This window comes from Pristiophorus japonicus, chromosome 16 (genome assembly GCF_044704955.1).
Source record: "Pristiophorus japonicus isolate sPriJap1 chromosome 16, sPriJap1.hap1, whole genome shotgun sequence".
Taxonomy (NCBI): Eukaryota; Metazoa; Chordata; class Chondrichthyes; family Pristiophoridae; genus Pristiophorus; species Pristiophorus japonicus.
In genome coordinates this window covers 113,479,201-113,620,902 of record NC_091992.1, presented here as the reverse complement: position 1 = coordinate 113,620,902, position 141,702 = coordinate 113,479,201, and the positions used below count along the sequence as shown (strand labels likewise).

Genomic DNA, 141,702 nt, shown 5'->3' with positions numbered 1-141,702 from the left:
AACCACCGATTTCCAACCCGAAAAGGACCCATTTATCCTGACTCTCTGCTTTCTGTTAGCTAGCCAATTCTCTATCCATGCTAATACATTTCCTCTGACTCTGCGTACCTTTATCTTCTGCAGTAACCTTTTGTGTGGCACTTTATCGAATGTCTTTTGAAAATCTAAATACACCACATCCATCGGTACACCTCTATCCACCATGCTCGTTATATCCTCAAAGAATTCCAGTAAGTTAGTTAAACATGATTTCCCCTTCATGAATCCATGTTGCGTCTGCTTGATTGCACTATTCCTATCTAGATGTCCCGCTATTTCTTCCTTAATGATAGCTTCAAGTATTTTCCCCACTACAGATGTTAAACTAACTGGCCTATAGTTACCTGTCTTTTGTCTGCCCCCTTTTTTAAACAGAGGCGTTACATTAGCTGCTTTCCAATCTGCTGGTACCTCCCCAGAGTCTAGAGAATTTTGGTAGATTATAACGAATGCATCTGCTATAACTTCCACCATCTCTTTTAATCCCTAGGATGCATTTCATCAGGACCAAGGGACTTGTCTACCTTGAGTCCCATTAGCCTGTCTAGCACCACTTCCCTTTTGGAAGTCCAAATACACCACGTCCACTGGTTCCCCTTTATCCACTTTGTTTGTTACATCCTCAAAGAATTCCAGCAAATTTGTCAAACATGACTTCCCCTTCATAAATCCATGCTGACAAAGTGCCTCTAAATTTGTTTTTTTTAACCCTTTTTTCCTGCTTGGTTCCTCTCTCCTTCAAACTCACTTTCTTTATTTTTGCTTTCTAATTCCAGCTTTACTCCCCTCCCTACTGAATCTATTTTCATGTTCCCATCCCCTGTCAAGCTTGTTTAAACCCTCCCCAACAGCACTAGCAAACCCCCCCTGCGAGGATATTGGTCCCAGCTCTGTTGAGGTGCAACCCATCCGGCTTGTACAGATCCCACCTTCCCCAGAAGCGGTCCCAATGCCTTAGGAAACAAAAGCCCTCCCGCCTGCACCATCTTTCCAGCCATGTATTCATCTGTTCCATCCTCCTATTTCTGTACTCACTAGCTCGTGACACTGGGAGCAATCCGGAGATTAGTACCTTAGAGGTCCTGCTTTTTAATCTCTCTCCTAGCTCCCTAAACTCTGCCTGCAGGACCTCATCCCTCTTCCTACCTATGTCATTGGTGTTATGTACGGAGAAAGAGTCAGACTGAACACTGTGAGCTCAAAGTAAATTGTGACCTTAGTCTTTTATTACAGGTCTTCAGAGTGCCTCTCCAACCTGAGAGGCCTCCTTAAATACCTGTGCTCTCAAGGGATTATGGGATCCCTTGGGACTTCAGGGGATGAGACCTCTGGTGGCTGTACAGAGTAAATAAAAGTTTACATATATAACACTTCCCCCACCCCCCAAAGTCAATAGTGTAACTATTTACAATGTGAGTTGATCTAGGGCCCTTCTTGCCCTGGTTGATAGTCTCGGTGTGAAAGCTGGTATTGTTGAATTATTTGTTGGGCCCTCGTTGGGCTGCTTTGCAGCTGGCCTTGCTGGGCTGCCTGCTGTGTTGGGCCCTGCTGGGCTGCTGTGGATGATGGGTTTTGCTTCGTGGTCAACCGTGGTGCCGGCTGCCACTGGTGTGTATGTTGGGGGATCAAAAAAGGTAGGGTCCAAGGTGGGTTGCTCAGGATAATCCGTGAATCTGAGTCCAAGTGTTTCTGGTGAATGAGTCCATTTGAAAGTTTGACCTGAAACACCCTGCTCCCCTCTTTGGCTACGACAGTGCCGGGAAGCCACTTGGGACCTTGTCAATAATTCAATACAAATACAGGATCATTGATTTCAATCTCGCATGACACATTTGCGCTATCATGGTATGCACTTTGTTGAAGCCGCCTGCTCTCTACCTGTTCATATCGATCAGGGTGAACTAACGAGAGCCTTGTCTTAAGTGCTCTTTTCATGAACAATTCAGCAGGTGGGATCCCAGTGAGCGAGTGGAATCTCGTGCGGTAGCTAAGCAGGACTCGGGATAGGCGAGTCTGCAGTGAGCCTTCAGTTACCCTTTTCAAGCCTTGCTTGATGGTTTGCACTGCTCTCTCTGCCTGACCATTGGACGTTGGTTTAAGCAGGGCAGATGTGACATGTTTTATCCCGTTATGGGTCATGAACTCTTTGAACTCAGCACTGGTAAAACATGGCCCGTTGTCACTCACCAGGACATCGGGTAAGCCGTGGCCCACAGGCTTTCACTGGTGGCAGCGGACATGCTAGCCGACATTATCTCACATGCAATCCACGGAATACGTGTCTACAATCACAAGGAACATTTTATCCAAGAACGGGCCTGCATAGTCGATGTGTACCCTAGACCACAGTTTGGAGGGCCAAGACCATAAACTTAGCGGCACCTCCCTGGGTACATTGCATAACTGCGAGCGTGTATTACATCAGTGAATGCAGGACTCTAAGTCCACATCGATACCGAGCCACCACACGTGGGATCTGGCTATCGCTTTCATCATTACGATGCCTGGGTGAATACTGTGGAGGTCACTGATGAAGGTGTTTCTGCCCTTCTTGGGGACCACTACTCGATTGCCCCACAGAAGGCAGTCTGCTTGTATAGACATTTCATCTTCGCGTCGCTGGAACGGCTTTATCTCTTCCTGAATTTCCAATGGGACACTGGACCAGCTCCCAAGAAGCACACAGCTTTTGACTAGAGATAATAAGGGATCCTGGCTTGTCCAGGTTTTGATCTGCCAGGCAATGATGGTTGATTGCTCACTCTCAAATGCTTCCATAACCATGGCTAGATCTGCGGGCTGCGCCATTTCCACCCCCCGTGGTGGGCAATGGCAGCCTACTGAGAGCATCGGTTCATGGCATAGTTGTATGTGGATGTGAGCGCCCATCTCTGGATGCGGGCCGATGTGTATCCCTTTACTCTTGGAAAACAGGGATATAAGTGACTTATGTTCAGTTTCCAATTCGAATTTTAGCCCAAACAGATATTGATGCATTTTCTTTACGCCATAGACACACGCTAATGCTTCTTTCTCAATCATGCTGTAGGCTCTCTCAGCCTTAGACAGACTCCTGGATGCATAAGCAACTGGTTGCAGTTTCCCAAAATCATTAGCTTGTTGCAATACACACCCGACGCCATATGACAATGCATCACCTGCTAGTACCAAACACTTACATGGATCATACAACACAAGCAATTTGTTTGAGCATAACAATTTTCTCGTTTTTACAAAGGCATTTTCTTGGCTTTTGCCCCAAACCCATCATCCCCTTTTCATAGTAAGACATGCAGTGGTTCTAACAGTGTGCTGAGACCCGGAAAGAAGTTATCAAAGTAGTTCAGGAGTCCCAGAAACGACTGTAGCTCCGTCACGTTCTGTGGTCTCGTTACATTCTCGATTGCCTCCGTCTTCGCGTTGGTGTGCCTGATGCCGTCCGCCGCAATCCTCCTTCCTAAGAACTCCACTTCAGGTGCCAGGAAAACGCACTTCGAGCGTTTTGACCTGAGCCCCATGCAGTTGAGCCGACTAAGAACCTCCTCCAGGTTCTGCAGATGCTCGACTATGTTCCGACCTGTGACCAAGATGTAGTCCTAGAAGACCACCGTGTGGAGGACCGACTTCAGTAAGCTTTCCATGTTTCCCTTGAATAACGCCACCGCTGATCGGATTCCAAACGGGCATCTGTTATAAACAAAAAGACCTTTGTGCGTGTTAATGCAGGTGAGGGCCTTCGATGATTCCTCCAGTTTCTGCGTCATGTAGGCTGAAGTCAGATCCAGCTTCGTGAACGTCTTTCCTCCCGCCAACGTTGCAAAGAGGTCGGTAGCCTTTGGTAGTGGGTATTGGTCCTGCAGGGAGAAATGATTGATAGTTACTTTGTAATCGCCACAGATTCTGATTGTGCCGTCTCTCTTGAGGACTGGAACGAAAGGACTGGCCCACTCGTTGAACTCGATCGGCGAAATGATGCCCTCTCTTTGCAGCCGGTCTAGCTCGATCTCTACCCTTTCTCTCATCTCGCCTTGTGATGGATGGGTTGCGCCCCCGGAATTAGGTGGATCTGCACTTTTGCTCCTGGAATTTCTCAATGCCTAGTTCGAACAGAGAAGGAAATTTGTTTAAGACCTGGGCACACGAAGTGTCGTCAGCGGGCGATAGCGCTCGGACATCGTCCCAGTTCCAGCGTATCTTTCCCAGCCAGCTCCTGCCGAGCAGCGTGGGACTGTTGCCCGGTACCACCCAGATTGGGAGCTTCTGCACCGCTCCATCATAGGAGACCTTTACAGTAGCACTGCCGATTACAGAAATTAGTTGTTTTGCGTAAGTTCTTAGTTTCGTCGAACTGGAGTTAAGACTGGCCTTGAGGCCTTGCTGTGCCACAATCTTTCGAAAGTCTTTTTGCCCATGATGGACTGGCTCATGCCTGTGTCCAGCTCCATTGACACTGAGAGTCCATTTAGTTCAATATTCAGCATTATCGGGAGACAATTCGTGGTGAATGTGTGCACCCCATGTACCTCTGCCTCCTCGGTCTGAGGCTCTGGTTCATCGTGATCCTCCGTGGATCTGTCCTCCTCTGCAACATGGTGGTTTGCAGGTTTACCAGGATCTGCAGCTTGCCTGCACACTCGTTGGAGGTGTCCCATTGTTCCACAGCCCTTGCAAACGTACCCTTTGAATCGGCATGAATGGAAGCGATGATCACCCCCGCAGCGCCAACAAGGTGTTAATGGCCTTGCATTCATCACCCTTGATGGTGGACTCTGAGACATCTGCGGACGTGTAGCTGCAGGTATGTGTGACCTGCCCTGTACATTACGATTCGAAAACAACATCACTTTGTTCACGGTACTTGTAGCAGCACTTGTGTGCTGAGAGATTTGGTTCGTATTGTCACTGGTGGCAATGAATGCCTGGGCTATTGCTATGGCCTTACTCAAGGTCTCTATAGTCAAAAGTTTGCGAAGTATGGTTTTGTGGCCAATGCCAAGTACGAAAGAGTCTTTGAGCATGTGCTCCAAATGTCCTTCAAATTCGCAATGTCCTGCAAGGCGTCTTAGCTCGGTGACGTAACTCGCCACTTCCTGGCCTTCAGACCTTTTGTAGGTGTAGAACCGGTACTTTGCCATCAGAACGCTTTCCTTCAGGTTCAAATGCTCTCAGACCAGTGTGCACAAATCGTCGTACGATTTCTCTGTGGGTTTCGTTGGAGTGAGCAGATTCTTCATGAGGCCATATATTGGTGCCCCACAGACGGTGAGGAGGATCGCCCTTCGTTTGGCAGCATTCTCTTCCCCATCTAGCTCGTTGGCCACGAAGTATTGGTCGAGTCGCTGCACAAAAGTTTCCCAATCATCTCCCTCCGAGAATTTCTCCAGGATGCCCACTGTTCTCTGCATCTTTGGGTTCGCTTTCTGTATCTCGTCTAGAGTTCTTATGTATGGAGAAAGAGTCAGACTGAACACTGTGAGCTCAAAGTAAAGTATGACCATAGTCTTTTATTGCAGGTCTCCAGAGTGCCTCTCCAACCTGTGAGGCTTCCTTAAATACCTGTGCTCCCAAGGGATTATGTGATCCCTTGAGTCTCCACGGGATGAGCCCTCTGGTGGCTCTACAGAGTAAATATAAGTTTACATATATAACAACTGGTACCGATGTGGACCATGACCTTTGGCTGTTCACCCTCTCCCCCCAGAATGCCCTGCAGCTGCTCAGTAACATCCTTGACCCTGGCACCAGGGAGGCAACATACCATCCTGGAATCATGTTTGTGTCCGCAGAAACACCTGTCTGCTCCCCTGATTATTGAATCCCCTACCACTATAGCTCTTCCGTTCTTCTTCCTTCCACCCTGTGCAGCTGAGCCACCCGTGGTGCCATGGACTTGGCTCTGGTTGCACTCCCTGGAGCCATGATCGCCCCCACTGGCACTCAGAACAGAGTACTGGTTGGAGAGCGAGATGGACTCAGAGGACTCGTGCACTACCTGCCTAGTCCTCCTCTTCTGTCTGGTGGTCACCCACTCCCTATCTGCCTGCACACTATTAAGCGGTGGGGTGACCACCTCTAGAAACGTGCTATCCACGGTGCTCTCAGTCTCGCGGATGCACCGCAGTGACCCCAGCTGCCGCTCAAGCTCCAAGACGCGGAGCTCGAGTTGGTGCAGCTGGAGACACCTCCTGCACACGTGGTCGTCCAGGCTGTGCAAAGCAGCCAGGATTTCCCGCATGCCACAGGATGTGCAATCCACGGGACTGAGCTGCACTGCCATCCCTCTAGTTACACTCGCAACTATCGAGTAGAACTAAACTCTAAACCTTAGCACAATACACCCAGCCGCTACTCAGCAAACAGCTGATTTAGTTAACTGGTTCTCCTTAGGTAATAAAGATCACATATATTTAATTGTAGTTCCTAACTTACAACAATGCCCAATGTTTCTTAAAGAAAAGAAAAAGACTCACCAATCCACCAGCTAATCACTTATCTGCTTGGCTGTGACGTCACACTTCAATTTTGATGTTTTTACTTTTTTATTACCCTGCTGCAGCTGGCTGCTTCCAATCTGCCGCCGCCCTTTGCACTCCTGCTCCTGCTCAGGTCTTGTGATGCTAGCCGCTGCTCCTGATCTGACAGGAATTCTTTTTGGTCTTCAATTTGGTGCAGTGGACTGGTACACTGCTTTTTGCATCCAGTGTCAATGTTGCACAGAAACATTCACTAAACTAAAAGGCTGAGTAGCATCCCACTAATTAACATTTTACCAGTAGCCAAGTTAACAACGTGACCATTTTCAACCATTCGGTTGTCCAATCAGCATAGGGAATCAGGGAATTAATATTAATTCCTTAATATGGAATTATGTTTGTTTAAAATGCTTTGTTAAATAAACAAAGATTTTTTTGACATGATTTTCGCATTGTTATTTGACTTTGATGTTGTTTAAACTACAGAAGTAATGTGGAGCATGCAACTGGTTGAAGAGAAAAGTGGCTCCAATCTATACTTAAAAAAAATTATTTCACGGGATGTGGGTGTCGCTGGCAAGAGAAGCATTTATTGCCCATCCCTAATTGCACTTGAGAAGGTGGTGGTGAGCCACCTTCCTGAACCGTCGCAGTCCGTGAGATGAAGGTACTCCCACAGTACAACTGAGTGGCTTGCTAGGCCATTTCAGAGGGCAGTTAAGAGTCAATCACATCGCTGTGGATCTGGAGTCACATATAGGCCAGACTGGGTTAATGATAAACCATGCAATCTTAAAAGGAGAAAGAAGGACACATTTATGTAACACTTTATTGTAAATCTCAGAAACATCCCAAAATGCGTCATACACAATTAATTACTTTGAAAGATAGTAACTGTTGTCAGGGAGACAAATATTGCATCTACTTGCCACAGCATCATCCGAGGTACAGCACCCCCAACACACCACTCCTTGAGAAGTGTACTGACTGACTGCCTGTGTTTAATTCCCTGAGTGGAGCTTGAACTCACCATCTCCTGACTCATTCTGATAAACAACAGGTGATATAAAGATTGATTAAGATTTTTTCCCCTTCATTGGAGTATACTTACTTGTCAAGATCTTCATTTCAGTAGGAATGACTGTATAGCTAATGCACCGACCTAGACCTTCCCCCATTCTTTGCAATGTTACAGTAAAAAACTTTTTTCCAGTTTTGGGGGCACTTCCTCACAGCGAGTCTTCAAATATATAGATTCCTACTGCATACTGAATTTCACATTTGTACCAGGCTATCGGTTAATATTGTGAGGCTTTGCTAGTGGTGGTAGACATAGCATTACTAATTGAATCCCAGCTATTTGGGTGAATGTCACCATACATTGCAATTGTCTAGTCAAAGATAGCCATGAATGGCCATAAAAGAGAAAAAAATGCACAGATTAAATCAAGGATACTGTACCTCTACCTCTGAAAGGTTTGTTGTAAATGTCTTTTAACCAGCTAGTTATTAGATGACATTTTTTTTATTAACTTTGTAGACAATGCAATTCCTTTCATTTCATAATTTTCTTTCAATGTCACTTGTTGAACGACCCAGAAAGCCTGTTGTAACTGCGTGGGAATTAAACTGCTTGCTTAAAAACGATACTCCGGATTCACATGTCATTATCAAAAAATTGCTTATTAAAGCTATGATTATGATATTTTCAAATGCTCATTATGACCCTTTACCTTGAATATCAAAGGACTGAGTTCACCCACTTCTCTCTTCTTGATGAAAGGGAAACATTGGGACATTTCCATCCTCTGCATCTCCACAGTTTAATTCAAGTTGTGGTCAATGTTAACGGGAAGTACTCACAGAGAGTCAATGCTGCCGCTTCCCCAGCAAACAAGCGCAAGAGAGAGAAAGTGTAAACCTCAGCCTTTGCACACGAGTTGCTAGATCATGTGAGAGTCACTGCTAAGGGATTAGCGAGGAAGATGAAAACCTCTTTTTCTCCCTGAAAGCCAGTCTCCTTTTTCGACAGCTCACATTGCCCTTACATACTGTACAGCTCAGCTGACTGGTGATTGGCCGGTGACTCACTGGCCTGATTGCACATGTGAGACTCTTTGCAAAACAAGCTATTTGATTCACAGAAGTATTTTGCGACTGTGATTCAAACATGTGAGAGTGTGGACAGGGGGAGGGCAGAGAAATTACACAGGCTGTTTCACGCTCGCATTGAGATGCAATTATAATAACCAAGAGTGTCCAAATACTTGTCTGGAGAATATGATCTATGACCATCATAGGCAGTCATCATAGGCAGTCCCTCGGAATCGAGGAAGACTTGCTTCCACTCTTAAAATGAGTCCTTAGGTAGCTGAGCAGTCCAATATGAGAAACACAGTCCCTGTCACAGGTGGGACAGATAGTTGTTGAGGGAAAGGGTGGGTGGGACGGTTTGCCGCACGCTCTTTTTGCTGCCTGTGCTTGGTTTCTGCATGCTCTCGGTGATGAAACTCGAGGTGCTCAGCGCCCTCCCAGATGCACTTCCTCCACTTAGGACGATCTTTGGCCAGGGACTCCCAGGTGTCAGTGGGGATGTTGCACTTTTTCAGGAAGGCTTTGAGGGTGTCCCTGTAACATTTCCTCTGTCTACCTTTGGCTCGTTTGCCATGAAGGAGTTCCGAGTAGAGCGCTTGCTTTGGGAGTCTTGTGTCTGGCATGCGAACAATGTGACCTGCCCAGCAGAGCTGATCAAGTGTGGTCAGTGCTTCGATGCTGAATGTTGGCCTGGTCGAGGATGCTAATGTTGGTGTGTCTGTCCTCCCAGGAGATTTGTAGGATCTTGCGGAGGCATCATTGGTGGTATTTCTCCAGCGACTTGAGGTGTCTACTGTACATGGTCCATGTCTCTGAGCTATACAGGAGGGCAGGTTACTACAGTCCTCGACGACGACTGGATCTATGACAATGAGCATGTGAATGACTGGAGGCATGGACGGTTCACAGAAACAAGAGTATCTGCTTGGCTGGAAGGAGGCATTGCTGGAAATCAGAAATCTCACTTGGGCTGGCCATCTGGCTGCTGGCGATTTGACTGTTGAGGAAACACTGCACTGAGAAAAATGAAGCTTAGGAAAAACTTTCGTTGACTGGAGCAGCAAGGGGGAGACTGCATCCAAGTGGTATATACAATATAATTACTGAGAGTTGATGCTGAAGGATGGGTCGTGGAATTAGCTCAGTTATACTGAATTTGGTGTACGTTAATTTAAATCAGAACAAGGTGAAACCATCCCCTGAGGTTAGATTATACCAGCACAAAAGTGGTCACCAATAATTTGAGGAAAGCACATCAGAGATCAGATTGTGGCTAGTTTCAGGGATGAGTGAAGTTTCTTAGCTGGGTCGAATTCAGAGCCCATACAATTCTGTAGCATGAGGCCAGTTTCTGAAGTTATCACAACCAAGTTCTGAAGCATGAGAATGTGGGTTCTGTGGAAGGTAGTCCAGGGCAAGGAAACACATTATTTTAATAAATATTATTTTAAGTATACTGTGAACAGTGTTAAACTTATGTTTAAAAAAAACAAATTGTCTCTGAATCTTCCATATACAGCTTAGTTGCTTAACTATCTGTCCCACCTGTGACAGGGACTGTGGTTCTCGTATTGGTCTGTTCAGCCACCTAAGGACTCAAGTCACTGGAGAAATACCACCAACGATGTCTCCGCAAGATCCTGCAAATCCCCTGGGAGGACAGACGCACCAACGTTAGCGTCCTCGACCAGGCCAACATCCCCAGCATTGAAGCACAGACCACACTTGATCAGCTCCGCTGGGCAGGCCACACTGTTCGCATGTCAGACACGAGACTCCCAAAGCAAGCGCTCCACGCGGAACTCCTTCACGGTAAATGAGCCACGGGTGGGCAGTGGAAACGTTACAAGGACACCCTCAAAGCCTCCCTGATAAAGTGCAACATCCCCACTGAGACCTGGGAGTCCCTGGCCAAAGACCGCCCAAAGTGGAGGAAGTGCATCCGGGAGGGCGCTGCGCACCTCGAGTCTCATCGCCGAGAGCATGCAGAAATCAAGCGCAGGCAGCGGAAAGAGGTGCGGCAAACCAGTCCCACCGTCCCCTTCCCTCAATGACTATCTGTCCCACCTGTGACAGGACTGTGGTTCTCGTATTGGGCTGTTCAGCCACCTAAGGACTCATTTTTAGAGTGGAAGCAAGTCTTCCTTGATTCCGAGGGACTGCCTATGATGATGGCAGCAATAGCTAAACTTAACACCAAGTTGTCTCACCTGACTTTTAAGTAGCAACTAGCTAAACTGATGGCTTTTTTAAAAGTATTTCTAACACTGTGACTTAGATTTTGCGTTTTGCAGTATTTTAACTGATAGAAATATTGGTGATAATCGATTTGAAGTAGATGGGTTAACCCCAGCATTACAATAATGCAAACTGGAAACTCCAGGGTTGTTTCTCCTAGTATAGTGTTCAGAGTCTATGTATTAAAAGTACAAGTCACCCCAAGTTCTTATTTTAACAGTACCTCTCCTGGTATGTTTAAAGTGCAATTAATTCAACACTTGTTGTCACAAAGATAAAATACTGCAGATGCTAGAAATCTGAAATAAAAGCAGAAAATGCTGGAAATACTCAGCAGGTCAGGCAGCATCTGGAGAGAGAGGAACAGTTAACATTTCAAGTCAATGGGCTCAATGTTATCTGTGCCGTTTTTTTGGCGTGCACCGTTTTCTTTGGCCTAAATTTAAATATTCAAGTTTCCCCAAAGATTGTGTGCCAGCGTAACTCAGTTAGTTACGATTTTTTAAGGTTTTTTTTTGCGTCATAGGGGGCGTAACCTGATGTCTGCACCAGTTTTTCACATTTATGCAAGTTTGACCAACTTATATTGTTCCGAGGACGGCGTATGTGACCACTCCCACAAAACCTTCTGGGCACTTAAGAAAAACCAGCACACATTAAAAAATCGGCGCAGAAAGACACCATTGTTTTCAGGCGAAGTTTTGGAGGGAGTCAAGAACACATTAAATGTGCATCATGAAGTTTAATTGTTTCAAACTTAAAATGCAGAAAATGGAAGTCTAATGAAATTCTTTAATTTTGGATTTTTTTCCCAAGTGCCACACCACCACCGAATGTCTCCAAACCGGGCTCGAGAGTTGGAGCGCGGCTGGCAGAGTCAGTCCCTCGCCCAGATACAGGGGCTCGGGGCGCAGCTTCAAAAGAAGCCCGGGGGGTGGTGGGGGGGGGGCGGGTGGGGGGGGAGGCGGGTGTGGAAGTCGAACTGAAGGGATGAGAACCCTTACACTATGTAGCAGCATCAAAAGAAGCCCGGGGGGGCGGTTTTTTGCCCAGCTCCTGTGTCCAGGCAAGGGAGCGATTCTGCCGGCCAACCCTCGGGCCCAGTAAGGTGATGTTTGGTCGGTGGTGGGCTGTTAGTTTGAAAAAAATCTAAAATTAAAGAATTGCATTAGACTTGGTTGCCCCAAATGTCATCATTTGAATGCCTAGCTTCCCGTTCTAAGCAAGCCTATTGCGCACGCGCAGACCTGGGTGTCGTCCATACTAGGGCGTCGATCTTGGGGAGAGAGAGAACAAAGAAGCTTGTCCTGTTATTTTGAGCTACTTACAAAGGTACAATTTAATCACGGGGGCACTACTGACTATGCTATACCTCGTGCTAGCCTTTTGCATGATGGTGCTGCGGAGGAGACGATTGATTCGACATCATCGCATGAGGAATCTCAGAGCACATAGGATTCTGGGCAGGAGGAATTACCCACATCGGGTATATCGAGACAGGCATTCATACCTGCACTTGAGTGCTGCAGACTGTGTGAGAAGGCTATGTTTCTGCAAAGAAGTTGTAACTGAGTTCAGTGAGTTAGTAAAAGCAGACCTGCAACCTAGAAGCATCAGAAGGACTGCTTTGTCAGTTGAAGTGAAGGTTACAGCTGCACTTTCATTCTGTGTATCTGGATCATTCCAGACCACAACTGGGGATGTGTGCGCCATTTCTCAACATGCAACACATATCTGCATTTGGCAGGTGACTGCTGCACTATATGCCCGGAGGAATGACTACATAAAGTTCCCCATGACTGCCCAGCCAATGCATGAAATGGCTGTGGGCTTCTTCAGGATTGCTGGCTTCCCAACGGTACAGAGCTACATTGATTGTACCCACATCGCCTTGCGAGCACCTTTGGAGGATTCCGAGATGTACTGGAACAGAAAAGGCTTCCACTCCATTAATGTGCAGCTTGTGTGTGACGACATGCATCAGATCAAGTCAATTGATGCAAGATACCATGGGAGCACCCATGATGCGTTCATCCTACGTGAGAGCGCTATATCTGCCATGTTTCAGCAGCAGCCAGAAGAGCAGAACTGGCTGCTGGGAGACAAAGGGTACGGCCTCAATATCTGATTCTTGTCGCCCCTACGCATAACCCACACAGAAGCTGACCGGGAATACAACATGTCGCACATTACGACACGCAGCATAATAGAGAGGACCGTTGGCATCTTGAAACAGCGTTTCCGATACCTGGACCATTCTGGAAGCTACTTGCAATACTCCCCTCAGATTGTCGGTCAGTTTACCGTTGTGTGCTGCATGCTGCATAACTTAGCCATCATGAGGCAGCAGCAGCTGTTATAGAACACCCACCTGAGGCTGATGATAATGATGATGAAGATGCAGATGACAAGGAGGAGGAAGAGGACGAGGAACCCATGCAACTACCTGAACCCGGAGCACGACGGCGGAGGAGGGCGGGCCGTCGTGCCCCTTTCACGATTGCTCGAGCCTTGCGCCAGCAGTTCATCCGTGAACGCTTTTCAGCCTGAAGGCTCAGCGGCAACTATTCCAAATGGACTATGTTTACTGATTGGACCTGTTCCATAATGTTGTGTTGTGTTAATGGAACAAATAATGGAAATGATTCTTCTTTACTTCAAAATGTTGTGTTAATAATGGAACAAATAATGGAAATGATTCAATTATAATTTAAAGTATATTTTATTCAAAAGTTTAACAAACACTTGTTTGTACTTAACTTAACTTAAAAAATATATTTTTGTATCAAACTACAAAATTTTCAGTTAAGATCACTTACAAACGTTTAAACTTGTAAATTTACCTAACTTTAATTTGAGAACACTTACAACAATAACAACAATAATAATAACAAGCAGAAGAACAACAATAGCAGCAAAGAAAGGCTGCACCCATCTCTCTTCCACCTTATTCTAAGACCGCCCGCTGCACTTGGTCTTGGTGACTCCACCCCTGCCCGCAGGCGGTGCCACAGGGTTTCTTGGGTTGGTACCAAGTTTATTCTTTCGAACATCTCGGGTAATGCGCACTTCTTGATGAGGGGGGGGGGGGCGGGGGGTTGATGTAGGGTGGGGGGGGGGGCGCAGGCAGCAATGTGGAGCACCCGACTTGGGCCTCTTCAGAGGCTGGTCTGGGGGATTGGAGTGGGAGTGGCAGTTGATTCTGTCAATGGGCGCGAGGTCTAGCCGTGTTCCCTTATTGCAGCAGCTAACTCCAACATTCCCTCCCTCATGTGCCCTGACAGTTTCTCAACTACCTGCGACATTCCCTCCCTCATGTGCCCTGACAGTTTCTCAACTACCTGCGACATTCCCTCCCTCATGTTCACTGATAGCACATCAGCTGCCTGCGACATTCCCTCCCTTATGTGCACTGACATTGTATCAGCTACCTGTGACATTCCCTCCCTCATGTGCTCAGACAGTGTTCCCATTTCTCATGAGAGTGTTGTTACTTCTCCCGACACCTCATCACCCACCCCACTGATGGTGTCCAGGAGTGATCGTGTAAGGTCAATGCTCTCCACACTCATTGCCATCATCTGAACCACATCTGTTAGATCCTGCACCTCAGGAGAGCGCTGTCGAGCTCTCCTCACCCTGGGTGTGGCTCGTTGCATCCCACTGGGTCCTGCAACCTCAGACAGTCAGACAGTGGGGCCCTGGATGTGCCTAGTTGTACCCCATTGGAATCCCCAGCCATGGAATGTCCTAACACTCGTACCACTCAGGGAAGGGCCTGGCACCTCAATGGGCGGCACCTGCACCTCCTCCAGAGTGAGTACAACAGTGTGGGCTTCATCCATCACCTCCCCCTCACCCCCATGCTCTTGGTCTGGAAGGTGGGATTGGAAGATGTTCTCCTCTTCAGCCTTGTCCGCGTCTGAATCTTCTTTAGCATCGGCTTTAGCCGCATCAGGGTTGGCCTCAAGTTCTGCAAAATATAACAGAACAGACAAATGGTTAGCAGCAGAGGAGGGGGCAGGGTGGGTGGCATGAGTAGGCTCACACAGCACAGGCAGCAGGCTCATTTGAAGGACCATGATGAATGATAGCACATTGTAGCAACCAAAGCGTAGCTGACGGAGACATCCCCATGTACCGAAGCATGGCTAGCTCGCGCAGTACTTAACATTTAGCAAAGCCACACTGTGGAAGTTGCAGGACTTACCTGCTCCCTCGAGAGTGGGCCCAGCTTGTGCAGTGATGGTTGCTTTTCTCCAGGCAGGACCCATCAAAGCAGCGACCCTCTCTTCCAAGGGTGTCAGTGGGTGCAGATTGGCCAGGCCTCCTCCTGTTCGAGTTCTTTCCCTTTTGTTGTGTGCCACCTTCCTCTGCAAAGATGAGAATATAACTTTTTAGAGAGGGTGTCTTTCTGCTGGGTGGGACATATACAGATGGTCACATTTACAATTGCAATTCCAGTGAATAAATGAAAATATTACTTACACTAACGACTTGACCAAGGTCCAGCCACTTCTTTTTACACTGGCCTCCAGACCTCGGTGTGGTCACCATTGCACAGTAATCTTCTTCAAGTTGGTTCCAGTGTTTCTTCATTTCTTTTAGTGAAACTGCTATGTGACCTCTGCTGGTGTCCAGCTTGTGCCATCGGCCCTCAATCACAGTAACCAGTGCCTCCATTTCATCTTGTAAGAAATTCTTGGTCCTTGAGCCGTGTTGCATATTGTATTGCAGCTCTGATTTTTCCAATGCGAATTAAAGTTCTCACACACAACTGGCTCTTTAAAAATGGCCGAATGCAGATTGGGAGCTGTACTGGGCATGCGCGCTCATAGCAGTCACGTCAAAAACATCCTTTTTTTTCGCGCATGTGCAGAACGGGAGGACATCGTTTTTCAGCACAGACATTAGGCTCCACCCCACCGAAGCTAAAGGATGGGCTACGCAGCGCCAATTTCAAAAAATAGAACGGGGAAACTTGGTACTTATTTTTTTGGAGTAGTCGGAGCCAAGAAAAATGGGCGTAATTTTTGCAATACACTAAAAAGCGGCATTGGGGAAAATTTTGCCCAATGATCTTTCATGAACCTGAATCATTGACCTGGAACATTAACACTGTTTCTTTCTCCACTGATACTGCCTGATCTGCTGAGTGTTCCCAGCATTTTCTGGTGTTATTACTTGTTGTCAGTTGCAATGACCAGCTGGGGTTAACAACCTATGCTCAATCCATTGGCGCAGCAAACAAACAAATAGGCGCATTGTTGCAATTTAAATCAGAAAAACTTCACACTGAGACCGTGTTCACCATTTTCAGAAATGGTCCCAAATTTCCGCTCTGAAACTGGAACACCGATATCCGGGCAGGTAGCGGTGGAATCTGCGGCCAGTTGGGTTACATCCCTGCCCCTTTCTCCACCATCAACATTTCCACCAGAAATGGGGGTGGTCACATAATCACATCCAGCTCCATATGTCACATGCCGTATTTCCCATCATTTATGTGTCAGCTACAATGTAGCATCCAATGTTGCTAAGGATCTTGAGAGGCATTTAAAATTTTAAAAGGCCAGTTTGGCAATGCAATAATAGAATACTGCCAATAATTTTTGTTGTTTTAAATGATCTCCAGGATCATTAGGATACAGTTATGCTGTAGCCAGGTGCACTGAGATGCACTGTGCTGTCAGAGGATGGGAGCACCTGATTCTTCTGCCCCAGGCTATTTGTATGTCTCCAGTGCACCGACACAAGCCTTGCACCTGAAATTCGGGAAGGAAACATGCTCAGACTCATTGACATACCATGACATCCCAGTAGGATGCAAAGAGAGTGGAGGTCTGATTTAACAGGTTTTCACCCCTTCACCTGCTTCACTCTGTCTGGATAATGCCAATTCCCCAGCAAACAGGAAAATCCAGCCTGTGATGTGAACACCACGTACAGGGCTCATGTTTGCTCAGTGTCTGCATCATACTGTTTATCTTCACCCTCCCTCTGAATGAAATTTTAATCTAAACAGAGGCAATAGAACTCCTCAAGCATCTTCTGTAGATTGCTGACTGATTGCTAATCTCTCTGGATTTAACATAAGACATCATAGTTCAGGTTCAGCAAAGTCTGCAGACACAGTTCATGGGATAACATGAATGGCCTGCTCCAAAAATAGCTAAACATATCGCACCTATAATATTAGCTACTTGGGAAAGATTACGAGGTAGTAGATGTTGTATTTGCTCTCGCATTAAATATTGGCCCTGAAATCCCAGTTTCTTCTTCCCACAGGCATTCGACTAAAAATAGGAGAAAAGATGCGCGCTTACCTTTTGGTCAAACGCTCGCCAGAGATCCCGGACTCAAGGCCTCCTCTTCTTTCGCAAGGACGTCCGTAGAAGTCATGTGGGCCTGGACACACAATCACGGTAAAGCATTTTCTTATTTATAGTAATAGGAGTTTCTTAAGTCCGAAACTCCTATTACTATGAATGAGAAACACCCCAAACACCCAAACACTACAGAAATTAAAGAAATTAAAGTTGATAGAAATTTTTTTGAAAGAAAAGTATTTGCCGATTTTTTAAAAAAGTTTAAATAATCTGGAGTGGGCAGGATTTTTAGCATAAAGTAGGCTATGCGCCTGCTTTTACCAGGCGCAAGAGTTTTAAGGACATTCGCAGGGCAAGAGATGAGTAAATAGCCCAGTCTCTGCCATGGGTATGTCTTCGTTCCCAAGATGCGGCCATCTGTAAAGCCAGAAACTTGACAGATCGGAAAAGCCAGTTTTCAGCAAATGCGCATTGCGCGCCGAAAACCGGCTTTTCCGATGCCTTCCCGGGTCTGTATGCACTCCATACTGACTCGGGGAGACCGGAATTTCAGGGCCAATGTATGTCATTTTCACATGGACCTCCAGTCATTTTGTTCTAGCCATGGTTGGCGCTCGTACTATGTTCTTTTGTTTAATAAAACCCTTATATCTCAGGGCTAAAACAAACTCTGTATGGTGAATTTTCCTTTCCAACTAATAGAATTAATCCATACACTTACCTCTTCACGTTTACAGTTAGGTATCAGCAGATGTTCCAGGGACCTGTTTCCTGTGTCAGCCAATGGCTCAGTGGGTAGCACTCTCACCTGGCTGACACTCCCGGTGCTGAGGGAGTGCAGCACTGTCGGAGGTGTTGTCTTTCAGATGAGACGTAATTGCTCTCTCAAGTGGATGTAAAGGACCCCATGGCACTATTTCGAAGAAGAGCAGGAGAGTTATCCTCGTTGTCCTGACCAATATTTTTTTCAATCAACATAACAAAAACAGATTGTCTGGTCATTCGCACATTGCTGTGTGTGGGAGCTTGCTCTGTATGAATTGGCAGCCGTGTTTCCCACATCACAACAGTGACTACACTCCAAAAGTACTTCATTGGCTGTAAAGCGCTTTGAGACATCCTGTGGTCGTGAAAGGTGTTATATAAATGCAAGTCATTCTTTCCTTCCATGTATAGCACAGTAGGCTAGAAATTCCCTGTCTGGCCTCCTGTATGAGAGGAATCTGGGCCAAGGCAGATTTTCTTCCTGTCTCGTGGACGTACACTATCCCAAAAACCGGGGTTGAGATCATTTGCATATTGTAGGTAGCCATATTTGGGTCTCAGTAGGGACAGGAGTGTTTTCACTGCCACACTTTGTCACAACATACAAATGTTGACTGCACCAGCTGAAGATCTTAAAAAAAATAATTGCAAGGCAGCATTTCAAATGTTCTACTTTTACATGCCAATTGATCACTCTGCAGTGAAATGCTGTAGGAAAAGCACCCTTTTAACTAATGCTGGGCCCCACTCCCACCCGAATCCACTCCTGGCAGAATTTTAAAACAGTGAAAGAAAAAGTTCGGCTTAACTAGGTTTTGCTTTCTACTCACCCAGATAGCATTGACGATAATGATCAGGTTTGACACTTTTTAAAAATTCAGTCACGGGATGTGGACATTGCTGGCAAGGCCAGCATTTGTTGCCCATCCCTAATTGTCCTTGAGAAGGTATTGATGAGCTGCCTTCTTGAACCGCTGCAGTCCGTGTGGTGAAGGTACGCCCACAGTGCTGTTAGGGAGGGAGCTCCAGGATTTTGGCCCAGCGACGATGAAGGAACGGCGCTATATCTCCAAGTCAGGCTGGTGTGTGACTCGGAGGGGAACTTGCAGGAGTTGACGTTCCCATGCGCCTGCTGCCCTTATCCTTCTAGGTGATGGAGTTTACAGATGTGGGAAGTGCTGCCGAAGAAGCTGTGGCGAGCTGTTATTGTGCATCTGCACTGCATGGAGCGTAGGTCTAATAAGGTCAAGAACGATTTTAAAAGTGCACAGAAGATCTCTTGGACTTCCTGGACACTATTGAAACTCAGCTGTGTTATGGTTCAGAATAAATCCACAGGACTATATCGCAAGCTCAATGTGACCTTGGTCTCTTTATTTCAGACTCTAGAGTGAGGGAGCAGCATGGTGAGTTAGCTTTTATACCTGCTTGCCCCAGGGTGCACAGGAGACCCTTAGGTCTCCCACAGGTGTGCCCCCTGGTGGCAAAGCTTATTGGGTAAGGTCAACATACATACATAACAAACTGGACTTAACTTTTGTGTTCAGATAGTGCAGACCCTATGACCCGCACTCACTAAGCATTTCAATTTCAACTTCTGGGCGATCTTAGCGTATACATATAATCATTCAAGTAGAGAGCTCTGTCTTGGCACAAGAATCAGAAATCCAACCAGGGAATGTGAATGATGATGCCTGTCTGGAGACAACTGCTGTGTTGAGACTGGAAACTGCATTTTAAACGCAGTAAACGGTTTTCAAACCACATAGAAAATCTACATCAGTAGTTTCTGTTCGGCTATAATCTAATATAGAAATAAAAAATCTATTCAGTTTAAAATACTGGTGCTTGCCCTGTTACTAGAAAAGAAAATTGAATCCCTAATCTATCCCTTCCCTTTCTAGCCATTGAGCCATTGCGCGATCAGTCCTGAACAAATAGGATTAGCCCCATCATCTACATCCATTTTTAGCCAAGTTAGTCAATCGTTAACTTGCTTTCAGTAGAGCCGATTAAGAAATTTAATTTTGTCATGTTAGCTTATTGTCTTCAACTGACTACTTCAAAATGAGACCTGTTCAAATGAATATAATAATCATGCTATTCACACAAGGACTATGGAGATGAACTTATAGAGGCACGTGAGATAGTTAACAGTATGTAACAGGTAGATCACGAAAATTACTTCAAACTAAACTGTGGGAATAGGCCAAGAGGACATAGAAATGATTCCAGGATATTCTCCTTTACACAAAGGTTGATCACCACATGAAGATGACTACCAGATATAATATTTAAGCCAAAAATCCTGGAATATTTAAAAATAAACAATTGAATGCCATGATAGGGGAAGTGTAGAGCGTATCTGGAAGGATGGATGGATGGGCTAAGATGGGCCAAATGACCTTCTGTATCCATATTTGTCTTGTGATCCTGAAAGCTTCAAACTTCTCATAAGCAAGAACTAACCTCTAATTAATCTCAGGATTTACAGCAATGTACAGCAATGGGGCTTTGTGACCTTAAAGAATGGGTCATTATAAACACAGCTCCATGTTAGCAGCAGATTAATATATTGTGCATTACATGGTATAATGCTCATCTCTTTGTAAAACATTGGGCCCAAAAGTATCTATTCGTGCCTGTGGATTTGAGGTGCATTGAGGACCTTTGGTGACAGAAATTGGAGTGGGACCTAGTAATGCTGGGTCTCCAAACCACACAATGCTGGGTCCCCGCCCTGTTGAAATTCAGACTGGGTTTTCCTGTGGTGTGGGGATGGGTTGTTGTTGTACCTGCCTCCTTGCAGCCTCAAGTAATGTGGAAGCGGGATAGGCAAGATGATGTTACCTGCCGGAATTTCCACCTAATAATATCCTGCATGCCTGCAACAGGTAAACATACAGTACGTTCTTCTGTGGAATGGGCGACAGCTTCTGGCAGGTTTCATGCCCTGTAACACTGAAGAAAAAACAGATGCTGCCATTGGGAATTTGGCCTTCCTGGAAACAGGCTGATTTCCAGCTTTTGTTACCATCTTCAGCTGGACGGGCCAGCTCTGCCCAACACTGCCACCCCCCCCCCCCCCCACCACCCATGCCTGCTCTTCCCCCTCCCCCAACATCACCACACCATGCACCTTCTACTGAAGCATTTCCCAGACCCTCCCCAGCCCAATCTATTGGCACCCCCGCTGTGCTGATACAGGAGCGGGGGTCTACCAAAAATCTGCAAATGGCCTGGCTCCGGGATATCCGTCAGGGTCAGGCACTTCTTTCTCCTGCAGGTTGGAGATTCCTTCTCCCATAGTTATGGGGACGGAGCAGGCTTATGTTCTTGGTTGGGGGGGGGGCTCAATATAATCCATCTCACTGTGAGCACTGCCATGGGAGATTCGCTAGTTAACTATGAAAGCATTGAGTGTGTCACACTTCAGACATCACACCTGAGATGTTACACACTTCAAATTGTCGAAAACATATAAAAGAGAGAAACAAAGGCAGTCATTTCAAGCAGGAGCTGGGACCTTACAAACGGAGGCTAATCTGCAAACTGCTCTCCAATAGCAATAACCCTCACATGTGTGCCTTGCAGCTATTAACATTTGTGACTTTAAAGGGAAAGGTTATGTTAAATGCAGCTCTGCCTTACCAGCAGAATAATACACGGTGGATTACATGGCATAAACCTACAGCATATCTTCTGACATATCATGAGCAATGCCATGAGAGATCTGCCAGTGTATACTATTCAGACTAAATGGGTGGTAGCATTTATTACATTCGCAGTCAAGAGACCATTTTCCATTATACAACATGGACAAGCAGGAAAATACTATTATAATACATACACAATAGTGAATGCATATACCCTTACAGTACATAACATGGAGAGTATATAAACTTGTATCCATGCTGTACAGAAACACCAAAAGGCATCATAAATTTGACCTGGAGCAACCATTATAGCTCATTGGGCTCAATTTTCCCCAAAGACGTTTTTTAGTGTCTCGCCAGAGTTGCGCCCATTTATCTAGGACACAACTGCTCCAAAAATAAATGTGCCAAGTTTCCCCATTCTATATTTTGAAATTGGCACCATGCAGCCTGTCCTGTAGCCTCGAGGGGTGGTGCCTAATGTCTGTGCTGAAAAAATGATGTAGCCCCTTCTGCGCATGCGCAGGAAAAAAAAGACGTTTTTGACGTGATTCCTATGGGCGCGCATGCGCAGTACAGGTCCCAGTCTGCAAGCGGCCATTTTTAAAGAGTCAGTTGTGTGTATGAGAATGTTGAGTGCTGTGTGAGAACTTTAGCTATCATTGGAAAAATTGGAGCTGCAATACAAGATGCAACACGACGCAAGGACCAAGAATTTCTTACAGGATGAAGTGGAGACACTAGTTACTGTGATTGAGGGTGGATGGCAGGAGCTGGACACCAGCAGAGGTCACATAAGTTTCACCCACTGACACCCAGCTCTGTCCTTCTGGCTGCTGCTGAAACATGGCAGATATAACGCTCTCACGTAGGGTGAACGCATCATGGGTGCTCCCAGGGTATCTTGCATCAACTGACATGATGCGATGCATGTCGTCATACACGAGTTGTACATTAATGGAGTGGAAGCCTTTTCTGTTCCTGTACATCTCAGAATCATCCAAAGGTTGATGTGGGTACAATCAATGCAGCCCTGTACCTTTGGGAAGCCAGCAATCCTGGAGAAGCCCACAGCCCTGTCATGCATTGCCTGGGCAGTCATGAGGAACTTTATGTAGTCATTCCTCCGGGCATATACTGCAGCAGTCACCTGCCGAATGCAGACAAATGTTGCATGTTGAAAAATGGCGCACACATCCCCAGTTGTAGCTTGGAACGATCCAGATGCATAGAATGAAAGTGCAGCTGTAACCTTCACTTCAACTGACCAAGCAGTCCTCCTGATGCTTCTAGGTTGCAGGTCTGCTCTTACTAACTCACAGATCTCAGTTACAACTTCTTTGCAGAAACACAGCCTTCTGACACAGTCTGCATCACTCAGCTGCAGGTACGAATGCTTGTCTCGATATACCCGACGTGGGTAAGGCCTCCTGCCCATCACCCTATGGGCTCTGAGGTTCCTCATGCAATGACGTTGAATCAATTGTCTCCTCCACAGCACCATCATGCAGAAGGCTTGCACAAGGTATGGCATTGGTATTGCCCTCATGATTAAATTTTACCTTTGCAAGAAGCTCAAAACAGCAGGCAGCAGGACAAGTTATTTGTTCTCTCTTCCCACAAGCTCTGTATGGATCACACCCAGGTCTGAGGAGGCGCAGTGAACTGGCATCCTCCCCCCTCCCCCGGGCTTAATTTGATGGGTAGTGCATGCTTTTGATGTCTTCCATATGCCTTCCACAGCCCCCACCCTCCCTCGGGCTTCTTTTGAAGCCGAGCCCCTGTGTCCGGGCGAGCATCAGATTCTGCCGTCCGACGCTACGACCCTCGAGCCCTGCTTGCAGACGTTCATTGGTGGCGTGTCAGTTTAAAAAAAATGAAAACCTACAGAATTCCATCAAACTTCCATTTACTGCAGTTTAAGGTAAAAAAAAAATCTATATTATGCATGTTTAAGTGTTCTTCGCTCCCTTTAAAAACTTGCTGAAAAACAATGGCGTCTTTCTGCGCCGATTTTTCAATGCACATTGGTTTTTCTTAACCCACCAGAAGGTTTTTCAGGAGTGGTCACATACACCGACCAAGGAGAATTTTTTGGGGGGCAAACTTACATAATTCAGAAAAACTGGCACAAACATCGGGTTATGACGCAAAAAAAAACTAACCGAAAAAAAATCGTAATTAATTGAGTAACACTGGTGCACATTCCTCGGGGAAACTTAAATTTTTTAACTTACACCAAAAAAAGCATTGCATGCCCCAAAAAAAAGCGCAAATCACTGGGGAAAATTGAGCCCGATGAGTTAGAAACTTATTCACGTCCACGAAATTTATAAAGCACTGTACTGACACTGAGTGGTAATAAAAGGGAACTGCATGTATTTTTTTTTGCAGTATCATCATCATAGGCATCGAGGAATCGAGGAAGACTTGCTTCCATTCTAAAAGTGAGTTCTCAGGTGACTGTACAGTCCAATACGGGAATTACAGTCTCTGTCGCAGGTGGGACAAGCAGTCGTTGAGGGAAAGGGTGGGTGGGGAGTCTGGTTTGCCGCACGCTTCTTCCGCTGCCTGCACTTGTTTTCTGCATGCTCTCGGCAATGAGACTCGAGGTGCTCAGCGCCCTCCCGAATGCTCTTCCTCTACTTAGGGTAGTCTTTAGCCAGAGATTCCCAGGTGTTGGTGGGGATGTTGCACTTTATCAAGGAGGCTTTGAGGGTGTTCTTGAAACATTTCCTCTGCCCACCTGGGGCTCGCTTGCCGTGTAGGAGTTCCGAGTAGAGCGCTTGCTTTGAGAGTCTTGTGTCGGGCATGCGGACATTGTAGCCCGCCCAATGGAGCTGGTCAAGTGTGGTCAGTGCTTCGATGCTAGGGATGTTGGCCTGATCGAGAACGCTGATGTTAGTGCGTCTATTGTTCCAGGAAATTGATGTTTGAATGGCAAATATTAAGCCCACCATTTTCTCATTCCATGCACAAAGACAGATCAGTTCGGAAAGTCATTTGCTTTTTCTCTCGTTTCAGAAATGCAGGAAAAGTTACTATTTCTCCATGTGTGCATGTGAAAAGTGAATACTTACAATAAAGATCGAGATGCTAATATTATAATAAATTAATGACGCAAATTAAAAGGAACGTGCGGTATAATGGACATTGCTGTATATACACATGGACAAAGGAGCGAAGTAGTGAGCATAGATCAAAATAACATTTACGTGCTCAGAAAACAGTGACAAGGGGGGTAATTTTCACTTTCACGGATTTAGCAGTTAATCAGCAGAGCCTGCTCCATATGGAACCTACCCAATTTTCAACTCCACTGACATCAGTGGAAATAAAAAGCAGTCCAGTTCTCGATCCAATGGGTGATCGGTTCCACTGGTTTACTGCTCAAACCGTGAAAGTGAAAATTACCCTCGAGGTTTATTCTGGGATTTAGGAATCCAAATATACTCAGAGATGAATTAAATAGAGAGTAATGTACATCTTGGACCACTTAGAGGGTAGTCATCTAATTGAAGGATTCAGGGAACATCATAAACTTGAAATTTGAGCAGTTTAAAATGGTCATCTAAACCCTGAGGTAAATTCACACCCTTGAGCTTTCTACTACACATTTGTAAAATCATTTGTTTTGTTAATGATGGGTGTCATGGCAGACATCAACAAGCCGTATGTTTGTCATTCATTCATTTCATAGGCAGTCCCTCGAATCGAGGATGATTTGCTTCCACATCAAAAAGTTCACAGGTGTTTCAATGATGGACCTAAATTCCAGATCCGAACTAAATCTTGAAGGGTGGAAGATGCCTGTGCTTGTATTTTTTTAACGTGTGGTGACCGTTGCACACCAGCCACCACACGGGCTTGACAGAGCTAGGTCTTGGTCCAGTGGCAAGGATTATCCAAGACAACTGGAGACCTGCTCTGCTGCACGGACCTAGTGGGCTCACATATCGCGGTGTGGGCTGGCCCGTGCTGCCCCTGGGCCCTCGCCTCTTCTGGTCCCCGAACTCGCGCCTCTCCTGGGCCCCGATCACGTCCCTCTACAGTCTCTCGACGCTCCTTCGCCCCGATCTCGTCGCTCCTTCGCCCCGATCTCGCCGCTCCTGTTGTGCCTGCCCACGCTCCAATCACTGACCTGGACCTTGGTGATGTCCCTTTTCACTGCCGTTGCTCTCCTGTTCCAGCACCTGCTGCTTCATGGACTGGTATACTGCCACGCTGCTCTTCCGCTCCCCGGCCTGCTCCAATGGTGCTCGCAGGCCGGGGGCCGCACAGACTGCTGGGCTAGGTTTGTATGTTTCCTGTAGTTAACATGTATGATAACATTCATATTGAAGGGTTAATGATGGTAACATAATCACTGCAAGTTTATAGCAAGAATCCAATTTATTACCATGAAATAACATTGTTGGTATTTTGATATATTAAATAATTCACTTTATAAATTTAATAATTTTCTAGTTATCTTCTGCTATCGTATCACTCCTACTACTAAATATTGACAACACATTTTTAAACAAGAGAATGAAAAAGAAAAATCTATCTGATTTTCATTTGTTTTCCATCACAGATCCCTTTTATTTAAGAGAAATGTCCTGACCAGTCTTCATATATGATAAATATTTCCACAATTGAGGCTGACTAGGTAACAGTAGTGAGTTACTGTTATCAAATAGATGTAAATATTTCTAACACCATGGCCAATGCATTTAATAACACTTGCAGGTTTGCTACTGTAAAAAAGTGATTTTAAATGAATATTTTTGTTGTGTGTAGCTCGAGATCAATTGAAGCCACTTTGCTTTGACATTGTGATGGAATAAGTCTACATTGCCATTTCCCCAGACAATCAGTTTCTGAGAATACCGTTTGAGAACCAATTGGCTATGATACTTATCCAACTAATGGATCCTGTTTTCTGTTTATACCATACGTAAAAACAGAATGATATATATAATATGGCATATCTTACAATGGACGAGTAAGTAGTAATACAAGAGTGTGTTTACCAGTCTGAGACTGGCACATGCAGCCAGGTGGAACCATGTTTACATTGCTTGGCTCCTGCCTGGCTGGAAATCTAACTATCTTGCCCAGGAGTAAACGGTGAGGAAAGAATGCCCACTCGCTAAACATTTAAATTGTGATAAGGTAGATTTAAAATGTACCTGAGCACTTTCTAAACCAGGTTTGACTGGATTTACATTTTGTGCGGTGTCAGACTTAGACTGCTAAGGCAGTCTCACTCTATTTCAATCCAGAGCTAGATCAGACCTGACTCTGGAAACTTGCAGTGTAAGTGCATCTTTCAGTTTGTTGCAATAGACTTACCCCAAGTTACAGTGATGCAACACATAGTGACATCATGAAGACTTTTCAAAGCAGCAAATAAAATCATTGGACCTGCCATTATCCTAAATGTGAATGAAGAAACTGTGGTCATTTCTTCATTGGCAGCAGTGTGATTATCAGATCTCAATTTTAGTGCTCAATTTTCTGAAGCATAGATGACAGGGTATCAGTTGTTGGAGTTTACATATTCAGCACATTCTGCTATACTCCTAAAAGAAAAAATATCTAATTGCAATAAAAATAAGATCTCTTTGGTGTCATCAGATGGACAATATATGAAACTGCATATGTTGTTGTCAACCATAACAGGAATTCGGCAGGTTTGCGCCCGTTTTACTGCCATGGCGGAGCGAAAAAAGAATTTTTTTTTTGGGGGTGCGCTAAAAGAATTGAGCGCCATTTCGTAAAATTCAGCAGCAGTTTTGCGCCGGCGAAAATAATTATCGCCTGCCTGTTTTTTTTTGTCGTGCAACGCTCTGCTATCGCCAGCGGTGGAAATTTCGCCGATATTGCTATTTTTATCGCCCGCCCAAAATAATAAAGTCTTACCAGGTCGGACGCACGTCGCACCCGGCACTAACGGCGCCATCTTGAAAAATGGAGAAAGAGTTCAGTGCATAAAAGGATTTGGAGGGAAGGCTGCGTTTTACACATTGAGCTTTTTGTGAGTTTATACTTCATTTTTAAGGATATTTAAGGACATTTAGGGACATTTACAAGAATTGGGGTTATATTGGCCCCAAGTTTTGTCCCGTGGCGAAAATGGCGCACCTCCAAGCTGGGCGCCTGTTTTTCGCTCCGAAAACTGCGCTTAAAAAAAAGTCCGATATTCGAGCTCGATGCTTGGCGCGGCGCGCTCTTCATAGCAGGGGGCGGAGCCTAACACTCGCGCCGATTTTCTAAGTAGCAGGGGGCGGGTACAATTTAAATTAGCCTTTGTGGTGCTGGCAACCCTGCGCGTGCGTGTTGGAGCGTGCGCGCATGCGCAGTCTCAAACAAACATTGGCACTCGGCCATTTTTAAAAGGACTGCAGAAAATGTGAAGATTTGTTTCTTGGACCCACTGACTCCGCCCCATAAGCGTGGCCGAACGGCCTAAAGAATCTTAATCAGCTGCATGTGTCCTATGTTCTTTCTTCGGCTCCCGGCCAGCCACTGACACCGCTGCTATCTCATGGCCGAATGGCCTTACGTCCGTCCTTCCGCTCCTGATTTTTCAGCTGCCTTCGACCCACTGACGCCGCCCCATAAGCGTGGCCGAACGGCCTAAAGAATCTTAAATCAGCTGCGTGTGTCCTGTGTTCATTCTTCGGCTCCCGGCCAGCCACTGACGCCGCTGCAATCCCATGGCCGAATGGCCTCAAGTCCGTCCGGGTGCTGCATCTTCGCGGGGAATGAAGGCCTGCCTCAAGCACCGCAGCTCAGCTCGAAGGCTGCTTCCCGCCTACCGCTGCCGTCGAGACACTGACGCCACACCCCTGCCTGTCTCCAACATGAAAGGCCTGCCTGACGCACAGCAGCTCAAACGCTGCTGCTGTTTCACACAGGTAGGAAGATGGTTTATTTAATATTTTCTTTGCTTATACATTTTTATTCAGGTTTGATTTATTTGTATAATATTTGTATAAGTATAACTAAGGATTGATTGTAGAATTTATGACTTCCCTTGCCCCCCTCCCCCCCCCCCCCACCTCGTTCCCTACGCCTAATTTGTAACCTTCGCCTGATTTTCTAAAGTATAGACAAGGTTTATTCGAGCGTACAAAAATCTTCACTTACTCCATTCTAAGTTAGTTTGGAGTAAGTTTTCACTGATGAAACTTTGAAAACAGGCGTAAGTGATCGGACACGACCCCTTTTGAAAAAAAAATTCTGTTCCAAAGTGAAACTGTTCTAACTGACTTGAACTGGAGCAAACTAAATGGCGAGAATTCCGATTTCTAAGATACTCCGTTCTGTACCAGTTGCTCCTAAAAATCAGGAGCAAATCATGGCGAAACTTGGGGCCATTATCTATGCCATTATTGTTGGTTGCATTCTCTATGCAGCATAGAGCTGGAAGAAAGCTTATTCAAGAGCATTTTGAATGTAACCAAAGAGCTCACAGACATATGGGGAGGAGGCCTTATCCCCACGAGTTTACAGGGATCAGTGCTCATACCTGCAGCTGTCTGAGGCACAGTGCGTTCGAAGGCTACGCTTCCGAAAAGAGGTGGTCACAGAGCTATGCCAGCTCATAAAGACTGACCCACAGTCTGCCACGGGAACAGGACTGCACTTGCCCGTCGAAGTGAATGTGACTGCGGCACTTGCCTTCTATGCCTCTGGCTCCTTTCAGGCATCAACGGGGGACGTATGCTCCGTCTCGCAGCACGCTACACATAGCTGCATTCGCCAGGTGATTATGGCACTGTACGCACGCAGGATGGACTTCATAAAGTCCCCAATGACCAAGGAGGCACAGAATGAGAGGGCTATATGTTTTGCATGAATTGCTGGCTTCCCCAAGGTACAGGCTGCCATTGTCTTTATGCTCATCGCCCTGCGAGCATCTTTAGAGGATCCCAAGGTTTACTGAAACCAAAAGGGATTCCACTCCCTGAACGTACAGATCATCTGCGACCATACTCAGCGCATCATCTATATTACAATCTATATTAACCACTTGGAAGAAGGGACTGAGTGTAACATAGCCAAGTTTGCTGATGATACAAAGATGGGAGGAAAAGCAATGTGTGAGGAGGACACAAAAAATCTGCAAAAGGACATAAACAGGCTAAGTGAGTGGGCAAAAATTTGGCAGATGGAGTATAATGTTGGAAAGTGTGAGGTCATGTACTTTGGCAGAAAAATCAAAGAGCAAGTTATTATTTAAATGGAGAAAGATTGCAAAGTGCCGCAGTACAATGGGACCTGGGGGTACTTGTGCATGAAACACAAAAGGATAGTATGCAGGTGCAGCAAGTGATCAGGAAAACCAATGGAATCTTGGCCTTTATTGCAAAGGGGATGGAGTATAAAAGCACGGAAGTCTTGCTACAGCTATACAAGATATTGGTGAGGCCACACCTGGAATACTGCGTGTAGTTTTGGTTTCCATATTTACGAAAGGATATACTTGCTTTGGAAGCAGTTCAGAGAAGGTTCACTAGGTTGATTCCGGGGATGAGGAGGTTGACTTATGAGGAAAGATTGAGTAGGTTGGGCCTCTACTCATTGGAATTCAGAAGAATGAGAGGTGATCTTATCGAAATGTATAAGATTATGTGGGGGCTTGACAAGGTGGATGCAGAGAGGATGTTTCCACTGATGGGGGAGACTAGAACTAGAGGGCATGATCTTAGAATAAGGGGCCGCCCATTTAAAACTGAGATGAGGAGAAATTTCTTCTCTCAGAGGGTTGTAAATCTGTGGAATTCGCTGTCTCAGAGAGCTATGGAAGCTGGGACATTGAATAAATTTAAGAGAAATAGACAGTTTCTTAAACGATAAGGGGATAAGGGGTTAAGGGGAGCGGGCGGGGAAGTGGAACTGAGTCCATGATCAGATCAGCCATGATCTTATTGAATGACGGAGCAGGCTTGAGGGGCCGTATGGCCTATTCCTGTTCCTATTTCTTATGTTCTTATGTTCTTATGTTCTTATGATCATGGCAGTAAATGCCCAATTTCCAGGGGGCATTCATGATGCTTTCATCTTGCGTGAGAGCAGTGTCTCATACCTGTTTGAGTGTCAGCCGCAAGGCCAGAGCTGGAAGCTCGGGAACAAAGGTTACGGCCTTTCCACTTGGCTCATGACCCCCCTCCGGAACCCTCAGACAGAAGTCGAGCAGCGCTACAATGACAGCCATATAGCCACATGGAACATCGTCGAACAGACAATTGGCGTGCTCAAGTAGCGCTTCAGATGCCTGGACCACTCTGGAGGCTGCCTGCATTACTCCCCAAAGCAGGTCTCTGAATTCATTGTGGTGTGCTGCATGCTACACAACTTAGCCATCATGAGGGGACAGGAATTGTCACTGGGGAGTGCAGGACCATCACAGGAGAGAGGGAAGGAGGAGGAGGCAGAGGACGACGACAAGGAGGATGACGAGGAGGAGGAAGAGGAGCCTGGCGATCAACCCACGTCACCACCCCCACCACCACAGCAGAGGTCTCGTGGAGCTTTCGCCACTGCAAAAGCCTTACGTCAGCAGTTCATACTTCAATGCTTTGCTTGAAGGCTGAACGGCACGTTTTACCATTGACTGCCCACTCTATCCCACCATGTTGACTATTTCCCCCTGTTATTCTACAAATGAGACACTGCACAAGAATGGTTAAGGTGAAAAAAACAATTTCTAAAACATTAAAGTTATGAAACAGTTTACATTTATGAAACTTTGGAAAACTATAATTTGGGAACTTCAATAAAATTTTAACTTAAACAACAATGATAAAACTTTTAAAACCTTTATAAAATAACAAGAGCAAAACAACAACAAAAGAACAACCTTTGCTCCAAACATCTTTTAACTGCGGCCACCTTTCCCCCTTACCCCTCATTTTAACCCCCCTTCAATTGTTGTCCTTGCCCCTACCCAAGTTGGGCCCAACGCGTGTTGCAGCAATGCGCGCAGGTTGCCGCTGTTGTTGGGGGAGAGACGTAAGGGACGCCATCGGACCCCCTGGAGAAGCTCAGGCTTCTGAGTGAAGAGCCTGTTGCTCAGCCCCACCACTCACTGGTGCTGTCGGCCTAGGTGGCATGACACCTGGGGATTCGAGTGCCAAAAGTCGAGACCATCAATTGCCACTGGGCATTGACAGCCTCGGTGTTCTCCCTTGTTGCAGCTACAATCTGCGATATGACCTCCTTCATGTCCGCAGATAGCGCAGCAATGTTGCCGGAGATCCCACCCAAGACGTCGAGGAGCTGTCGGCTGATCTGGATGCTCTCCCGTGACAGTCCCACCAAATCCAGGTGTATGTCTGCCTGTCTTTCAGCAGACCGGCTTTGCTGACTCAGCCTCTGCAGAGATTCAACCCTGGCTGTGCATTGCTGCACGCCACTTAGACCCGGGGCCTCGGATGGGGAAAGCCCGAGAATGCTCTGTCTTCCTCAGAAGAACTAGTGGCCGCAGCTAAACTTTTATAAAATAACAGCAAAACAACAACAAAACAACAACAAAACAACAACAGAACAAAGCCTGCGAGGACCACACCACACCCACCCCCAATCTCCCCCCACAATTGGTTGTTCCTCTTCGTCCTCCTACTCCTCCCTTGGAGGTTCCTCGACATGGCTGACATCTCTCTCGTCCACCCCCGCAGGATCAGCCGAGGTGGGGGCTTCGACTGCAGGATGTGATGCCTCAGAATGCTCACCTGCAAAATAGAAACCAACAGATGACTGGTTAACAGCAGGGGAGGGGGCAGGGTGACATGAGTAAGATCACATAGTGCAGGCTCATTTGAAGGACCACCACTATTGCATTATATTTCATCGTAAGACACTACATCACATTGCCTGAACCCTAGCCCACAGACACGACATCACATTGCCCCAACCCAGCCGATAGATTTTGCAGGACTTACCCTCACTCAAAAATGTGGGCTCAGCACCCCTACGGGTAGTTGACCTTCCTGAGGTATCAAGGAGATCTGCCACCCACTCCTCGAGGTCCGTGAGTGGGATTGTTCGGGGCGGACCGCTGCCTGTTCGGCGCTTCTCCCGGCGGTTCTCTGACAATTTTCCCTGCAAAGCTGACAATGCAACTGGTTACCAGAGGGCCCTTCTGCACTTGTGGCACACACAGATAGTCATCAAAGTACTTATACCATACAGTGTGCATTTAATACAGTCCCCTGTTTAACGGTCCTGGTAGTTGCTCGTGGTTCACGAGGAAGACACCAAAGTGCAGAAACATCTTTTAAGATGTCAGAAAGCAGTCTTAACAATGTGTGACGATCATTCTTGGCAAATAAGGTGCAACACTAAGCCTACCAATACCAACATGTGTCACATTTGCAATTTAAGTAATGGGAGCGCATCAATAAAAATATTACTTTTTACTTACTCTGACAACCCTGAAGTGGTCATTCCACCTTTTTCTACATTGCTTGTGGTCCCTCCTTTTCGGAGCTACAGAGGAAACCTCCTCTTCCAGAGTTTTCGTCCAGTGGCTGGGAGAGTTTGGATAGACCCTTCTTATTGAACTCCCCCCACCTGCTTTCTATTGCAGTGATTAGGGGCTCACTGGCATCTGCAGTAAACTGTCTGACCCACTTGCTGCTGAATTCGCCTTGCATCTTCGATTCTCTTCGATCTTGTTTATAAAATGATCTTTGAAAAATGATTGAAACTGCACATACGCGGGTTGCACCCTTACAGCTGACCAGGATCGCGGGAAAGAAAGCGGAAGAAAAAAATCGGGGCGAAAAAAAATTGCTCTTGCGCAGAAGGTCGATTTCTCTTTAAAATCGGTAGATTCAGCTCCGGCACACAAATTCAGTTGTGCAACGCCAGACTTTACCACTATCGCCTTTCACTGTTTGCCGAATTTTGTGACTTATAGCAATAGTAGTATTTCGGCGCTAAAAAAAAATGCAACCACGATTAGCGCCAAAACAAAATGTCATAGTGTTAATTGCCGAATTTCTAGCCCATTTAGATGAGTTATGGGTTATTCCATCATGTTCACTTCTAAGATCTATATCATATGTTATGGCTAGATAAGATATATCCTTTATATTTTAACATTTAACTAAACCTTATTACCCCCCCCCCCCCCCAAACCTCATTCCACCCTCCTCAAAGTAGAGGAGAAGCATCTGGGGAGGCACCGAACACCTCGAATCTCTTCTCCGGGAGCACGCGGAAGCCAAGTGCAAACAACGGAAGGAGCGCACGACAACCCAAGCAACCCACCCACCCGTCCCTCCAACCACCGTCTGCCCCACCTGTGACAGAGACTGTAGGTCCCACATTGGATTGATCAGTCACCCGAGAACTCATATTAGTGTGGAAGCAAGTCATTCTCGATTCCGAGGGACCGCCAAACAGAAACCTCTTTCATCTTTGTGGTACATGTGCTTCTTTCCTCTAATTTTCTTGAGTTTTTTTAAGTGCTTATTTCAAGCTTATGTACTGTATTCAAGCTCTCGTGCTAACATATTGCCTGATTTCTTTCAGTATTTTCCATCTTTTTAATTTCACTGCAACAAGGTAAATAGTCCGGATGCATAAAGTTAATGGTGCATTTTTGAAAGTCTGTGGTGAAAACTGAAAGTGTGTTATTGAACAAAGGTTCACAAACAAATATCCAACCTGCAGGATAAACTTCATGGTGCCAATGACTTATGAGGTCAGGTGCTATGGAGTGAACAATATCGTAATTGCTTAGTGGAACAATGAAAATAGAATGAAAAATCTAAATCATGATAGACTCATGAATAACTGTTAGCAACTATGTGCCATGCTGTAGAATTAATTAAAGTGCTATGCTAAGACTTGAGAGATTGTATATTCCATTGTATAAACAGAATATCTTATTTGTAACGTGTTGTGTATGCAATAACTGTTAGACTGAGTACTGTTTAACTCCAAGAGGTATGACCTTGGCTCTGCTTTATTAAGGCCCAAAGTGACCAATATACAAAATGGCTGGCCTTTTATATTGGGCTGCACACACGTGCATGCAGCCTAATGGCCTCCAACAGTGATGCCATCTCGTGGCTAGTGATCCCAAAAGTACATACATGACAATAACCCCCTCTGAGATATTAACACAGTCTTTTACAAATTGAGACAGTCCGGTGTTTTACGCTCCCGGGTTGACCATCTCAGTTCAACTCCAGCCTTGGGTGAGTGTTCACAGTCTGTTGTGACTGGTGGCTGGGTGGCTGACCTGGTGGGAGTGGCAATGGCCATGTCAGGGATTGAAAGTCCATTTTCATTGAACATGTCAGTGATTGAAAGTCCCGATTCACTGATGACCACTGAGTCCTCTGATGACTGGGGGTAGGTTGGTTGGTCATCGATTGTCTCTTCCTCCAACTGTTCCGGTTCGTCTGTGTGCCACAGCTTTGTCTGATCCATATGTTTCCTGCATGTTTGCCCATTTTTGAGCTTGACAATAAATACTCTGTTGCCCTCCTTGGCCATGACAGTACCAGCGATCCACTTGGGACCCTGACCATAATTCAGAACATATACAGGATCATTTACAGAAATATCGCATGTCACAGCTGTGCGATCGTGATACCCTTGCTGACTTTGTCTTTTATATTCAACATGATTATTCAAGTCAAGGTGTACAAGAGATAGCTTGGTCTTAAGACCTCTCTTCATGATTAGTTCAGCAGGCGAGACCCTGATAAGCGTGTGTGGTCTTGTCCTGTAACTAAGCAGTATGCATGACAGGCAGGTCTACAGTGACCCTTGGGTTACTCGCTTCATACTCTGCTTTATGATTTGGACAGCACGTTCTGCTTGCCCATTGGATGCAGGTTTGAATGGGGCTGACCCCTTACATGTTTGATACCATTAAGTTTCATGAACTCTTCAAACTCCTGACTGGTGAAGCACGATCCGTTGTCACTAACAACGATGTCAGGCAGACCATGTGTCACGAACATGACACTGAGATTCTCAATGGTAGCTGTGGATGTGCTGGATGGCATGATTATACACTCTATCCACTTCGAATATGCATCCACCACAACTAAAAACATCTTCCCCAGGAAGGGACCTGCAAAGTCTATGTGGACCCTGGACCATGGTTTGGACGGCTACGACTACAGACTCAGCGACGATTCCGCTGGTGCTTTGCTGAGCTGCATGCAAGTGTTGCACTGATGCACACATGATTCCAGCTCAGAGTCAATTCCTGGCCACCACACATGAGACCTGGCGATGGCTTTCATCATTACAATGCCGGGATGTGTGCTATGTAGCTCACGTACAAATTTCTCTCTCCCTTTCTTGGGCATAATAACACAATTGCCCCACAGTATACAATCCGACTGAATAGACAGTTCGTCTTTGCGACGAATATAAGGTTTGGTCTCCTCGCACATTTGCTTGGGTATGGCAGACCAATCACCTTTGAGGATGCAACTTTTCACTACCGATAAAATCGGGTCCTAGCTGGTCCAGGTTTTAACTTGGTGAGCCGTGACAGGGGTTCCTTCACTCTCAAAAGCATCCATAACTAACAATTGGTCCGCTGGTTGTGGCATTTCCACCTCAGGTGTGGGCAACGGCAGATGGCTCAAAGCATCGGCACAATTCTCGGTGCCAGATCTGTGGCGAATGACATAATCGTAAGCGGATAACGTCAGCGCCCACCTCTGGATGCGGGATGAAGCATTGGTATTGAAACCTTTGTTGAGAACAGTGAAATGAGCGGCTTGTGATCCGTCTTCAGTTCAAACCGAAGACCAAACAGGTACTGATGCATCTTTTTAACCCCACAGAATAGTGCTTCTTTCTCTACCATGCTGTAGGCTCTTTCCGCTTTAAACAAACTTTTTGAAGCATACGTTGAAGTTTACCCAAGTCATTAGCTTGTTGGCGTACGCAACCAATTCCATATGACGAAGCATCACAGGCCAATACTAAACGTTTACATGGGTCATAATGTACCAGCAGCTTGTTAGAGCAAAACAGATTAGTGGCTTTCTCAAAAGCTCTGTCTTGAGATGTACCCCACACCCAGTTGTCGCCTTTTCTTAGCAGCATGTGCAGTGGTTCTAATAAGGTACTCAATTTAAGTAGTTGAGTAGACCCAGGAATGAACGCAGCTCCATCACATTCTGCGGCTTGGGTGCATTCTTGATGGCCTTTGTTTTCGCGTCCATGGGCCTGATGCCGTCAGCAGCAATTTTCCTCCCCAGGAATTCAACCTCTGGTGCCATGAAGATGCACTTTAAGCGTTTTAGTCTGAATTCCACTCTGTCCAGAAGATGTAGAACCTCTTCCAGGTTGTTCAGATGTTCCTCGGAAGTCACTACCTGTGATCAGGATGTCATCTTGGAACATGATGGTTCTGGGAACGGACTTCAGTAGACTCTCCGTGTTCCTCTGAAATATTGCTGCAGCCAAGCCAATTCCAAAAGGGCACCTCTGATAAATAAACAGTGCTTTATGCGTGTTAATGCACGTAAGTCTCTTCGACGTCGCGACCAGCTTCTGTGTCATGTAGGCCGACATCAAGTCCAGTTTGATGAACAACTTCCCCCTGGCTAGCGTTGCAAACAAGTCATCAGCCTTCGGTAACGGGTACTGATCCTGTTTCGAAATCCTGTTGATCGTAGCCTTATAGTCTCCACAGATTCTGACTGTGCCATCACTTTTCAGCACAGGAACAATGGGGTTGGCCAATTCATTAAATTCAACCAGTGATATGATCGCTTCACGCTGGAATCTGTCCAGTTCGATTTCAACCTTCTCCCTCGTCATATACGGCACTGCCCGAGCTTTATGATGGATGGATCTTGCATCTGAGTCCACGTGGATCTGCATCTTGGCTCCCATGAAGTTGCCGATGCCTGGTTCGAACTGCGTGGGGAACTTGTTCAGCACTTGGGCACATGTATCTTTCTCCGACGACAAAGCCTTGATGTCGTTCCAATCACATCTGATTTTTTCAAGCCAGTTCCTGCCGAACAGCGTTGGGCCATTGCCTGGGACAATCCAGAGTGGTAACTCGTGAACCGCACCGTCATACGACACTTTAATTGTGGCACTGCCAATCACCGTTATGAATTCTTTGGTGTACGTGCGCAACTTGGCATTGACTGGACTCAGCCTGGGGCTCACAGCCTTAGTATCCCATGACTTGTTGAATGCCCTCTGGCTCATTATCGATTGACTCGCCCATGTGTCCAGTTCCATCGATACCGGCACCCCATTAAATTTCACGTTGATCATTATCGGTTTGCTCTTAGTTAGGAACGAGTACAGTCCATACACTTCCTCGTCTGGTATCTCGGATTGTGTATCCGGATCCGCGCTAGTCTAACCATCATCCTCCACGTGGTGTGTCGCAGCACGCTTGCTCATCTGTGGACACTTGCGCTGGAGATGCCCCAATCTCAGACAGCCTTTGCAACTATATTGCTTAAATCAGCACTGTTGGTGCTGGTGATTTCCCCCACCACGCCAACACGGAGAAATCGGATGCATTCCCGCTGGCAGACTTTGGGCAGCCACAGGTTTCGCGTACGCAGTCAGGTAGGCCCTGCCATGTGCCGCTCTGCCGAACGCCGAATCAATCATATTTACAGTACTTGCCGAATTTCGATTTTTCACTGATATCTGCTTTAAACTTCTATCCATCATCATGCATGACTGAGTGATTGTGATGGCCCTGTTCAAGTCCAATGTCACCACCGCCAGTAGGTTACACAGGATCACCTCGTGGTTGATGCCGATTACAACACAGCCCCAAACTTACACGGTCCCGCTAGATGTCTCAGATTGGCAATGAATTCCGATGCATTCTGGCCCTCTGAGCGAATGTGCGTGTAAAATCTGTATCTCGAGATGATGATGCCTTCGTCTGGCTTAAGGTGGTCCTGTACCAGTGTACACAATTCTTCATACGTCTTCTCTGTTGGACTCACAGGCAGGAGTAGATTCTTTATCAAACCATAAATTTTTGGACCGCAAACCGCGAGGAACACCGCCCGGCGCCGATCTGCGTCGCCGACCTCCTCCATTTTGTTGGCCACGAAGAACTGGCTCAAACGGCTCACAAAGTCTGCCCAATCTTCTCCTTCCACGAATCGCTCCAACAATCCAATTGTGCTCATTTTTGCATGCAAAGGTTGTTGTTGCCTCGTCGCCAAATGTTGTGTATGCAATAACTGTTAGACTGAGTACTGTCTAACTCCAAGAGGTATGACCTTGGCTCTGCTTTATTAAGCCCCAAAGTGACTAATATATAAAATGGCTGGCCTTTTATACTTAGGCTACACACACATGCGTGCAGCCCAATGGCCTCCAAATGTGACGCCATCTAGTGGCTAGTGATCCCAAAAGTAGATACATGACATAACAGCAATGCTGAACTTGGTCATTTGCTGAAAGGTTGTTGAATCTTACTTATTGCGATTGAGTACCTGACACTATGGCCTCGATATTATCCTCCCACGACGGGTGGGAGATGGCCAAGGGAAGTGGTGGGGGTGGGGGGGTTAAAGACTTAAATACGGGGAACACGTTTCTAACACACTGCGTACGCGACTCGAAAGGCAGCAGATATTGGGGCGGTCTTAGTGTCCCGCCATGGAGATGCAGGATACTGGATTAACATATTTAAAGCGGGTTCTCACAGTGCTATTGGGAGCCCAATTTATAATCGGTTGCTGCGCAATCTTTCTCAGCACTCCCTGTGGGCCAGGAGGAGCACAAATGCTCCCCTCAGGCCTCACAAGGAAACCTTCGGCCTCCCCCCTCTCAATGGCATCCTCTCTCCCTCCTTCTCAATTGACGACCTCCCCCCTTCCCGATTGCCGGGGACCATCGCCAAGGGTCCCCGGCTGTGGCCTCTTGCCACTGGTGTTTACTCCTGGCTACCAGCCAGGCTGTCAATTTGGCCAACTGATGATCAAAAATTACGTTTCAGGAGTTAACTGTGACCATGAAGTATGTCCCCCGCAACATCTTGTTCACAGCGATTTCAGCATCCTCCAGGACTTTCTCCAGCTCCCTATTGAATGTTTGCTGCAAATCTGCACTGACTGTACGTGCTGTTAACTTTAGTTCAAAGGTCAATGACATAAGAAAATAAGAAATAGGAGCAGGAGTAAGCCATTTAGCCCCTCGAGCCTGCTCCGCCATTCAATAAGATCATGGCTGATCTGGTCTTGACCTCAACACTTTCCTGCCCGCTCCCCATAACCCTTGACTCCCTTATCGTTTAAAAATCTGTCAATCTCCACCTTAAATATATTCAATGACCCAGCCTCCACAGCACTCTGGGGTAAAGAATTCCAGATTCACGACCCCCTGAGTGAAGAAATTCCTCCTCATCTCTATTTTAAATGGGTGACTCCTTATTCTGAAACTATGGCCGCTAGTTCTAGATTCCCCCATGAGGGGAAACATCCTCTCTGCATCTACCCTGTCAAGCCCCCTCAGAATCTTAAATGTTTCAATAACATCATCTCTCATTCTTCTAAACTCCAATGAGTATCGGCCCAGCCTGCTCAATCTTTCTTCAGAAGACAATCCCTTCATCTCAGGAAACAACTTCTGCAGAAAGACAAATCTCCTGACATCCAGCCTAGTTCTATGCTTACATAATTTATTCGCGCCTCCTCATTCTCCACAACCTATCGAATTCAAATAATCTTCCTTCATCAATTTAAATACTTCAATCAAATCACCCTGAAGTCTATGCTTTTCTGGAGCTTATTGTCATAACTAAGGATTTTTTAAAGAAGGATTTATCCAGTGACCCTCTGAACCTTTCCCAGAGCCTCTATATCGCCCACCATGTGACTGGACCAGAAATGGACACAGTATTCTAAATGAGGCCTAACCACAGTCTTGTACAAGGACATCGGTGGTGGGGAAAATGTTGGAATCAATTATCAAAGTTGTAATAGCAGCGCATTTGGAAAGCAGTAACAGGATCGGTCTAAGTCAGCATGGATTTATGAAAGGGAAATCATGCTTGACAAATCTTCTAGAATTTTTTGAGCATGTAACACGCAGAATGGACAAGGGAGAACCAGTGGATGTGGTGTATTTGGACTTTCAAAAGGCTTCTGACAAGCTCCCACACAAGAGATTAGTGTGCAAAATTAAAGCACATGGTATTGGGGGTAATGTATTGATGTGGATAGAGAACTGGTTGGCAGACAGGAAGCAAAGAGTAGGAATAAATGGGTCCTTTTCAGAATGGCAGGCAGTGACTCGTGGGGTACCGCAAGGTTCTGTGCTGGGACCCCAGCTGTTTACAATATACATTAATGATTTAGACGAAGTAATTGAATGTAATATCTCCAAGTTTGCAGATAACACTAAGCTGGGTGACAGTGTGAACTGTGAGGAGGATGCTAAGAGACTGCAGGGTGACTTGGATAGGATAGGTGAATGGGCAAATGCATAGCAGATGCAGTATAATGTAGATAGATATGAGGTTATCCACTTTGGTGGCAAAAACAGGAAGGCAGAATATTATCTGAATGGGACAGATTAGGAAAAGGGAAGGTGCAACGAGACCTGAGTGTCATGGTACATTGGTCATTGAAAGTTGGCATGCAGGCACAGCAGGCGGTGAAGAAGGCAAATGGCCTTCATAGCGAGAGGATTTGAGTATAGGAGCAGGGAGGTCTTACTGCAGTTGTACAGGGCCTTGGTGAGGCCACACCTTGAATATTGTGTACAATTTTGTTCTCCTAATCTGAGGAAGGACATTCTTTCTATTGAGGGAGTGCAGCGAAGGTTCACCAGACTGATTCCCGGAATGGCAGGTCTGACATATGAGGAAATACTGGATCAACTAGGCTTATATTCACTGGAATTTAGAAGATTGAGAGAGGATCTCATAGAAACATATAAAATTCTGACTGGATTGACAGGTTAGATGCAGGAAGAATGTTCCTGATGTTGGGGAAGTCTAGAAGCAGGGGTCACAGTCTTAGGATAAAGGGTAAGCCATTTAGGACCGAGATGAGGAGAAACTTCTTCACTCAGAGAATTGTGAACCTGCGGAATTCTCTAACACAGAAAGTTGTTGAGGCCAGTTCATTAGATATATTCAAAAGGGAGTTAGATGTGGCCCTTACGGCTAAAGAGATCAAGGGGTATGGAGAGAAAGCAGGAATGGGTTACTGAAGTGAATGATCAGCCATGATCATATTGAATGGTGATGCAGGCTCAAATGGCCTACTCCTGCACCTATTTTCTATATTTCTATATTTCTATGCTGCTCTTTATTTTATATTGTATCGCCATGCATTATATTCTAATTTTCTATTTTTGTTGTGTCCACTCGCCACTTTAGAACCTTTAGACATTCATACACGAAAATACCTTTTCCTCTCAACAGACTATAGTTTGGAACCACACATGCCATTGGACATAACCACAGTGTAATTAAAAATGGCACATGCTTACTATTAGCCCTACCCATGTGCATAACGCTACACTTGTCTACACTAAATGTCATCTGCCGTCCGCTGGCCCATTCCCCCATCACATCTCGATCCAAATATAATTATTTTCTTCTCATTTAGGGTACAGACACTGCCACAAATCTTCTTGACATCTGTGAGCCTGCAGGTCGCTCTCCCAACACCTCCAGCCAGAACATTGATATAGATTGTGAAGAGTAGTGGTCCTAACACCGATCTCTGCAGGACTCACTAGTAACATTCTCCATGCAGAACCACTAACATTCTGCCTCTGAGAAAGCAACCAATTCCCTTTCCAATGCAAGATGTGCCCTCGAATCCCACATGATTCTATCTTACATTATAACCTATTGTGTACCAACTTGTCAAAAATCCAAATACACAATGTCCATAGCGATGCCTTCATCTAGCAACCTAGCAACCTCCTTGAAAAATTCGACCAGATTGGGAAGATATAACCATCTTTTCCAGCGGCCATGTTGTGAATCTCTAATAACCCCGCTCTGTCAAGGTGGTCTTGCAGAGTATCTCTAATGATCTCTTCCTACAACTTGCCTATAACTGATGTCAGTCTAATGGGCCTATAACTTGCTTTTTCTGACTGGTTTGTCTTCTTGAATATTAGTACAGCATGAGTCTCCATCCAGTCCATAGGAACAATCCCAGACTTCAGTGAGCTATTAAATAAAAACCAAGGGTTCACTTGGCACAGTTCCCATTTCTTTGAGCACCCGCAGATGAATGCTGTATGGACAAGCAGTTCTATCTGACTTCGGACAAACTATGTACTTGCCAATGCTACACATGGTACAGTAGTACAGTACCACCCACGAAGTCTCCGCAAGATCCTACAAATCCCCTGGGAGGACAGAAACACCAACGTTAGCGTCCTCGTCCAGGCCAACATCCCCAGCATTGAAGCACTGACCACACTTGATCAGCTCCGCTGGGCAGGCGTTCGTATGCCAGACACGCGACTCCCAAAGCAAGCGCTCTACTCAGAACTCCTTCACGGCAAACAAGCCAAAGGGTGGGCAGCGGAAACGTTACAAGGACACCCTCAAAGCCTCCCTGATAAAATGCAACATCCCCACTGACACCTGAGAGTCCCTGGCCAAAGACTGCCCTAAGTGGAGGAAGTGCATCTGGGAGGGCGCTGAGCACCTCGAGTCTTGTCGTCGAGAGCATGCAGAAATCAAGCGTAGGCAGCGGAAAGAGCGTGCAGCAAAACAGTCTCACCCACTCCTTCCCTCAATGACTATCTGTCCCACCTGTGACAGAGACTGTGGTTCTCGTGTTGGACTGTTCAGCCACCAAAGAACTCATTCAAAGAGTGGAACCAAATCTTCCTCGATTCCGAGGGCTGCCTATGATGATGATGATGACATGGGTGGAAACTGTCCCAAGTCCGTAGCTAAAAAACAGATCAAAAGGCATTTCTAGCCATTCTAAACTTACACTGTGGTTATATTGTATTATCAGTCTGAGATTGAGACCTGCATTGCTAGTAACACCTGAATTATACTGCAGGCTGCTAATTGCATTCTACATCCCAGGAGAGATGCATGGTGAATTTTAAATGTATTGACAGTAATGGTTGGAGCTTTCTCAAAACATATATAAAAATCACTATTTAAGGTTCTAAAGTGCCCAGGAGGTCCAAGAGTATTTTTTAAACCAGGCTTGGCACCAAATGGTGTTATACAACATACAGTGTCGAGCCCAACTGGTAAATAGCTCCTGAAAGGGTCAACAAACTACTGCATTCCAGACTCAGAACAGGACTTTACTCTAACCTTGTACTGTCATTTTTGCACTGCAGCAAAGTAGGAAGTGGTGTTCCATAGGGAACAGTGCTGGGACCACTGTTCACCATTTACATAAATGATTTGGACTCGGAAATTGGAAGTATTATCTCAAAATTTGCAGATGACATCAAATTGGGGGGCATAGTTAATACTGAGGAAGACTGCGACAACATACAAGAAGACGTCAACAAACTTGCAGTATGGAATGTAAATGGCAAATTAATTTCATTATAGGTGGTACATTTTGGTTGGAGGAATAAGGAGGCTTTCCTCCAACAACTCTCTGTCCCACCTGCGACAGAGACTGTAATTCCCTTATTGGACTGTTCAGTCACCTGAGACTTTTGGAGTGGAAGCAAGTCTTCCTCGATTTCGAGGGACTGCCTATGATGATGAGAAAATAAGAGTCAATGGGAATCTAAGCGTACAGATTCACAAATCATTAAAAGTAGCCACGCAGATTAACAAAGCCATAAAAATGCAAACAAAGCACTGGGGTTCATTTCAAGAGGGATAGAATTCAAAAGCAGAGCAGTTATATTAAACTTACATCGAACCTTGATTAGACCAAATAGAGTACTGTACAGACTTCTGGTCTTCATATTACAAAAAAGATATAGAAGCACGGGAGAAAGTAAAACAAAGATTTACAAGGATGATACCAAAACTGACCAGTACAATTATCAGAAAAAACTGAACAGGTTGGAGCTTAAATTTAGAGATGATCAGATAGAGTTCTTTAAAATTATAATAGGATAGACATGTAGAAGATGTTTTCAGTTCTGGGGGAGTCTAAAACTAGTGGCCATAAATATAAGATAGCCACGAATAAATCCAATAAAGAATTCAGGAGAAACTTCTTTACTCAGGGAGTGGTGAGAATGTGGAACTCGCTGGCACATGGAGTGGTTGAGGCGAATAGCATTTAAAGGGAAGCTAGATAAGCACCTGAGGGAGAAGGGAATAGAGGATATGGTGATAGGGCGAGATGAAGTAAGGTCAGAGGATGCTCGTGTGGAGCATAAACACGACAAAGACCTGTTGGGCAGAACGGCCTGTTTCTGTGCTGTAAATTACATATAATTCTATGAATGATGCATTAACAGAAATACATAATAATCCCTGTTAAAATATGTTGTAATAATGTTGGGTACTTGTAATTTTGTTTTCAGCCTCAGCACAATGCCTCTTTTTTTGGCAACTATCTCTGATAAGCACAACTTTTTGACCACAGCACTTTCTCTCTATTATGTCGACAGAAAATTATCGCATTGGTGGAATATGCCCATGTCCCCTCTTATTACATTACTGTGCCCACACAGCTGGAGTGAAAAATAATGTTTGAATTAGTGTTATTTGAAGGGGTGCATGTCAAAGACCTGCAGATAAAAACAAGTCCAATTGCATATTTTTGTATATGAGTTAGTACGATATTATGGATAGATTGCACAAATGTAACAAATTATTGTGCATAGGAAGCATGTTATAGATTGTAGCTAAAATGCAAACGCCGCTCATTGCAGTGTGAGGGGTTGCACCGTGCAGTGCTATTAAATGCAGTGTGTTGGGTTGCATCGTGCAGTGCTATTAATTGCAGTGTGCGGGGTTGCACCATGCAGTGCTATTAATTCCAGTGTGATGGCTTGCTCTGTGCAGTGCTATTAATTGCAGTGTGAGGGGGTGCACTGTGCACTGCTATTAATTCCAGTGAGCGGGGTTGCACCGTGCAGTGCTATTAATTACAGTGTGAAGGATAGCACCGTGCAATGCTATTAATTGCACTGTGAGGGGTTGCATCATGCGGTGCTATTAATTGCAGTGTGAGGGGTTGCACCATGCAGTGCTATTAATTGCAGTGTGAGGGGTTGCATAGTGTAATGCTATTAATTGCAGTATGAGGGGTTTCACCGTGCAGTGCTATTCATTGCAGTGTGAAGGGTTGCACCCTGTAGTGCTATTAATTGCAGTGAGAGGTTGCACCATGCAGTGCTATTAATTGCACAGTGAGGGGTTGCACCGTGCAGTGCTATTAATTGCAGTGTGAGGTGTTTCACCATGCAGTGCTATTAAATGCAGTGTGTTGGGTTGCATCGTGCAGTGCTATTAATTGCAGTGTGAGCAGTTGCACCGTGCCATGCTATTAATTGCAGTGTGCGGGGTTGCACCGTACAGTGCTATAAATTCCAGTGTGATGGGTTGCTCCGTGCAATGCTATTAATTGCAGTGTGAGGGGGGTGCACTGTGCACTGCTATTAATTCCAGTGAGAGGAGTTGCACCGTGCAGTGCTATTAATTGCAGTGTGAAGGATAGCACCGTGCAATGCTATTAATTGCACTGTGAGGGGTTGCACCATGCAGTGCTATTAATTGCAGTGTGAGGGGTTGCTTAGTGTAATGCTATTAATTGCAGTATGAGGGGTTTCACCGTGCAGTGCTATTCATTGCAGTGTGAGGGGTTGCACCTTGCAGTACTATTAATTCAAGTGTGATGGCTTGCTCCGTGCAGTGCTATTAATTGCAGTGTGAGGGGGGTGCACTGTACACTGCTATTAATTCCAGTGAGAGGGGTTGCACCGTGCAGTGCTATTAATTACAGAGTGAAGGATAGCACCGTGCAATGTTATTAATTGCACTGTGAGGGGTTGCACTGTGCAGTGCTATTAATTGCAGTGTGAGGGGTTGCACGTGCAGTGCTATGAATTGCACTGTGAGGGGTTGCACCGTGCAGTGCTATCAAATGCAGTGTGAGGGGTTGCATCATGCAGTGCTATTGATTGCAGTGTGAGCAGTTGCACCGTGCCGTGCTATTAATTGCAGTGTGCGGGGTTGCTCTGTGCAGTGCTATTAATTGCAGTGTGAGGGGGGTGCACTGTACACTGCTATTAATTCCAGTGAGAGGGGTTGCAACGTGCAGTGCTATTAATTACAGAGTGAAGGATAGCACCGTGCAATGTTATTAATTGCACTGTGAGGGGTTGCACTGTGCAGTGCTATTAATTGCAGTGTGAGGGGTTGCACGTGCAGTGCTATGAATTGCACTGTGAGGGGTTGCACCGTGCAGTGCTATCAAATGCAGTGTGAGGGGTTGCATCATGCAGTGCTATTGATTGCAGTGTGAGCAGTTGCACCGTGCCGTGCTATTAATTGCAGTGTGCGGGGTTGCTCCGTGCAGTGCTATTAATTGCAGTGTGAGGGGGTGCACTGTGCACTGCTATTAATTCCAGTGAGAGGGGTTGCAGCATGCAGTGCTATTAATTGCAGTGTGAAGGATAGCACCATGCAATGCTATTAATTGCACTGTGAGCGGTTGCATCGTGCAGTGCTATTAATTGCAGTGTGAGGGGTTGCACCGTGCAGTGCTATTAATTGTAGTGTGAGGGGTTGCATAGTGTAATGCTATTAATTGCAGTGTGAGGGGTTTCACCGTGCAGTGCTATTAATTGCAGTGTGAGGGGTTGCACCGTGCAGTGCTATTAATTGCAGTGAGAGGTTGCACCATGCAGTGCTATTAATTGCAGCGTGAGGGATTGCACAGTGCACTGCTATTAATTGCAGTGTGAAGGGTTGCACCGTGCAGTGCTATTAATTGCAGTGTGAAGGGTTGCACCGTGCAGTGCTCTTAATTGCAGTGTGAGGGGTTGCACAGTGTAATGCTATTAATTGCAGTGTGAGGGGTTTCACCGTGCAGTGCTATTAATTGCAGTGTGCGGTGTTGCACCGTGCAGTGCTATTAATTGCAGTGAGAGGTTGCACCATGCAGTGCTATTAATTGCACAGTGAGGGGTTGCACCGTTCAGTGCTATTAAATGCAGTGTGAGGGGTTGACCCGTGCAGTGCTATTAATTGCAGTGTGAGGGGTTGCACAGTGTAATGCTATTAATTGCAGTGTGAGGGGTTTCACCGTGCGGTGCTATTAATTGCAGTGTAAGGGGTTGTACCGTGCAATGCTATTAATTGCAGTGTGAGGGGTTGCACCGTTCAGTGCTATTAATTGCAGTGTGAGGGGTTACACCGAGCAGTGCTAATAATTGCACTGTGAGGGGTTGCACAAAGCAGTGCTATTAATTGCAGCGTGAGGGATTGCACAGTGCACTGCTATTAATTGCAGTGTGAGGAGTTTTACCATGCAGTGCTATTAATTGCAGTGTAAGGGGTTGCACCGTGCAATGCTATTAATTGCAGTGTGAGGGGTTTCACCGTGCAGTGCTATTAATTGCAGTGTGAGGCATTGCACCATGCAGTACCATTAATTGCAGTGCGAGGGGTTGCATCATGCAGTGCTATTAATTGCAGAGTGAGGGATTGCACAGTGCAGCGCTATTATTTGCAATGTGAAGTGTTGCACTGTGCTGTGCGATTAATTGCAGTGTGAGGGGTTGCACCGCGCAGTGCTATTCAATGCAGTGTGAGGACTTGCACCGTGCAGTGCTATTAATTGCAGTCTGAGTGATTGCACCGTGCAGTGCTATTAATTGCAGTGCGAGGGGTTGCACAGTGTAATGCTATTAATTGCAGTGTGAGGGGTTGTACCGTGCGGTGCTATTAATTGCAGTGTGAGGGGTTTCACCATGCAGTGCTATTAATTGCAGTGTCAGGGATTGCACCGTGCAGTGCTATTGGTTGCAGTGTGAGGGGTTGCACCGTGCAGAGCAATTAATTGCAGTGTGAGGGTTTGCACAGTGTAATGCTATTAATTGCATTGTGAGGGGTTTCACCATGCAGTGCTATTAATTGCAGTGTGAGGGATTGCACCGTGCAGTGCTACTAAATGCAGTTTGAAGGGTTGCACCATGTAATGCTATTAATCGCTGTGTGAGGGGTTGCACCGCGTAATGCTATTAATTGCACTGTGAGGTGTTGCACCATGCAGTGCTATTAATTGCAGTGTGAGGCGTTGCACCGTGCAGTGCTATTAATTGCACTGTGAGGGGTTGCACTGTGCAGTGCTATTAATTGCAGTGTGAGGGGTTGCACCATGCAATGCTATTAATTGCAGCATGAGGGATTGCACAGTGCAGTGCTATTAATTGCAATGTGAAGGGTTGCATCGTGCTGTGCTATTCATTGAAGTGTGAGGGCTTGCACCGTGCAGTGCTATTAATTGCAGTCTGAGTTATTGCACCGTGCAGTGCTATTAATTGTAGTGCGAGGGGTTGCACAGTGTAATGCTATTAATTGCGTTGTGAGGGGTTGTACCGTGCGGTGCTATTAATTGCAGTGTGAGGGGTTGCACCGTGCAGTGCTATTAATTGCAGTGTGAGGGTTTGCATGTGCAGTGCTACTAATTGCACTGTGAGGGGTTGCACCGTGCAGTGGTATTAAATGCAGTGTGAGGGGTTTCACCGTGCAGTGCTATTAATTCTAGTGTGAAGTGTTGCACCGTGCAGTGCTATTAATTGCAGTGTGAGGGGCTGCACCGTGTAGTGCTATTAATTGCAGTGTGAGGGGTTGCACCGTGCAGTGCTATTAATTGCAATGTGCGGGGTTGCACAGTGTAATGCTATTAATTGCAGTGTGAGGGATTGCACAATGCAGTGCTATTAATTGCAGTGTGAGGGGTTTCACCGTGCAGTGCTATTAATTGCAGTGTGCGGGGTTGCACCGTGCAGTGCTATTAATTGCAGTGAGAGGTTGCACCATGCAGTGCTATTAATTGCACAGTGAGGGGTTGCACCGTTCAGTGCTATTAAATGCAGTGCGAGGGGTTGACCCGTGCAGTGCTATTAATTGCAGTGTGAGGGGTTGCACAGTGTAATGCTATTAATTGCAGTGTGAGGGGTTTCACCGTGCAGTGCTTTTAATTGCAGTGTAAGGGGTTGCACCGTGCAATGCTATTAATTGCAGTGTGAGGGGTTGCACCGTTCAGTGCTATTAATTGCAGTGTGAGGGGTTACACCGAGCAGTGCTAATAATTGCACTGTGAGAGGTTGCACAAAGCAGTGCTATTAATTGCAGCGTGAGGGATTGCACAGTGCACTGCTATTAATTGCAGTGTGAAGTGTTGCACCATGCAGTGCTATTAATTGAAGTGTGAGGGGTTGCACCATGCAGTGCTATTAATTGCAGTGTGAGAGGTTTGCACAGTGTAATGCTATTAATTTCAGTGTGAGGGGTTTTACCATGCAGTGCTATTAATTGCAGTGTAAGGGGTTGCACCGTGCAATGCTATTAATTGCAGTGTGAGGGGTTTCACCGTGCAGTGCTATTAATTGCAGTGTGAGGCATTGCACCATGCAGTACCATTAATTGCAGTGCGAGGGGTTGCATCATGCAGTGCTATTAATTGCAGAGTGAGGGATTGCACAGTGCAGCGCTATTATTTGCAATGTGAAGTGTTGCACTGTGCTGTGCGATTAATTGCAGTGTGAGGGGTTGCACCGCGCAGTGCTATTCAATGCAGTGTGAGGACTTGCACCGTGCAGTGCTATTAATTGCAGTCTGAGTGATTGCACCGTGCAGTGCTATTAATTGCAGTGCGAGGGGTTGCACAGTGTAATGCTATTAATTGCAGTTTGAGGGGTTGTACCGTGCGGTGCTATTAATTGCAGTGTGAGGGGTTTCACCGTGCAGTGCTATTAATTGCAGTGTGAGGGGGTGCACTGTGCACTGCTATTAATTCCAGTGAGAGGGGTTGCAGCATGCAGTGCTATTAATTGCAGTGTGAAGGATAGCACCATGCAATGCTATTAATTGCACTGTGAGCGGTTGCATCGTGCAGTGCTATTAATTGCAGTGTGAGGGGTTGCACCGTGCAGTGCTATTAATTGTAGTGTGAGGGGTTGCATAGTGTAATGCTATTAATTGCAGTGTGAGGGGTTTCACCGTGCAGTGCTATTAATTGCAGTGTGAGGGGTTGCACCGTGCAGTGCTATTAATTGCAGTGAGAGGTTGCACCATGCAGTGCTATTAATTGCAGCGTGAGGGATTGCACAGTGCACTGCTATTAATTGCAGTGTGAAGGGTTGCACCGTGCAGTGCTATTAATTGCAGTGTGAAGGGTTGCACCGTGCAGTGCTCTTAATTGCAGTGTGAGGGGTTGCACAGTGTAATGCTATTAATTGCAGTGTGAGGGGTTTCACCGTGCAGTGCTATTAATTGCAGTGTGCGGTGTTGCACCGTGCAGTGCTATTAATTGCAGTGAGAGGTTGCACCATGCAGTGCTATTAATTGCACAGTGAGGGGTTGCACCGTTCAGTGCTATTAAATGCAGTGTGAGGGGTTGACCCGTGCAGTGCTATTAATTGCAGTGTGAGGGGTTGCACAGTGTAATGCTATTAATTGCAGTGTGAGGGGTTTCACCGTGCGGTGCTATTAATTGCAGTGTAAGGGGTTGTACCGTGCAATGCTATTAATTGCAGTGTGAGGGGTTGCACCGTTCAGTGCTATTAATTGCAGTGTGAGGGGTTACACCGAGCAGTGCTAATAATTGCACTGTGAGGGGTTGCACAAAGCAGTGCTATTAATTGCAGCGTGAGGGATTGCACAGTGCACTGCTATTAATTGCAGTGTGAGGAGTTTTACCATGCAGTGCTATTAATTGCAGTGTAAGGGGTTGCACCGTGCAATGCTATTAATTGCAGTGTGAGGGGTTTCACCGTGCAGTGCTATTAATTGCAGTGTGAGGCATTGCACCATGCAGTACCATTAATTGCAGTGCGAGGGGTTGCATCATGCAGTGCTATTAATTGCAGAGTGAGGGATTGCACAGTGCAGCGCTATTATTTGCAATGTGAAGTGTTGCACTGTGCTGTGCGATTAATTGCAGTGTGAGGGGTTGCACCGCGCAGTGCTATTCAATGCAGTGTGAGGACTTGCACCGTGCAGTGCTATTAATTGCAGTCTGAGTGATTGCACCGTGCAGTGCTATTAATTGCAGTGCGAGGGGTTGCACAGTGTAATGCTATTAATTGCAGTGTGAGGGGTTGTACCGTGCGGTGCTATTAATTGCAGTGTGAGGGGTTTCACCATGCAGTGCTATTAATTGCAGTGTCAGGGATTGCACCGTGCAGTGCTATTGGTTGCAGTGTGAGGGGTTGCACCGTGCAGAGCAATTAATTGCAGTGTGAGGGTTTGCACAGTGTAATGCTATTAATTGCATTGTGAGGGGTTTCACCATGCAGTGCTATTAATTGCAGTGTGAGGGATTGCACCGTGCAGTGCTACTAAATGCAGTTTGAAGGGTTGCACCATGTAATGCTATTAATCGCTGTGTGAGGGGTTGCACCGCGTAATGCTATTAATTGCACTGTGAGGTGTTGCACCATGCAGTGCTATTAATTGCAGTGTGAGGCGTTGCACCGTGCAGTGCTATTAATTGCACTGTGAGGGGTTGCACTGTGCAGTGCTATTAATTGCAGTGTGAGGGGTTGCACCATGCAATGCTATTAATTGCAGCATGAGGGATTGCACAGTGCAGTGCTATTAATTGCAATGTGAAGGGTTGCATCGTGCTGTGCTATTCATTGAAGTGTGAGGGCTTGCACCGTGCAGTGCTATTAATTGCAGTCTGAGTTATTGCACCGTGCAGTGCTATTAATTGTAGTGCGAGGGGTTGCACAGTGTAATGCTATTAATTGCGTTGTGAGGGGTTGTACCGTGCGGTGCTATTAATTGCAGTGTGAGGGGTTGCACCGTGCAGTGCTATTAATTGCAGTGTGAGGGTTTGCATGTGCAGTGCTACTAATTGCACTGTGAGGGGTTGCACCGTGCAGTGGTATTAAATGCAGTGTGAGGGGTTTCACCGTGCAGTGCTATTAATTCTAGTGTGAAGTGTTGCACCGTGCAGTGCTATTAATTGCAGTGTGAGGGGCTGCACCGTGTAGTGCTATTAATTGCAGTGTGAGGGGTTGCACCGTGCAGTGCTATTAATTGCAATGTGCGGGGTTGCACAGTGTAATGCTATTAATTGCAGTGTGAGGGATTGCACAATGCAGTGCTATTAATTGCAGTGTGAGGGGTTTCACCGTGCAGTGCTATTAATTGCAGTGTGCGGGGTTGCACCGTGCAGTGCTATTAATTGCAGTGAGAGGTTGCACCATGCAGTGCTATTAATTGCACAGTGAGGGGTTGCACCGTTCAGTGCTATTAAATGCAGTGCGAGGGGTTGACCCGTGCAGTGCTATTAATTGCAGTGTGAGGGGTTGCACAGTGTAATGCTATTAATTGCAGTGTGAGGGGTTTCACCGTGCAGTGCTTTTAATTGCAGTGTAAGGGGTTGCACCGTGCAATGCTATTAATTGCAGTGTGAGGGGTTGCACCGTTCAGTGCTATTAATTGCAGTGTGAGGGGTTACACCGAGCAGTGCTAATAATTGCACTGTGAGAGGTTGCACAAAGCAGTGCTATTAATTGCAGCGTGAGGGATTGCACAGTGCACTGCTATTAATTGCAGTGTGAAGTGTTGCACCATGCAGTGCTATTAATTGAAGTGTGAGGGGTTGCACCATGCAGTGCTATTAATTGCAGTGTGAGAGGTTTGCACAGTGTAATGCTATTAATTTCAGTGTGAGGGGTTTTACCATGCAGTGCTATTAATTGCAGTGTAAGGGGTTGCACCGTGCAATGCTATTAATTGCAGTGTGAGGGGTTTCACCGTGCAGTGCTATTAATTGCAGTGTGAGGCATTGCACCATGCAGTACCATTAATTGCAGTGCGAGGGGTTGCATCATGCAGTGCTATTAATTGCAGAGTGAGGGATTGCACAGTGCAGCGCTATTATTTGCAATGTGAAGTGTTGCACTGTGCTGTGCGATTAATTGCAGTGTGAGGGGTTGCACCGCGCAGTGCTATTCAATGCAGTGTGAGGACTTGCACCGTGCAGTGCTATTAATTGCAGTCTGAGTGATTGCACCGTGCAGTGCTATTAATTGCAGTGCGAGGGGTTGCACAGTGTAATGCTATTAATTGCAGTTTGAGGGGTTGTACCGTGCGGTGCTATTAATTGCAGTGTGAGGGGTTTCACCGTGCAGTGCTATTAATTGCAGTGTCAGGGATTGCACCGTGCAGTGCTATTGGTTGCAGTGTGAGGGGTTGCACCGTGCAGAGCAATTAATTGCAGTGTGAGGGCTTGCACAGTGTAATGCTATTAATTGCATTGTGAGGGGTTTCACCATGCAGTGCTATTAATTGCAGTGTGAGGGATTGCACCGTGCAGTGCTACTAAATGCAGTTTGAAGGGTTGCACCATGTAATGCTATTAATCGCAGTGTGAGGGGTTGCACCGCGTAATGCTATTAATTGCACTGTGAGGTGTTGCACCATGCAGTGCTATTAATTGCAGTGTGAGGCATTGCACCGTGCAGTGCTATTAATTGCACTGTGAGGGGTTGCACTGTGCAGTGCTATTAATTGCAGTGTGAGGGGTTGCACCATGCAATGCTATTAATTGCAGCATGAGGAATTGCACAGTGCAGTGCTATTAATTGCAATGTGAAGGGTTGCATCGTGCTGTGCTATTCATTGAAGTGTGAGGGCTTGCACCGTGCAGTGCTATTAATTGCAGTCTGAGTTATTGCACCGTGCAGTGCTATTAATTGTAGTGCGAGGGGTTGCACAGTGTAATGCTATTAATTGCGTTGTGAGGGGTTGTACCGTGCGGTGCTATTAATTGCAGTGTGAGGGGTTGCACCGTGCAGTACTATTAATTGCAGTGTGAGGGTTTGCATGTGCAGTGCTACTAATTGCACTGTGAGGGGTTGCACCGTGTAGTGGTATTAAATGCAGTGTGAGGGGTTTCACCGTGCAGTGCTATTAATTCTAGTGTGAAGTGTTGCACAGTGTAATGCTATTAATTGCGTTGTGAGGGGTTGTACCGTGCAGTGCTACTAATTGCAGTGTGAGGGGCTGCACCGTGTAGTGCTATTAATTGCAGTGTGAGGGGTTGCACAGTGTAGTGCTATTAATTGCAGTGTGAGGGGTTGCACCGTGCAGTGCTATTAATTGCAATGTGCGGGGTTGCACAGTGTAATGCTATTAATTGCAGTGTGAGGGATTGCACAATGCAGTGCTATTAATTACAGTGTGTCGAAATCTCGAACTCCGATAAACGACTCAGACACCTTCAGCTATGGTAGAAGTTTCTTTAATTTACTTGCTAGCAACGGAAAGGTCACACTCAGTCAATGGCTAAGTGAACACCTCCGCAATGGTACAGTTTCACGAGATATTTATACAGTAAAACCCAAGTTATGGCCTCTCTCTGTGTATTGGCTCTGTATCGCAGTCAGTGAATACAGATAAAGAGTTAATTACTACATCCTTGTCCTGACATGGTTTCCAGATATTTCCTTTTGTCAGGGTTATTAGTTGGCCAGCCGGCCATTACTCGATGAGAGTGTGGTAATGAGCTATTACCTGCCTTGCATTGTGACAGGAATGTCCAGTTTCCTCGTCAGTGATCTTTTTGCACCAAATAAATGTGGTCTCTACAAGAGATAATGGCTGGTGGTTTAAGTACTTCGAAAAGGGTGGGGTGGGGTGGAACTGGTATTGTATAGACAATAGGAGAGCACCATGGGGAGCACTTGTCTCAGCAGGACTTGTCTCCTAGCTGTCTGGTGGCTATCAGCCATTTCAAGCCAGGTTTAGCTGTTTATGCAAGCCGACTCCTTTATGCAGAAATTTCTGGAAGGACCAGGACTCCATTTTGTTATATAATGCAAAGGGCATAAAAATACCGTGTGGTATCACCTTAGATAAAAATACATTTCCACATTCCCCCATTTTGTCCTTCACAAGGACAACTTAATCCATTCTGATCTTGTATAGTCTCTCTATTTCCATTTCCACACAAGAGTCTTCTATAGTTGTTACTACCATAACTCTAGCCGTGGTCTCGGTAGATAACATGGTTTTTCCCACCCTGGCACAGCAACACTTAACCAAGACAAATAATAGATATAGGGCGAAGACTATCAGCAGGAATATGATCAAACCCTGTACCACAGATCTCCCTAGGGATCCCAACCATCCCGATGCCCAACCCCACAACGTGATATCATCCTGGCCAACTGTCTGTTTATACTCTATTACCTTTTTCCTAATGTATTCAGCTAGACTGCCGATTTCTTCTGATTTCTGGGATATACGTACAGCATTCTCCACCTATTAATGCGCATGTCCCTCCCTCCTTGGCTCGGAGATAATCTAAGGCCATACGATTTTGGAGAGCCACTGTTCGAATAGCTACCATTTCATCATTTACCCCTTCAAAGGCTTGGGAAGTCACGTTGGCTACTGATTCGACTAAGTTAGCCAGTTCCCGTAACTGCCATTCGGTTGATGCTATTGCATAGGGTGGCACCATTACCTTGAATATTCCGTTTAGCCATATCAAATCCCGTTTAAATCTATGACTTCCATAGGCATCCCTTCGAATCTTTATTGATCTGATAAAGGGTACCACATATCCTAAGTAACAGGACCCTATCCAGTTGGCTGGTAACCATGGGTAGGCTTTATGGCCACAAATAAAGTAGGTGCACTTATGGTCCTTTCGCGCCATCCATACTCGAATGATCTCACCTTCCCAACCTTCACCTGGGGCTTTGATATGGACCATTGTCCAGCCAACGGTTGCTATCTTTCTCCCATCAGTGGGATTAGTTGTGGCTTGCCATTTAGTCATTTGGGAACACTTGCTGCATCCCATTCCTAGTCCTTTAGTCTCATTACTCACTAGGCATATTATACCCTCAGGATTTCCTATTCTGGGAGTAATGCTTAGGAAGGGAGGCTGACGGTTATTATTATAATTAGGCTGGTACCATCCCTGGAAGGCTGTAAGTTTATACCCTGCTGACCTCCATTCTGTTAGATCCTTTGTTTCTGACATCTTGGTTAGGTTTGTCCTATTTTGCACGATCAACCATTCTACCATTTCTGATTCGTTAAAGGGGACAGATCTTAGGGGAATACCCCCTTCGGAGTGGACAGGTACATGGGAACATATCCAACAGCTCGACAAATTTCTTTCTTGAGCATACTTATGACTCAGTGCCATAAATTTTTTGAGGATGTTTCCAGTAAAGTGGACAAAGGAGAACCAGTTGATGTGGTATATTTGGACTTTTAGAAGGCTTTCGACAAGGTCCCACACAAGAGATTAATGTGCAAAGTTAAAGCACATGGGATTGGGGGTAGTGTGCTGACGTGGATTGAGAACTGGTTGTCAGACAGGAAGCAAAGAGTAGGAGTAAATGGGTACTTTTCAGAATGGCAGGCAGTGACTTGTGGGGTACCGCAAGGTTCTGTGCTGGGGCCCCAGCTGTTTACATTGTACATTAATGATTTAGATGAGGGGATTAAATGCAGTATCTCCAAATTTGCGGATGACACTAAGTTGGGTGGCAGTGTGAGCTGCGAGGAGGATGCTATTAGGCTGCAAAGTGACTTGGATAGGTTAGGTGAGTGGGCAAATGCATGGCAGATGAAGTATAATGTGGATGAATGTGAGGTTATCCACTTTGGTGGTAAAAACAGAGAGACAGACTATTATCTGAATGGTGACAGATTAGGAAAAGGGAAGGTGCAACGAGACCTGGGTGTCATGGTACATCAGTCATTGAAGGTTGGCATGCAGGTACAGCAGGCGGTTAAGAAAGCAAATGGCATGTTGGCCTTCATAGCGAGGGGATTTGAGTACAGGGGCAGGGAGGAGTTGCTACAGTTGTACAGGGCCTTGGTGAGGCCACACCTGGAGTATTGTGTACAGTTTTGGTCTCCTAACTTGAGGAAGGACATTCTTGCTATTGAGGGAGTGCAGCGAAGATTCACCAGACTGACTCCCGGGATGGTGGGACTGACCTATCAAGAAAGACTGGATCAACTGGGCTTGTATTCACTGGAGTTCAGAAGAATGAGAGGGGACCTCATAGAAACGTTTAAAATTCTGATGGGTTTAGACAGGTTAGATGCAGGAAGAATGTTCCCAATGTTGGGGAAGTCCAGAACCAGGGGTCACAGTCTGAGGATAAGGGGTAAGCCATTTAGGACCGAGATGAGGAGAAACTTCTTCACCCAGAGAGTGATGAACCTATGGAATTCTCTACCACAGAAAGTAGTTGAGGCCAATTCACTAAATATATTCAAAAGGGAGTTAGATGAAGTCCTTACTACTCGGGGGATCAAGGGGTATGGCGAGAAAGCAGGAAGGGGGTACTGAAGTTTCATGTTCAGCCATGAACTCATTGAATGGCGGTGCAGGCTAGAAGGGCTGAATGGCCTGCTCCTGCGCCTATTTTCTATGTTTCTATGTTTCTATAAATACGTTTACTTGCAGTTCCCGTCAGTGGCATGTCTGTACCCCTGGTATAATCAATAATGCAAAGTAAAACCCTGTCAAGCCCAGCACCATCCGTCCCCATAGTCCATACAGTTCCTTATTCAGTCTTCCTTTTTCTGTTCCTCTGGTTCCTTCTTCCCTTCCTCCTGGTCGGGTGCCCTTTTGCAATGGGACGCATGGATCCATGTTGGTCTTTCCTTTACCTTGATTGCAGTATTAGACGCCAGCAAGACCTGGTATGGTCCTTCAAATCTTGGCTGTCGACTGCTTTTTCTTTTAAAGATTTTGATGTAAACGAATTCCCCGGGCTCCAGGTTATGACACTTCCCTTCCGCTGGCTTGACTTGAGCTTCCTTTACCTGTGAATGAAAGCTGGAAATACATTTGGTTAGTGCAATACAATAATTCAACATATTTTCCTCCATTTTGTGGATCTCCATTTGTTTTGCAGTAAATGGTGCTGTAAAAAGCAATCGTTGGGGACGTCCCATAACTATTTCATGCGGTGACAGGCCTGTTGTTCTGTTGGTTGCAGATCGCATTATCATCAAAGCTAAGGGCAGCAGTTCTGTCCATTTCAGTCCAGCGTCATTGCATAATTTTGCCAGCTTATTTTTAAGCATTCCATTATATCTTTCAACAGGTCCAGCTGATTGTGGATGATAACTGCAATGAAAAACATTGATTAATCTGCAAAGTTTTACACATTTCTCTTATAACAGTTCCCGTGAAATGTGACCCGTTATCACTAGAAAGCTTAGCAGGGATTCCGAAGCGCGGTACAATTTCTTTTAACCAACATTTAGCAACAGTAATGGCATCGGCCTTTTTACATGGAAAAGCTTCAATCCATCTAGAGAACACATCTACAATAACTAATACATACTTGAATCCCATACACATAGGTAATTCAATAAAATCCATTTGTAAATGTACAAAAGGCCCCACTGGATTTGGGTGGGACGCAGATTCTACTTTTTCCGTCTTACCCGGATTCATTGTCTGACAGGTAACACAATTTTCACAGATTTGTTTTGCAATTGCCGAAATACCCGGTGCATACCAAGTTGCCAAAATATAATCTGCCACCCCCCCTTTGCCTGCATGTGTGAATGTATGAACACATCGGGCAATCCATGGAAGTAAGGATCTGGGCGCCACCACGCAGCCGTCGTGGTGAACCCATATTCCTTCTGGATTTTTATAACATTGATCCTTCGCCAAGGTCACCACCTCCTCCGTACTGGCCTGTGTCTGAAAGGTCAGCACGTCATTAATAGTGGGTGGCGGGTCTGAGCAATTATTTTTCCTTAGTGGGAACAATGACACCTGCATCCCCCCTTTTGACAGAGCCGCTGACTTAGCTGCATTATCAGCTCTGGCGTTCCCAAGTGCCACCTCATTCGACTGGCCTGTATGTGCTTGGCATTTGATAATGGCAAGTTTCAAGGGGCATTGAATGGCTCGCAGGAGATTTTCCACTTGTTCTGCATTTTTGATAGTGGTTCCTGAAGAAGTCAGGTACCCGCGACTCTTCCAAATTTGTCCATAATCATGTGATACCCCAAAAGCATAACCGGAGTCAGTGTAGATATTAACTGTTTGTCCTTCAGCCAGAATACAGGCTCGAGTTAGCGCAAACAATTCGGCTTGTTGGGCTGAACAGGAGTCTGGAAGGGAGGCTGTTTCGACAACATTAAACTGGGTTACAATTGCATAAGCCGCTCTAGGTTGGCCCCTATCATTTCGTAGGGCTAATCCGTCAACATAGTACACTAGATCAGGGTTACACATTGGTACATCTGTTAGATTGATACGTGGTTAGTCACTAATTCGATTACCATTTCACATGAATGGGGTTCGCCGTCTTCTTCCGTGGGGAGTAGAGTGGCTGGATTTAAGGTAGTACATCTTTTGATGATAAGGTTCTGATTTGATAACAGTTCAACTTCATATTTAGTGGTTCTTGCGGAGGTTAGGTGTTGGGTGGCACATTTAGTAAGTAAAATCTCGACAGAGTGTGGGATGTATAGAATGGTCTGATGATTTAGAGTTATTGTCTGAGCCTGTTGCATAGCATATTAAGCTGCTGCCAACGAAGGAAGACATCCTGGTAGTCCGCATGCCACTGGGTCTTGGTGGATACTGAAATACGCTACCGGTCGCTGCCTGTCCCCATGTAACGGAGTCAAAACAGATTGTGCAAAACCCGACTTGTGATGAACAAATAAGTTGAATGTCTTAGTGTAATCTGGTAATCCCAAGGCTGGTGCTGAAGTGAGGGACTGCTTAAGATTCTGGAAAGCATTCCGGGATACTTCATTCCAAATCCTTCTTTAAACATTGTGAGAATATAGTAGATTCATTCACAGCTCGTAGGTCTTGGACAAACCTCCATTTGTCACTATTGGGCTTCTGAACCGGAAGAATCGGTGTGTTACACGGACTTCTCATTTATGCTTATAGTGATTCACAGATCACAGAATGTAAAGTATTTGTTTTATAATTTTATTAAAAGGCTTCCAAACCCAAGATTTTTCCAATACACCCAAAATGTTGATCAAGGAGATCACCTGAAATATCTCAAAATCCCAATTCAAATATTGTACTGCCACTCTTTATCTAAAAAACAAATCCTCTTACTGAGCTAGAAGCTTTCGCATCAAGATTTTATACCAAGGACAATGGGACTGTACTCCCCCAGCCTGCACCTCGAGAGACCCACAAAGGCTTTTTTGTAAAAAAAGGCATTGCAACTTCCCTTCCCCGTTCTTTATCTCACTCCTAGACTGAATTTATGTCTTTCAACCCAATGTAATCAATGATTGCGTGTCTTCTTTCGACAAGTAAGTGAGCGTGTCAAATAAATTCTCTTTTTTTTTAACCGGGACCATGTCTCAACAAACCTATCCTTTGTGCATTTCCTAGCTTCGTAACTTCTCATCCGAATAAATCCACACCTGCGTTTCTAACTTAAAATGTCTTAAACTTCCCACATACAGGACAACACTATGAAGGGTTAAAAAAAAACTTCACTCTGTTTGAAAAAGTGGGTGGAGTTAAAACAAACAGGCAGTTGCACCACCTTTCCAAACAGGTTTCCAGACACGAAAGAAAAACACAGAAGCACTCTCATTCAAAGACAAGACATTCACAAAAGTCTATCTCCATTCAATAAAGCTTTTTTTTTTGTTGGCCAGCTTTATTTTTTTTTGAATCTATAAGTCACTATCAGGTTCTCTTTTTTTTTATTTACTTCCTCTGTTAATTTTACATGAGCTTGAAGAATCGGAACCTAGGCCTTTTCTATTACTTTCCTTTTTTTTACCTCTTCTACCTGGATCTCTGTTTATAAGACACTCCTCTAGACATGTTGTTCTCTCTAAATTAAATGAACCATCTGGTGGAAATGGCCTGTTTTCACCCTTAGTCCACTTTACCCATTTTTTTGTCTTTGGTCAATTGAAGACTGACCACAATTCTGGAGCATGACATAGGCTGGTGTGCCTTTTGTGGTGTTTTAACTTGCTCTGGCACCCATTCTGGATGATTAAGATTTTCCACAGTTTCTGATCTCACAATCCTTTCGGCCAACCGAGTTCTCTACGCCCACTTCTCCTGGCCGTTACGTGGCCTGAAAAGGCTCTTAATTCGGGCTCAGTCTGGGTGTGTGAGATATGTTGGCACGAACCAACCGTAGTTGATCAATCATTTACTGTTTCTTTTCTTAATCAATCCTTGTTATTCCAAATCACAATTTTGCCTCGTGACTCTTCCCGTTTCTCTAATTGCAATGTTGCACAAAGGTATTGCACACAACAGTATAACAAGGACAACTAGGACAAACAACATTCACACGAGTATACAAATCATAACCTTCAACTCTATCTAAACAAATAATCAATTCTCAGTCTGCGCTGTACGCCACTACAGACCGAGTCCTTAACTTATCCCAATAAAACTTATAAAACTTATAAAACTTATGGTCCCATTACCTTAACTCTTATCACATAAGAACCTTCGATCAATTCCGCTTTTTTTTTTCCTAATCTTATCACATAAGAACCTTTAAGAACCTTTTTTTTCCCTAATCTTATCACATAAGAACCTTCGATCGACTAGCGCTCTTTCTACCTTACCAACTGAAACCTTCCCCGGGCTGTTTCAAGATATTTCCAGAACCAGATCTCTTCTGCTTGCGAGCTGAGAAAGAAATGGTCATAAAAAATAACTTTAGCTTTTAAATGTCGAGTCTCGTAGATTGGAGTACCTCCCCTGTGGACAACAGATTACAACAGTGAAGAAACCTCTTGTGAGCAAAAGGCTCACCTTGTTTTGGCCACTGAAGCCTTTCACTGGAGAGGCACTATGCCTGTATCCCTTTTACTCACAGGGCAGAGAGTATGCATCTCAGTGGAACCTCCAAGAAGTAACTGTCACAATCTCGACCTCCGATAAACGACTCAGACACCTTCAGCTCCGGCAGAAGTTTCTTTAATTTACTTGCTAGCAAGGGAAAGGTCACACTCAGTCAATGGTTAAGCGAACACCTCCACAATGGTACAGTTTCACGAGATATTTATACAGTAAAACCCAAGTTATGGCCTCTCCCTGTGTATTGGCTCTGTCTCGCAGTCAGTGAATATGGATAAAGAGTTAATTACTACATCCTTGTCCTGACATGGGTTCCAGATATTTCCTTTTGTCAGGGTTATTAGTTGGCCAGCCGGCCATTACTCGATGAGAGTGTAGTAATGAGCTATTACCTGCCTTGCATTGTGTCAGGATTGTCCAGTTTCCTAGTCAGTTATCTTTTTGCATCAAATGATTGAGGTCCCTACAAGAGATAATGGCTGGTGGTTTGAGTACTTCGGAAAGGGTGGGGTGGAGTGGAACTGGTGCTGTATAGACAATAGGAGAGCACCATGGGGGGTACTTGTCTCAGCAGGACTTGTCTCCTAGCTGTCTGGTGGCTATCAGCCATTTCAAGCCAGGTTTAGCTGTTTATGCAAGCCGACTGCTTTATGCAGAAATTTCTGGAAGGACCAGGACTCCATTTTGTTATATAATGCAAAGGGCACAAAAATACCGTGTGGTATCAGCTTGGATAAAAATACATTTCCACAAGTGTGAGGAGTTGCACCGTGCAGTGCTATTAATTGCAGTATGAGGGGTTGTACCGTGCGGTGCTATTAATTGCAGTGTGAGGGATTTCACCGTGCAGTGCTATTAATTGCAATGTGAGGGGTTTCACCGTGCAGTGCTATTAATTGCAATGTGAGGGGTTGCTCCGTGTAATGCTATTAATTGCAGTGTGAAGGGTTACACCATGCAGTGCTATTAATTGCAGTGTGAGGGGTTGCACTGTGCAGTGCTATTAATTCCAGTGTTGAGGGGTTGCACCTTGCAGTGCAATTAATTGTAGTGTGAAGGGTTGCACCATAAAATGCCATTAATTGCAGTGTGAGAGGTTGCACCTTGCAGTGCTATTAATTCCAGTGTGAGGGATTGCACCGTGCAGAGCTATTAATTGCAGTGTGAGGGATTGCACCATGCAGTGCTATTAATTGCAGTTTGAAGGGTTGCAATGTGCAGTGCTATTAATTGCAGTGTGAGGGGTTGCACCGTGCAGTGCTACTAATTGCAGTGTGAAGCGCTGCACCATGCAGTGCTATTAATTGCAGTGTGAGAGGTTGCAATGTGCAGTGCTATTAATTGCAGTGTGAAGCGTTGCACCGTGCAATGCTATTAATTGCAGTTTGGAGGGTTGCAACATGCAGTGCTATTAATTGCAGTGTGAGGGGTTGCACCGTGCAATGCTATTAATTGCAGTGTGAGGGGTTGCACCGTGTAATGCTATTAATTGCAGTGTGAGGGGTTGCACAGTGTAGTGCTATTAATTGCAGTGTGAGGGTTGCACAGTGTAGTGCTATTAATTGCAGTGTGAGAGGTTGCACAGTGCAGTGCTATTAAATGCAGTGTAAGGGGTTGCACTGTATAATGCTATTAATTGCAGTGTGATGGGTTGCACCGTGCAGTGCTATTAATTGCAGTGCAGGGCACGCGGTGGGGGGGACAGCGTGCGCGGCGGATCTATTTACTCCGCTCTGCTGCGCGGCGACGGACGGCTTTGTGGGTGACACCCGGAGTGACGGAGAGGTTTGAAGACACTTTTCGGTTCAAGGCGGAGGAGCGGCACGTCATGGCGGAGAACATCGTAAGTAACCGCCTGGAGCTGGCCACTCGCACCGGGGGCAAGAGAGGGAGAGGACGGCTCGCATTCTCCGCTCGGGCCCTGTGTGTGTGTGTGTGTGCGCGCGCGCGCGAGGGGTCCGACTTGTGACTCCCGATCCGCCGGCGGCCCCCCAGTTGTTCCGGACACGGCTGGGCTGGACTGTCGGGTGGAGCGGGGTGCCGGGGTCACTTAGTCCCTCAGCTCGCCAGGCCCGGCCCGGCCCGATCTGTAGTTTGGGGTGAGGAGGGGGGGAAAGACGCGACTCCGACCACCCCCGCTCTGCGGCCTGCAGCCTGCAGCCACACCGGGCTCCCGGTGAGGTGGTGCGGCTTCGCCCGCCCTCTTCCATCCGTGCGGCTGCCACTGCCGCCGTGCCCGGAGCAATGAGGCAGCAGTTTGAGAAAAGAAACCGCGGGCCTTAAACCCAGGGTCGGAGGTGTAGGCCGGCAAATGTGTGGGGATTGCCTCCGACTCAACCAGCACTTGCACACAAACCTTCAACACTGACCTGGGGCAATATTACATATCTTGATATTTTATCGATACGTGGACTCCACACCACCTTGCTGACCATCTTGAACTGGTCACTGAAAGTCAATCTCTCCACAATACAACACATTGAATTGCTATTTCGACCCTTCATTATGTTGATTGCCGCTGAACTTTCAGTTCTGTAGATTAATGGAGAATGCAGCCATAACAATTGTGCTGCTATTTCCTAATCCTTTGTGTATACTGTCAGCATTATTTGCATGAATGAGGCACTAGGTACTGCATGCACACAATTAGGCCACTTCTAGAAACTGGGGAAAATATAACTAGGTACTGCTGCAAAGTCAAACTTTGAGCAACAGAACGAATGTTCAGATTTTACTGTAATTACACTTTTTAATGTTAGTATTCGGAATCCAAATCCTGATTATTTATTTTAAAAGCTTAACTTTTTTTTCTATACGGCTGAAATTAGGAGCTCACCTAATTGCTCAGTGGCCAAAGAACTGTTTGTACTGAGTCATATAGGCCAGGATCCCTGGCCTGTGTTAAGTTAGCTGAATGGAGATGAACATGGAGAATAGCTTGAGCAAGGAGCTGGAGTGTGTATCCTGTGTATCCATACCCCAGCATGAGTTAGCATTTTTGTGTGTGAAGGGAGATGTAATATATGTCTCTGCATAGTTTGAGGAAGTAAGCCTTGAGGAAGAGGATGAAGAACACTTTGATTATATTCGAGCAACCTGTTTTGTTTAAAAACAACTATCTTGTAGCTACTCGTGCCTTTGGGACGAAACAGCAGATTGAAGTACCTCTCCGACCAACAAAACAATTACGAAAGTACCTGTGGCAGCAGGCCTGGAGGCGGAGGGCAGCGAAATGAGCCTGGACCTCCAATTGATAAGCAGAATTCCATTTCAATCATTTACGAAGGGAATTCCCATATCTAATTATATGATGCACCAAATTGGATTTTATTCATTATTCCACCAACTTCACTAAAAATTAAATGTTTTTGCTAATTTTATGCACCATTAAAAATCCAGGCCAATTTTTGCATAAATTTGTTTAATAGTGTGCGCATAATTTAGAATATGCATGTTTAATTAAATCCTTAGATATCCGCTTACGGTGATGCAAACAGGCCTGCTTGCATCAACCGTAAGACTTCTGCGTGCAGCCGCTGGGCAAATAGCCCAACTCTATGCCAGCGATTGCTTTCTCGTGGCTCCCATGGATGGCCTGTCAGTGGGTACGTTGACAGGCCTTAAGTTCTGGATTTTGCGCAAGCACATGCGGAAATCTCAAATTTGCGGAGCATTTGAAAGGGAATGCGATGGTGTACTCTGAGAGTACGCTGTCATAAACACCTGTAATTTCAAGGCCATTATTTCTCTCCAGTTTTCCATAGCAAACAATAAAAATGGACCAGTGCAACCTGTTTCTAGAGATGAAAAGCTGTTGTATGTTTCAGTGTGGCTTAGAAGGCTAAGACGAACTCATTTTAATATGTTTTAATAAAAGAACATTAAAAACAAAACTAGTCAAATCTCCTGCGGCTTTGCAGGTGAGGAGTCGAGACCCAGGAACAGTAGTCAGTGGAAGCTGGGTTATAGGGTGGGATAATTGGGCCAAGGCACACTAGTGGAATTCAGTAACAAAAATCAGAAACCGCTGGAAACACTCGGCAGGTCAGGCAGCATCTGTGAAGAGAACAGACAGATTAACTTTTAGCTGTGAGGTCTTCATCAGCATGTAATCCAGTCCCCATTTTAAAGTCACACTTTCTGTCATTTTGTATCATACCTTAATTTTATATTATTTATACTTTAAAAAAAAAATTAAAAAAAAATTCTCAACTTTGCAACTTGGGAAACAGAAAGGGGAGCTCGTTGGAACATCAGAATGTCTCTCTGCAGTACAGTCTGCGAAGCCGGGAGATGTGAAACTGAGGCACTACTAGTGGCACGATAGTGTAATTACAATGGCAGTTTCCATTATAAAAGTGGGCATAAGAATTTATAATGGAAAAATGTGACAAACATGATAATGGTAAACAAGATTTTGTAGCCAGGAAATTCATGCAGGCATAAGATTTTTAAGATGTACGGTCAGATGCATGTACATAGTCTTTATATACAGGAAGTTAGGAAATCTGCATCACTTTTAGAAAAAAAAATCAAATGTAGTAACAGTATAAAATAGTTGCAGGAATAGGCCATATGGCCCCTCGCGCCTGCTCGCCCATTCATGGCTGATCTTCCACATCAACTCCACTTTGCCGCCCTATTCCCATATCACTTGATTCCCTTAATGTCCAAAAATCTATTGATAGCAGTCTTGAATATACTCAACCACTGAGCATTCACAGCCCTCTGGAGTAGAGAATTGCAAAGATTCACAACCCTCCAAGTGAAGAAATTTGTCCTCATCTCAGTCCTAAATGGCTGACCCCCTTATCCTGAGACTATGACCCCTAGTTCTAGACTCTCCAGCCAGGGGAAACAGCCTCTCAGCATTTACCTTGTCAAGCCCTCTAAGAATTGTACACGTTTCATTGAGATCACCTCTCGTTCATCTAAATTCCAGAGAATGTAGGCCCATTCCACTCAATCTTTCCTCATAGGACAGCCCTCTCATCCCAGGAAGTAATCTACGGCAAGTATATCCTTCCTTGGGTAGGGAGACCAAAACTTTTAAAAATAAATAAATAAAGCTGATAACTGAGATGAATTGGCATCAGTGATGCAATGTTTTGGTGCCTGTCATTTCAGGTGTGATAGTTAATACAGTGCTGATAGTTAATTTAGTCTTAAACTCCTACCCCAAGATATTATTCCCACTCACTGTTCCAAAAAAGGTCATATTGAGGAAATGAATAATAAAGATCAAATAATTAGTGCATTATTAAGTTAATTTAAAGGAACCACTGGTTAAGTGAATCATCCTGTTCATTGCAAAATCCAATCCATTATAATACGCTGCAACACAAAAGCAAAATACTGCGGATGCTGGAATCTGAAATAAAAACAGAAAATGCTGGAAATCTCAGCGGGTCAGACAGCATCTGTGGAGAGAAAAACAGTTAACATTTCAGGTCGATGACCCTTCGTCAGAACTGGCGAATGTTCGAAAAGAACATTTTTAAGGAGCACTGAAAGGGGGAGGGGAAGAAAGAACAAAAAAAAAGAGAAGGACTGTGCTAGGATGGAAGGCACGAGAGATTGGAGAGGCAAAAGGGATGATGGGCCGAATTGAAATGATAATGCCAGGAGTTAGAAAAAGGTTAGTCGAGATAGGGTGTGAATGGTGGAATAATGACTAGCTGCCATTGGAGATAAAGAGAAAAAAAACCATAAAATCGGGCATGGGGGAGAAAGGGAGCCAAAAATTGGCAGGGGTTATCAAAAATTGTTAAACTCGATGTTGAGTCCAGAAGGCTGTAGTGTCTAAACGAAAGATAAGGTGCTGTTCCTCGAGCTTGCGTTGAGCTTTATTAGAACAGTGTAGGAGGCAGAGGATGGAGAGACCTTAGAGTGGGAGTGGAGCAGGGAATTAAAGTGACAGGCGACCGGAAGCTCAGGGTCAAGCTTACGGACTGAATGGAGGTGCTCCGCAAAGCCCTCACTCAATCTGCGTTTGATCTCCCCAATGTAGAGGAGACCACACTGTGAGCAGCGAATACAGTATACTAAATTGAAAGAAGTACAAGTAAATCGCTGTTTCACATGGAAGGAGTATTTGGGCCCCTGAATAGTGAGATGATGGAGGTAAAAGGGCAGGTGTTGCATCTCCTCCGCTTGCACGGGAAGGTGCCGCGGGAAGGGGAGGGGGTGCTGGAGGTGGCTGCGGAATGGACCAGGGTGTCGTGGAGGGAGCGATCTCTTCGGAATGCTGAGAGGGGAGGGGAAGATGCGATTGGTGATGTGATCACGCTGGAGATGGCGGAGGATGATCTGCTGGAGGCTGGTGGGGTGAAAGGTGAGGATAAGGGGAACCCTGTCATGGTTCTGAGAGGGAGGGGAAGGGGTGTGCGCAGAGGTGCGGGAAATAGAAAGAACATGGTTGAGGGCCATGTTAACCACGGCGAAGGGGAATCCTCAGTTGAGGGAAAAGGAAGACATGTTCGAGGCACTGGTGTGAAAGGTGGCATCGTCAGAGCAGATGTGACGGAGACTGAGAAACTGGGAGAATGGAATGGAGTTCTTACAGGATGCGGGGTGGGAGGAAGTGTAGTCCAGGTAGCTGGAAGAGTGGATACTGGTCGAAAGCCTATCCCCAGAAATGGAGACCAAGAAGTCAAGGAAGGGAAGAGTCGGAGGTGAGGAAAGGGTGGAAATTGGAAGCAAAGTGAATTAAATTTTCTAGTTCAGGGCGAGAGCAGGAAACTGCACCAATAGCCATCAATGTACAGGTTGTACCTCTCCAGTCCAGTACCCAGTGCCGAATCAGAGAATTTTCCGTACCACGGGCGGTCACACCGACCCTAGTGTTGTCAGCAGTACTCTAGACTTACCGGGTACTGACGACAACGCTGCTGACAACGACCCGGCTGCAGAAGCTTACTGGGCAGCATTTCTCGGGCCCAGCTTCGGTGCCTCAGTCAGCTGCCACACGCCTCGCTCCCTCTCCGGGCAGTGGGGAGAAGAGCAGCAGCAGCCAGCCCCAGGACACAGCACGTTGACTCGACCTTGGATGGAACACCGGAGGCAACGGGGAGAAGAGGAACAGCCAGCCCCAGGACACAGCACGGATCACGACCCACCCACCAGGAATGTTGCCGGATCAAAGAGTCCCGGACTGGAGAACTACAACCTGTACAGGAAAAAGAGGTGAGGGAGGGGACCCGCGTAGGACTGCAACAAAGAATGTTCCATGAAAAGGCAGCATAGCTAGGACCCATGTGGGTTCCCATAGCAACATCTTTAATTTGGAGAAAATAAGTGGCGTTAAAGGAGTAGTTCAATGTGAGAACAAGTTCAACCAGGTGGTGGAGGAGGAGGGTGGTGGTGGCTCGGGACTGGTTGGGCCTCTGCTCGAGGAAGAAGCGGAGCACCCGCAGGCCCTCCTGGTGGGGGATGGAAGTGTAGAGGGATTGGACATCCATGGTGAAAAGGGGACGGTTGAGGCTGGGAAACGGGAAACTGAAAACTGTTAGTGACTGAGGGCATCGGAGGAGTCGCGGATGTAGGTAGGAAGAGAGTGGACAAGGGAAGAAAAAATAGTCAAGATAGGAAGAAATAAGCTGTGGGGCAAGAACAGGTTGAAACAATGGGTCTACCGGGGCAGTCCTGTTTGCGGATCTTGGGAAGGAGGTAGTAGTGGGCTGTGCGGGGTTGGAGAACTATGAGGTTGGTAGCTGTAGAGGGAAGATCTCCAGAGGAGATGAGGTCAGTGACGGTCTAGGAAATTATGGCTTGATGTTCAGTGGCAGGTTCATGGGGAGGTAGGAGGAGGTGTCAGAGTTGGCCATCGCCAAACAACAGCGTCACCCTTGTCAGTAGGTTTGATGACAAGCTTGTGGTTGGATCTAAGCGAGCGGAATGCTGCAAATTCAGAGGGAAGTAGGTTAGAGTGCTGTAACTTTCTCAGGGGATCAGTCAAATTAAAAAATAAATCTTTGCCTTTAGATTTGGTTAGATGTAATACACAGTACTGTAGCTCAGATCAAAGCGTTTTGCTAGAAGTAAGCATGTAGCAGATGTTAAAACTAACAAAATGGGTGTATTTATAATCGTGGATGTCAGTTGCAGCAAAAATCCAAAAAAGAGGTAACATTTAATTGTGTAGAATAACTACATTACATAAAGCCTAAGCTGTTTTGTGTAAGTATACTTGATTGCTAAGCAATTATTTACAATATAATGTTTAATTTATTTGCTGTTTCATGTATTTGGACTTTTCATGCGCGCTCTCATATTTTGTACCTTGTGAGTACCAAGTTTGTACGTTGTAATATCGATCAGAAAATTGTACCCCTTAATGGAACCATCTAGGGCAATCAAAGGATTTTGAACAAAAGTGATGCTTTCAACTGGATGTCACAGTAACAGTTGCTATAACGATTTGAGTTTTTAAAAAATTGTGCCGACGGGCAGATTTCCTATTTAAAGTTAATGGCCTGCAATTTGCGGTCAGCGGTGAAACAAAGGCGTTCGTCGCTGGCCCCGAAATAAGCTTCCTGCAAAGATCTTGCGATCTCTGTGGTAAGAATTTCAGTTTTTCCAACATGCAATTGAAATGAGTGTTAGTTAATGGGGAATCCTGATCGCAAGCTGGTGTAACATCAGCAACCTGTCTAAGCAGCCATTCACAATGCAGAATTCTCAGACAGCGAACCAGGAAATGAGTAAGCGCCTTTGATTCTACCTTTTTTAAAAAAAATATTAGAGAACAAAACAAAGGTGGGGCTCTCGCATGGGGAAAAGGCAAACCTGAAATAGAGACATAATTATTTTTTAAGTTTCTTTAAAAATGTAAATTTCTATTAAAATGGATAAATTTGACCCTCCACAAAACTATAATTAGTTTTTCAGGGCCATAACATTTGTTTAGCAGTCAGTACGTTGTTAAAACCACTTGGGGTCGAAATTGCCCCTTGCCCCATGCCCCAATCAGGGACTGTTATTGCCCGGCCCAGACGTCCAGCCCCCGCTGTGGAATTGGGCATGTGCACCCCTGAAAAGAAGCGGAGTGCTGTCTCTGGCGCTTCGCTTCCTTGGAAGGGCGCTCCAGGGGCGGGAGCACGAGCTGAGTGCTTTTAATGGGGGTATTTAACAGTGATATTACCACGGGAAAGCCAAAGTTGTTGTCCGTTTCACTGATTTCCCTGATTTCACTGATTGATTGCTGGCTGTGGGTGGGGGGTGGAGCTACGGCACAGTGCAGCCAATGTCGGAGCAGTGAATGACTGACCACAACGTTCAGATTTCCACATTAGGATGGGATGGTTTTACTTGTTTTCAAATCTCTTCATAGTCTAATCCCTCCTATCTCTGTAATCTCCTCCAGTCCCCCCCCCCCCCCCCCACCCACCCGAGATATCTGCGCTCCTCTAATTCCACCCTCCAGCATCCCTGATTATAATCAACCATTGGTGGCGATACCTTCTGCTACCTAAGCCATAAGCTCTCTACCTCTCTTTCCTCTTTTAAGACGCTTGCTAAAACCTACCTCTTTGACCAAGCTTTTGGTCATTGCCCATATTTCTCCTTATGGGGTTTGGTGTCACATTCTTGTCTTGTAACACTCCTGTGAAGTGCCTTGGGATGTTTTACTGTGTTAAAGGTGCTATATAAATACAAGTTGTTGTAAATCCTGAAGTTGCAGTCAGATTTAAAGGGGTAATAATCGCGAACACCGTCAATATCCACTGCAAATTCCAAGCCATTGTTGGTAGAAAAGACCAAGAAAAGTATTTTTGGTTGTTTTACGTTCGATATTTGTTGGATTCAGTGTCTCGAGCCACTTCTACAGGTGAACCACCTTCGTTCATTTTCTTAGAGAGTACGACTACTTGACCAGATAGCTAGCTAAATTAGTAGCATTCCAGAAATTAAACATTGAATCCTCCACTTCATCCAGTTACAGATTATAATAGCCCAGTCCATGAACATTTTTACAGAACTTATCAATACCTGCTTGACCTTCTTACAATTGTACAGAATGCCTCAGGAAAAGATCCCTCCCTACTGATCCAATCTGGACTGGCAGACTCACAATATAGGGAAAGGCAGAGTATGGTTCAGTTCAGACTTGGAATTCGAGCTGTTTGCCAATTTTAGAGAGCCCATTGGTCAAGCATTGTAGCTGCAGAGCTTGCATGTACTTTATTTGTTCTTCAAGCTTGCACTGCTGGCAACAGTTGATTATTAAAAATGTACTGAATGGGATTGCATCGTCACAGAATTGTGGTGGCCCATTTCAGGCTGTGGCTAAAATCTTCACACATTGAAATTCAGTACCTGCGTCATAGTCGAGTTTATCCAGATATTAGTTTTAAAAATACAGGTTGAACCTTCCTTATCTGGAACCCTCGGGACCTGGCCTGTTCCGGATAAGGGATTTTTCCGGATGAGGTGTGGTCAGTTTAATTGGATGGTACAGGTACTGAGTAAGGGGATATTGGGGCTGGCTGGCTTAGGGCTGGGAGTGCGGCAGAGAGATCATATGGGGGGGTGGGTGGATCGCGAGGTCAGGCCAGCGACTGCGGGAGTCGGCAGCGAAGAAGGACTTCAATTTGTTCATGTCGGAGTTCTGCGCTTGTGCCACCTGGTGGCCAGGAATGGTTCTGGACGAGGGGTGGTTCTGGTTAAGGGAGTTCTGGATAAGGGAGGTTCAACCTGTACAACCAAAAAAAAATCCCACGCGTTCTTTGACATCGATATTTGTATAAAAGAATCAAACACAGTCATGTCTCTTTATTTTGCCAAAGGCGGTTGATCTTTACTGTGGTGGTGCACTGTACACCTTTATTTTGCATTGTAGAAAGGTAGAATATATGTTTTCAGATGCAAGCATGGGCTAAAATGGATTGGAAACGAAAGTAAGACGGGCAAATTTCAAATGACAACTGGCCCATGGAATAACTCAAAGTAGCTGATAACAGTTGTATTTCAACTGTTTCAATCGGTTTTGTTACAATAAGCATACAAAATTTAGCTGCTAGGTGCTTAAGTCTCATTGAAAATGTTTCAAATTCTCCAGTCACTAATTCTGTATTTAAAAGGCTTTAATTGTAATTTAATGTAGGATCACATGCTGCTGTTGTAGTTGCTTAAATAAACATTGGCCTGTTTGTGTGTGCTTAAATATTTATTTACATTTTTCATAGATCGTCCGTATCCAGTCACCACACGGTGTGAAACGGATTAATGTGGAAAAACGAGAAACGGGCGCCCAATTTTTGAAAAAGGTACTGAGTTATTTTCTTCAAGGGAGCTGTGCTTCTGAAGAACTTCAGTTAATCCTATTGTATTGTTTCCTTAAGTTCATCAGTTTGACTTGAGTACTTTTTGATAAATATTAAGTTTAAAAAGTTAGGTCACTTTGTTTATGTAGCCATTTTATTGATAACTACATTTTGTTTGTAAATTCCTGTTCCTTTTTTAATATTTAAATGTTTTACGACCCCAATTCCACACAATTTTGTTTAACCTTTTGCACTGACTCCGAGTATATTTATACACTGCATACAGGCTTCTTCCCACCCTCATCTAACCCCATCAACATATCCTTCTATTCCTTCCTCCCTTATCTAGCTTCTCCTTAAGTGCATTTATGCTATTCGCCTCAACTACTCCTTGTGGTAGAAAGTTCCACATTGTAACCACTCTCTGGGTAAAGAAGTTTCTCCTGAATTGCCTATAGGATTTATTAGTGTCTATCTTTATATTTATGGCCCTTAGTTTTGGTCTCACCTGCAAGTGGAAACATCCTCTCTAGATCTATCCTGTCAAACTCCTTCATAATCTTACAGACCTCTATCCGGTCACCTCTCCGTGTTCTCTCTTCTAGAGAAAAGAGCCCCAGTCTGTTCAATTTTTCCCAATTAGGTATGACCTCTCAGTTCTGGTATCCTTTTAGTAAATCATTTTTGCACCTTCTCCAGTGCCCCTCTTTTATACTATGGAGCTGTTTACAGTACTCCAGGTGTGGTGTAACCAAGGTTCACTACAAGTTTAACATAACTTCTCTGCTTTTCAATTCTATCCCTCTAACAATTAACCCCAGTGTTTTGTTTTTTTAAATGGCTTTATTAACCGCATCGTTACTTTTAGTAATGTGCGTATCTGTACCCTTCGATCCCTCTGTTCCTCTGCCCCATTTAGACACTTATTTTCCAAGAACTATGCAGCCTCCTTATTATCAAAATGTACTACCTCACACTTGTCTATATTAAAGTTCATTTGCCAATTACAAGCCTATTCTTCATGTATTTTATCGCAGTCCTCTTCTGTATTCACTACACCCCCAATTTGGTGTCGTCCATACATTTTGAAATTATATTGCCTATATGCAATTCTGTGGCTGAAATATCATTAATACATTAGCAGCAAATCACAATTGAGCAGATAGGCAACTAAATGATGAACAAGTAGCCTCGCTAAGGGGAAGAAGACATTTCCAAGCATCTGGCAATCTACAAATTTCTGCCAACAAGAGCAGTCATCCTTTAATTGCTCTCCGGATGCGGCTATTTATAGCACTTAGAATTTGTGGCCTCAAAGGGTCAGTCACATCAACACAGATCCACCTTAGCAGCTTTTCTCAAGGTTGTCTCATTGCACCTGTTAGGAAAAGATAAGGACCTAAACTCTCCTCCCATTATATAATACATTGTGCATTACATGATGATATGCTCCCAATTGATATAAAACTGTAAAATAAAAAGGGAAAACTGGATATCTGAAATAAAACCTGAAACTGTGGGACCTGCACAGCGAGTCAGTCAGCATCTGCAAAGAGAAACAACAAATTGAATTTATATAGTGCCTTTAACGTAGTGAAACGTCCCAAGGCGCTTCACAGGAGTATTATAAGACACTGAGCCACATCAGGAGGAATTGGGGCAGGACCAAAAGCTTGATCAAAGAGGTAGTTTTTAAGGAGTGTTTTAAAGGAGGAAAGAGAGGTTTAGGAGAGAATTCCAGAGCTTAGGGCCTAGGCAGCTGGAGGCACAGCCACCAATGGTTGAGCGATTATAATCAGAGCAGAATTGGAGGAGCACAGACATCTCGTGGAGGGGGGGCTGTGGAGCTGGAGGAGATTAAAGAGATTGGAGGGGCGAGGCCATGGAGAGATATGGAAATGAGGATGAGAATTTTAAAATTGAGACGCTGCTTAACCGTGAGCCAATGTCAGGCAGCGACCACAGGTGAGTGAACGGGACTTGGTGTGAGTTAGGACACGGGCAGCCGAGTTTTAGTTGACCTCAAGTTTACGTAGGGTTGAACGTGGGAGGCCGGCCAGGAGTGCGTTGGAGAAGTCAAGTCTAGAGGTAACAAAGGCCATTATGATGTTTCAGATATATTACCCTTCTTTATAACGTGTAGTTTTTTACGCCATGGAACAGATTTGTCAGTTATTACTCAAATTGTAAAATCAGTGCATGAATTAAAGCTCATTATGAAGAATCAGTACCAATGTTTTAATAAAACTGGGAAAACGCAACAGCACAGTAAACTTGCGCTTTTTGAAGTGACTGGCAGTACTTAGAAATAAAGTGGGAGAAATTGATTATTGACCCGTTTGGGGGTGGTAACTTTTGAGAGGCGGGAAACTTAGTGCCTGACATTAAAGCTTCCCCCTCAAAAACAACATTGCTTTAGCGCTCCTGGAGGGAAGTGGAGCGCTAAAGGGAAGGTCATTGCTGCTGGATCTGCAATTTAAAAAGTACCTACTTGGACCATCAAGGGAGCGGGGGAGCCACACAATCAGCCTGGCAATTGAACCGAGTGCCGGGCTGAGCGATCTCGGGTGGGACTCCGCAAAGAAAACTGAGGAACACAACAAAAACAAAGGTACGTTTTTTTTTTTACTTGCCTCGGCCACCTCGCTTTTAATTATTGCCCCAGTAGCAGCCGGCCGCTCGATGCACACCTCCTGCAGCTACCGGTGTTTTTGCCCAGCGCTGCTGTAGGGGGTGGAAGTCAATTTTGGGGCTGGGTCGATGTACATGGTGATGACGTCACGATCTCCAGGCGCAGGAGATCGGGGCGTAGCGCTGCTGCTAAACTCCCGCCCAATATGGCGGGACTCATTGTTAGCGCCACGCCCGGGCGCTAACGCATCTGCGCCCCTGTTAGCGCCAAATAGTCCCAAGTTTTCCTTATCTTGACTCTATTATCAGATTACAGCTAGCTGTACGTGCATTGCAAGCAATTGTGCACATAGGACGGAACAAGTGTAATATTATGAATTTCTGATGTGTGTAAAATCTGCTGGGGTAAATAGGCTATTCACCAGTGGAAAAATAATGCACCACTTAGTTTATGTAACTGCATATGCAAGGCAGCTAGCAATGGCAGGGTCCAAGATAGTGCTCAAGACTTTTTAGAATCGCAAAGGAAGATTGCTTCTGTTTGGACGAAAATAATAAACATGTTCTTGTGTTAACAGTTTTACTACAAATGGCACACAGGGGAAATCTTTCTACCTTATGGCTTTGGCTTAGATTTTCTCCACACACAAAAGATAGCAGTTCCTAATAGGAGAGCTGGAGAGAGAGCGATCTGTTCTTTTGTCTTGTAAAATCTACCTTGCTTTCCAGACCACTCTATCCTGCCCCAGTTTGTGTTGGTAGTACTTGGCGGAGAGGAGGGAAAAGAGACAACGGGCTCAATTTTCCCCAAAGCTTTTTTTTTGGCGTACTTGAAGAGTTACACGCCCGTTTTTTGGGGGCCCAAGTATGCCCAAAAATAAATGTTCTAAGTTTTCCTGTTTGATTTCTTCATTTTAGCAGAGCCTAACCTGTCCTTTCGTTTTGGGGGTGGAGCCTTGATCGGCGCCAAAAAGATTGGGTTGCCACGATAACCAGGGACACAATGCGGGCTGAGGCTGGAAAGTGACATCGCTCAGCTCAACCTGCACAAGCACATTAAAATACATTGCAGCAATTTAAAAATACCGTAAAATACATTACAGCAATTTCACATACATTGCAGCAACTTACCTCCATTAAATTATTAAAGTCGTCATTTCTCCCCCCCCCCCCCCCCCCCCTGCTGATCCGGATCCCCGCTCCTATCCCAGGCTGAAGGGCCTCCCAGTCTGCTCCCTAGCCCTGGCCGAGTGGCTTGCCGGTCTGCTCCCCCATCCCTATCCCAGGCCAAACGGCCTCCCGGACCGCTCCCCAGCACCTAACTATACCCGAAAGGCTTCTCTTTCTCCTCCCCCCCCCACTTACCTCTCCTGCTGCTACTGTCCGGGCATCTGCTGCACTTACTTGCGCTGATTTCCTTAACTCTCAAAGTTTTTCTACGGATGCCACATACGCTGGCCTAAGAAGGACTGGAGTAACTCTCAGCTTGCCAAACTTACCTAAATGGCCAGAATTGGTGCTGGTGGCAGATTATGCCCTCTTTGGCTGACAAAAAAACTTAACCTAAAAAAATCGAACTAACTGAGTTGCGCTGGTGCAAATTGATCGGGGAAACTTTGTTTTTTTTAACTTGGGCAAAAAAAGTGGCCTGCGCCAAAAGAATGGCGCAAATCACTGCGGAAAATTGAGCCCTATAATAGGATTATAACATTTTATTAAAAAATTGTAAAATATAATTACAAGGTTTGTTCTTAAATGAATACTGTTGAATCCTAGAGAGTATTTGCCTTTCTGAAGAGGCATTTACTCCACTGTTAGAAGCAAAAGTAGAAATCAGAAAAACATTGAATGCAGTCATCATTTAGTTTCAGCAAACTTACAAAGCTACCATGAGGCAGATTAGGAAGAGAATTGGCATCAAATAACATGTGTCTTTTGGGGACATATATACTGCTGTGGTTGGGACTCTCTCCTCCACAACACCGCCCCCCCCACCCCCAATTATGTGGAACTCCAAATTATTTATCATGTTGAATTTAGATTTTGTGGAAAATAAATTATTTTGTATTTTATTTCTCTGCTTTGAAAGAGAAGGTCTGAAAAAGTAGAAATGCAATGCAAAATAAGACCATTTCTAATTTGTATGAAACAGGAACATGCCCTGTTTGAATTCTGAAGTGCAGATCTCTGGGTGCCAGTGCTGGAATTTGTCAACTGAGGTTGTGATAAGTTTTGGCCAAGATCTGCGTTTACATGGTGTGACGGTGAAGTGTTATACTTCAGGGAGTTGGGGGAAGACAGGAAGGATCGGTTGATGGTTCCTGTTCAATCTAGAGTGGTCGAGAGGTCGACATACGGGTCCGTAGCTGCACATTTAGATCAAAAATGAGTGGAAAGTCCTCCAAGTTATTTTTATATTCTAATTCTAATTGTAATTTAATTTATTTTTCTTTTTCTTTTTAGGTTGCAAAGGAATTTGGCTGTTCTAACAATGGCTTTTCTGTATACCTTAACAGAAATAAAACTGAAGTGATCTCCCCAACAACGAGTAAATCACTCTCCCTGCTTAAAATTAAGTACGTACTGGTATTTAACCATTTTTAGTAGTAATGAGCACCTTTCAACATATAGACGTCGTGAAAAAAAATGAATGGGCCAGGGAAGCTTTGAGTTACCTTTTTTAAAAAAAAAAAGCACCCGATACTGAAAATGTAAGCAATGTTAAAGTGGAAATATATCTCCACTCTGATCACCTTTAGTCATTAGATGCTTTGGATTTATTGAAACTTGGCAAGACTTGTTGAGAATCCAACAGGATTGCTTATACAAGCTACATACCTGAAGGTCAGTCGTTTGCAATTTTACAGAAAATTTACAGAATCGTGGCGTGCAATCTCCAAAACATCAGTAAAAACCCTATGCAACAAAAACAGGTTTTTATTTAATTACCATAAACTAGTGGCGCTACTTAGGACATTAATTTCTATCAAATTATGTCATTGGGGAAAAGATTAAAAGCACGCGCGCACACATTTTGCCTAATTGTGAGGTTGCCCTGGGGGACCGGAAATACACAAGGTGAGGATGTCTTATTTTTGTTTTCTCCTTTCCTTCCATCCTCCTAGCGAAACACTTGTTTCTTATTGTGTGTCAAGAAATGGATCCTTGTAGACTGATTTATTTATAGGTGGAATGGCTGGCGAGTGAGAGAGCGGCTGAAGAGGATTATTTTTGCTAAACTTTTATTGCTTTCTATAAGTAGAAAACAATTAAAACAAATTATTGTTGACTCTCAGAGAAAAAAACAATTCCTTCTCCGTAGTTACAAGTATTCTGAATTTCTGGAAATAATGCTTATTAGTCTGTGACAGCCATTTTCAGTGTTTTGAACACCATGTAAAACAACCTCTTCTTGCATTAGATCGGGCCGTGAGTATCGTCAGCTGCTTGTCAATTGGGAAGCCATCATGACCTGGCCTGACGCTGACCACATGCAAACAATTCCAGCAAGGGGCCACTGGATAGTGCTCAGTTCTTCCAAACCCCCCATCCCCCATCTAGTGTAAGAATGCTGGGGCACATCTTGATAATGTGGGAAATAATTAAAATATTGGGAATGCCTCCCTTTCTCCATTTCCCCCTAAACCACGAACCCTGGTTTTTGTGATGTGTGTGAAAACATGATATTTAGATATCAGAAACTCTACAGATTGACTTTGAATATTAATGAAAATAAGATCAAAGCTTTTAGTTGCAGTGAAATTTATTGGTAGATGTTGGTGAGCTACGATTTTAAAAAAGAACTCTGCATACTGTACATGAGGCTGTTTAAAGGAATGCTCTGATTCCCAAAAATATCACTGGTTGCTTTGTCAGTAGAAGTGCTTTAATTTGGGCCATTGTAATGTGGCTTTGACTTGTCCTTGGTTTCAGTATTTAAATGTAATTCAGTATTTTTGACAGGCTTAAGCTCAGTAATTTGTTCTTGATATCGTTTCCCTTAGACATGGAGACATGCTGTTCCTCTTTCCATCAAGTGATGCTGGGACTTCCACTCAGATTATGGAGACTTCAGCCCAGGCTCATGGAGGCTCACGAGTTTCAAACCTGTCTTCAATGCATGTTGTGGAGGATGAAATTGACCAGTATCTAATGAAACAGGATGGAAAGATTTATAGAAACCGGGACCAGCAACAGTAAGACTTTCTGAACAGAAACCTACAGAATAGCATTAATTATGTATGTTTTATAAATTCTAGAATGATACATTAACTGGGTTTGAATGACGTTAATTAAGATGAGAGGTGATCTCTTAAAGTTCAAACTATTTATGAACAATTTCTGTACCAAGGTTTATTAACATTTTTTGAGAGGTAGCACTGCCTCTTTAAGTTATTTCTCCCTTTTCCTCTTCCACCCATTATCCATAGTCAGGGGGATTTGGTGACCTGCTCCTAAGCCACTACCATGATTCTTAAACTGATTCTTGGGAAAGCTCCAGTGAGTGGTGTAGGTTTGCACAAGTCTCCCCGCTCCAGCCACTCCTTTTGATTTTTGCCTCATTCTGATCTACACTCAATGCTTCTGCATAGTAACTGAGATCATAAGCTTAGTTGCGTTGAGTATTACTGGCATGAACTCGTGTTGATAGTTCTGTGGCATCACTATGTCACGCCCGTAAACCCCTAAATTGTAAGCTGCAAACTTGCACGCTAATGTTATTATAATATAATGGAAGCTTGATTAAATTGCACTATTGAATTGAATTGAATTAAATTAAATTGCCTCTAGACTTGACTAGTCCAACGCACTCCTGGCTGGCCGCCCACATTCTACACTACGTAAACTTGAGGTCATCCAAAATTCAGTAGCCGGTGTCCTAACTTGCACCCAAGTCTCGATCACCCATCATCCCTGTGCTCGCTGACTTACATTGGCTCCCGGTTAAGCAACACTTCGAATTCAAAATTCTCATCTTTGTTTACAAATCCCTCCATTGCTTCGTCCTTCCCTATTTCTGTAATCTCTTTCAGCCTTGCAACTCCACGAGATGTCAGTGCTCCTCAAATTCTGCCCTCTTGAGCATCCCTGATTATAACCGCTCAACCATCGGTGGCCGTGCCTTCAGCTGCTTGGGCCCTAAGCTCTGGAGCTCCCTCCCTAAACTTCGCTGCCTCTCTACCTCTCTTTCATCGTTTTAAGACACTCCTTAAAACCTACCTCTTTAACCAAGTATTTGGTCATCTGCTGTAATTTCTTATGTGGCTCGGTGTCAAATTTATCTGTTTTGTCTTGCAACACTGCTGTGAAGTGCCTTGGACCATTTTACTATGTTAAAGATGCTATTTAAATAAAATATATTGTTGGAGCAAGGTGAAATTGTGACACGATCTAAATCAAGTTTGACATCCATTTACACTAGGAGATTGAGATAAAATGGTTTTAAAATTGAGACATTAATTTGTTCCATAATAGTGATGTTGAGTTTTAACGTGTTTTCGGGTGAATCTTTGTTCATTACTGACTGAGGTTAATAAAATATGCCAGAAATTGCTGCAGCTTTACAAAAAAACAACTTGTAGTATGTATGGAAATTTCCCTATAATTGTATTACACAAGTCTGTATATAGTGTGACTGGAAGGATTTTCGCAATTGATGGATGACTCTGAAGAGTTCGCCAACTTGATTGACCTGTCATGGTGTGGTATTGATAACTTTGCGTTGCCTAATTATTAGGTCGTCACAGATGAGATATAAGTGATACTTGTATTTGCAATCCACAATAAAATAGTAAAGAAGGTAGCTGTAGTAGATAGTTTTCAGTCCTTTGTGGAAAACTTTTAAGACATAAGGGGGTAGATTAAGTGGAGTTGAGGCCAAGATCAGATCAGCCGTGATCTTATTGAATGGTGGAACAGGCTCGAGGGGCTAAATGGCCTACTCCTGGTCCTATGTTCTTGTATAGATTTAGATTATGACTTTGTGCGATTGTGTAAAACGGATGATAGCAAATCATTTTACATCTCTCCTGACTTCAATGGAAATAACAAGCGAGGGAGATGCAAAATGGGCTGCTGATTCACAATCGTCCATTTTACACTCTTGAGCAAAGTCAAAATCGACCCCAAGAAATGATTATTTTGTTTTCAGAATTACATTCTTTATGTTAAACTTCTTTGCGGTTTGTGTTTTTGTTAGGTGCCGGCATGGTGCGCTGGGCAAATGTGTTCATTGTGTACCACTGGAGGTAAGGCAGTCACATCAGTATTGTTGTCTGTTTGGAAACCATTGCATTTTTTCAGAATTTACATTATTGTCCAGGAACTTTTGAATCAAGGCAGTTTGAACTGCTTTTGTCATTACCATAGTATTAAGATGAAAGGACACTTCTGACTATATGGTACTCCTCACTCTGGTGTGTTATTAATAGGCATGAAATCAAGTTTCTGTCCGAAGCCTTCTAGCTAAGAGACACAAGTGACAATAACTGAGCCAACTGTAATGTTTATTTTTGTACAATTGAGAGGGATAAATCACGTATGTTGAAAGTCACAATTTTCAATCCAATGAAGTGATTGAAAATATATTAGAATCAGATAACCTAATATAATATACTTTGTCACAATGACCTTAATTATTAAAATCAGCCGGTGACACAGATTTGTATATTTTTAATAATTTTATTGTGGACCAGAATGCCTAAAAAAAAAAGAGTCCATCTATGTTCAGATTCCAATAAATAATACTTTCAGTAGTGGTGCCAGTATGGGCTTTGTTTTTTACTGACTAGTCCTTATTCATTTTTGTATTAAGTGAATTGGGTTCTCAATCGATGTTGAATGTTCAAACCAGCAGTTATGAAAATGTAAGTGTACATATGGAATCTTAAAGAATACTCGGTTTTAATTTAATATAGTAAACTCTTTGCATTAGTACTTACATTCAGTAGTTTAAAAAGGCTAATCAGTATAATACAATCAAATGCCATCATTTCACCTCAGACCTGGAGTTAGATCTGCTTGAGCTATACAAGGTCCCATAAGGAAGGAGGCTGGATATTTTTCATCCTGTTTTAGTCTACAGCACAGACTTGTCCACACTTCTTCACTAATTAACTTTTTTTAATCCTGTGATTTTTGTACTGGCAAAATAATTGTAAAACCCTTAAGTGCTGTGCATTTTCTGCTTTTATTTGTTATTCACTTAACATGCACTTAAACCCCTGTCTCCTCCTTTACAAATCGATTCCTTACATTTTATTTCTTGGAGAGCTGCATATAGACAAATGCTACCAACTTAAAACCGAAATCAATTCCCTCTCCGGGGGGGGGGTTTGGTTTGGTGCCATCATATTAGTCTTGTAATTTGTAATAATGGAATTTAGTGAGCAATTGATTTTAATGTATAATTCAGTAAGCTGTTAATGGAGTCTTGGTTACCGCATCTGTTAAGTGGACTGTGATGTGATATAGCTTGCTGTTCAAGTTTTTTCAGGTGCTTTAAACAAAATTCCATATTGATACTGCTTGGATTTTTATCAGCCTAATGTTTTCAATACAGCTAAAAGCAAACTAGTTACCTTTTTAACCCATTCTTTGTCGTTAACCTGTACATTAGAATGTACATTATCCAGACTGCCTGGTTTTTAAAAAAAGTTTGTCTTTATTTCTAAAGCCCTTTGCTGTGCACGCTATCAATCTCTTTGAAGCTACACAGAAAGGATTGGTATTGATGACAAAATGGGGGAGAAAAGTCCCCAAAGGAGGACATTACTATAAGGGGAATAAACTAGAAAATGCTACACATGTGTAGCAGACCTGACAGCATCTGTAAAGGGAAAAAACATTTTTAATATTTTGATTGTAAGAACTAAAAATTCAAAGATATATCGAGCAGTTTTTGTAGGGTGGGAAAGAGAGGAAAAAGTGAGGAGAGAAGATAAATAGATGCTCTTTTTTTAAAAAAAAAAAGAAATAATGGGTCGCATAACTTAACTGCTTAATAGAAAAAGGAGTGCCTGTTGATATTAAAAAAATCAAAGGAAATGAAAAGAACGGAAGAATGGAGAATAGCGTGAGAGAAGCTGATACAAGATAATGTTTGAGGGGCTGGTGAAGAGAATAGATGTTGGGTATCTGAAATTATAGTAGGAAGATATCGATGTACTGGTCAGGTGGGCAGAACAGTGGCAAATGGAATTCAATCCGGATAAATGTGAGATAATGCATTTGGGGAGGTCTAACAAGGCAAGGGAATACACATTAAATGGTAGGAGACGGATAGTGTAGAGGAACAAAGGGACATTGGAGTGCAGATCCACAGATCCCTGATGGTAGCAGGCCAGGTTGATGAGGTGGTTAAGAAGGCAAATGGAATAGTTGCCTTTATTAGCTGAGGCATGAATACAAGAGCAAGGAGATTATGCTTGAACTGTACAAAACACTGGTTAGGCCACAGTTGGAGTATTGCATGCAGTTCTCATCACCACATTACAAGAAAGATGTAGAGTGCAGAGGAGATTTACAAGAATGTTACCTGGACTGGAGAATTTTGGCTACGAAGAAAGATTGGAGATGCTGGGTCTGTTTTCTTTGGAACAGAGGAGCCTGAGGGGAGACCTGATTGAGATGTATAAAATTATAAGGGGCCTGGATAGAGTGGATAGAAAGGACCTGTTTCCCTTGGCAGAGTGGTCAACAACCAGGGGGCATTGATTTGAGATATATGGGGAAATTTCTTTACTCAGAGGATGGTGGGGGTCTGGAACTCACTGCTTGAAAGGGTGGTAGAGGCAGAAAGCCTCACCACATTTATAAAAAAAAAAATACTTGGATGTGCACTTGGAAAGTGCTGTAACCTACAGGGCTACAGACCAAGAGCTGGAAAGTGGGATTAGGCTGGATAGCTCTTGATCGACCTGCGTGGACACGATGGCCGAAATGGCCTTCCGTAAATTTCTGATTCTATGAAATACTGGGTAATACACACAGTAAGTCCAGAAAAGAGGAAAAAAAGCACTAATACCAAAAATGCAGACCCCCACCCACTAGTCCTGTCTTATAACAAAAGATCTACACCCAAAGTGTTAAACTGCCTTCCTTGTCCCTGAATTCCCACCGACCAATACTCCCTGCTTAAAGTTTTAAGTTACTAGAGTGCTGGAACGTGCTCAGGAGAAAAACAAGGTACTGTTGCATTGAGCTTGGTTGGAACAGTATAGGTGTTCAAACACTGAGAATCCTACATGTTTGACTGATTTGAGTTGTGTGCGTTTATATATTTTTTTTAAATGACCGATTAGCTAGATTGAGGCAATGCAGCAAATGTGGTGGATGTGGGTTTTCAAAGTGTTTGGAGAGTGCAGGAGGCTTATTGCAAACATGGTATTAAAAAAAAATGTAGCAGCATGGATGGAAAGTTGGCTGACTGGGTTAATGGGTATTGCTTGTACTGGAGGAGGGCTGTAAGTGATATACGTAGGGATCGGTTGTGGACTAGGGCATATAGATGCAATTTAATGCAAAGAAGGGTGTGAAAATGCATCTTGGAGGGAAGCTAAGGAATTGGAGCATGTATTCAATGGAAAGACACTTAAGAATGTGCATGAACAGAGGGACTTTGGGGTTCAAATAGATGAGAGCCATAAAAATGACCAATATTATTCTGGGTTTTATGAATAGGTGAATAGATCAGAAATAAATGTGTACAGCTAAGAATGTACTGTTTGCATTTTTACTGCCCGATTTATAGAAAGGACATTAAAGCCAGAGTGTACAGTGAAGATTCACTAGGATGATACCAGGAATAGGAAGCTACAATAGAGAGACTTAAGATGCTGGGACTATTTCTACTGGAGCAGAAAAAGCCAAGAGAGCATTTAATGGAAGTTTCTAAATTTATGAAAGATTTTGATAGGTTAACTAGGGAAAGATTATTTCCTCTGGTTGGGGAGTCACAATTTGAAATGTTTTTGATGCAGAGAAATATTGCAGCATGCAATGTTTTGCCACAGGGGGCATTTGAGCTAGAGTCTATTGCATCTTTTAAGGAAAAATGAATAAACATTTGAAGCAGAGGAAGATACAGGGCTGCGTTATCTGTTGTAACTCCTGTCTCAATTTCCCCATAAAAATTCCCTTAGAGATGAAGGGTATACTTTATTATTAGAATTTCTGATTTTTGAAGGTTTTTTTACATTAGTGTTTTTTAAGTCTTAGTTATCAAGTAACTTTAAAAGACACACAATCCCGACACTGTTCAGACAGACTCAGTCACAGACTATATTTCAAAGTATTCTGTTTTATACTAGTTCTGAATTGTTCAAATCAGGAACACAAAATAGGAAGCTTTGGTTGATTTGGAAAACTAACTATCAAAAGTAGCATCAGCTCATTAAACCCAAGGGATGTGTGGTATGAGTGGTAAGTGGATACAGTACAACCAAATTTTGCCTTCAATGTGTGATATGTATCAGATACTTGTGTATTTGGCATGTACCTGTACTCACATTATTTATAGCAGAATTGGTGGTACCTAAAGCATTCTGTGTTTCATTCAAAATGATCCTACTTGCATTAATCACATTTGAATAGATGTTTAATGGCGTTTGTGAAAAATGTACTGATTTAGTCCTACATACACACAATCCTAACCTTTTGACATAAACTGTAGTTTACATTCATCTATGTTTATGGACTGTTTTTTAGCCTTTTGATGAGGACTATCTCAATCACTTGGACCCACCTGTTAAACATATGTCATTCCATGCATACATCCGAAAACTGACTGGTGGTGCTGATAAGTAAGTATTCCTTGGCAGAGAGTTTCTCTGATTCTGCATGGTAATTTTCAAAAGTAGTTCTACTCGAGTCTATGGTTCATACCTTATTCCAGTTGTGTTGGTTCAGAAATGCCATAGTATCGTGACGCAGGATGGGGCAAACCAGATGAAGTTGTCGAAGCAATGGATTGTGGATGCTTTAAAACCTATTCCAGGATATCCTGATAAACAAAACATCCTGGTCCTGAGAAAATCCATGGTTCTGTTTGGAATTTTCTTGTTGCACTGATGATTTCTGCTGTTTCGGTGCTGCTATTGCCCTATGTAAACAGATGCTGGACACTTCGATTCAACCCCCAAGAAGTAGATTCAGGTCATTAGAATCGATATAGCTTGCAGTGTTTGACTTCTGTCTCCTTTACACCCTTAAGACACCCTTGCACAGTATCTGTGTATGAAAGTGATATTGGTGAAATTCAGTTCCAAAGTCCATTCCTCCTGGGGAAGCTCTGCAGTTTGCATGTAATCTGTGAGCCAAGACAGCTACGTGCACATTTCTTAGCCCTGCCTGTATGTGGCAGCACACTGATGGCCTGTCCTGTGCCTACTACACTGCTGTTTTACTTTGACTTGGAGCCTTTTATTCCAGTATAGTATATTTAAAATAAAGTGCTGCCAAAAAATAAACATCAGACTCCTCCTACATTGGATTTTCAGGCTTTCAGGCTAACTGTTTAATAAACAACTACTACAATCCCACTAATCAATAGCAAAAGATCAGTAGTTCTTTTAGGCCCTACTGAAATAGTACTAATTTAAATCACATTCAAAGATATAAATTGCCTCCTGTGTATATTGTTAATCTTTCAAGATGTGGGTACTACAGAAGAATTTAAACCTGTCAATTTTGTGAGTCTCACTGGCTCAGTACTACAACATATGATCCACTTATCCACAAAGGTTTTGATTCATATTCATTACATTGAAAATAATTACTAACCAATCAAAAACTTTGTACAAATATGAAAATGTAAGCATAGAAACATAGAAAATAGGTGCAGGAGCAGGCCATTCAGCCCTTCTAGCCTGCACCACCATTCAATGAGTTCATGGCTGAACATGAAACTTCAGTACCCCCTTCCTGCTTTCACGCCATACCCCTTGATTCCCCCGAGTAGTAAGGACTTCATCTAACTCCCTTTTGAATATATTTAGTGAATTGGCCTCAACTACTTTCTGTGGTAGAGAATTCCACAGGTTCACCACTCTCTGGGTGAAGAAGTTTCTCCTTATCTCGGTCCTAAATGGCTTACCCCTTATCCTTAGACTGTGACCCCTGGTTCTGGACTTCCCCAACATTGGGAACATTCTTCCTGCATCCAACCTGTCCAAACCCGTCAGAATTTTAAACGTTTCTGAGGTCCCCTCTCACTCTTCTGAACTCCAGTGAATACAAGCCCAGTTGATCCAGTCTTTCTTGATAGGTCAGTCCCACCATCCCGGGAATCAGTCTGGTGAATCTTCGCTGAACTCCCTCAATAGCAAGAATGTCCTTCCTCAAGTTAGGAGACCAAAACTGTACACAATACTCCAGGTGTGGCCTCACCAAGGCGCTGTACAACTGTAGCAACACCTCTCTGCCCCTGTACTCAAATCCCCTCGCTATGAAGGCCAACATGCCATTTGCTTTCTTAACCGCCTGCTGTACCTGCATGCCAACCTTCAATGACTGATGTACCATGACACCCAGGTCTCGTTGCACCTTCCCTTTTCCTAATCTGTCACCATTCAGATAATAGTCTGTCTTTCTGTTTTTACCACCAAAGTGGATAACTTCACATTTATCCACATTATACTTCATCTGCCACGCATTTGCCCACTCACCTAACCTATCCAAGTCACTCTGCAGCCTCATAGCATCCTCCTCGCAGCTCACACTGCCACCCAACTTAGTGTCATCCGCAAATTTGGAGATACTACATTTAATCCCCTCGTCTAAATCATTAATGTACAATGTAAGCAACAAACACTGCTCAACAGCTTCTCTGATTTCAATTATTTTAAAATTGTTAGAATTCCTTTCATGTCCCGAATAGAATTCTAAAAAAACTATTTTTAAATTTTGAGGCTACAGTCATACTACTGGTATGCAATGAGTTACTGGCCATTTTTTCTCTCCTCTTCCCTATCTCCCAAAACCTTGAGGCAAATTATTCCATCTCTACCACATCCCCAGATTAGCAAACTCAGCACAGACGAGATCAAACCTGGTTTGTGTGAGTCAGCTGCTCACTGGCTAAAGCCACTGTTTGCTCCTAACATTTATTTCACAGTTTTTTTTTTTATCTTCAAATGCTACCCGTGGCCTTTTCCCAGTGCCTTCACAGAATTGACTCGAGGCCTGAACGAGCAGTCACGCTAAAACTTGCTCCAAAGGCACTTATTTTTTTATCAGGCAGCCAAGTCCTGAAAGATTGATCTGTTTGCATCACTAAAGCAACCAGGTCAATCTTTCTTTTCCCTGCAACAATGTTGGGTCCTCGGATAGCTTAATGAAATAACTTCTTTGACATCCGACCGAATCAGACGTTGCTGAAACAAATTCTCTCATTGGCAGCACCCTCGGGTTTATATTTTGATTGAGGTTGCTAATGATACTGCTTCAATTAGTATTATATCTCTGCTCTGCAGGGTTCACGTTTCTGGATTTACCTAACCTTGTTGAAAAGTTGAGAGTTTTTAATTATGATTCTCATTCTGCTCACAGAGGCAAGTTTGTTGCTTTGGAGAACATTAGCTGCAAAATCAAATCTGGGTGTGAAGGGCATCCCCCATGGCCTGATGGGATTTGTACAAAGTGCCAGCCAAGTGCCATAACACTTAACCGACAGGCAAGTATGAGTTCAATGTTTCTGTACGGATTCCCAATCCTCATTGAGTAGTGGCTATTGGGAAGAGTTTGGAAGCACATTTAGAAACACTTGATCCAGTGTTTTAAATGATTTAAGCATATAATTGATGGTCTGGCATAAATTAATATAGCATGACACCAAGCAATTAGCAACCTTTTAGAATATTCCATGTTTGATTTGAAGTTAATTATAACCAGTCCTGTATCATATTGTGTAACATTTGTGTGGGCTGGTGTGGAGATTTTTTCAAAACAGATGTGTTTATACTAGAGCCTATTTTAATTCAAATTGAAGTTGTGCCTAAATATGGCTCTTGTGCTGTGTTGTTAACATTTCTTAAGTTGAGCTATTGGATAATTCACTTTTTTCAAGCAAAAAGTGACTGAATTAACAGGAGCGCACTGTATATGTATTGCACTACATATATATTTGCTCCTACTTCAGTGCTCATAATCTCTACTAAAAACCTCTGTTCATGAAAAGAAAATATTGAACCTTTCTAATGTTATTTCCCCCCTGCTCCAGCCCTGAACTCTCATCTTTGTCTAGCTTATCTTCTATCTCCCCTCATGTCCTTTCCATGCTCCTCTTGTCCATGAGACTAGCCTCCTGCTCCCTTCCCACTGAGCTGCTAACCACCTAACTTCTCTTCCTGGATCCCATGCGAGCAGATATTGTTAATGATTCCCTCTCCTCTGGTACTGTCCTATTTCAAATCTTCTGTCATCACCCCCTCCTCAAAAAAAACACCCTTAACCCATCTGTGCTTACAAACTGCCACCCCATCTCCAACCTCCCTTTTCTCTCAAGCCCTTGAACATCGCCTCCCAAATCTGTGCCCATCTTTCCGGCAGCTCCATGCTTGAACCTCACCAATCAGGTGTCCGCCACGGCACTGAAATGGCCCTCATCAAAATCAGAAATTACATCCTATGTGACTACACTGCACTATCTCTCCTTATCCGTCTCAATCTGTCTGCAGCCGTTGACACGGTTGGCCACACCATCCTCCACCGACCTATCTCCTCCAATGTCCAACTGGGTGAGACTTCCCTCACCTGGTTCCATTCCCATCTGTCTAGTCATAGCCAGAGAATTTGTTGCAGTGGCTTCTCTTCCCGCTACCTCTGGAGATCCCAAGGATCTATCCTCGGCTCCCTCCTATTTCTCCTACATGCTGCCCCTCGGCGACATCATCCGAAAACATGTCAGATTCCACATGTACTCTGATGCCACCCAGCTCTACTTCACCACCGCCTTTTGCGACCCTTCCACTGCCTCTGATTTGTCACGCTGCTTGTCCGACATCCAGTACTGTGTGGGCAGAAATTTCCTCCAATTAAATATTGGGAAGATAGAAGCCATTGTCTACGATTCCTGCCACACACTGTTCCCTCGCCACCGACTCCATCCCACTCCCTGACCATTGTCTGAGGCTGAACCAGACTGTTTACAAGCATAGTGTCCTATTTCAGCCTGAGATTAGCATCCAACCCCATATCCTCTCCATCACCAAGACCAGCTACATCCACCTGTGTAACATTACCCGTCTCCGCCCCTGCCTCAGCCCATCAGTTGCTGAAACCCTCATCCATGCCTTTGTTACCTCCAGACTTGACTATTTCATGTTCTCTCGGCCGGAACCCACCTTCCATCCTCTGTAAATTTCAGCTCATCCAAACCGCTGCTGCCCGTATTTAACTCTCACCAAGTACCATTCACCCATCGCCTCTGCTTGGCGGCCTTTGTTGGCTCCCATTCCGGCAAATTTAAAATTCTCATCTTTGTTTTCAAATCATGGCCTCGCTCCACCCTATCTCCTCCAGCCCCAGAATCCTCCGATCTCTGCACTTCTCTAATTCTGGCCTCTTGACCGATTGGTGGCTGTGCCTTCAGTTGTGGAATTCCCTCCCACACCTCTCTGCCTCTCTACCTTTCTCTTCTCTTTTAAGACGCACCTTAAAACCTACCTCTCTGACCAAGCTTTTGATCACTTGACCTAATATCGCTCTCTCTCTGTCAAATTTTGTTTGACCGCGCTCCTGTGAAGCACCTTGGGACAGTTTATAGCAACAACTTACATTAAAGGTGCTATATAAATGCAATAAAACATCCCAAATCGCTTCATGGAAACGTTATCAAAGAGGTTTAGGGAGGGAATTCCAGAGCTTACGACCTAGGCAGCTAAAAGCATGGCCACCAATGGTGGTGATTAAAATCAGGGATGCACAAGTAGCCAGAATTCGAGGAGCACCAAGAGCTGTGTTGTAGGGCCAGTGGAAGTTACAGAGATGGGGAGGGGCGAGGCCATGGAGAGATTTGAAAACTAGGATCAGAATTTTAAAGTTGAGACGTTGCCGACTAGCAAGCACAGGGTTGATGGGTGAACGGGGCTTGGTGTGAGTTAGGATATGGGCAGCAGAGTTTTGGATAAGCTCAAATTTATGGAGGGTGGAAGATGGGAGGCCGGTTAGAGGTGCGTTGGAATAGTCAAGTCTAGAGGTAACAAAGGCATGGATGAGGTTTCAGCAGCAGATGGGCTGAGTCAGGGCAGAGTGGGGCGATGTTACTGTGTTAAAGGCACTATATAATTGCAAGTTATATTTACCACACTGGTTACACATTTTTCAAAATAGTTTTTTTTATTGCAAGATAAATCAGTTGCAATTGCTCCATGATGTTGCTTTGTGGCTGTATGGAGCAAGGAAGCACATCATATGGTGACCAGTGATCAATGAGCATTGGTTACCATGGACTAAAGACTGATGGATCATTTTCAGTACTATTGTTTCCATGGACAAATCAAAAGGAAAGTCATGTGGTTACCAGACACCAATGAGTCATTATTGTGTAAACAAAAATATGTTGAAATTTTACCTCCATCTGGTCTGTCTTTAGTGGAATTAGTCCAGTGCTTTGAGCATCTGGTTGGTTGTGTGATTGCCTGCAACCAGTGAGATTTCTGGACCGTGACAAAATGGTCATTCTTCACGTATGATCCTCGTCCATGAGCGTTGCCAGGCTGTTTATCCGTGGGGAAGGGATGTGGTGCCGATGCATCACAGCTGAGCCCAATTCTGTTTTCACCTCCATCCAATTCCGCTCCGTTACTCTCTAATCCCATTATAGCCCAGGGGTGCTTTACTGCTGTCCCAGTGAAAATCGGCTGTATGTGGCCATTCAGCTCCTCGAGTCTGTTTTCCTCCTTCAATTACATCATCATGGCTGGTCTGTATCCCAACTTCTTTGTTCCATATCCCTTGATAACCTTACCTTACAAAAACTATCCATTCCAGTCTCTCAAATTTCAGTTGACCCAGCATCCACAGTTTTTTGTTGGCAAGCGTTCCAGATAGTCACTATGCTTTGTGTAAAAAAAAAAAAAAAGTGTTTCCTCATTTCACTCTTAAATGACTTGGCTCTAATTTTAAGATTGTGCTTTCTTGATCTGGATTCTCCAATCAGAGGAAATAGTGTGTACCCTATTGAATCCTTTTAATCATTTTAAATATTGTTCAGATCACTCCTGATTCTTCTATACCTGAGGAAATACAAGCCTAGTTTATACTGTATAAATCCATTGCTAATTCAAGTTATAAATAATCCAAAACACTTTGTGGAAAAAATACTTGGAATTATCAGGAGGAGATGTATACCTTTTTTCCTTTGAAAAATTATAATTAATGATTTTGAAGATTGTAAATTGCACATTAGGGTCGATTTTCTGTGGAACATGTTTACACTATTATAAATGAGCACTCATTCTGAATGGTGATAGTCTCCATAATTGTAATTAGAAAATAATTTCCACGATCTTTAGTATATGGTATTTATTTTTTTGAACAGAAATACAGGCATGTGGATAACATAATGTTTGAGAACCACACAATAGCAGACCGTTTCCTCAACTTCTGGCGTCAAACAGGGAACCAGCGGCTTGGATTCCTTTATGGTCGCTACACCGAACACACGGACATTCCTCTAGGTATTCGAGCAGAGGTTGCTGCCATCTATGAACCTCCACAGGTCAGAGATCTGTTTTTGAGTTTTAATAATAGACATGACCTATTTAAAATGCAAGAACTCTGCCTTCTCCGTTCACTTGTGATTCAACGAAATTTCACATCTGTACAATATTTACAAATAGTCTGGGTTCAAGCAAAGGAAAGGAGAGTGGGGAAATGAGCACTGCTTATGGGTGAGGGGGTCAGAGACGATGCAGGAAAAATGTCATAAGCTTATGTTATTTGGGAAATTTAACAGCCACGAGAATGAGTAGATCATCCACTTTGTCCAGACTGGGTTTGACATGCACACTGGCACACGTTTATTTCTGGTGCACTTTATGCTGCCTGATTCCTATTTCATTTGCTTTTGATTGTCTTGTATTTATAAACATAGGAACTCGAAGCCTTATAGGAAGGGAATTGAACAAATGTGACACAAGAAATACTATCTGATCTAAATATCCTTTATATTTAAATATATAATAATATAAATTGTGAACTCGTAAATACTTTTTAAAAAAAAAAAAACTACTTCTCTACGTGGAAGGAGAATACACCCTAAATTTTTATGTAATGTAATTAAAATCAAATTACCCACTTTGTCTCCTCCATGGGTACACTTGGCCAAGTAAACAATTTGGGCCAGATTTTCGCTGACTTTGCGACTGGGATTTCGCTGCGATTTGATCCTCCGCAGCGAAAACCCGGTTGGCGGGATCTTCGGGCACCTTTTTGCGGCAGCACTTTCACATACTGCCCGGGAGAGGTGCGCCGTCGTGAAACGCTGTGGATTGCGTTACCGTAGTGCTTTCTGCACTCTCTGCCACGCCCAGAATACTGACAGACAAACCTGTCTGTGCAGTCCTGCCAGCAGCGATAAGTATGAAGACCTGCAAAAAAGGTCAAAGTTTTTTATTTTTTAATTATTTTTCAGCAATTTAGCAGGTAAGGGTTTTGTAAATGTTTTTTTGCAATTTTTTTTGTTTTTTCTCCCCCCATCCCCCAAGGCCTCTCGCGGCGCTACCGGCCCCAGACTAAAGTTGCCGAAACTCGATTTGCGCCGCCAACCCTCATGCAACGCCAACTTGAAGGCCGAAATTTAGGTATAAAAATGGTAGCGCATTGAAAACAGTTAATTTTGTCGTAAAACTACCGTTTTCGCCGACATCTGAAAATCTAGCCCCTTGAGTGATGCGGAGCACACTTCTTTCCAATTGCACAATGAATGCAGTTTGGATCCACTAGATGGCCCCCCATCGTCTGTTCTCCAAACATGTGAATGCTGTTTTGTATGATTTTAAATTGGTTACTCTCAAGTAATGAATATATTCTACGGTATAATAAATATCAGCTGTATTATCATGCCATTTTTAAGCATATAGAATTAGTTCTGGTTCAAAATATACACCTAAAAAAAATTTGTATACTGTTTGTGTTTGCATCATTTTTTATTGGCTCACTTGTACATATATTATATATATATATATTTTATTAATGTGTAAATACACACTTCACGCCATTTTTAACAAGTTTTTTTGGGGGGGAGGTTGGTGGGGAAGGATTGTTCTTAACCCATCCTGAGTTAAACAATCCATAATAAGTGAACTCTTCTCAACCTGCCTTTTAATCTGTTGACTAAAGATTCTGTGTATAATTTGTGAACAAAAAAATAGATTTCTTTAGTGTGCATTCAGAAGATGCTCACCCAGTCGATAAGCTGTGACTGGCAACGTCGGCACCATATTTGCGGAGCTATCTGGAGCTCAAAAGCAACCATAGCTTTCAGTGTACCTCCTGGACAGGCACACACCAAATGCCAACAAGGAAGATGGGGCCCATTCTGCAATGTTCTGTGTGGGCGCTGCACAGCTTACCCATTGGTACTTAAATTCAGGAATAAATTACTCTTGGTGCAACATCTGGCTGGGAAATAAAAATGCAATCGGCAATACCATCAGTTGGTCCACCTGCATGAGCGAATGATCCATTTCAAGATAACCTAGGATATTTCACGATCTGGGGTTACAAAAGAACATAAGGAGTAGGCCATATGGCCCCTCAAGCCTGCTCCACCATTCACTAAGATCATGGTTGATCATCGACCTCAACTCCACTTTCCCACCTGATCTCCATATCCCTTGATTCCCTAGACACTCAATCTATCTATCTCAGCCTTGAATATATTCAGAGACTCAGCATCCATAGCATTGTGGGGCAGAGAATTCCAAAGATTCACAACCCTCTGAGTGAAGAAATTCCTCCTCATCTCTGTCTTAAATGGCCTACCCCTTATTCTGAGACTGTGCCCCCTAATTCTAGACACACCAGCCAGGGGGAACAACTTCTCCCCTACCCTGTCACTCCCTTTCAGAATCTTGTATGTTTCAATAAGATCACTTCTCATTCTTCTAAACTCCAGAGAATATAGGCCCATTCTACACAATCTCTCAGCACAAGACATCTCTCATCCCAGGAATCAATCTAGTGAACTTTCGTTGCACCGCTTCCAAAGACAAGTATATCCTTCCTGTGCTCCGTACTCCAGATGTGGTCTCACCAAGGCCCTCTGCAATTGGAGCAAGACTTCCTTACTCTTGTACTCCAACCCCCTTGCAATAAAGGAGGACAAGCCATTTGCCTTCCTTATTGCTTGCTGTACCTGTATGCTAGCTTTCTGTGTTTCTTGCACAAGGACATCCAAATCTCTCTGAACACCAACATTTAAAAGTTTCTCACCATTTAAAAAAAATATTCTGTTTTCTATTCTTCCTACCAAAATGAATAACCTCACATTTCCCTACATTATATTCCATCTGCCACCTTACTGCCCACTCACTTGGAAATAGACTTCTTTGCATCAAGAAGCAACCCCAGCTCCCAAACCAAGGCTGAGTCAGCCTGGAGACTTGTCTTCCATGTGGAACCAGGTTTCTCTACACATTTCCTCTGATTCCCAGAATCCTTCAAATGATCTGGATAGAAGGGATGAAATTGATTCTGGTAACCAATTTTCGGCCTTGGAATCCATGAATTTTTGATAGTCTGGTGTTGAAGTCTTGCTTCCCCAGGGGAGAGATCCAATCCCATTTGACTGTCCGGTCAGATGCACCTCTTAGATGCTTTCTGGTTGAGAGGACATGATTTCTAGAACATGGCCGTCATTCTTTGGATGATACTCATAGCTTCTCAAAAACCTTTGGCATGTAGAGCATGCAATGTTAAGTGAAGTAAGTTTCTACAGTGATGCTTTTCCAGGAATTTAGACCATCCTCCTTCCTGCAGGGTGTCTTCAATTTTACTTCTCTTCGATCATTAAGTGACCTTCAGCTGAAACCTAGTTTGATATGGATATATGTGGCACCAATGATTCTCATGCCTCAGATTAGTTTGGGGGCAGTTTTTTTTTTTTTAAGAGCTCTCGGGTGGTTGCATCTAAATTGCATGCACTCTTGCGTATCTTTTTAAATTAAGTTGCAGCATACGAACTAAAATTTGTCCTCTGATTAGATACTTAATGTGTCGCACCAGATACAATCGAGAAATGTTCAATTGCTCCATCTTCCACAACAAACATTAGAAAAATGATTACACTTTTTAAAAAGTCACTATAAGAATATATGGCTAGCTTGTCTTTGAGTCTAGTTTGCTTTTTTGACTGGTATTTTGCTTTTGTAGGTTGCTACCCCAAACAGCCTGGAACTTCTGGAGGACCCAAAAGCTGAAGTTGTTGATGAAATTGCTGCTAAACTTGGATTGAGGAAGGTGAGTCAATGGCCTAGTTGTTGCTGTAGGAATAACGGTGAGGCTATCCACGCTCATCGTTATTAAGGAGTAAATCAGACAGCAACTTCCAGCGTCCACACATGCGCAGTTAAATCCGGAAATCAGGAAGTTGCTGTCCAAGTGGCCCTGCTCCTCGACGAGCTTCGCTACATCGGTACGTCACCGAGAGATTCAGCATTCAAACACAGGAAGGATATGAAGTTGGTGTACTTATCCACTAGATACCCACTAAACAGGACAGGAAATGTTAGGGCTAGTCCATTCAAGTGTGAGTGACTTTTTAATGACCTGATACTACCAAGCAACATCTCTGCCACTCTTCGATATGCCGTCAAGTGGCTTTGTTTTTTTTTAAGTTTTAAAAAGTACTGAATGAATTTTTTTTAAGTAACCTTTTCGTTTTAAAAAATATATATATATATATTTTATGCACTGCATAAGAGTCCTTCCAACATTTGGAGCTTGCATTGTTTTTCTATTATGTTAACAATAAGCAGATGTGAAACATTGCTTTACAGTAAATGGGAGTAATGTTTTCCAGCTGCTATGGACAGCACAACACAAGTATAAAATAATGTTTATTTAACTTCCAGAACTGCGTGAATAGAAAAAATATATTCTTAAATTCAGGAACAGCTGTGTTCCTGAATTAAAGTAGAAGCATTTTCTGAATAATAACCATCTAGTAATGTGTGCCAAATATAAACCTGGGTATGTATATGGAATTGCACACTTAAGTTTTCCAAACTTTCTGCAGAAAAGTAGGAATAGCATTTTTCAGATTTGCAATGCTCGGGTATAAAAAAAGATAAAATTCTGTTGGCAAAGATAGCTTAATATGGAAAAAAACAGAACTTTTAAAAACCAGATGAAGTAATAAACAAAAAGAAAACCTCAACACAAACAGAATGAGCACACATGGCAAATGCATTCTTGGCATGTAAGTTTTTCTTTGTAGTTCTGCAAATTGCCCTCATCCCATAACACCCTCCTTCAGCTGGGGTAGTGGAATGGGATGGGATGCACATTTCTACTTGACTATTCTATAATGTGTCAACAGAAGGTGCAGTTGCAACTCAGTATTCAATAATGGAAGCTATATTACTATCACATTTATTGGTGTGTGTATATGTGTGTGTGTGTATATATATATATATATACACACCAATAAATGATATTTTAAAAAAAAATATATATATATATATATATATATATAATATCCTCGCTATCAATTAAAATATTGGTGCTTCAATAAAAGAGCCATTTCTGTCCGTTCAGAAGTTACAGGTAAAAGTTGTTTTCAGAGTAACACTGGACCTGTCAACCTCCGTTAACATTTTTGTGGCTGGATTGCTTGGTGGTTCTCCGAACTTTGGTCTCGGGGATGGTTGATGGATGAATAAGAAAAATCTGGCACTTATTTTTGCAATGTTTATAAGTATATCTGTTGGCTGAGCACACAACACCACTAGGGCGTAGGTTAGTAAGCCAACTATAGTCTGTCCTGGGCTTCTAACTGAAAGTTAGATAGAACACTGCCATGCGATGGAAACCTCAAAGCACTCAACTCTCATCATTTAGACTTGAGTTTGACTTTCTACATTATCATTTTGCTTCAGGTTGGTTGGATATTCACAGACCTTCTATCAGAGGACACAAGGAAAGGCACTGTCAAATTTATCAGGAATAAGGTAAGGAGCTTGATGCTTATTGGAAAGGAGTTTTAGGACTGCTTTAGCTCTCGGGGGCATCTGGCAAATGAAGAGGGTGGAAAGAAAGATGGGGAAGAGAAAAGCTGATAAGGAAGCATAAAGAATAAAACCGTGGAATGTATTTTAAAAACGCTCAGTAATGTATTAAACAGGAAAGTGGTGTGTTGGCATAACATGTATTTAATATCAATATTATTTAGCAATATTCTTGGTTTTCTTCCTTCAGGTTCCTTTAATTAAAAAAACAATCTGTTACATGAAGCACTTCAACTGAAATTGCGCACACTTTTCTGTTTAATCCATTACTGAGTGTTTTTAAATGCATTCCACTCTATATTGCTTTATTCTCTTCCCTTCCTCTCCTTCCACCCTCCCCATCCAGCTGCCAATGAGTTACGGTGCATTCACACGCCACAGTTAAATGTGTGAAGTCAAAACAGCTTCACAGTTGCATTAAAATCTGATGGTAAAGCAGGTGTGAAGGCCCTTATTGAGTCTGATGCAAAATGGAGTGAAACTCCTTACTCCAAGATTCTTGCTCTGCTTCCTTCCTGTATAGGCCGGGCCTGACTTTGTATACAGGCTGCATTTACACTATAACTGCAGCTTTGATGCAAAGGGAAACTACTTCACACCGATGCTACAGCCATAGTGTAAATGCAGGTTTAGAGCTGTATAAATCTGCTTTGACTTGCTCTGATCCATTCTGAATTCGTCCTCCATCAGGCCTTGATATGATTAGCCCATGTAAAGTAATTATTGTTTTAATTTTCAAAGCCATCTGATCTGGCAGCTTCTCCGTTGGCTGGTTAGTAAAGAGCAGTATTAGGAACAGCTGCTAGATTGTAGATTTTCTAATCTTGTTGAGACTAAATTAACCTTTCCAAATTTTGAACATTTTAGTTCAGGATCATTCCCAATAAACTCTTAACCAAATAACGTTTAGATAGATAACAGACCAGGAAAGTGATTTTTTTTTAGTGTGCACTTAATACTTAAAATCTCCAGATGTTTTCAGTGCAAAATAAAGCAGATAAGCAGGAGTGCAGAGAAAGTTTGCAGCTGCATTTCCACTTAGACATTTGCTGCATTCCAGAAATCTCTCCCAGACAGTAACGGTAGCCAGTGCAGACATCCACGGATGTGTCCCTCTTCCCCGAGTTGAGACGGTTCAAGTCATAATTCCATCTGAATTTTAAAATGTTGATCATGCACAAAACTGTATAGGACAGTGACTTTAAAATATCTTCTTCAGATGCAAAATGTATTTTTAGAATTATATTGTGTAAGTAAGGTACAAGGTGGAAAATGGTGCTTCTACTTAAGTAAAGCAACCCGTAATTTGATTTTACAGAATCCAGAAAATTAAGCAAGTGTATTTATTATGGATGCTTTTAACCAATAAATAGGCACTATAGCGCATATATTTTTAAAATCTCTTCAATATACTCTTAATACTGAAACTTGGAAGAAAAGCTAAGTTTGTCTCGCGAATGACCTAAATGAATAAAGTTCACATCTTGCATTCACTATCCGTCACACTGATATTGGGAGAGACCGAGTGGAGACTATGGGCCCAAGTTTCGAGCCGCGCCTAGAGCGGCGCATCCCGACCTGGACGCCCGTTTTTCGCGCCACAAAGTGCGCCTAAAAAAAAACCCTCCAGATTCTCCAGCTCTCTGCAGGTCCTCTGGCCCTCGGCGCAGTGCAGCAGGAGCTGTAGGGGGTGGAGCCAAGTCCCTGCGCCGAAAACAGTGCCGGGACCTCTGCACATGCGCGCTACAGTGGGCACGCAAGTGCAGTAGCTCCAGGCGCCCAAAACTGTGGGAGGGGCCGAAGCACGCAGCCCCTAGCCCTGGCCGAATGGCCTCACTGGGGCTGTGTGAATAAGGCTCCTCCCATGGCCAGCTCCTGCTTCCTCCCCTCCCGACCCGACTCGACTCCCGCTTCCCGCCCCCAGACCGGACCCGACACCTGCTCCCAACCAGACCCGACCCGACACCCGCAACCCCCCCCACCCCGGACCGGAGCGACTCCCGCCCCCGGACTGGATCCGACCTGCCCCCCCCCTCGACCCGAACCAACCTCCCTCCCACCTCCCACCACCCCCCCCCCCCCCCCCCCGACCCGACCCAACGCCACCTACCTGTAAATCTGGTGCTGGGGACGGGCCCTGCCCGAAGTCTCGGGCCTGGCCCGTTTAGCCTCCCTCCCCTAATCTCCTTCTCCCCCCCCCCCCCCAATCTCCTTCTCCCCCTCTCTTTTCCCCCCCCCCCTCCCCCAATCTCCTTCCCCCCCCCCCCCCACCCAATCTCCTTCTCCCTCCCTCCCCCCCCCTCCCCCCCAATCTCCTTTTCCCTCCCTCCCTCCCCCCCCAATCTCCTTCTCCCTCCCTCCCCCCCCAATCTCCTTCTCCCTCCCTCCCCCCCAATCTCCTTCTCTCTCCTTCCCTCCCCCCCAATCTCCTTTCCTCCCCCCTTCCCCCAATCTCCTTTCCTCCCCCCGTTGTCAGAAACACAGACACTGACAGAGAATGAGAGACACACACTGAGGGGGGCATCCCAGCACGCTGTTGGAGGGCTCCCTGTGCTGCAGTCGGTAAGCAGAAAATGTTTTATTTATTGATTTAAAAAAAAAAATTATTTCTTATTAATTTTTTTTGATTGATTTATTGGTTGATTTATTGATGTATTTATTATTGATGATGGCTCTTTATTTGTAAAACTGAAGTGTTTAATGTTTGTAAACTTCCCTTTAAACACCCCCCCCCCCCCCCCCCAACCATTCCCTACACCTGATTTGTAACCTATGCCTGATTTTCTAAAGTGTAGACAAGGTTTTTTCGAGCGTACAAAAATCTTCAATTACTCCATTCTAAGTTAGTTTGGAGTAAGTTTTCACTGACGAAACTTTGAAAACAGGCGTAAGTGGCCGGACACGCCCCCTTTTGGAAAAAAAAATTCTGTTCCAAAGTGAAACTGTTCTAACTGACTAGAACTGGAGCAAACTAAATGACGAGAATTCCGATTTCTAAGATACTCTGTTATACACCAGTTGCTCCTAAAAAATCAGGAGCAAATCATGTGGAAACTTGGGGCCTAAGTGCCTTTTGGAGGCGGAGCAAAAATCAAAGGAGTTTTATAAATAGAGTACAAGAGAGAAGTTTATGTCAAATTGCTCATGGCAATGGTTAGGCCACAGTTAGAGTGCTGTGTGTTGTTTAGAGCACGCCATTATGGAAAGGACATTCGTTAATAGACTGCGTAGTGTATATTCACTGCGGTGGGAAACTTTAGTCATAAGAAAGACTCAAGATATTGGAGCTGGAAAGGCTAGGAGGTTAATTAGAGGTTTTTAAAATTTAAGGCAGATTTTGATGGGATGAATATGGAAAGATTATTTTCTTTGAGTGGTGTCAGTGATGCAAAGTTACTGATTTTAAAATTTGTTTCTGAGAGGAAGGAAAGAGGTTAGGAGAAACTTATTTAATCAGAGGGGTATTGAAGCACTGAATGCTTTTCTACAAAGAGTAGCTGAGGCAGAGACCATTGCATTTTCAAGAGAAGAGTAGATTAACATTTGAAGTAGAGAAAAATAGAAGACTAAAGGAGAGCTGTGGGATTAGTTTTGCATTTCTCTAGCAAGGAGCTGGCACAAACACAAAAGGCTGAATGGCCTTCTAGGTTCTATGGAAATATTTCCTGGTCACTAGTGTGCCACTTGGTAGCTGAATAAAGAGTAGTTCAGGGAGTTGTGGAAGAACAGGGAACAGAGAGAATAACAATCGTCTGTCTGCAAGCAGCTGTTGTTCCAAAGTTTATTTTATTCGTTCACGGGATGCGGTCGTCGCTGGAAAGGCCGGCATTTATTGCCCATCCCTAATCGCCCTTGAGAAGGTGGTGGTGAGCCGCCGCCTTGAACCACTGCAGTCCGTGTGGTGATACTTCTTTAAGCATTTTGGCCTTTTCAGAGGGCAGTTAAGAGTCAACCACATTGCTGTGTGTCTGGAGTCACACATAGGCCAGGCTGTGTAAGGATGGCAGATTTTCATCCCTAAAGGACATTAGTGAACCAAATGGGTTTTTATGACAATCCAGTAGTTTCACGGTCACCATTACTGATTACGGATGCTAGCTTTTTATTCCAGATTTATTTAATTAACTGCATTCAAATTCCCCAGCTGCTGTGGTGGGATTTGAACATGTATCTCAATCATTAGGTCCAGGTCTCTACCGCTTTGCTACCATTCCCAGTAAATGAGTTTCAGTGGTAATAATTCCACTGGTTTGAACCTACAGCATGAAGTTTTCCCACTATTTTGACACTGGCATTCAAAAAAAAATCAACATTTATGGTATATTATTGATAACCGATGCTTGGAAATTTGAAGTGGTAATGGTTTTGTTTTACTCTGTCAGGATGCACATTTCCTAAGTGCAGAGGAGTGCATCACAGCAGGAGATTTCCAGAACAAGCAGCCCAACGCTTGCCGACTATCTCCTGATAATCATTTTGGATCCAAATTTGTTACTGTCTTGGCAACAGGTATGGGTTGATTCTGCTTGTGCTCAAAAAATCTCAAAAATATTGCAAAATAGGGAACACTGCATCACTTATAGCGGGGGGTTCATGCGAATGTACTTTGCCCACTGCATGCGATGCCCGTTGTAACACCTGAAGAAAGTTTATTTTCTCTCTTGCCCTATAAAGAGCAGCTCTCCGATTTCCAGTCGCTTTACTGTGAGCGGATCAATTGTTGGCGAAAAGATTTTGTGTCTGCGACGTAGACTGGATATGTCCAGATAAAAACTGTGAAGCTAGCAACTTTGCAAAAAAAAGACTTGCATTTTATATAGCACCTTTCACGACCACCGGACATCTCAAAGCGCTTTACAGCTAATGAAGTACTTTTGGAGTGTAGTCATTTGTTGTAATGTGGGAAATGCAAACAGCAATGTAATGATGACCAGATAATCTCTTTTTTGTTACGTTGATTGAAGGATAAATATTGGCCCAGACACCGAGGATAACTCCCCTGCCCTTCTTCGAAATAGTGCCATGAGATCTTTTATGTCCACCTGAGAGAGCAGACGGGGCCTCGGTTTAATGTCTCATCCGAAAGCCGGCACCTCTGACAGCTCAGCACTCCTGCAGCACTGCATTGGAGTGTCAGCCTAGATTAATGTGCTCAAGTCCACGGAGTGGGATTTGAACCCACAACCTTCTGACTCCGAGGCGAGTGTGCTACCCGCTGATCCACAGCTGACACAAGAACAACAAACACTGTTTTTGCAAAGTTGATATCTTCACTTTTTTATTTGCGTTTAGAAATGTGACACTGAGCAAGTGCACTGATTTAAAGTAGTGAACAGGATTGGAAATCTTAAAACAAATAGGTGTTGTAACTATTTGATTTTCCACAATATCATCTGCTGTCTCATCTAAGCGTCATGCATATTTTCCATTGCAAATTTGTGTTCTTCCTTTCCTTAGGTGGCCCAGATAATCAGGTTCATTTTGAAGGCTACCAGGTTTCCAATCAGTGCATGGCCCTAGTAGGCGATGACTGTTTTCTGCCATGCAGAGATGCACCAGAGCTGGGATTTGTAAAGGAGTCTTCTAGTGAACAATATGTTCCTGATGTTTTCTATAAGGTAACTACCAAACTGATTGTGCTGTGACACATTCCAAACTAGAGGGGAACTTGAGTCCAAGCAAATACAATAAATAGTTCAAATCAAATTGATACATTCATTATTACTTCTTGTTTGCCAGCACAGTTATGAATCGTGGAAAGAAGGTAGAAAAGGTAGTGTTGTGTTGTGGGTCAATGGAAAGAAATCTCCCAAAAAGATAAAATCAATGACAATCTGATGTAATGTTTAATTTTGTGATCATATTTAAGGAAAATTGTTGCTCAGCCAAGAAGGCCTTTTACACTCCATAAAATATCCTTAGTATTCATTCCAGAGTGAGGCTGAACCAGACTGTTCGCAACCTTGATGTCCTGTTTAACGCTGATCTGCATATCCTCTCCATCACCAAGACCCCTTACTTCCATCTCCAGAACGTTGCCCGTCTCCACCCCGACTCAGTTCAGCTGTTGGTGAAACCCTCATCCATGCCTTTGTTATCTCTAGACTTGACTATTCCAAGGCTTTCCTGGCTGGCCTCCCACCTTGCACCCTCTGTAAACTTTCCGTTCACTCATCGCCCCTGTGCTTGCTGACTTACATTGGCTCCCGGTCCGGGAATGCCTCCTCTTACCCTTGTTTTTAAATCCCTTCATGGTCTTGCTCCTCTCATTCTATAACCTCCTCCAGCCCTACAACCCTCCGAGTTCCCTGTGCTCCTCCAAGCCTGGCCTCTTGTACATCCCTGATTTTCTTCGCTCCACCTTTGGCGGCTGTGCTTTCAGCTGCTTAAGCTCTGGCATTCCCTTCCTCAACCTCTCCACCTTTTTCCCCTCTCTCATCCTTTAAGACACTCCTTAAAACCTACTTCTTTGACCGAGCTCCTGTTCTAATATCTCCTTTTGTGGCTTGGTGTCAAAATCTGTTTGATCGCTCCTGTGAAGCACCGTGGGACATTTTATTAAGTAAAGGCACGCTATAAATGCATCATGCTGTATGGAATCTTAAAGCACAGAAAGCAGCTATTCAGGCCACTATGTCCAAGTACATATCCAATTCCTTTTTGAAAGTTACTATTGAATCTGCTTCCACCAACCTTTCAGGCAATGCATTCCAAATCATAAATTGCTGCTTTGTCCTACCACATTCAAAGATTTGTGTATGTGACCCCTCCGCACTGTTTTGTTCCTGCACCCCTTCAAAATTGTACCGTTTAGTTATATTGCCTGTCCTCATTCTTCCATCCAAAATGCATCACTGCACATTTCTCTGCATTATATATCATCATCCATGTGTCTACTCATTTCACTACTCTTGTCAATGTCCTCCTGCTATTCTCCCTCTTATTGATTAATACTTTATTTGCATTGCTGAAAACTGCCTTATTTAGACTAGAAATGTTTGCAAAACCTTATTCATGTGAATGCATTCATAAAAATTATTATTAGTGCATTCTAGTTAAATGAGTCCACATGGTGAAGTAAATGTGTGCTTGTAAACTGTTCATATGGTTTCTCTCTCACAGGACATAGACAAGTTTGGTAACGAAATCACACAGTTAGCACGGCCATTGCCAGTTGAGTACCTGATCATAGATGTAAGTACGAGCTAAGGTACATTTCTAACCTGAATTTGCTCATTGCTGCATTAAATTTTTCCTGGGATACTGCATGAGAACATGAGGCCTGGCACAGGGACATAGCATGAGTCTATTAATGCTTGATATGTTTCTGCCAGTACTGCAATATAAAAATAATACAGTTGCATAAAGTGGTTTAAAAACTGGTGCGCCTAAACATGAATCATGTTCTGAAATAGAATTAAATCCATTAATGACATTTATGTTTTTTTTTTAAGTTTAAGGTGATGACATTAAATTGCCCAGAGATATGTAGATGTTGGGTATCACCCACTCTCCCTACTCTAAGTAATTTCAATTGCTGTAGTACAATTTAGATGGAGGCCAGATATATAGAAGTAATGTCTAAATTTCATTTCTCTTGAGAAAATCAGTTACCTTAATTTGTAGAAAGTACCAAACACACAGTAAATTTATTTTACTCTAAACCAGTAATATTGTTTTTGATGTAGCATCTTTACCAAACAATTTGAAAAATCTTTTGTACGTTTATTTATAAAGAAAAAAAATCAGGCAAGGAGAGTTTGTGTGTGAAGATGAATTCTAGCTTACTCAATGGCAAGGCTGGTTAAGATAATGAATAGTTGAACCATGCAGACTGGGAAGACACCACTTTCAATCCCAAATTGTGCTAAATTAGTTGAGGTCAGCGAGGAGGCAATTGGGAGGAATACACTTAGTTTCAGCATTCCTGGGTTAGGAAAGGAGAAATTTGGCCAGATTACCTGCTCCTGATTGCTATCTAATGACTCTTGCCGTGACTCTGTAGTTGCGAGAACATTATTAGGCTTGGCAGTGATGCACTCTATGCTTGAATATTCTGACAATATTCACTGTTGCGGGACACCGATGAAGAATGGCCGTTGGGGAACCTGGCATTTGTGCATCCTCATCCCCAAAATAAGTCCATGCCTTCAGGAGGAAATTGGCTTGCCCAGTTGAGTTTCTGGGCAATGGTGACCACCCCAGGATGTTGATGGTGGGAGACTTGGTAGTGGTAATGCCATTGAATGTTGAGGGCAGGTGGTTAGGTGTTCTACTGTTGGAAATGGTCATTGCCTAGCACAGTTGCTGTTCTGCTGGATGACGGCCAATTATTAGGAATATGCAGAAATTAAATGATCGGAAGTTTGTCTTTTGAAACCTAAAATTATACACTCTTATTCCAAAAGCGTTTGTTTCTGGTAACCAACCCAACAAGTTAAAACGAAGTTAGCATCATAGCAGACAAACCTGAGTACAGTTTGCCATAGGTCGGGTAATTGCTATATCGTCCACTGAGAAATATTATTTCCTATTTAAATCTACTGAATTAATTATTTTAACTAGTTGGATTGGTTGCTGAGTTACAAAGCAGTGCTATGTTTCTGCTCTCTGGTTAGCTCTTTACTATCAAAAAATAGATTTATTTGTCATGTAATGCAAATTCTTTTCAATAAATGAATATTCTCTTGAGAAATGACAGATGTAAAGGATTACATTGTGTCAGCTGTGTTCTTAACACAGTAGCTTAGTGCAAGACAGTGCAGAGAAATCACAATGAAACTGGAGGGACAGGCAGCCCAACGTCGGTCAGTGCATGGAAAGATTTAAAATCTGATGCTGCTTCCTGTCCGGGTGTGGAAAGTGCTGGTCTGTATCAGTGATCGTGTGTCCCAATAGATGCCTGCCACTGTTCCGAAAATCTTTTTTGTACACAAACAATGGTTTAAAATCATTGATTACACCCTTTATGTATATTTAATTGCAAAACTAGATCTTAATAGTGTTATATATCAATAATTTATTATTCATTTTTTTTTCTACGTCTATGTGCTATGTATAACTTGTCAGACTACTGCACGAAATGACACTGTCATGGATTTGCAGCAGATATGCTTGATGAACTAGTTTGGGGCATGCCAAAACTTTCGTTTGAGCATTTTATTTAGAACATGCAAATTTTCCTCAATCTGCCCAAATCCAGCCCAGCAATAAAAAAAAATTACATATGGACAGGTCTTGAATGACCTTTCACTCATGATCAGTACTTTCTGTCTGTCTTGTGGGTCTTCATTTTGTGGAATAAAAGACATGGGGACTTACAAAATCACAATTTAATTTAGCGTTAATATGTATTCAGTAAGCGAGTTTAGATTATCCTCAACCTTTGTTCAATTTAATTTTTATCATTTTGAAGGTCTGATCACACTCAAAATCCAGCTACCCTTGTAAACTCCAAATTGGTCCCAGCTTTTAAACATGCAGAGTTTTGTGATCGGGAATAGTTCAGAGGTAGTGCAGTATAAACAGTTAATGAAAGGGTTAATGACTGCATTAGCTGTTTTCTGCTCTACAAGCAGAACCTCACACTTGGTACTTGCTGCTTAATAATGCCTGCCCCATTCCTCTCGCCTTTGCCTTGAGGGAAATAACATTGCACTAGATGTTATGATCTTTGGGATGTTTGCTCTAAGGTGTGTTTTTCTACCAGTCCGCTAACTTTTCATGATTTGTGTACATGGGACACCCAAAACGCTTCGCTCCTCCACAGTACCTAGTTTCTCTCTGTTGTCTGTCTTCGATCCAAAGTGGATGACCTCACTTTTCCATATTGATCTCCATTTGTCACAATTTTGCCCAGTCACAATCTGTCCCTTTTGTAACTCCCTACTACCATCTGCACTACCTGCTGTGTCTCCCAACAGTCCAAACTTGGATATACAACTCTCTATTCTTCCATCCAAGTCATTGATAAATATAACAACTTGGATTTGTATGGCACCTTTACCGTAGTAAAAAGTCCCAAGGCGCTTCACAGGAGCGTTATCGAACAACATTTCACACCGAGCCTCATGAGATATTAGGACTGGTGACGGTAAGTTTTAAGAAGTGCCTTAAAGAAGGTGAGAGAGAGGTGGAGCGGTTTAGGGAGGGAGTTCCAGAGGCTTCGGGCCTAGGCAGCTGCAAGCACAGCCGCAAATGGTGGAGGGTTTAAAATTGGGTTAAAAATGATAAAATATAGTGAAACGGTGAGGCCCCAGCACAGAACCTTAGGGAATACCACAACACCATCGTGCCAACAGAGTACGTCTGTACTCATCTACATGCTGCCTCTCGGCAACATCATCCGCAGACTTGGGATCAGCTTTGATGTTATGATCTTTGTGATGGCACCCAGCTCTACCTCTCCACCACCTCTCTCGACCCCTCTAGTACCTCTATGTTGTCAGACTGCTTTAAACGGACTGCAAAAGCTTCTATAGATGTGTAAAGAGAAAAAGGTTAGTAAAGACAAACGTAGGTCCCCTGCAGTCAGAATCAAGGGAAGTCATAACGGGGAACAAAGAAATGGCAGACCAATTGAAGAAGTACTTTGATTCGGTATTCACTAAGGAGGACACAAACAACCTTCCGGATATAAAAGGGGTCAGAGGGTCTAATAAGAAGGAGGAACTGAGGGAAATCCTTATTAGTTGGGAAATTGTGTTGGGGAAATTGATAGGATTGAAGGCCGATAAATCCCCAGGGCCTGATGGTCTGCATCCCAGAGTACTTAAGGGAGGTGGCCTTGGAAATAGCGGATGCATTGACAGTCATTTTCCAACATTCCAAAGACTCTGGTTATCCTCCACTCCATAGGAACTGATCCAATGTAACCCCACTTTTTAAAAAAAGGAGGGAGAGAGAAAACAGGGAATTATAGACCGGTCAGCCTGACATCGGTAGTGGGTAAAATGATGGAATCAATTATTAAGGATGTCATAGTAGTGCATTTGGAAAGAGGTGACATGATAGGTCCAAGTCAGCATGGATTTGTGAAAGGGAAATCATGCTTGATAAATCTTCTGGAATTTTTTGAGGATGTTTCCAGTAGAGTGGACAAGGGAGAACCAGTTGATGTGGTGTATTTGGACTTTCAGAAGGCTTTCGACAAGGTCCCACACAAGAGACTAATGTGCAAAGATAAAGCACATGGGATTGGGGTTAGTGTGCTGACGTGGATTGAAAACTGGTTGGCAGACAGGAAGCAAAGAGTAGGAGTAAATGGGCACTTTTCAGAATGGCAGGCAGTGACTAGTGGGGTACCGCAAGGTTCTGTGCTGGAGCCCTAGCTGTTTACATTGTACATTAATGATTTAGACGAGGGGATTAAATGTAGTATCATAAATGTAGTATCTCCAAATTTGCGAATGACACTAAGTTGGGTGGCAGTGTGAGCTGCGAGGAGGATGCTATGAGGCTGCAGAGTGACTTGGATAGGTTAGGTGAGTGGGCAAATGCATGGCAGGTGAAGTATAATGTGGATAAATGTGAGGTTATCCACTTTGGTGGTAAAAACAGAGACAGACTATTATCTGAATGGTGACAGATTAGGAAAAGGGGAGGTGCAACGAGACCTGGGTGTCATGGTACATCAGTCATTGAAGGTTGGCATGCAGGTACAGCAGGCGGTTAAGAAAGCAAATGGCATGTTGGCCTTCATAGCGAGGGGATTTGAGTACAGGGGCAGGGAGGTGTTGCTACAGTTGTACAGGGCCTTGGTGAGGCCACACCTGGAGTATTGTGTACAGTTTTGGTCTCCTAACTTGAGGAAGGATATTCTTGCTATTGAGGGAGTGCAGCGAAGGTTCACCAGACTGATTCCCGGGATGGCGGGACTGACATATCAAAGACTGGATCAACTGGGCTTTTATTCACGAGTTCAGAAGAATGAGAGGGGATCACACACAAAAGTTTAAAATTCTGACAGGTTTGCAACCTCGGTATCCTATTTGGCCCCAAGCTGAGCTTCAAACCCTATATTTTCTCCGTCACAAAGACCAGCTACTTCCATCGCCTACTCCTGATCCTATGCATAGCTCGTCACTTCCAGACTCGACTATTCCAATGCTCTCCTGTCCGGCCTTCTATCCTCCATGTTCTGTGGACTTCAAATCATCCAAACCTCTGCTGCCTGTATCCTATACTGCACCGCTCACTCATCACCCCTGTTTTTGCTGACCTCCATTGACACTTAGTCCATTAATGCCTTCAATTTAAAATGTTCATCCTTGTGTTTAAATCCCCTCATGGCCTACCCATTCTCCATCTCCATAACCTTCCCCAGCCTCCACCCCAACGAACATTCTGTTCCTCTGACTCCGGAATTTTATGCGCCCCCTTCCATTTGCCCCACTATTGGCGGCCATGTCTTCAGCCATCTAGGCTCCATGCTTTAGAATTCCCTCCTTAAACCCCTCCATTGCCCTGTCATTTTAAGATGCTCCTTGAAATCCACTTCTTCGACCAACCTCTTAATATCTACTTTGTCTTGGTGTCCATTTTTGTGTGTGTCTCAAACACCTTGGGGCACTTTTCTATGTTAAAGGCGCCATATACATGCAAGTTGTTATTGTCTTGTAGAACATTTGGTTTATCTCCACCTATTTCGTTGATCCCTAAAGGTCCATTTTACATAAGATTGTTTGAAATATGAAAACACATTATCTGTTTTAAAAAAATATATATAAATAATTAATAAATAAATAAATAAATAAAAATAAGTGCAAATACTGAAATCTGAAATAAAACTAAACAATAAAGAGAACCCATAGCAAATCCATCGGCTTCTGGAAAAAGAAAGGCCGGTGAAGTTTTGTGTGAAAACCTCTGGTCAGAAACATTTTGACCAATGGTCTACATCTAAAATATGAACCTGCCTTTTCTCTCTACAGATGCTATTGGATATGCTGCCTGTTTCCAGAATTATTTGTTTTATATCCAAAGACCTGACCTTTAACTCTGTATGACAATTCTTTTCTTTTGAATGTAGATTCCCACAACTTTTCCAAAGGATCCTGTTTACACCTTTGCTTCGTCTCCACAACCCTTTTCTGTTGTGAACAGGGATGTCGTAGGAGAGACACAGGTAAATGTCTCGCTGGTGTTCTGAGCAGTTTAGCACTCCGTTGAAATTTGAATCATTGTATGAGATTGAGATGAATGAAACATAAAATGCAAACCAACGCATGCGGTTGAAGTTTTACTGACGAGTAAATTCTTTTAATGTCTCTTTTTCTGAAATTGACTTTATTACAGGATTGCTTTGTCTCAGGTTGTGTGCTGCTACCAACAGAAACTGGCGGAAGTACTTCCAAGGAACAATTAGTAGCACTCTTAGAACAATTTGCACAGCTGTGTAACATAATAACCTACCTCCTAAATTAGAGCCCCTACAAATGATCTGATTCTAGTATTTTACCAATTCTGTTACTTTTGATAGTGTGTTGCACTTTAGTGCACACAGTTAATAAAGTAGCCAAATGCACATAGATGCCCTCAATAAGTGGTCTCATATTGGTAAGGATGGGAATAATTGCAGTATAACAAAAGCTGATGCAAAGCCTGAGCAAAAAGGTTTAGTGTTTATAAATAATCCAAACTCTGGCTCCCAATCACGGTTTAATAATTTCACTCTGATGAGAGTACAGCTGTGCATGAGTTTCATTGTGTAAAGCTCTGTCTTCTGCAACTTTACAAGAATATGAGCAGCTAGTTTTTCTCATTTCCTTCTCTCTCTCTCTTTCTTTCTCCCCCCCCCCCCCCCCCCCCCCCTTCAGCTGAATGGTCTATGGGAGTTTTAAGTGCTACTATTATGATCTTTTAAACTCCCTCAAGCTACTTCAACTTGGCTCAGTTGGTATTAACTTGCCTCTGGATTTAACCCCCTATGCCACGAATTTATACAATGCTTATTTTCTTAAAATAGATCTATGGATTATGGGTGGTGTTTGATGATATGGTTTGCCTGAATAAATTTTGGCCATGAAAAAAATCTTTTTCTTTAAGCTATATGGTATCCTGCAATGATGTGTGTTATTACCCAGCATGGGAATGAATTCTCCTTAAGGATGCTAATTAGAATCAAATTTAAATGTGAGGAATTTGTTTGGCTTTAAAATCTTTTTTTTTAATTACCATTTGAACTGCTGATTTCATTTAAATTGACTTGGATCAACTATTTATAAAAGCTTGATCCAAATTTATATTGAAATAATGTATTGCATATATTTCTAGTGGCAGTCATGGCAGCTATATACATTGATTCTCCAGGGCGGGCTATGATGTTAGTATTTTACTTGCACAATCTGAATTGACCTTTTATGATGTTTAAATGGGCTTTTGAGGGAAGTTGGATTACCCTAATAGAACCTTCCACTTCTATCATCTAAATTAGAATTTTTGCCAATAATATTTATTTGAGTGGAATGTGGAGACTTCTCTTTTTCCCCCTTTGTCTATTTTTCCCTCCCTGGAGGTGCTGACTCTTGTTGACTAATGTTTTCAGGCATGTCAGGTACCTCACCCAAATGACCATTTACCATTTGCTGAGCTTAACAGCGAGTGTCGTATTATTTAGCCATGGAGCACATCACAGCAGAGCCTTTTCAATCTTCACCTGCTATCTACGTGCATTCACTTTCCAGCACAGGCCATTAAAAAGCAATAATGACTGGGAAGGCTGTTGCTTTTTCCTCTGCTCGCTAGCCTGTGGTAATGATTCCAATTATAAGCATTCTTATTGCTCTGTGGCCCAGAACAGCTAATTCAGCCAGATAAGGGTATGGACCTCCAACCTTTCTGGTCTGTGTCATATCAGATGATTTTTCCAGTTTCAAAAAAAAATTATGTTTCAATCCAAGTTTTATTCTTGGGTTCCTTTAATAGTATTGTGCAATATTTTATTTTGTTTTCTGTAGGACTTCCACACCCTGGCCACCTACTTATCACAGAATCAATCTACAGTTTTTCTTGATGTCATCTCAGATTTCCACCTGCTTCTGTTCCTGGTAACCAATGATGTTATGCCACTCAGGGTGAGTATCATTTAACAGCCCCTGAATGTGACTAAAATGTGAAAGCAACAAGATTGTGTTGTAACAGTTTAGAAGATCCACTTAGCATCTTTTGTTTAAAGTTCCTGTGTTGTGTGTCTTTGTAGCCACATGTAAAAGGAGCTTTATTAATTATTTCACTGAGATGTTGGGTTGTAATAAGGAACATAAGAAGCGAGAATAAATAATAGCCAGAATGTCATGATGTTCGGGGTTGGAAGTGGACAAGGCAAATTTCTGAGTGGCTGTTCTAACAATCTCCATATGATTGAAAGATTATCTGCATTATTTTGCAAAGACCCCTATGAAGAGCAGATTCCATTGCATGAATATATTTTTATACAAATAAACAGTAAAAGGGAATACATTAAATGCACAGTAATATTGTTAGCTATATGTAGAAAGCTGTCATAAGAAATAGGAGCAGGAGTAGGCCATTTGGCCCCTTGAGCCTGCTCCACCATTTAATAAGATCATGGCTGATCTGATCATAGACTCAGCTCCACTTCCCTGCCCGCTCCCCATAACCCTTTATTCCCTTATCGCTCAGAGATCTGTCCATCTCCGCCTTAAATATATTCAATGACCCAGCCTCCATAGCTCTCTAGGGCAGAGAATTACACAGATTTACAACTCTCTCAGAAGAAAGTCCTCCTCATCTCAGTTTTTTAAATGTCCGGCCCCTTATTCTGAGACTATGTCCCCTAGTTTTAGTTTCCCCTACGAGTGGAAATATCCTCCTCTGCATCCACCTTGTCGAGCCCCTTCATTATCTTGTATGTTTTGATAAGATCACCTCTCCTTCTGAACCCCAATGAGTATAGGCCCAACCTACCTTCCTAAGTCAACCCACTCATCTCCGGAATCAACCTAGTCAACCTTCTGAACAGCCTCCAATGCGGGGACCAAAACTGTACGCAGCACTCTAGGTGTGGCCTCACCAATACCCTGTACAGTTGTAGCAGGACTTCTCTGCTTTTATACTCTATCCCCCCTTGCAGTAAAGGCCAACATTCCATTTGCCTTCCTGATTACTTGCTGTACCAGCATACTCACTTTTTGTGTTTCATGTACAAGAATCCCCAGGTCCCTCTGTACTGCAGCACTTGGCAATTTTTCTCCATTTAAATTAATTTGTTTTTCTATTTATTTCTGTCAAAGTGGATAAACTCACATTTTTCCACATTATACTCCATCTGCCAAGTTTTTGCCCACTCACTTAGCCTGTCTATATCCCTTTGCAGATTTCTGTGTACTCCTCACAATTAGCTTTCCCACCCATCTTTGTATCATCAGCAAACTTGGCTACATTACACTCGGTCCCTTCATCCAAGTCATTAATTAAGAGTGTAAATAGTTGAGGCCCCAGCACAGATCCCTGCGGCACCCCACTTGTTACTGTTTGCCAACCAGAAAATGACCCATTTATCCCGACTCTCTGTTTTCTGTTAGTTAGCCAATCCTCTATCCATGCTAATATATTATCCCCCAACTCCGTGAACTTTTATCTTGTGCAGTAACCTTTTATGTGGCACCTTATCGAATGCCTTCTGGAAATCCAAATACACCACATCCATTGATTTCCCCCTTATCCACCCTGCTCGTGACATCCTCAAAGAACTCCAGCAAATTTGTCAAACATGATTTCCCTTTCCTGTCCTCTGATCTGGCTGTCCATTGTTGCATTCATCTTTAGAAAACATAACTGTGCCTGCAATACTAGGTTAGTGATAATGATTGTGTGTTCTCCAGGAGAAAATGATTCCAGAAATCTTAGTGTAACTTTTAGATTACTTAACTACCAATAATAGTTTGTGTGTGCATTCATTGCACCTCTGTTTTGGGGAGTTTGTGTTCATGAAATACTTAAAATATTTACTGTTATAGAATGAATTACACTTCAATCTAGATATGAAACAATATTGCAAGAGTGTTTGCGTGCATATTTTTGGCAGGGCACCAAATCAGAGTTGATTCAGAGTTGGAAGCAGCTTGCTATCTTGGCATATTACCAGTGATTGTTTGCTCTGATCATTTCCAGACTTTACCTTTCAGCTCAGAGCAGCATGTAGTGTGTGTAGAACAGTTTGGTTGGCAATGATCAACTGGAGATCAGGATCAATCAAAGTGTTGAACTGCTTAGAATTTTCTAAACATTATGTGCCATGCACTTGACTGAGACTCCATGTAGTCGTCTTTTCAAATAATTAGTCATGTTTGTGTTCTATTTGATAATGAATATTACAATTAATGTTAATTATCACCTTTAGCAACAAAAGTATAGATTGCATTTTACAATATTGATCTTGATGGGCATATTGAGGGGTACAGTTGTGTATTAGTAAATGCCATAATTCAAGAAATTCTAAGATGTCAAATCCCATTTGAAACTATTTGGAATTGAATTGAACCTTTTAGACATAGATTCTAAATTTTGCCTTATTTTTAGCATTTTACTGAACCTGAATTAACATTGTCTTTGAAAAAATATCAGTAGTTTGGAATATTTCTAACACTTATTTCTTCATGAGGGGCATTCTTCATTTAAATCTAGTAAAATGGTGCAAATGGTATTCTGGATTAGCGAGATAAGGTAAAAGCCACGTTGAATGATTAATGTAAGATCGAGCATATATCTTGTGTCAGTGTAATCTGCTTTCCTATTTTTACCCATCGTCCAAACTGTTGAACTGTAGAATATGCCCCTTTAAAAAGATATTGAAGTAAGTGCAAATCTTGATTTGCACACTAGAAACACTTGCACACTAGAAACACAGAAATTTACAGCGCAGAAGGAGGCCTTTTCGGCCCATCATGTCCACGCCGGCTGACAAAGAGCCACACAGCCCTTGGTCAGCAGCCCTGAAGGTTACATATAAACCAATGACGGAAAGGCAAAGAGCACCGAGCCCAACCAGTCAGCCTCACATAACTGCGACATCCTTTATACTAAAACATTCTACACTCCACCCCAACTGGAGCCATGTGATCTCCTGGGAGAGGCAAAAATCAAATTTAAAAACCCAGGCCAATTTAGGGAGAGAAAAATCTGGGAAAATTCCTCTCTAACCCATCCAGGCGATCGAAACTACTCCAGGAAATCACCCTGGCCGTATTCGATTCCCTGCAGTACTTACCATTATATCTGCGCCTTCCAACAAAAGGTCATTTAGTCTAATATTAGTTACCAGCTCTAGGTCCGTAACCCTGCAGGTTACGGCACTTTTAAGTGCCCATCACACCATCTTTTAAAAGTGGTGAGGGTTTCTGCATCCACCACTCCTCCAGGCAGTGAGTTCCAGATCCCCACAACCCTTTGCGTAAAGAAGCCCCCCCACAAATCCCCTCTAAACCTTCCACCAACCATCTTAAAACTATGCCCCCTCGTAATAGACCCCTCCACCAATGGAAATAGGCCCTTACTATCCACTATGTCCAGGCCCCTCAATATTTTGTACACCTCAATGAGGATTCCTGTCCACCTCCTCTGTTCCAATGAGAACAAACCCAGCCTATCCAATCTGTCCTCATAACTAAGATTCTCCATTCCAGGCAGCATCCTAGTAAATAATCTCTGCACCCTCTCTAGTACAATCACGTCCTCCTTATAATACGGCGACCAGAACTGCACGCAGTACTCCAGCTGTGGCCTAATCAAAGTATTATATAATTTAAGCGTAACCTCCCTGCTCTTATATTCTATGCCTCGGCCAATAAAGGTAAACATTCCATATGCCTTCTTAACCACCTTATCCACCTGGCCTGCTACTTCAGGGATCTGTGGGCAAGCACTCCAAGGTCCCTTTGTTCATCTACACTATTAAGTGGCCTACTGCTTAATGTGTATACCCATTCCTTATTAGCCTTCCTAAAGTGCATCACTTCACACTTCTCTGAATTAAATTCCATTTGCCACTGCTCTGCCCACCTGACCAGTAGATTGATATCCTCCTGCAGTCCATGATTTTCCTCTTCATTATCAACCACACAGCCAATTTTAGTGCCGTCTGCAAACTTCTTAATCATACTCCCTATATTCAAATCTAAATCATTGATATATACCACGAAAAGCAAGGGACATAAGAACATAAGAATTAGGAACAGGAGTAGGCCATCTAGCCCCTCGAGCCTGCTCCGCCATTCAATAAGATCATGGCTGATCTGGCCGTGGACTCAGCTCCACTTACCCGCCCGCTCCCCGTAACCTTTAATTCCCTTATTGGTTAAAAATCTATCTATCTGTGACTTGAATACATTCAATGAGCTAGCCTCAACTGCGTCCTTGGGCAGAGAATTCCACAGATTCACAACCCTCTGGGAGAAAAAATTCCTTCTCAACTCTGTTTTAAATTGGCTCCCCCGTATTTTGAGGCTGTGCCCCCTAGTTCTAGTCTCCCTGACCAGTGGAAACAACCTCTCAGCCTCTATCTTGTCTATCCCTTTCATTATTTTAAATGTTTCTATAAAATCACCCCTCATCCTTCTGAACTCCAACGAGTAAAGACCCAGTCTACTCAATCTATCATTATAAGGTAACCCGCTCATCTTCGGAATCAGTCTAGTGAATCGTCTCTGTACCCCTTCCAAAGCCAGTATATCCTTCCTAAGGTGACCAAAACGGCACGCAGTATTCCAGGTGCGGCCTTACCAATACCCTATACAGTTGCAGCAGGACCTCCCTGCTTTTGTACTCCATCCCTCTCGCAATGAAGGCCAACATTCCATTCGCCTTCCTGATTATCTGCTGCACCTGCAAACTAACTTTTTGGGATTCATGCACAAGGACCCCCAGGTCCCTCTGCACCTCAGCATTTTGTAATTTCTCCCCATTCAAATAATATTCCCTTACTGTTTTTTTTTCCCAAGGTGGATGACCTCACACTTTCCGACATTGTATTCCATCTGCCAAACCTTAGCCCATTCGCTTAACCTAACAAAATCTCTGCAGCCTCTCTGTGTCCTCGACACAACCTGCTTTCCCACTAATATTTGTGTCATCTGCAAATTTTGTTACACTACACTCTGTCCCCTCTTCCAGGTCATCTATGTATATTGTAAACAGTTGTGGTCCCAGCACCGATCCCTGTGGCACACCACTAACCACCGATTTCCAACCCGAAAAGGACCCATTTATCCCGACTCTCTGCTTTCTGTTCGCCAGCCAATTCTCTATCCATGCTAATACATTTCCTCTGACTCCGCGTACCTCTATCTTCTGCAGTAACCTTTTGTGTGGCACCTTATCGAATGTCTTTTGGAAATCTAAATACACCACAGCCATCGGTACACCTCTATCCACCATGCTCGTTATATCCTCAAAGAATTCCAGTAAATTAGTTAACCATGATTTCCCCTTCATGAATCCATGTTGCGTCTGCTTGATTGCACTATTCCTATCTAGATGTCCCGCTATTTCTTCCTTAATAGTTTCAAGCATTTTCCCCACTACAGATGTTAAACTAACCGGCCTATAGTTACCTGCCTTTTGTCTGCCCCCTTTTTTAAACAGAGGCGTTACATTAGCTGCTTTCCAATCCGCTGGTACCTCCCCAGAGTCCAGAGAATTTTGGTAGATTATAACACATGCATCTGCTATAACTTCCGCCATCTCTTTTAATACCCTGGGATGCATTTCATCAGGACCAGGGGACTTGTCTACCTTGAGATCCATTAGCCTGTCCAGCACTACCCCCCTAGTGATAGTGATTGTCTCAAGGTCCTCCCTTCCCACATTCCTGTGACCAGCAATTTTTGGCATGGTTTTTGTGTCTTCCACTGTGAAGACCGAAGCAAAATAATTGTTTAAAGTCTCAGCCATTTCCACATTTCCCATTATTAAATCCCCATTCTCATCTTCTAAGGGACCAACATTTACTTTAGTCACTCTTTTCCGTTTTATATATCTCAAAACTTTTACTATCTGTTTTTATGTTTTGCGCAAGTTTACTTTTGTAATCTATCTTTCCTTTCTTTATTGCTTTTTTAGGCATTCTTTGCTGTTGTTTAAAATTTTACCAATCTTCTAGTTTCCCACTAACCTTGGCCACCTTATACGCATTGGTCTTTGATTTGATACTCTCCTTTGTTTTCTTGGTTATCCACGGCTGGTTATCCCTTCTCTTACCACCCTTCTTTTTCACTGGAATATATTTTTGTTGCGCACTATGAAAGAGCTCCTTAAAAGTCCTCCACTGCTCCTCAATTGTGCCACCGTTTAGTTTGTGTTTCCAGTACTGAGCCCTGCGGAACCCCACTGGAAACATCCTTCCAGTCACAAAAACATCCATCAACCATTACCCATTGCTTCCTACCTCCTAAGCCAATTTTGGATCCAACTTGCCACTTTGCCCTGGATCCCATGGGCTTCAACATTCATGACTAGTCTACCATGTGGGACCTTATCAAAAGCTTTGCTAAAGTCCATATACACTACATCGTACGCATTACCCTCATCGACCCTCTTGGTTACCTCTTCAAAAAATTCAATCAGGTTAGTCAAACACGATCTTCCCTTAACAAATCCGTGCTGACTGTCCCTAATTAATCCTTGTCTTTCCAAATGTAGATTTATCCTGTCTTTCAGGATTTATTCCAATAATTTTCCCACCACTGAGATTAGGCTGACAGGCCTGTAATTACTCCGTCTATCACTTTCTCCCTTCTTAAACAAGGGTACTACATTAGCAGTCCTCCAATTTAGACTAGACTTTAGATTAATTATATTGTTGAAGACAAAATTATTTTCCTTTGTTGAGAGACTTCAATGAATGAAGAAATGGTTGAGTTCATTTTGTAATCATTAGTGTTAAACACACTCAAAAGTATTACTTCCAGATATTTTATAATTCAATGCAGATGTGGTTTTAAAGCAGAAAAGAAAACTCATTCACATTGTTGAAAGACTTCAGTTAAATGCTAATATAATAAAGGGTTTTGGTCAGAATGTGGTATGACCTGATGCTCACATCTGCCAGCCACAAGTGCATTTCCCCCAAGAAGTAGGCTACCTTAAATAAGCAGATCATCAGAAGGTAATAAATCATGCTTGAGGCAAGGATTTCCCTTAACTGTCACCTGGTGCGAAACCAAATAAGGCAATTTTAGGACCAATGGAACAAGCCCTAATTTTGGGAGCAGGGGGTGGCATACCTTTTTTTTTTAACCACTGATACTTCATTCCACAACACTGGTTTTCGTAAAGCCTTGGGTCAAAGTGCCCTGACTCCTAATGGGTTCAGTCACACATTATGCAATCCTTACAGCAAGTGTTATACAGCTAGGTATCCTAGGCAAAAACACCACAGGGAACCAGATGCTAAGGGATGTAAATTTTACCTTACTGTCATAGTGTAGCCAAGAATTTTCAGCTACCAAATTTACTGGAATATCTTGGAAGTGATGTGAGTAGATATTTACCAGTAAAATGTCATGGTGTGTTTCTTGAGTGTGCATATCTATTTCTACAAATCAGTTGTCTTTTTGAAAAAGCATTGTGCCTCTTCTCTTAAATATATATATTACTTCAAACATTTTTGTAACTATTCATTCCTAAGAATAAAAGGATTAATCTTGTGATTTTTCTTCTAAATTCAGCTTCAAAATTTTGTTGCGGTGGTCTTGATGAATTTTCTGGTTATTGCTATACAAGAATAAAATGAGGGTTTTTTATTTCCATATACTGTATTGTCTATTTGATACGATACAATATCCTGACTTTCACATTTTGGCCCATCTAATGCATTACAAAATCAGTAATGGGCATTATAAACTTAGGTGTACAACTTTAATTGCTTTAGCAGTGAATCTAGACTTCAAAAAAAAATTGAGCTTTACTTCAAATTTATATTGCTACAAATTTTTGTACTGCTTTATAATCAACTGTAAGATAACCAAACTATGCAATGCTTGAAAGGGTTAATTAAAAAAAACTTGGCATGTCATAAGTAATATTATCTAGATTAAAGGAGTAATGTACTTATTGGATTGAAAAACCTCCATATTTATATGAAATATTTATGCTCTATAATGCAAACTATATATGTAACTAAGTTTCCAGAAACTGCAGTCAATATGTCAAAATTTCAGGGTTTATAATATTTCCTTAAAAGTCTGCCCTTTATACAGATATAGGACAGCACCCTTTTTTGCAAATTATTGATAGTTCAGTTCTGTACAGTTCTCATTTATATATTTAAAAACCTCTTCCGATCACAAATATTTGTATTTTTCCCAGAAGAAAAATAAATATATTTTATATAAATGTAATTGTTTCCATTGCTGGAGATCCGAGTTGCAGTTATGGATGAGTCTAAGCAGAGGTTGTGCTTGAGTGCCTAAGAGTACTTATAAACTAGAGCTTTTGACATGCAGGTGACAAAATGATCACTCCGTACTGCTATGTATGTGCTTTATCTTCCTCCTGCACCTGTAAGTTGACTTTTTATCTATGTCCCCACTAACAGAGTAGCTGTAATTTGAGTTTATTCTAAATTCTCAACTGTTTCAGTTCAAAGATCACAATTAAACACTGCAAATCCAAATGACTGTCATTTTGGAATTAAAACCTATCTTTCACTGGTTATTTAAAGTTGGCTCTGAAGTAACTGGCTTCAGTTGAAGCTATTATGAACAGGCTAATTAAAGTCCTCATTCATTTCTCGTCCAATAACATTAACAAGAGTATGCATCAAATAGCATCAGGCCTGCTAAAATGGCCATTTAACATATCTTCATGCATAACCTTTTGTGTTTCATATCCTTAACAGGATAGTATCAACTTGCTGTTGGAAGCAGTGAAAACACGGAATGAGGAACTCGCCCAGACCTGGAAGAAATCAGAGCAGTGGGCTACCATTGAACAGCTCTGCAGTAAGGAAAATAAGGGGGTTGGGTAGTGACAGCTTGTCTAAACAGTAATTGTAGAAATATATGAAATGGCAACCTATTGTGTATTTGTTTCACATACTAATCAATGGTAGATCTGAAGCTAACACTCAAGGTCACAGCTAGATGTCTACTATTATATCAACAGCCATCATCTAGAATACTAATTTCTTGCACACTTTTTCAGGTACACAGTAGTCGTTACTGGTATCATTGCTCAATCTTCACACATGATTACATGTGAACAATGCATTAAAAAAAGCACTATCAAGAAGTAGTTTATGAATATAACATGGATTGCCACAAATGGTTGTTTTGGCAACCAATCCTCGTTTTTAAAAAGTACTTTTTTTTTTAAAAAGGGCTCCTCGTTGGTGGGTTTTGACATTGAGTAGATGGGAGCAGACACGTTCGGGGAAAATAAACCTGCCACTGCTATCCAGTCTGGTATACGTGTGGCTCCAGGCCCACATTACATAGTTGATTCTTAATGCCCACTCAAATAGTCTTAGCAAGCCACTCAGTTGTAAAAAAAAAAAATTGCTCCTTATTATCAGGGCAACTAGGGATGGGCAATAAATGGAAAGAGAGAGAACTTTCAGTTATATACCTTTCACAACCTCAGGATGTTCCAAAGCCCATTACAGCGAGTGAAGCACTTTTGACGTGTAGTTACTGTTGTAACACAGGAACTTTGCCAGTGTCACACACATCCCAAAAACAAGTTTTTTGTTTAAAGAAACTCATCCATCTCGTTATGTTTATGTAACAAAGATGTCAGGTTTTGGTAACTAGGGAAACTTGCTAGTTAAAGGAAATGATCAGTATAAGTAACATTGGTAATTGGCAAACTTATTTTTTAAACTATCTCTCCTTTTTGGCCCCACATCAAATACTATTCCCTAACTTAGATAGCAGATAGGCAACTTATTATCAGACAATATAGCTCTAAACCAGCTTTTAAGTGTTATGTGAGAAGAGAATAGGTTGTCTTTCCTTCCTATACAGAATTGCTTCATCCCCACTTAATTGCTCCATGGACAGCTCGGGAATACATCTTAGGAAACAAAAATCTATTTGTAATTCTGACATTGATGGAAGTCTTGCAAATGTCCTGATCACGCAGGAGTTTCCTCTGCAAACTTTACCCCACTTTCTTGGGTACTGATGTCTGCTTCACTTCATGACAGTGGGTAGTAGATATGTTGGGTAATGAACATATTCAAAGTCTAAATATTGGTTTACCTAACCAAACTTTATAGCATGGCTTTGCCCTAAATATAAGATGTAGCATTACATTCAATTCACAACCAACTAGAGTGTTCTTAAAAGGCCGCCATTTGATTTGAAGAGTACAAACTTCCAATCATGTCCCATTTACTGAATGTGGAACAATCAATCTCCTGTTAGTTTCCTGTTGCCAAGCAACAGTATAGATTCTAACAGGAGATCAGGATCTGTTGCTTTCATGATGCTGGATGGTTGTCTTTTTCTCGTCTTAATGTTGACCAATTCTGAAGTTTGTTATGATTGTGTGTTGCTCTCTTTCTCCCAGCCTTGCTCATGCTTAACTTCACCTAAATGGATTTGTATGTTCAGCGTACTGGCTCCCACACTCGCATGTGCACTGTTGCCTTTTAATCTTTCTGCAGTCTAGATATTAATCAGTTGCTCTCTGCTTGCAGGTACAGTGGGTGTTCAGCCGCACAGTGCTTCAGAATACGGTGCAGCAGGAGGATCTCAGCAGTCTGCTCCCACTGCTATGTGGTCCTGCAGACACTGTACCTTTATGAACCAGCCAGGCACTGACCAGTGTGAGATGTGCAACCTTCCCAGAACCTAGCCAGTCGCAAATGAAAGCCTGATTTGGCCCGGCCATTTGGCCCTTTTTCCATTTGGGAAGACAATAGCAAGGTGGCTGCCAGCAAGGAAACTCTACAAGCGAACTTGTACTCTTGAGATCTGCCTGGACTTTATTAATTGAGATTAAAAGGAAACAATTACTAAATACAACTTATACTTTAAAGGACTTTTACTTTCTTCCACATTTTAGTTGAATGGTTTTTCTGAAAATGTCGCTATTTGTGCAACAACAACAAAAATCTTATGGGAGTTACGTGATGCACTTGTCTTATTCATTACTTATGAAATCTGGAAATCAAAATCTCACCAGCTTGGGGACCGCTGGTGAGGATTAGCTTTCACTAAAGGCTATGGAAGGGTTTCAAATGAAGTGAATTTAGCAAGTCCCCATCTGGACTGCTCACATCTGTGGTGTCAAACTGTAACTGCCCCAAAAACAGTACCAAAAATAGGTGTTGCTGCGTTTGGCAGGTTTCGCTTTATGCTGTGTCAGATGTTATCAGTGGGGCTAAGTCATAGCTGACTGAAGAATCAGAGCTGTGAATAGGTTACTGCAGTCATTTTTGGAAGTGGCAAGATAGGTTAATCACTTGAGATAGTTACTTGATAGGTGTTGCTTGGTTAATCCGTGACATTTTCCCCAGCCTTGAAATCAATGCCTGTTGGCAGTCTTAGAACTGTCTTGCAATTGAATGTTAACATTTGTAACACTGAGGTAGCCGCAGTGCTTGGAGCATACAATGAAATTTAGCGCAACTTGAAATCCAATCATAACTAATATTTTGATAATTCCCCCCCCCCCCCCCCTCCCCTTCCCCATCAAAAGAAATCAGAGTACCTTTGTTTTAAGAAATGAACCATTATCTGAAAGTATGGATTAGTATTTCAATGGAGCAGAACATGCAAGGGTGAGTCATTTAAGTATGACCAATAGTTATCGTGTACTGACTGTGCTCTTCAAAACTTAGCTGCATTGCTTTAGAGTACTAATATGTCCAGTTGCCTGATGATGCACAACAATCTTTATACTGTGTTGGTGAACTAGACTGAGGGATTGTTGGGATACAACTTCAAATACAAAAAACATTTTTATTATATTGTTATTACTAGAATACAGAATAGCAAATGAAGGTACAAATGTATTATTACAGACTTCAACAGCTGTTTGACTTGTATTTTCATACATTTTCACTTGCCAAGGCCTGCTTTATGAATTAGTTTCAGTGCTGCCTTCTTTATTAAGGGGTTTGTAACATCAGTTGTTTCATGGAGACTACAGCTTTTTTTAATCTGTGGTATGAACCTGCACTTCATTTTATTTTATTTTTTAAACTATGAGCATGATGACAAAAAAGAGTTATGCTGCTTTAAACAGATGAAGATTTTTTTTTTAAATCTTTTTAATAAGCTGGCCCAGTAATGTGGTAGTTAGGATGCTTCCTTCACACCTCCTGACTGTGCCTAACGCTTCAGTCCATTAGCCACATGATCAGTGAATTGTGTGAGCTTTCAGCCAGCCTTTTGGCAGGTAGACTTGTGTATTACAAATATCTCCAGATGAGTAAAATGTTAATGCCCTGCAGTGTGTACCTCCAATTGACTGAGTATAGAATGGGATTGATGCCCCACATCAAAGTTAGAGTGGCCTTGTATCATGTGGCAAGACTCCACCCTTGTGTTAGATTGTGTATTTCAGGTTACAGAATGTATTGCCTTACAGTTCTCGAACCATTTCTTGCCACTTTTTGACCAAGATGCCTATCAATTGAGCATATTGTGGCATTAGCATTGCAATCTCTGTCTCCTGCACTCGCTGCTTGCTGAAAAAGGCTAACTGGAAGCCAAATAGATGAAAAGCTTTTACAGGAAGGACAATATGGATAGAAGCACAAGTATAAAAACAATTCCCAAAGTTTGCTGCATTTGGGGGATCAGATGGCTTCAGTGCTCAGGCTGTAGACTCTTGCCTAGAAGATTTCCAAAATTGTCACCTATCTAAATCAATTGAGGTATTTTGGGGGGGGGGGATGTGGGCAGGGAGGGAAACTGAAGGTTTTAGAAAATATGTATCAAATTTTCCAGCCTAGTGAGTAAAAATGCAGAGGTGAAATAAATTTCTTCGTACTGATTTCTGCCAAAATAATCTATAGTTTCCTTAGAAACTAATTGTAAGAAATTGGGACGTCCACTAGCATACTAAATAAATGCAAATGTAGTTTAAAACACGTTAAAATTGTATTAAATGCATTGGTTACCTCAGGCTCCACTCTAGTGCTGATTAGAATTCCCTTCTACGACTGCCCCTCCTTTCAAATCCAATTGCGACCAGCAAGAAGCAATGGTGCAATATTCAGTGTTTACTTGAAAACATCTTAGTGTTGTGCAACAAGAGTATGAAAAATTAACATGGAGAAATGTACAAGAAATGGGATGATAACGTTTACTTGTGTTTGGTGAGTTGTTTGAAAACAAAAAAAGGAACAATTGTTTGAATCTGATGCAGTGATATTTGACTAGTAGTTTGCATATCCTGATATCAGTCCTCCAAACTAGGTCATTTCACTGGCTTGCAGGTATAAAACATTGGATACATCTACAAATGGAAACTTTAAAACAAGCAATTTAAAGACCATGTAGTTGGCAGCAGGTGTTTTTGTTTCTTGGCTGTTTTTATAAGTTTGCCTTTCTTTGTATGGGGGGGGGGGGGGGGCTTCAGTATTTCAGTTTCCAGGTAGTGAGAAGGTAATGTCCATCATTTACAAGTGTAATAAATCAGCCGTCATTCCTTTATCAGTGTGTGAAGCTGAAACAGTTTAACCCTTTATTTTCATCAGCAAAAGAAAAAGACAAATTATTTTCCAGTGAAAACAAAAAAGTAGGACTAACTTTTAAGAGTAGATAAAATTAGTGTCAGGCACTAATCTGTCTACTTTTTTAAAAAAAATCGGGGGTAGCGCGCCAGGAAAGAAGTGGAGCGCTAAATCAGGTGCTCCACTTCCTTCCTGGAGTGCAAGAGCTAGCAGGCAAGGTGGTATGTTGAGCTGCGCTGACAGGGCCATTCTCTCCCTTTGCAGTCTCTGTAAAATAAACACTTGCCTTCACCCCGACGGCAGCCGCGATCGGGCCCGATGCACTGAAGCCGAGTGCCGAGTTGATCGATCGCGGCCAAAGAAGAGCGGCAACAAACCTGAAAGCAGGTACATTTATTTTACTTGCCTCGACCACCACGCCTTTAATCTTTGCCCCCCGATGCGCCCAGCCTCTTGATGGACACCTACAGCTGTCGGTATTTTCGCCCAGCAAAGCTGCAGGGGGGGCGGAACCCAAGTTCAGGTCTGGGGCGATGCACATGGCAATTATGTCACGATATCCGGATGAAGGAGATCAGAGCGCAATGTCGCCCTGCTGCCGCAAACCTGCCAAATATGGCGGGAGTCGGTTATCGCTGCGCTCGGTTGGTACCTGGTTAGTGTCCCGTAATCGTCCCCCGCTTAGGAGGCCAATTTCTAGTTGAGGTTAATGCAACCAGCTTGGCACTTGAGGTAACCAGTACCAATTTCATAATGTTAATGTGGTGTGTCCTTGCTCTTTAGATGGAGACTCTAACCTTAGTACTTATCTCCTGGAGAAAGATAGTCCCATTGAATCGCAAGAAAAGGCCATTCGATCAGTTAACGCTCATCTCCAGTAACCTCATCTTCCCATTATAGCAATCGTTTGACTTTAGTTTCATGCATGTAATTTTGTTGACTATTGTGGCAAAACTTGATGGGATCTAATATATGCAGTTACAAAGCAAGATTAACTGTATATTATACATCTATATAATTACAAACTGCACCACACTTCAAATATATCTAGTTCAAAAATGCGGTGTGCTTTTCTGTGGCTCACAACTGATTTGCTTGAACATACAGGTAAGAAAATGTACCAGTGGCGATGTTGCTCATCCACCTTATTCAAAGTTATCTTTTTCTTGACAATTGTGAGTTACCCAATTGTACAATTTAAGCAGTTTTAATTAATCAGCACGGGTCTTTTTTGAGCAATTTCAATCCGAATTAACAGATAATTCGAACTAAGCAATGTTGAGCGAACAGAAATAGACTATATATCCCTACAAATAACATTGATGTAACATGTTTAATGCATACAAAATTTTAACAACTCTACAAAACGTGCAAAATTTACCGATAGTTATCCATTACATCTTGCCACACTAGTTATTTTCCACTGGTCTCTCCTTTCTCAGGTGTCCTAACCATGGCTTTTGTTCCATTCATGGAGCTCCTATTTATCTCATTTTTACTCTGTTCCTCACGTGTGAGATCTTCCTCCCGTCCCTGCCTTATGGGCTTCCCTGCTCATGACCTTTAACCCCTCTGCACATGTATGCCCTTGCTGCCAGAGATCGTACCATCATGTTGGCATCCCACTATCTTCAGTCTCTGAGTAACAGTGGAGATCAACTAGTTTTCTAAAATCAATCTGACGTAACTGTTTAGGTGTTTGCACAAATTCCCCAGTGCTGCTGACAACTCACATTCTCTAGTGATGTATTTGACCCAATTTTGCCCCACAAAAGCTCTCTGGTATATGAGTCTTGAAAGTATACTTATGAATGGATAGTTTAGATTTGAATATCCAGTTGAATATTTTCTCATTTACTCTCATCTCCTGAGCATTGAATGATGCCCTGTCCCATCCTCTGAACCAAAGGCAGTTGCATGGAGGAAAAACCTTCAATGGGAGAAGACCGTAAGGGAGATTGTCAAGAATCCAAAATGGATTTTTGCAACTAAGCATGCTTAAGAGTGCAACAAATTATGACTGCTTCAGAGTAACAACTGCAGGGTTGGAGTGAAATGTTAAATTATGCAGTTAACATTTTGGGCATGTGCAGTAAAAATTAACGGGTTGTCTCTTAACTAGCAACAGTGTTAAGCAACTTGATCTAAGCATAAAATCCTGTAAAGGTGGACACTGCTATTCTCTAATTAAATGCTGGAACATTGTCTCACTGAACCCAGGTGTATTTAACACTGGCACTTGAAGTTGTGGCTTCTGCAGTGGCTGTAAAATAAAATAAAAAAAGGATTCAGTATGAAGTTGGTCTCTGTTTATTAAACATTAGACTGCTAATAGATCAAAGAACGAAAAATCTTGCATTTATATAGGGTATTTCAAAACCTCGGGACGTCCCAAGTGGTTTACAGCCAATGAGCTATTTTTGAAGTGTCGTCACTGTTGTAATGTAGGAAACATTGCAGCCAATTTGCACACACAAAGGTTCCCACAAACAGCAATGAGAATGCCCATGTGTTTGTGATGTTGGTTGAGAGATAAATATTGGCCAGGATACTGGGGAGAACTCCCCTGCTCCTCTTTGAAATAATGCCGTGGGATCTAATACGGCCACCTGAATGGGCAGAAAGTTCTAGTCACCCAGGACCAAACATTTGTTTCCAGTGATGCTGAAATTAGTATAAATAGTACCATAATAAAGCTGTTCTGATAGCTGTACTGTAATAATATTGGCACAAAAATTAAAATAAATGTAACACTTTCTACTTTCCCTGTTTTCCTCATGCTCCCTATTCTCTCCACTTTGCCAGTCTCACCTAATTTCTAATTAGTATATAAATAACAATGTACAAAAGGTACAGTTCATTTGTAATTTTTTCTTGCCTGTTTTTCCCCATTTCCTTGATCATGCCACCCTATTTAGAACCCAACTTGGAAACATTGGCCTCCAACTGGCTGGAAAATAGCTCCAAATGCAAGTTTTTTTTATTCAATGGACAGGATGTAAAAAATCAATATGATTTTGCCATTGTTATAATCAGGTCTGCTGCAGGACCAGTTTTCTTGTCCTTGCCCAGCAGTAGTCAAATTGCACTCGGATAAGGTAATTTATCTAGAGCATGGTAAAGCTTAAGGTCATACAGTAGGTTGGTGTGTCGGTAATGGGTGAGGGGAAAACTCAAAATTTTTTAAGTTACAACTTTGAATACCAGACTGATCATTTATATCCAACAACCCTCATGGGTGAATTGGTCAATCTTGGACAGAGTGCTACAATAGGGGGCTCTTTCTGCGGAGAGGATTAAGAAATTACTTGAGGTTCAACATATCTTATTTTTGTGGTGATCTTATATTGGGTCAAATTTCATGCTCATTATTTACTAATCATTTATTGATTTCAAAATCCTCAATTGTCTGTAGATCCCTTGATGGCTGTGACCCACCTTGTACCTGCAACTTCCTCCATCTTGGCTCTCGCTCTCTTTCAACTTTGGTGCTTTTTCTCTTCCCTTTGTTTCTTCTCCAGTTCTTCATCATCATCATCATCATAGGCAGTCCCTCAGAATCGAGGAAGACTTGCTTCCACTCTTAACATGAGTTCTTAGGTGGCTGTACAGTCCAATAGGAGAACCACAGTTTCTGGGGCAGATAGTCGTTGAGGGAAGGGGTGGGTGGGACTGGTTTGCCGCACGCTCTTTCCGCTGCCTGTGCTTGATTTCTGCACTCTCTCGGCGATGAGACCAGTTCTTCACACCACCGTCGGAAGCAGAATCTTCCATCATCACAGTCTAGCACTCTAGAACTCCTTTCATAAAGCCTTCTACTTTGCCACGCCTCTCCATTTTCAAAAACCTGCCTCTTTAGCGTTTTGTTTGATTACCTCCCCTAACCTTCCTCCTAAACTCAGCCGTAGTGCCCACTTACCGTAAAACATCTTTGGAAGTTTTGCTGTGTTAACGGCACTCTATATAATTGCAAATTGTTAATGATTTGGGTTTGAGTGGCAATAGGTTGGACTACTAGATGGAGTATATTGTAATAGCTAGCTTTGGTACAGAAAAGATTTGTCAAAGGAACAAACTTTTTTTTCTTTTTCTCCTCCCCCTCCCCCCCCCCCCCCCAAAAAAAAATGCCTTGTGTCAATAGGAGTGTTTTTTCCTCTATTTTAAAGACTGTTGAGATGACATGGGATTAGGATCCTGAATACTGCATAAAAATAGACACATTGCTTTTTTGTATTGTTCAGAAGATTGTAATATAATGACGAGTGGTTTAAGGAAATCAGGCTAATGTGTAATTTACTGGGGGAGGGAGGGATGTTCTTAAAATAAATATTGAGAAAGCACAATCATTAACTTTTAAGCATGCATTTATTATTGATGGCATTAATTTATTTGATTGCAGAAAAAGGGTGCAAGTTGGGAATTGAGGCAAACGGTTGGAAATGTGTAGAACAATGGCAAGGGGCTTAAAAGGACTTGGTATATGGACAACAGAGTTCTGGATGAGTTGGCATGTGAGATGTGGATGAGAGTTTATGGTGGTTGGTGTGAGGTAGAGACCGGGGAAGCAATATTGTGGAGGGGAAAATAGGCTGTCTTGGTGATGGCTAGGATATTGGGTTTGGTCAGGACACCAAGAATATGCTGAATTGGAGTTACCTGAGTGTGAAGCACTAAGTTGCAAGATTATAGTGTGAGCTGAACAGGATGGCTGTGGTCTTGTCAGTATTGAGCTGAAGAAGGTTTCAGGTAATCCAGAATTTGATGTCAAGACAGCACAATAACAATCGGAATTGAGAGTAGTGGCAGACAGGTCGAGTCCAATCGGCATATCCAGAAATAATGCCTCGTTTACTGACAATGTTGCCAAGAAGCACCATATAGATAAGTAATAAGGGGGGATGGAGCACAGCAGAAGCGATCATGTGTCTGAGATGTGCTTAGTGGGAATCTTTTTGATACACTTCTGTGATGGGTGAGCGGGGCTTGGTGCTCGCTAGGATGTGGACAGCCAAGTTTTGGATCACCTCTAGTTTACGAAAGGTAGAATGTGGGAGGCCAACCAGGAGTCAAGTCTAGATGTAACAAAGGCATGGATGAGGGCTTCAGCAACAGATGAGCTGAAGCAAGGGTGCAGACAGGCAATGTTACGGGGGTTGAAATAGGCAGTCGAAAGCTCAATTCAGGGTCAAATGTGACACCAAGATTGCGAACAGTCTGGTTCAGCGTCGGACAGGAGTTGGGGAGAGAGATGGAGTCAGTGACTAGGGAATGGAGTTTGTGGTGGGGACTGGAAACAATGGCTTTGCTCTTCCTAATATTCAATTGGAGAACATTTCTGTTCATCCAGAACTGGATGTCTGATGAGCAACCTGACAATTTGGAGACTGTGGAGGGGTCAAGAGTTGGAGGTAGTGAGATAGAGTTAGGTGGCATCAGCGTACATGTGGAAACTGACGCTGTGTTTTTTGGATGATGTCGCCAAGGGGCAACTTGTAGAAGAGAAAAGGGAGGGGGCTAAGGATATATTCTTGGGGGATACCAGAGGCAACAATGCAGGGGTGGGAAGAGCAGCCATTGCAGGTAATTCTCTGGCTACACTTGGATAAAAATGGAACCAGGCAAGTGCAGTCCCACCCAGCTGGATGATGGTGGAGCGGCGTTGGAGAAGGATAGAGTGATCAACCATGTCAAAGGCTGCAGACAAGTCAAGAAGGATGAGGAGGGATTGTCACAATCAAAGGATGTCATTTATGACTTTGAGAGCTGTTTTGGTACTGTGGAAGGCGTGGAAACCAGATTGGAGGGATTCAAATATGGAATTGCAGGAAAGATGGGCATGGATTTGGGCGATGACGACACGTTCAAGGACTTTGGAGAGGAAAGGGAGGTTGGAGATGGGTCGAGGGTTGTTTAATTTTGAGGAGAGGGGTGATGATGGCAGATTTGAGGGAGAGGGGGACAATATCTGAGGAGAGAGAATTGTTAACAACGCCAGAAAAGAAAGTTGGGTGGTCAGCAGTTTGGTGGGAATAGGGTCAAGGGAGCAGGAAGTGGGTCCCCTGGACAGGATGAGCTTGGAAAGATCACGAGGGGAGATTGTAGAGAAACTGGAGAAAGATGTGAGGGCAGGAGGGTTCCTTGGAGGAAGTTTGGCCCAGTGGGCAAGGAGAAGGAAGGGAAAAGGCAGAGGCGGCTGAATGAATGTCTCCAAGATTGAGACCAAAGAAGTCCATGAGCTCCTCACAGTTATTGTCGGAGGTAAGGGTGGAGACTGGGGAAGAGAGGTTTAAAAAGACTGTGCAGAATAGAAGCCGGGGTTTATCTTTGCATTCCAGAATGATTCTGGAATGGTGAGCAATTTTGGCAGACGAGAGCAGGACCCAATAATGCTGCTTGTGGTCTAGCCAGATCTGGTGGTGAATGGCTAAACTGGTTGTCCGCCATATCCGTTCAAGTCTGCGTCCCTTGGACTTAAGGGAGCGGAAGATCAAGGCTGTACCCAGGGTGATAGTCATTGTTTTAGCAGGGACTAGGGCATCAAAGGTGGTGGTGAGGATGTGACTATCATTGAACTCCTCATGGTACTGATAATCTGATGCAATTCAGTGTCATTTTCTTTAGAAATAATGGGCTAGAATTTCCATTGCTTCACCGCCCGGTTTCTCGGTGGTATTAGCCGTTTTGGGCGAGAACTGGGTCGGCAAAATTTCCCACGGCTGACTTCCGCCAGCGGTTCCGAAGTACCGCTGGGGAGCAGACCGTCTGTGTGCACTGTCCATAGATCGCCATCGCCCGATTTTTGGCTCTGCGGTGACCTGTAAGTTTTTTTTTTAAAAAACAACGCCCACGAGAATCAGCAGAGCTGGGCGGCAGGTAAATAAATGAGTTTTTACTAATTATTTTAAATACTCTTGCAGTGATTTAAGTGAAAAGGGTCCTGAGTGTTTTTCTAATTATTTTTTATTTTATGCTTTTCGAGAAAATATTCTTAATGTTTTACTCCTCCTAGGCACAACCCACAGCCTTGGTGTAAAATTTTTAGAAATTATCGCCTTTTTTTTTTAAACCGCCCAAGATTCCATTTTTTTTCTCCAAGTATCACTGGGCGGATTTTTTTTTTCTTTTGGGGAGGAATTTTTCGCCGGCGATAATTTTGGGAATCTTAGCCGTCTTTTGGGCGGCAATCCGGCACTGGCGGATTGTTTGGAAATTCTAGCCCATGGAACCTAAAAACGTGTGAAACAAGGCATCTCGGTAATGTTATGCGCAACTCACTTTTTGGTTTTTAAGACTTGTCAGTTCTTAGTTCAGTTAGTAGCATTCTGAGTCAAAAGGTTGTGAGTTTAAACCTGACTTTAGGACTTGAGCACATAACCTGTTCTAACAAATGAATGTAATACTGAGGGAGTGCAGCATTGTTAGAGGTGTTGTCCTTCAGCCTGTTCCAGTGGTTAAGGTGGATATAAAACACCAATAGAGCAGGTCTCCAGTCGTCCTGGTAAACCCTTGCCACTGGATAAAGGCCTACCTCTGTCAAGCCCGTGTGGTGGCTGGTGTGCAACGGTCACCACGCGTTTAAAAAAAAAATCCACACACAGGGTCTTCCATCTCTTTAATTGGAGTTCAGGACTGGAACATTGGGCCTTTCATTGAAACATCTATGAACTCATGTGGAAGCAAGTGATCCTCATTCGAGGGACTGTCTATGATGATGGGATACTATTTGAAGAGGAGTGTTCTGACCAAAATTCTTCATGAATTGTTACTCTGCAAAATGGCTGCTCCATTTGTCTAATAACAGATGTAATACTACTTCAAAAAATTAATTAATTTGATGTGAAGTTCTTTACAATATCCCGAGTGATCTAATGAGCTGTTATGTACATACAGGTTTTTAGCCTTTGAAAAGTCACCCTCTCAAATTTAACCATGCAATGTTGTAACAGTTCTTTTAGATACTGGCCCAAAAAATGTTTTTATAATAATTCAGAGAATGCAGTAAAATAAGAAATGCCCGGTGCTTCTGAAATTGCTCTAATTCCACTTTCTAGGATCCTACATTAGAAATGATCTTATGATAATTGAAAGAAAATGCAAAGAATTTGAATGTTGTAAAATGCAGTCAGGACTGCTGGTTAATAAGCATCCTGGCCCCACCCATTGCACAGCATTTATTAGTCATAACCTAAAGTTCTTGGCTGCATTTTCTGAAACTGTTTGCTTACAGTAGTTGTGCTAGTAACTCTGATATTTATCCATGAGTGATTCCACTACTATTATAAAATCGGCTTTAATTTATATAATAATTTCAAAAGGTCTTTTTTTTTTTACTTCTCCCAGGATGTGGGGGAGACGCAGCTGGTGCATGGGCATGTGCTCCAGTGAAACGTGGGATGAGTATATATGGGCCTGATGGCCTTTTCTCATCTGTGCTACATTACATAACATCATAAATGTCTTGAAGTACCTCATACAATGAGTTATTTTGAAGTGCAGTGGTTGTTGCATAGGAATTGTGTGCGCGGCAAGATTCCATAAATGGCAGTGAGATGAATCACCAGCAAATCTATTTTGATTGGAAGAAAGTTAGCCAGAACCTGATCTTCTCAGTGCCATGGAATCTTTTAAAGTCCACCTGCATTGGCCTTGGTTTAAGGTTTCCTCTGAGGGACAGCATCTATGACAATTTAGCCTATGGCTCAGTATTGCACTGCAGTGTCTGTGGATTACATGCTGAAATCCTGGGGTGGGGCTTAAACACACAAGCTCCAATTCAGGAAATTAATGCTATCAACTGAGCCAAACGGAGTATCTTACAATCTGTGAAGTCCAGATGTATGGAGATCATGCAAGGACCAGATGGGCAGAAGTTCATGACGATTGAGTTTAAGAATCTATTTTCACCACAAGAAACAGACGCATTGCATTACAATAGCCTGTATAACTGTTACTCATTTCTTTTTAAACTTCAATGAAGAGGAAATGTTTTTCAATGACCATCTTGCTTTAGTTACTATAGCACTTAGTTGGAGTTACTGGAGCACTCTGCAGCTTTACTAATCTTTTGCAAACAAGGATCAAAGATGATGTGAAATAATCTGAATTAGCATCAATTAAATAATTGAGGTCTTCATTCATTTTTTGTTCAAAAGTGTAGTACGGCAACATCATGTTTTTATTCATCCAATGGAATGTGGGCATCGCTGACGAGGGCCACCCCTGATTGCCCTTGAGAAAGTAGGTGAACCGCCACCTTGAACCGCTGCAGTCCGTGTGCTGATGCTTCTTTAAGCGGTTTGGTACAACTGGCCTTTTCAGAGAGCAGTTAAGAGTCAACCACATTGCTTGTGGGTCTGGAGTCACGTATAGGCCAGACCAGCTAAGGACAGCAGATTTCCTTCTCTAAAAGACTTTAATGAACCGGATGGGCTTTTACGACAATCCGGTAGTTTTATTACTGATTACTATTACTGATGCTAGCTTTTTATTCCAGATTTATTTAATTGACTGAATTCAAATTCCCCAACTGCCATGATGGAATTTGAACTCCTGTCTCCAGATCATCAATCCAGGCTTCTGGATTACTAGTCCGTAACATAACCACCATGCTACTGCACCCATATTTCATATGGCATTGCTGATTGTGGAATTTGTAATATTAGAATTCTACAAATAAAGGAGTTTTAAGAATAGTACCTCCCTGCTGTGCTGGAACACGGAAGTTGAGCAGATTTCAGCAGCTTGTTCCTGCCAGCTGCAATCTGACCAAATTTCCAAGTCAGCATCTGTACATCGGCAGATAAAATAGGCTTCACTGTCCTGTCTGGTTAGTCTGTAAATACAAATGCAGTGGGAAAGATGGGCTGAACAAGAGGGTTTATTCCTTATCTATAAAGAATTTTAAATCTTCAGAAAGAATGAAGAAGTAGGACTTTAAAAATAGGAACACTTTTATCTATTCAGTTATTTTTTTTAAAAATTGGACGTTCCCTGACAATCCAGTGGCTAAAGGCTGCACATTGCAGTACCAAAGATATGGATGGTCCCAGACTCCTGCAATGTGCCACCTTGGGTAACCATGGCAGTGGCAGAAGATGGGAATGTTGTGACTGGTCTTAGTACCTCCCGACTAGGGCTGGGTGAAAATCATCTCGGGTTGCAGCTTCTAGTTGCAATTCAGTGACCTACCCGCCCCCCCAACTTGCTGGAAAATACCTTGTGTAGATATTCAGTGAGAACGGGATTGGGATGAGCTATTATTGTTTAAATAGCTTACGGAAACTCACTGACTAGGCTTGCACATTGCAAAATGGCCTCTTAGGAAAGTTATGTGAAGGCAAATGGTGCCCATAGAACCATAATAGTCAGGGGTTGATCTTTCTGCTTGGGTCATGATGTCAAAACACTTCAAGTTTTATTACCTAATACCAACATCAAACACTTGGTGGCCCAATACAGTGTAAACCATTCCAGCCCTGACTTCTGAAGAGCAGCATGGCATATGTGTGATTTTTCTTTTTCATTTATTGCATCAACCCAGCTTTGTGTTTTCTCTGAATCAGATTGTGAACTTGTGGACAGCTTTATACCATTTCCTAAACTCATTTTCAAATGGGATTCTTAGTCAACAGTGAGAAGAGACTTTCATCCCACGAGTCTGGCCTGGCTCCCAGTGTCCCGCTGCCCTTTGTTTCAGATCACAGTGAATTGACCGCATTCTTTTTCCTGACTCCCAGCCCCAGCTCCTGCCACGTAATTTGAGATTTGGAACTGTTTCCCCATGTGTCACATGAGACTTTGTGTGTCAACCCCCTTCCCAGCACTCCCTTTTGAGCGTATCCTTTAAACATAAATTATATTCCACTTTACGGAATTATCATTGGCCCCTGTTTGGATACACTTACATTTTACTGGGCTCAAAAAATCTTTTCATCCATTCTGTGAAGGAGAACTATAAGAACATAAGAAATAGGAGCAGGAGTAGGCCATTTGGTCCCTCGAGCCTGCTCTGCCATTTAATAAGATCATGGCTGATCTGATCATGGACTCAACTCCACTTCCCTGCCCGTTCCCCATAACCCTTTATTTCCTTATCGCTCAAAAATTTGTCTATCTCCACCTTAAATATATTCAATGACCCAGCCTCCACAGCTCTCTGGGGCAGAGAATTCTACAGATTTACAACCCTCAAAGAAATTTCTCCTCATCTCAGTTTTAAATGGGCGATCCCCTTATTCTGAGAATATACCCCCTAGTTTTAGTTTCCCCTATGAGTGGAAATATCCATTCTGCAGCCACCTTGTCGAGCCCCCTCATCTTGTATGTTTTGATAAGATCACCTCTCATTCATCTGAACTCCAAGAAGTATAGGCCTAACCTACTCAACCGATCTTCATAAGTTAACCCCCACATCTCTGGAATCAACCTAGTGAACCTTCTCTGAACAGCCTCCAATGCAAGTATATCCTTCCTTAAATATGGAGACCAAAACTGTCTGCAGTACTCCAGGTGTGGCCTCACCAATATCCTGTACAATTGTAGCAGGATTTCTCTGCTTTTATGCTCCATCCCCCTTGCAATAAAGGCCAACATTCCATTTGCCTTCCTGATTACTTGCATACTAACTTTTTGTGTTTCATGCACAAGGACCCCCAGGTCTCGCTGTACTGCAATACTTTGCAATTAAATAGTTGCAGTCCCTGCAACACCCCACTAGTTACTGTTTGCCAACCGGAAAATGACCCATTTATCCCGACTCTCTGTTTTCTGTTAGTTAGCCAATCCTCTATCCATGCTAATATACTACCCCCAACCCCGTGAACTTTTATCTTGTGCAGTAACCTTTTACATGGCACCTTATTGAATGCCTTCTGGAAATCCAAATACACCTTATCCGCTGGTTCCCCTTTATCCACCCTGCTCATGACATCCTAAGCTAACTCTGAATGCGCAGTAATAAAGCAGAGTTGAAAATTAACATATCATCCCAGTAGTCTCGTGCATAAAGGCATGGTAGATGCTATATTGAGCCAGAGAGATCAGGTTCAATCACCAGTCTGTACTAAGTCAACTAATCCATTCTGAAGCAGTAATTGGGGGCTGCAATTGTCCTCAGCGCGTCTGGGTTAGATTTCCCACCCAGATCACTATCCAATGAATCTGCCTCTAAGTGCATGGGTGAGGAGAAGATTAGGCTTAGCTGTGATGTCTTCATTGTCGAATAATCTACCAACGCTCGCACATGAAGAATGACCATTTGGGTGAGCTGCCAAATCGCTGACGGTGCCTTTGGAAATGTGCCTCAGTACCAGGAGAGGAGATAATTAGAAGCACATGACAGCAGTATATAGATAACGACTGAATGAACTCTGCTCAAATAAGCCTATCAAGCCTATACTGCAACCCCTATCAGAAGAAAGTCTATATGTTAATGCAAATTGAATTTTAAAATCGCATTGATCACTGAAAGAGTTCATAAAGACGAAGTATTTTCACACTGTTACTTGATTATCTGTCTTTGCTTTCCAGATTTGCTATTTCCAATAATTATACACATCTAGTGGGAGGGGAAAAGTTGCTGGTGTAGTTAATATTCCAAATTGACATCAGATTGAAATCATCATGTATGAAATCATCCTTCCAAGAATACTGACTATCTGAGCTAAGGTGCCAGATCCGTGAATTGGCAGAGATTCACCTCAGTTGTTGGACCGACTTCTAATGCAACTCAGAATTTGTGATTTTACTGGCCTGAAAATAAGCTTTGCTCTTAAATCCTGCCAGCCTAAAATTATGTCTGCTGCCCACTCATTCCCTGTAGTCACCTCAAATGTCCATATTGTTGTTTTCCCCTTACTAGTCTCGGCTGTTACGCACAGCTTGGCTACTGGAAATAAAGTTTAAAAAAAAATTAAATTACTATCCATATGTAGACATTTAAGCATCATGCTCAAGTATATGTATCGTTAAAAGTGATGTTTTCTTCAGCTGGTTGCTGTGCAATGGCCAAGATAAAGAAATAAAACTGCTGCTTGGACAAGCAAGAATGTTGAGGATCAGGGTATCTTGGTTTTCAGACACTCTGGAAAAGAGAAGGCTGAGGGGTGACCTGATAGAGGACTTTAAGATTATGAAAGGCTGAGGACAGATGTTGTTTCCACTTGTGGGTGGACCAGAACTAGAGGCCATAAATATAAGATAGTCACTAATAAATCCAATAGAGAATTCAGGAGAAACGTCTTTACCCAGAGTGTGGTTAGAATATGGAACTCGCTACCACACACTGGTTGAGGCGGCTAGCATAGATGCATTTAAGGGGAAGCTAGATAAGCACATGAGGGAGAAAGGAATAGAAAGAAAGAAAGACTTGCATTTATATAGTA

At 43.4% G+C, this 141,702-nt stretch overlaps 1 protein-coding gene across 2 annotated transcripts; it reads left to right on the top strand.

Annotated features, from left to right (window-relative positions):
- The first annotated feature begins 64,267 nt into the window (after positions 1-64,267).
- Positions 64,268-125,660, top strand: nploc4 (NPL4 homolog, ubiquitin recognition factor). 2 transcript variants are annotated; one of them, XM_070857702.1, is made up of 17 exons: positions 64,268-64,389; positions 73,733-73,813; positions 78,905-79,017; positions 80,446-80,637; positions 82,641-82,689; positions 87,149-87,243; positions 89,990-90,113; positions 93,981-94,160; positions 97,817-97,903; positions 99,544-99,615; positions 104,055-104,181; positions 105,130-105,290; positions 106,795-106,866; positions 112,703-112,798; positions 114,630-114,746; positions 123,530-123,632; positions 125,333-125,660. In XM_070857702.1, exons 1-17 carry the CDS (start codon positions 64,375-64,377, stop codon positions 125,488-125,490), a joined length of 1,842 nt encoding a protein of 613 aa, XP_070713803.1. In that variant the 5' UTR covers positions 64,268-64,374; the 3' UTR covers positions 125,491-125,660. The 2 variants fall into 2 exon arrangements, with proteins under 2 accessions (XP_070713803.1, XP_070713804.1); XM_070857703.1 differs by lacking the exon at positions 64,268-64,389 and having other exon boundaries at positions 73,732-73,813; positions 78,958-79,017.
- Positions 125,661-141,702: the final 16,042 nt, after the last annotated feature.

Coding starts and splice junctions, on each gene's coding strand:
- nploc4 (XM_070857702.1), top strand. Junction 73,814..78,904: donor GCGCCCAATTTTTGAAAAAG/GTACTGAGTTAT, acceptor TTTTCTTTTTAG/GTTGCAAAGGAATTTGGCTG. Junction 114,747..123,529: donor ATGATGTTATGCCACTCAGG/GTGAGTATCATT, acceptor TATCCTTAACAG/GATAGTATCAACTTGCTGTT.